The sequence below is a fragment of the Labrus mixtus genome, chromosome 24 (genome assembly GCF_963584025.1).
Source record: "Labrus mixtus chromosome 24, fLabMix1.1, whole genome shotgun sequence".
NCBI lineage: Eukaryota > Metazoa > Chordata > Actinopteri > Labriformes > Labridae > Labrus > Labrus mixtus.
The window spans coordinates 5,489,937-5,634,115 of NC_083635.1; the positions used below are offsets into that span (position 1 = coordinate 5,489,937).

Genomic DNA, 144,179 nt, shown 5'->3' on the forward strand with positions numbered 1-144,179 from the left:
CTTTCTGTTTAACACCCCGACATGTCATGACTCAAACTTAACTCTGTTAGTTAAACATCACTCACCAAACTCATCATACTGAAGGTGTACAGCTGCAGAGAGACGACAGACACGGCGGCTACATGCTAATGCTAAGCTACATGCTAATGCTAAGCCACGTGGTATGCTACATCAGATGCAATACGTCACAAATTATAAGGCTAATGTTAAGCTACATGCTAATGCTAAGCTATATGCTAATGCTAAGCCACGTGGTATGCTACATCAGCTGCAATACGTCACAAATTATAACAAGGCTAATGTTAAGCTACATGCTTATGTTAAGCTACATGCTAATGCTAAACCTTAACTTCAGTAAAGGAACTTACATTTCTGTTGCTGCCTGCTGTGAGCAGATTAAAGAAAGAACCCTCAACTTCCTGTTTCCTTTATAACTTCCTGTTGATAAATCCAAAGCACTTCCTGTTAATAACCAGAGCACTTCCTGTTGATAAATCCAGAGCACTTCCTGTTAATAACCAGAGCACTTCCTGTTAATGACCAGAGCACTTCCTGTTGATAAATCCAGAGCTACAGATTCACAGATATAAGAAGACCGATGAGTTCAGATGTTCAGAAATAAAGCTACATGGACAGACAGGTGATCATTCATTTGATTTCGTCTGGTTGTGTTGGATGGATGTTTCTCGATCTTTCACTGAGTCCATTTGAACTTTTGTGATCTGTTGGTTTGGTGACCTCAGCATCGTTAACAAAAAAAGGCCAATCAGAGTCCACAGTTTGAAGGTCTCGGTCTGGGACTAGAAGGAAAAAACATGAAATAACTTGACTCCCCGGTTACGACCACAACCTTCCCGGTGTTAAGTGAGTAAAAGGTCCCCTGCACACACACATATTTGTGACTCTGTGTGGTCTTAGTGTGGTCTTGACTACAACACTCAGCTGAGTTCAGACAACGAGGACCAAAAGCTGTTGGGTTTTTAAATGACACTTTAAATGGGGGGATGAAATACTCAGCACAGTCTGCTGAAGGCCCTTCAGATCCTCTGATCTGATCCTCTGATCATTCAGCAGTCTGGACAGAAAATGTGGATGACTTGAGGACACACAGACTAATGAATAATGGAGATGTGATGTGTTAGCTGGTACATACATGAGCTTCTGTAGTGTTGCATCTTTCTCCAGCTGTCTGTCATGAGTCTGCTCCAGTAACAGGCCCTGGTTGAAACAAAAAGGAGGAAAATAAAATGTATAATGTGGCCAGAGTTAATGTTGCTGTCTGCTTGAGTGTATGAAATCTGGCACTTCTAACTGAAGTAGTTTATGATTGTAAATGAATGAGCTCGTCCATCATCCTCTGCTGGTCTTGGATCTGGTCTCTGAGGCGGCTGAGCTGCTTGTGGTGAGCTGGTTCTCCAGCTGCTCCTCCAGAGTTTTGTGGAGATGTATAAACGGATTTGTGTCCTCACCTCGATGTCCTCGTCTCCATCATGTCTCCTTGTCATTGGCCTGAATGTTTGTGTGGGTGTCGGCCTGCGTGCTCTCCAGCTGTTTGCTGCGGTTCACCAGAGACTTGACCTCAGACTTGATCTTGCTGATGTAGAGCCGAGCTACGGTGAACTCCTCCTCCACCGCTGAGCCGTTCCCCTTTGACTCTGAGGACTGAGGATGAGGGGGAGGTTACAGACGTTGAGAGTGTGAAAGATGTGTGTGTGTATATAAATGTGTGTGTCCGTTCTCACAGCTCACAGACATCACTGCTGCTACGAGAGTAGAACCAGACACACACACACACACACACACACACACAGACACACACACACACACACGCACACACACACACACACACACACACACACACACACACACACACACACACACTCATGTAAAACAGTCTGTATGTTTCTGCAGAACTCAAGATGAACACTTTCTCCTAAAACATATCTGTACCGTCTTGTGCTCGTCTGCCAGCTGCAGGTTGGTCTGATCTCTCTCCTCCACCTCTTGGCTCTTCTGCTCGTAGTTGACGACGAGCTCCTCCAGCGCCTGCAGCACCTCCTTCACCTCCTCCTTGGCCAGCTGGTTCTCCGTTTGCAGCCGGCACAGCTCCTCCTGGGAGGGACGTGGGGTCAGAGTGAGTTCATGCAAAAATGATCATCCTTATGAAATCCATGTTTAAATGAAAATACTTGATATTTCTTTTGTATTTCATAGGCTGAGAGACAAACCTCCTCTGGTCCATCTTCTGCTCCTTGAGTTTGTCAGCCAGACTCTGTTGGTTGATCTCATCATCCTGTGAATTATTACAAGAAAAGGACATCAAGTAATAATAATTAAATTAATAATAATAATTGAGAAAATGAAAGTATTTGTATTTAGTTTGAATCTTTAAGCAGGTTGTCTTCTAATGTTGTGTCTTGTCTTTGACTTTAGTCTATTCTTGTCTTCCAGCTGTTTGTACAGGTTGCTGATGTCCTCCTCGTATTTGCTCCGCTCGTGGCAACAATATTATTTGACTTTTCTTTCACAAAGGTAAGAAGTATTTTCAGTTGAAAAAAACAGTTAGTTCATTTAAAATGAGTAATGTATCAGAATGTATCATTTACTTTTCACGTATTGTACAATCCTGTAAATGAGCCATAGATGCTCCTAAAGTAAAAGTCTGTGATATTCTGTGATCACAGACTGTGATATTATCAATGAACTTAATATTATGTTTGAATGTTAATGGAGCACATAAGGTAGGTGAAGAAGACTTATGAGCATATGAAAGCAACCTTTTTAACTTGTAAATGTTTCCTTTTAATTTATGTGTTTAATCTGAACTATCTCATTGAGCTGTAAAATGTACTCGTATCAAATATTTTAATCCTAATCAAAAAAAGCAGTTCAATCAAATTAATCATTTCAATTAAATCAATAAAAAGGTTTGTGGTATTTTCATTAGAAAACCAAAGGAAAATAAACTAATTAAATTGATTAAAAGGTAAGTTTGAAAAGTAAAATGAAGGAAAAGGTCTAAAGTAAAAATGCAGCTTTAATATAAATAATTTATCAAACAATGATGTAAGACTCTAATTAAAGTTAAAGGTTTAAAATAAATGCATTATATCGTTTATAAATCACTTTATATAGAGAGGGCGCCCTCTGGTGGTCAGTTGTTGGTTACTGCACTTAAATAAGAAATGAATCAGACTGCTGTTTCTTTGAGTAAATTAAACACAGAAAGCTGGATGAAGAGATTGTTGTTTTATTTACCTTTTAGCTGTTGTTTTATTTACCTTTTAGCTGTTGTTTTATTTACCTTTTAGCTGTTGTCTTGGTTACTTGCTAGCTGTTGTTTTATTTACCTTTTAGCTGTTGTCTTGGTTACTTGTTAGCTGTTGTTTTATTTACCTTTTAGCTGTTGTCTAGTCTTTAATGTTTGTTGTTTTTATCTTTCAGCTGTAGTTTTGTTTAGTTATAGATTTAGTTTAAAGTTGTATTGTCCGTTTTCTTTGATTTGTGTGTTGGATGAAACTTACTTAACTTACTAAATATAATGTACTAAATATAATCTACTTATTATAATTTACTTAATAACTTTTTTTTAAAATGACATACTAACCTAAATTCATTAATGGTCCATTGTTCATGACATAAGATTTTATTTATTATATAAAATAATATAAAATATGGATCATCAGTGAAGTCACTAGAGACACTGTTTACACGATATGTGAATAAATATGTGATAAAAGAAACTATTTATGTAGAAATGTCACTGTCTGCCTCTCCTCTCTCTGGATCTAGGTCATTGCTGAGTCCAGCCAGTGAGGCTCCAACCCTCCATGGAAATGTGAACAAAATGAGAGGAGATGTCGGTTTGAGGCGAACACACACAGACTGCACTGATGGTGAGAACTGGACGCAGATATCCATTTTAAAACCTGCAGGTTAGCGTGTGTTTTGGGTGCGAGCTGAACTGTACCTGTAGGTCTGTCTTGATGAGCGAGGCTCCTGCTTGGACCAGATAATGACAGATAGTTCTTTGACACAGGGACGCAGCTCGATGAAGGACCGTCTCCCCCCTGGTCAACAGAAGAGAGAGAGAGAGTGCGTCAGATTACAACATCTGACAACATCACCCGAGGAACAGACATCAACGGTGTCCGCTGCTTCTTTTGGTGTCTTGTGTTTATGATGGCACATATATCATCACATATAGACTGAACAGAGATCAGAGCACAGATACAGACACAGCATCATCATCTACACTCCGTTAACATTTAAATAAAGTGTTTAGCATTTTAAAAACCTCAGAAAATCAAAAATCAGTTCAATGTTAGATGTTTTCAAGCACAAATAGAATCTGTACTTACTGCAGTTTTTCTGTAACGACTAAAAACTACTTAAAAGGCAGGGTTGGTGATTTTCTCCAGATCCACTTTTTAAGATTGTGGTTGAAATTGTCTTTTGGTCCTGACAATGAAAGCAATGAGCTGAGGTCTGCTTCTGGGTGCAGACGCAGCACTGAGGGAATGCTACTTTTAGAAAATGACCAACCCTGCCTTTAACCCAGACAAGACTCTCTCTTACCTGCTTTTTGTAAAGTGTCTTGAGATAACATTTGTATTGAGTTGGCGCTCTACAAAATAAAGATTGATTGAACTGACTTATTGTTTTACAAGCCTGTCATTGAAAGTTTCCCATTTATTCAAACACTAGAATACAGAAAGAACAAAACAACATATTCCTATTTAGAAACAAACTACATACATACCTATGTTGAAAAGAACCCACATACATTCATTAATGGTAAAAACAACGACTAAGGATTATTTTAATGAGCTACGCATGGTGCAATAGCACCCCCTGTTGACCTGTCAGAGACTGCTACCGGAAGTGACTGTTCAAGCCCCGCCTATAAAGGAAACAGGAAGTTGAGGTTTCCTTCTTTAATCTTCAAGTCTGCACACAGCAGGCAGCAACAGAAATGTAAGTTCATTTACTGAAGTTAAGGTTTAGCATTAGCATGTAGCTTAACATTAGTAACAACTAAGCTTTCTTTTGTCCTGTGTTAGTTTATTGTTTGAATTTCTTTATATAGCACTTTGGTAATGACTAAACTAAATGTTCTTGTGTCTTGTAGTTTTCACTCCTTCTTCAATCTGGTGAATAAATCAAAAGAGGAGTTTGTCTGACTGTCAACCTACGTGCACCAAACACGTGGAGGACTGTACACATACCTGTGGAGGATGTAGAGGACCATCTCTTTACTTCCTGCACTGGCAGCGTGATGACGTCACCTGCAGCCGGACGAGTCGAGTGACGTGAGGTCGGCTCCCTTCAGGTGGTGCGGTGGCTCCCTCCTTCAGGTGCGGCGGCTCCCTTCAGGTGCGGCGGCTCCCTCCGGGTAGTGCGGCTCCCTCCTTCAGGTGCGGCGGCTCCCTTCAGGTGTGGCTCCCTTCAGGTGGTGCGGTGGCTCCCTTCAGGTGCGGCTCCCTCCTTCAGGTGCGGCGGTGGCTCCCTCCTTCAGGTGCAGCTCCCTTCAGGTGGTGCGGTGGCTCCCTCCTTCATGTGCGGCTCCCTTCGGGTGGTGCGGTGGCTCCCTCCTTCAGGTGCGGCGGCTCCCTCCTTCGGGTGGTGCGGTGGCTCCCTCCTTATTTTGCGGCTCCTGCAGCTGATGATTCAATTCAAAGACACGTGTGAGTATGTAGAAATGAGGTCTGAAACTGTCACTAACCTTCTTTAAGTCTCTGTTCTTCACACACTCAACCAGCAGCTCTACAGAGAGAATGTTAAAAATGTTTGATTTACATTTTAATTAAAAATAGAAACTGTTTTAAGTTTGTTCAAGCTGTTTCAATCGTCTTGTTTAATGTAAATGATTTTCTATTAGGATACATGCTTATTGCTTAATGTTAACTTTCATTCATCAGTCCATTTTTATTCACTCATCTCCAAATCACAAAAGTTATCTCCAGACACTTTCCAATAACAAACATTTGGTAAGTTTAAACTAATTGTGATGTGTTTTTTGTTTAAAACACTTTTAGGGGCAGTCTGACCAAAACAAGATGAAGAGCTGTTAACATGTATGCTACACCACGCTGCCTCACCTGCTTCAACATCTGGTGAGTATTTTTATTGTAACTGTTTGAGTCACATATAGTCTTATTCTTGATTGTATTTGTAGGGCTAAATTTACATGATGCTACAAACTTTTAAATTTTAATCTTAACTCTCTTTGATGTAGATGTAATGATTCTTTTGACCTAATTAAATGATTAAAAATTAGTATCAGAATGGCCCATTTACTTTTCACGTATTGTACAATGCTAGCTGTAACCTGAAATGAACTTTAAACCCTGATGTCTTTGTTTCTTGTGTCTGATATTCCAGGTGTTTCCTCTCTGAGAACTCTGATCTGTGCTGCAGCTGGAAGGATTTTAGTTTACCTGTTAACTAACTTGTAGCTTTTCTGTGCATTTTCTTTATAGATTTAAAGTTTTATTGTCTGTTTTCTCTTTGCCACTTTCATAATAAATAAAATGTTAAACTCTTAATTTGTCTCATGTTTGTGTTGTCAGCACCTTTAATTACTAAAGTTTTGTTGTTTCCTCTGGAGTCACACATGCTGTGAACTTGTTTGAATATTTTTTTATAAATTTAATGTAATTAAAGATTTCAATAAACAAGTTTCCTCAAACAGACATGAAAGCTGTAAACTACTATAAATAAAACACAGCTGGCAGATATCACATCTCTCTCCTCCACAGGTACAGAAGTCACTCTGACGCAGAATGAACACAGTAGTTTTATTACAATAAAATATTGAAGAGACATGAACTGTGTTTTTTCTATACATCACAATACAATAAGGCGTCACAGACGTCCCCATTGGGTAGGAGCTCAATGCTTTCTTCATGTTTTAGGTCTTATAGATGTTTAGACTCAGTTATTTTAATCATTTCATCCTTTTTGGAGGATCATCAGGTGTTTAATGAAATACTACATTTTTATTATCCTTATTTAATTAAACACCTGATGTTCCTCCACTACAGAAAGGATGAAATGATTAAAATAACTGAGTCTAAACATCTATGAGACCTAAAACCTGGAACATAATAAAACAACATTAAGAAAGCATTGAGTCTCCTACCTGAGCAGGAAGACGGCCACCGACGGGGGATCCTCCTGGAAGACGTCAACAGAGTTCCTGTTGGAGAAGAAAAACTAATTTTAGTTCATCAAGTTAATAAAACTCAAAATGTTTGTGATTATTCAACATTGTGATGATTGGAATAAACCTGAGTTTCATCATTCACTGTAAATTATCTGTGTTTAACTTCACTTCAAGGCTTTTCTATGAGACTGAAGCAAACTTAAATTCAAAGTGTAAATGTAGAATATAATATAGAAACATTAAGTATAAGGTCTTAAAAAACATCTTTACCATACATTAACTGTCACAAGAACAAAAACTCTAATTAAAGTCAAAGGTTTAAAATAAATGCATTATATCGTTTATAAATCACTTTATATAGAGAGGGCGCCCTCTGGTGGTTAGTTGTTGGTTACTGCACTTAAATAATAAATTAATCAGACAGCTGTTTCTTTGAGTAAATTAAACACAGAAAGCTGGATTAAGAGATTTTACTTTTAAATAAAATAAATAAAGTTTATTCATATTACTTTATCAAGATGAACATTTAATCTCTGAGTTCTGTGAACAGTAATGTTTAGAAAATCATTTGACCTCGGATTAACTAATTTACATATTAGTCAATAAACTTAAATTGAGGTTATTGTTTTATTTCAACTCTTCAATCTGATATTAGTTTAAATTATAAGTTTTGTTTTAAAAGTGGCTTTACTTTTACCCGGTGTTTAAACAATTAGTTTAACAGGAGAAAACAAGTTCAAAAGTTACCTTCATAATATTGATAAATGTTATCATCATCTTACTTTGACGATGTTCCCGGTTAACAAACATTTAGCATGAGCATTAGCCCACGTGTTAGCATTAGCATACAGCCCCACGTGTTTCTATTTTGTGTCTTTTCACACAAAACTTTGAATGACTCACTGAGTATCTAGACTTCATCTTTCCTTCCCCGGCTCATTCTTCTTCCACCTCTTTGATCGACAGCCAGGCTGCCCGCGGTCCGCACCGCTTACCTGGTCGAAACAATGATATACACACCTGAGAACACCTGAACACACCTGGGCGTGATTACCGGAAGCCTCGACCGGAAGTGTCGCAGAAAGTTTCTATGGAAGAAATGAAAAAGTTATAAATAAGAGGACACATGAACAAGACCAAGTCAAAAATCAAATGTTTTATTGATAAAAAATATTTCTTAATGTAATTTACTTGTTTTTATGTTTTTTTAAACTTTGAACTCTTGGTAACCAAGCAACATGAGGAAGTCAAACTCGGGTCACCATGGTAACATTAACCGCTCCACTGTTTTCCGGTCTTTAGGACACTGACTGAATTCTTACCCACAGATAAATTCACTGCTTAATGATGTTTACCTCCAGTTTCTCTCTTCCTTTCCCTCTCGTTCTCCAAAGTGTCTAAGAAGCAGATAAATGAAGACACGGGATGAGTGAAAACTTTGTACGGAAGCTCCGAAGTTAGTTTGAGATACTAATGTGTAAAGATGGAGTTTAAAGGTGAAACTGCGCCCTCCTGTGGTCACTCTGTGAATTACTGCATTTGGATTTTTTCTTTTCACCTTTCTTGTTCTAGATACAACAAATTCAAACTGCTTTCTTTGTTTTATTTCTTTATAAATAAATGTGACTTGACTTAATCACAGATAACATATTTTTTTAATTATAAAGCAACTGTTTACTGCTTATGTAAACTAAAATCCATTGTCTGTTAATCACACATGCATGTTAGTCTCTCAAAGAATCTGAAGTGTAACTTCATTGATTGCATATTCTTGTGTACGTTGGAGCATTTCACTACTGAGGAAGAAAGCAGATTGTGTTCCCATGACATATTAGGCAATATATTTTTCTTATTTTCTTATTAGTGGTAGATAATTAAAGACTACAATAAACAAGTTTCCTCAAAATCAAAGAAAACAGACAATGAAAGCTGTAAACTACTATAACTAAATAAAACACAGCTGGCAGATAAGGGTTTTTGTTTTGAATCCATGTATTTTTAAGCCTTTTCTGCCTCGTAATTATCGGGCAAAAATATAAATTCTTTGACTTCCAAGTAGAGTGAATGTAATCACTCAAATGTGTCTAGAAGGTGACTGGTTACTGCACTGACCTGTATCTAACTTAAAAGTAGTGAGGGTCTTTACCACACCTCTAAGAGCAGATAAAATGATCATCAGAGTTCAACCACTGACGAAACAAAGACACTGAAAGAGAGTACAGAAAGAAGACTTGGATGAAATGAAGAAACTTCTCAGTTGACAGTTTTGGTCTCACTCCAAGTCTGCACTCAGAAAGAAGAAAAGCAGAGCAGAATTGATTTGCTTTCTTCAGAAGAAGAAGAAGAAGAAAAGAGAGTGTTGGTTACAATCAGAGGACAGGTTATTCTGTCTTAGTCTGTCTTAGACAGACCCCTTTAAAAGACAGACTAAAGGGGTTTCACACTTGCAGAAAACTCCTGATATTTGCAGGAGGAACTGTATGTGTGAATGCAAATGCACAAATTCTTTGTTTGGACTTCACCCAGAGTTTCTCCTGCCAGAACCCTACTGTAGTATTCTTTTCAACAGTTAGTCAGAGTGAGCTGATGTGAGAACGCAGCAGAATATTATCTGGAATATTCACCTCGGGCCAATGGGAGGGGGAGTGACGTTTATATCCTGTGACTGCTGCTCGACCACAGACTGTCTGCACGCCACCTCTACCATCTCCGTGCTCTAATGAACCTGCTGCTGCATGTTTCCTGTTCTCCAGTTTGTTCTTCTCCACTCTTTAGTTCACATTGTGATTCTGTTCAACTACACGTAGCATTGATATAAAGACAAATATTCTCATTATAACGTCGTATACCTCAGGAGACCCCTCGCCGCCCCCCCTCCTGTCTGACAGTTGTAGTCCCCAGCTGTGAGGTGGATATGTGAACAACCAGATCAGGAGAATCTCCGGATCAGTCGTCCTGAAATGATCTAGATATTTTCAGGAGTGCAGATGTGAAAACGACTTAAATTCACGCCTTTGCATGTAGAACAGTTAAATTCATGCAACTGGAGTACATGTTTAGATTTTTATACTTTCTGATTAATATTTTGTAACATATTGACCTGAAATCAACCCAAAACTCACAGGACATGAATGAAAACCCCACTCTTCCTGTTTACTGATAACAAAAGCCATTCAATTGATTAACTGTGAAGAACAGGACGTCATAAAAAAACAATAAGCCTTTAATCCAAGTTAGCGAACCAGAACATTTGGATACGTGTGAAACTACTTTCTCAATAAACAATCCCAGGAAGACAGCCGTCTGCCGAGTTAATCAACACGTTGAACGAACTGCCTTAACCAACATAATCCATTTCTGTTATAAAAAGAATTTCGGTTCAATCCCTGAATCGGATATATGTATCCATGACATCAAGACTAACACTTTCATACAAGTTCGATTCCGCTACGATCATCTATGACGAACTTAGATATTGAGAAACTAAATCACATTACCTGATGAACTCTACTTGAATCTTACGTGGAGCACTACTGCCCCCTAGTGGCAAGAGCGCTGTACCGACCTGAGTTTCAGGACGGAGGAAGTACGATAGTTACTATGTGATTTTGTCCTAGTTAAAAATGTTGTATTTTAAGATATGATATTATACCCTTCATACTATATTAATGTGTGTTTGAATGTTGAATGGTATAATGCTGATTTCATTCCCATACAGGCGGAAATCGTCTAACTGTCTTCAGGTTGGACGTAATGTCTATTTCATTGCATAATTGTCTGAAATGTTTACTGCCGGAAATAATCCTACATACGAATATTGACATGGTGATGATCATATGATCAAAGTTCTTATTTATGCTCTTAATAAGTAAAGAACTCGGAGTGGATTGAAATAAAGTAAACATCGGAGGCGGGTTAGATATTAGGCCCCGCCCCCTCGTAAAGTCATCCCCTGGATAAAGTGGCTCGTCTCTCGAGAGCGCACGCTTTTTTCTCTCGCTTTTCTCTCGTTTTTCTTTGTAAATTTTCCTCGTAACTTCTTCTTCTAAACTCTCTTAGACGTCTCTTGTTAAATCCTTGTTTCAAACCACTTTGTTTCTTCAACTTTTGCCGACGCGGAACTCTTTGAATTTAAGTCCGGATTCGCAGAACCTGCAGAACTCGAATCCAACTTAAACCAACCCTGATTCTTAAAGCCCGCATTCTAAGGTTTTTCTTACAGCCTAAGATTGAGCGCCTCTGTCTTTTCCCTTTTTTTAAAGTATTGATCATTCGTCTTCCAGAACATTATTTTTTTCTATCCTCACATTTGACTACAAGAGACCATTCAAGTCAAGTGAGGATCAACGAGCGTCCATCCTGACGAACGTTAATTAAGACTCTTTGAGCCGCTGAGAGAAGGACCCACGGACAACTGCTTGGACCGCTGTGTTTTTCTTCAAACCCATCTCACTCCGACCAGACCTGCTACGGCGGTTATTATGGGCCACCGGCATTCCTGATCCGAAAGAACTCGACGGGAAGTCTTGGTACCATTCGGCAGAGTTCAATTGAACACTACGTCTCAGTAAGGAAGCGTTCTGATTATGAGATTGGGTTGTTGAGTCAAGCTTGTGGTATCCGAATCAAAGCCTCAGAGTCAACTTTCACCAAATTTATTAAGTTCCCTTTATATTTTTATTTCTCAAAATCCCACTTCGTTAAATCCCTCAAACAATATAGTTAAACTCCAAACTTGACATAAGGATCTCACCATGGCAACTTAAACAATTCAATATTATTATTCAAGTTATATCACTGTCGTAATTATACTGATATTACTTATGTATTTCCTTTAAATTCTTCTGTTCATCATTTTTCTTTATTAAACTTTCATATAAACTTTCAATACTTTGTCTGTGTAATTTTATGGTTTTTACTGCTTGAGAATTCATCCCAATGATATGAGACCGATTTATAGATTCATTAATTACTACAAGTAATATTAGTTTCCTTACTTAACAAGGATGGTGCCCCGAGTTATATATATATAAATATTAAAAGTAGATACGCTACAATTTCTTTCTCTGTATGTTAAATGTCATGCATGCAACAACACATAAAGAAAATGACACTTAAGCTGATGCACTATTCAGTGTAGAGCAACAAACTGAGGCTGCCTCTACCTGAACATCAAGCTCTTCAAATCCAAGCAGATTGTTGGTCTGAGCAGAGCAAGAGGAAGAAAAAACACACAGCAAAACTTAGCTTCCATTACTGGCCAAACCCCATAAAAACATCTCCAAATTTAAGCTTTGGTTACTGGTTTGCGACACAACAATACTTGAAGCAACTGCATTTAAGATCAATAAGGACAAAATAACAGATAAATACAGACAGAGTAAAGCTGGGTTTAAATTTCTACACATCTACCGGTTCATCTCAGATGGACATATCATGCAGTTTACTCGTCTACATTCATCTGAGGTGTTGTTTCTTTACAGGTGATGAATTAACAGAAATCTTCACCTGTAAAAAAAAAACCTGTGCAGACTGTCAACAGCAGTTTTTAAAGAGGTGCTCACAGAAGCTGGTTCAGCAGCTTATCAAAATACTCACCACAGCATCAATGTCTCTGGGGCCGACTAACTGTGACAAAGCCCTGTAGTCATCAGGAGACATGGGCAACATGTTGTCCTGCAGTCTGGACGGATCTCTGAACAGAAAGCAAATCCACATTAAATCTGCTCAATGCATTACCAATAAAATATTTTGTTATTTTGTGTTTAAAAGGTGACATTCTCTGCTCACACTTCAGAGACAGAAATGAGCTCTGTCTTCATGTAGCTGCTCCTCTCTGGATTGTTCTCCACATCCATGGGCTCCTGAGCTAAAAGTCAAATAAACACAGATTCAACATTAACAGCATTTAGTCCCCAATAAGCATTAAATAAACGTGCAGTTTGCAATAAGATACTTTGCTGAAATTACAGGTAATAAAAAACCTCTCATCAGCTCGTTTGTATAAAAGGTCGAATGTTTTTACGGCACCTGCAGATTGTTAGTTTAATAAACACTCTTAAAAGAAGCATTAATACTTGAAATGTAAGACAGCATCATATTTTATAAACAGATCATATGGTTTTACTGTGGAACCAGAACACTTACTCTCTGTGGGTTTGGGGTAGTATTTCCCGAAGGCCTTGTCTTTTGGGATGTTGGGGTAGAGGAAGCGGAGCGGGTTCTCGGGGATGTTCTCGGCAGCCATCACTTTGTAGGTACGGATGATGTCGAGCAGAGAGACGGCCGACAGCTCCTTCTTCGTGTACGGCTCCACAGAGTGAAAGAGAGAGAGAGGGAGTAGGAAACTGTTCTTCAATTTAAATATCAGAAAATGTCAGATACTGAGCGGAAAGTTTTGGGGGTAGCACAGCACGACCTATCTGGGCATATTGTATGTTTCTGGTTTAATGCTGGTGCTAAAGGGAGATATCTACTGGATCAAAGAGTCTCACATTCTTCCTTTACATAAGACATGAACAGCATCAGTCCTTCACTCACTGCAGAGGTCGTATTCCATCCAGGTAAAGGTGAAGGCTCCCTCTCTGCTGCTCTCACTGAACCTGAGCAGGAAGGTCCCGGGACACTTATCACTGAGCAGAGCCTTCTCCCTCTCCTTACTGATGAAGCCCATGATGGAGCTGCACACACACACACACACACACACACACACACACACACACACACACACACACACACACACACACACACACACACACACACACACACACACACACACACACACACACACACACACACACACAGAAAATGACTCAAACATTCCTTCGATCCACAACCAGAAGGAATACGCTTTCTCGTTCGCACTCTGCTTACAGACAAATACATTCAGTTCAAAGAGAAGATGTAGTTTTAACTTTATGATGCACCAAAAAGACTCCATTAGTATCTGCTAACCTGTACATGTTTCTCTTATTGCAGCTTTTGGTTAAATTACAGATTTGAATACAGATTTTATTCATTTTTAACTTGTGGTATCGAAAAGTCTCACAGATGTTGACGATCTTAAATCTCAGGCTGAATGGGGCTCACCTTGCAGAACTTGATCATGTCCACTAGATGGCAGCCAAACTATGCTGTTTCATTTAACATCCAATATTTCCCCACTTCCGTTTGGGGTCGATGGAGACAGTGTACGAACCATTTTAGTTCAAATAAAATTAAATACCTTCGATTGTCGACAGAATAGCTAATGCTTCATTTTTCAATACATATATGAGCTAACTACGCTCTCAAGAGTGGGAAAAAATCAAATGTTTTTTAAAACACAAATGTAGTTCCACATTTTGTCCATTGGGGGCAGTATAGACACAACAAACAGTGTAAAGATGGAGAATCTGGCAGATTTACACTTAGTAAAAACACATTTAAAATAAAAGCTTCAAACACTTTATATTATAATCAAAACATTTTTTATTTTCTTTCTTTTACTACCGACACACACACACACACACACACACGTACACACACACACACGCACGCACACACACACACACACACACACACGTACACACACACACGCACACACACGTACACACACACACACACACACATGTAAAACAGTCTGTATCTCCATTAGTGCATGTTCATAGGATCCTGTTTGTGCATGTGTGTGTATTTCAGCCTATGTTTGTGTAGCAGGTTTACTAGACAGAGTGAAAAAACGAATTTCCCCTCGCGGGATCAATAAAATATAAATTATTATTATTAATTATTATTATTATTAAATTATGATTATGTAGTAATGTTATTGTTGCTATTCAAGGAACTATCATAATTTGTATTGGTGAGTGCAGTCTACATGTGATTCACCTGCTGTAATAATTAGGACATTAGATACAGGTGTGCAGGTAATAACTCATTCTTGGACTTCCAATGGGTGGTAAGGGATAAACCACTATGAAAAACTTACATTTTGCTTTAAATAATTACTAGTCGAGATAGCAAGATATTTCTCAACATGATGAATATTAGAGAACTGATGTTGCATTAAGTTTTCCTTCTCTATTTTGCTTTGGAAATCCTTATTTGTCTCTGCAACCTTGCAGCCTTCCCAAAGCGATACATTAAGTTTTAGCTTATCACTTTGTGATCTTAAAATAAAGAAATAATGCAACAATTTGATAATCATATCTGTTTCCCGTCCTTCAGGTTGAAAATGAAAGGAAAGGAGTCAGGTTGAATGAACTCTTGAGGTTAAAGACATCTTATTAGAACGAGCAACTCAACTAAGTGAAAGGCTGGATTCATTTTTCTCTAAGTTCAACAACCCAGCTGCTTGACTGCACCCCAAGAGACAGGAGATCACAAGTGTTGACTGAATAATTATTCTGGGAGCAGTCCCTCCTCCTTCTTGACTCTGTGCTGCTCAGAGAAAACTAAAGTGGAGGTTTTATCCCGGAGGATGTGGTAAAATCACATAAAAACAAATGTAAAAACAAATAAGGAGGGAAGATGAACTCACTCTCACCAGAAGATTCTTGTATTTTAGATTTGAAAAATGTGAAATTAATGTTGTTCTCTACAAAAATGGAAAGAATTATGACTTAAAAAAAACATAATGCAAAAGACAGATGTTAATTGACCCTGGATTTGAGAACCTGCAGAGAATAATATGGCTTAACTTCAACTAGTGCATAAAACTGGTTGTTCATTTGTCTTTGTGTGTACCTAAGTATGGCTGGTGCACGGTCATGTGTGTGTGTGCTCTGATAGGAACAGGTATAGGTGTGTGTGTGTGTGTGTGCTCTGATAGGAACAGGTATGTGTGTGTGTGTGTGTGTGTGGTTCAGGGTCCTTTTATAAATGTGTTTTGGATTTTATTTATGATTCTGAATCTATTTGTTCTTTTTTTATTATGCATTGTGTTTTTTTGTATCTTCTGTAAAACACATTGAGTTTACAGTTGTATATGTGCTTTACAAATTAAACTGACTTAAATTAAAACATGCTTCTTCTGCAAAACAAGACAATTTAGGAAATATATGAACTAACAAAACTTACTTTATTTATGATTATTATTCCTTATTTATAAGATTGCAAAGTTGAATACAGAAGGGGTCATGGTAAGTTTCCTCACTGCCCCTAGCAACAGTCACTGCATCACAAATCTCACCTGAACTTACCTGAGCAATCTAATTTAAGTAAACAAAATATCATCTAGAAATCTTTTTTAAACAGAATTCCTCTATATCACTATAATAACTAACACTATAGAACAAAAGACACCGAACTATCATAATTTGTATTGGTGAGTGCAGTCTACATGTGATTCACCTGCTGTAATAATTAGGACATTAGATACAGGTGTGCAGGTAATAACTCATTTTTGGACTTCCAATGGGTGGTAAGGGATAAACCACTATGAAAAACTTACATTTTGCTTTAAATAATTACGAGTCGAGATAGCTAACAAACCGACTTTAAATAGGTATCTTTAACTCCTTTATCGTTTGAAATTATCAACTTTTAGCACCAAGTTTAACTCGTCATTTTTAGTCAGTGACAGTGCATCCTATTACGACCACGAACAGCAGATTTAGTCAGAATATTGTCATAGCGGGAGATAATATGTGAATAAACCTACCTTTAGGTCAGAGGAAACGTGAAAATATCTGACAGAAAAAGTATTTTTAGTTCCTAAAAAGGAAATTGTACAGCTTCTTTACCAAGCAGCTCCTCAGCCTTCTTTCGGTGTTGTGTACTGTACTTTAAAGTACAGCTGTGCAGAAACAGCGTAAGCCAATCATCGCTTAGGATCAACAACATGAGCCCGCCCTTTCATTTTCAACAGCCAATGAGAACGACGGACAGTGACTATTCTGTCAGTTAGCAAGCTCACCCTGATACCATTAACAAAACGTGTGTTTTTTCATGAAAATACTCAGTATATGTGCAAGATAAAGGAATAAACACTTGTTCTTATGTGCTTAATCGACTCAAAGGAAACTGTCGCTTGTGGACGTCCTGTTCCAACAGCAGAACAAAAAGCGTTTGGGTCAGGACTCCTGTGAAGCACATCAACACTCAGGACATCTGCACTCAGCTTCCAATCAACATCAAGCCTCCCTCTGTGATCACAGTTCCTGCCCTCATATCATGATCAGCTGATCACGAAAAGAAAAACTGTCCTTGCAGTTTATGCACGATTTTACCAGCCAGTCAGTGATGGTCGTAAACAAAGAAGGTTCAGATGTTATCCATACCTGCCTCTCCATGGAAGCAGGTATGAGTTGAAGTTTGGATCAGAGCATCCATGCAAACCTACGCAGCAAAGAGTTTTTACTACCAACATCATTTTCATAACAATTGAACTTAAAAGTAGAGAAAGTCCTTTAGCTGCAGTTCTTAAAATGTCGAGTGGATGCAGCCTCATTCTGACTAATGCAGGAAAATCATTCTGTCCACTGAGATAAAGATTCTCTGTGGCAGCTTTGGAAAAGCTAACCAGAGGAGTCGATGGTAACTTATCAGGTTAGACTCGTGCTTTACAATTAGGCTAGACTAAAACACCAGGCTGGTTTTGATTCATCGCCAGCCCCTTTGCTGAACAACATTCCTTCTTTTTCTCTTTTTCTCCCGACTTTCCGTCCCTACAGTTCTATCTGGAAGAAAAGACAACATTTCCCAAACATACAAGATTCAAGTAAAGGACACAGAAAAAGTAATAAACTTTCTCAACTGCACAAAAAGTTTTGATTCAAGATCATAAGCCCTTTGTCCTCAACCCACTTTATTACAACTTAACTTGTCAAACCATGCTTTGAAATGATCCCAGTTGATGTCATTTTGCAGTCATGTGAACACGATCCGGATAATTGAATGGAACCGGACAACTCTCGTGTCAAGTTGTTTGTTATACTTCCAATGCGTTGTGCATTGAAGCTATAAAACACCAAGCTTTGAAAATCTTTTACAATACTGCACTTGCATTCAAACATTAAGTCTCTCAGCCCAACACAGGCTCAGCCTTTCACTTTCAGTAATACTTCAATTCCACCCATTAACTCAGAGCATGCTCAGACAACTTACTCTCTTAAATTATTATGCTGCAAGGAAAGGCAGAGCAGCAACCACAGGGTTAGTTTCTAGTTGACAAACTGACTTTGCATGCTTAATGCTCCTGAAGGTGTTTTCTATCACTCAAATCACTGTGATGCATATCAGCACAGATCACAGAGAGGAGTTTGAAAACAAGCTTTGGGACGAGGGAAGGACAATCTGACAGCTCGGAGTCCTTAGGTTCATGTTTTAAAAAAATAAAGGCACACATGGAAGACGCAGGGATTGTTCTGGTCAAGGTTCAAGTTTTCAATCTATCTGTGCACTTTAGAATATGTGCTCCTATAATGTTTCTTATGTTTTATCTTTGTTTAGTGATGAATGACTTTCGTTGTATATTATCTCTTTACTAACACATGTGCTTGCATTCATAGATGTCATCGAGTGCGTCAGATTTGGACAGCATCAGCACAAGTTAACAGTGCGACACATGAGGAAAAAACAACTTCATGAAGGACAAGTGACAGTTGCCTCAAAGCTGTGAACTTCCTTGGTTTTCTGTAATAATTCCCCCATGTTCACTGCACTTTGTGGACATGAAGTATGGTTTGTAATGTCTCAGGATGCACATAAATATAATGCTCCAAAGAAGGCATGATGCATGGAGGAGCTATGCTAAGCACATACATGCAGAGCTAAAACCTAAAGTAGGACCACAGTTTCTGTTGTTTTTATCATATTTTATGTTTTAAAATCAGCTGTAAGCCAAACTTGTGAATTAAGAAACAACTTCAGAGTCCTGTCCTTGGAAGTAATCCTTGTGCCCCTTTCTAAATGGGATGCTACTGGGTCTTAGTTTAGACTTGAGACAAAATATTTTGCATCCCGTTCACTGAAAACAAAGCTTCTGTGTCCTGCAGACACCAGGGTCTCCTCAAGAACAGCCACAGTGGTCGACCACCATGGATGGGATCTTTCCATAGATTATCTGCTCTTTGTGGTTAAAGTACAGCATATTGATGGGCGACATTTTGGTGGGTGTGCAGCAGGGCCCTGCAGTGCCCCGCGGGTTGGCCTTGTTCACCAGGTGAGCTAGAGGACTAACTCTGAGTCCGGGGATTGTGTGTTCGAACCTCAACTGGGTCCAGTGAATTTTAAAGTCCAAATACACCTGGAGAAAATCCCAAAGTGTGAAGGGCATCTGTGGCGTGGTGGATTAGATTCTTAACTCTGAAGGCACCCATGGTGGAAGTGCTGAGAAACAAAGAAACATCATCACAATATTTTCAGAAATTGTGGACAATCAGCTCTGATCACAGTGAATGGAGAGGCCTGTTATTAACAGTCGTGATGGGATTACTAAATCACTCCACTTATTCATCATTTTTTAAGGTACTTGTACTTTACTTTGAGTATTTTCTGCTCCATTTATTTATTGTGATAAAGTTCCCCATGATTATATAATGTAATAGGCTACATATTGGCTTTACTTACACGAAACATGCTGCATACACACACATTCATTATGAATATGTGATGGCTAAAAATAACGACAGCTAAGTGTTTTAAAGTATATATTTTATTATAATGAAATGCTTTGTTGTGCTTCAAATGATCTACATGATATTGAAGGTTTTAACTCTTTGTGGCTGTAATGTAACTTCTACACTTTACAACCATAGACTGTAAATATTACAGTCTAGCTCACCTGGAGGTTAACAGCCTCGTCAGGTCTGCATCATGCATCATATTACACTGCTGCCCTCTGCTGGCACTGAGTTACAATTACATCCATCAGTCACTATAACACAAATGTTTCCTCTTTTTAACGATTCAGCTTTTTTTCCACCACATAAATGTGTGGAAAAATATAAATAGTGCAGTTACTTCTGTATAGCATACAGTAGTTTATCTACCAATATTTTCAACCATCTTTTATACTTATCTCAGAATATGTTAAAAGAAACTAAATGAAAAGACTTAATCATTTGTAAATGTTTGGAAATTAAAGTGACTACACCTATAACTACTACAAGATTGAACATGTGTTTGTAATGTAAAATATTAGTGTTTTGTTTGGTATAAAAGCAGGAGTGTTTGGATAATTTCACTATTAGACAAATCATTTAAACAACAGATCCACAGATTATAAATCTAAAAATTAATGTTTGATTTATTTTCGGTGTTTTACTTAATTTAGTTATTGTTATTGTGTCTCCTAATTCACAATGAGTTTTCTACGTCGATACGACCTTTACCTGGGAGTGACACGCCCAACGTCACTTCCGCTGCTGCGCATCACGCTCAGGTGTGCTCCTCAGGTGCGCCAAAGTTAATATCGACCCTGTGACCACTCGAGCGGATGACGGGTGTCCGAGTTTGGATGAAAATGCTGCGAAAAGAAGAATTGAAGACGAAGAAGAAGAAAAAACTAATGCTAATGCTAATGCTAACTGAACCATAACAACATCGTCTGTCTGAAAGATTCAACCAAAAGTGAAGAGAAAGTTGTTGTTTGAACTCAACATTCAGGGTTTTCTTCTTGTTTCTTTGTACAGGTGTGTGCAGGTGTTTCCTCGCTCTGTGCTGCAGCTCTGAGGTAAAATGATTTTCTAAACATTACTGTTCACAGAGTTCAGAGATTAAATGTTCATCTTGATAAAGTAATATGAATAAACTTCATTTATTTTATTTAAAAAGTAAAAGCTCTTCATCCAGCTTTCTGTGTTTAATTTACTCAAAGAAACAGCAGTCTGATTAATTTATTATTTAAGTGCAGTAACCAACAACTAACCACCAGAGGGCGCCCTTTCTATATAAAGTGATTTATAAACGATATAATGCATTTATTTTAAACCTTTAACTTTAATTAGAGTTTTTGTGACAGTTAATTTTGTAAGTCAATAAAGTAATTTGATATTTAACATTACATCATTGTATGGTAAATTATTTATATTAAAGCTGCATTTTTACCTTTTTAGTTAATTAAATTAGTTTTTTAGTTTTTCTTAATGAAAATACCACAAACCTTTTTATTGATTGAATTGAAATGATCAATTTGATTAAATCTGCTTATTTGATTAGGATTTAAATATTTGATATAAGAGTACATCTTACAGCTCAATGAGATAGTTCAGATTAAACACATAAATTAAAAGGAAACATTTACAAGTTAAAAAGGTTGTTTTAAAATTCTTCTTCCTTGCCTTGATTTTATTAACTTTCATATGCTCATAACTCTTCTTCACCTACCTGATGTGCTCCATTATATTAAGTTCATTGATAATATCACAGATCAATTACAACTCTGAATATATATTATATATATGTATAGAGCATTTTCTTTCCCCTCAAAGCTCGATCAGGTTAAAGGTAAACAAACTTGTAGAACTTATAATATGAGATAAATCTGTTAAGATGTTTCTTAAGACCTTATACTTCATGTTTCTATATTATATTCTACATTTAAACTTTGAATTTAAGTTTGTTTCGGTCTCATCCAAAAGCCTTAAAGTGAAGTTAAAGACAGATAATTTACAATGAATGATGAAACTCAGGTTTATTCCAATCATCACAATGTTGTATAATCACAAACATTTTCTGAGTTTTATTAACTTGATGACCTAAAATTAGTTTTTCTTCTCCAACAGGAACTCTGTTGACGTCTTCCAGGAGGATCCCCCGTCGGTGGCCGTCTTCCTGCTCAGGTAGGAGACTCAAAGCTTTCTTAATGTTTTATTATGTTCCAGGTTTTAGGTCTTATAGATGTTTAGACTCAGTTATTTTAATCATTTCATCCTTTTTGATCAGCTAGAAGTTGATTTAGAGTTGAGGAACATCAGGTGTTTAACGTAAAACTACATTATTATTTTTTAATCTATTAGGTATCGTTAGTCGACAGCTTATGTTAGCTACATAGCGTTATGTGTTTTTGTATGTTGATGTTAAAGCTGATTTAAGGAGTTATGACCTCCTTTAGACATGGACATCCAGTGCTGCTATTACTTCCTGATCTAACGTTATCCTGAAGGTAGCATCAGTGTCCTGAATGTTAAAGTGAACTGTTTTCCCTGAAAATGATTTGAATCACTTCTCCTTTGACGGGTTAAAGAGAGTTTAACTTTTAACAGGACACTGATGCTGCCTAGATCAGGAAGTAATACCAGCGCTGTATGTCCATGTCTAAAGGAGGTCATAACTCCTTAAATCTGCTCAACATACAAAACTGATAACACTTTGTAGCTAACATCAGCTGTTGACATCGATAAGACCTAAAACCTGGAACATAATAAAACAACATTAAGAAAGCTTTGAGCTCCTACCCAATGGGGCTGGAGGATAGTGGGGGTAGTAGTGTAGTAACCCCCTCACCTGTGACACCTTATTGTATTGTGCTGATGTAACGTGTCATCATGAGGTCATCATGTCTGTTCAATATTTTATTGTAATAAAACTACTGCTGTGTCCATTTTGGCACATTTCTTTAGAGTGCTACTCACACGTTTAGCTGTGTTGCACATTCCATGAATGCACGATGCTTACAAGTTATACCTCGTTGTAAAGGTGACCGATCAGGCTTTCCAACGATATAAAATACAACACCAATTAGTATTATTAAAGAAATAATTGACAAAATAATGTTTCCAAACTTTTTGAGGAGTTTATTTCCAACAGTTATCAAAGCCACAGAAATCCTTCAGAATCAGCTTTATTGGACAGGTATGCTTCAACACACGAGGAATTTTACTTTAGTAAACTGAGCTCTCTTTGTACAAAGGTATAATATTAAATATCAACAATAAACTAATAAACAAAGACTAATATGTACAAGGCTAAATAGGATAATGGTGCAGTGGTGAGTAGTACGAAGATGGTTAAGTAAACATGAGGTCGTCCTTCATTTTAGAGTTGTTGCAGGACGTGTCAAACTGGCTCAAAGTAAGTGACAAAGGAAGGATATCACATGAAACAAGGTTTAAAAGGAAGTCAATTTATTATCAAATAATCATAATTATGTAAATCAGTCATGAATGCAATGTGTGGATGAGTGTAGTGTTGTAAAGTGTGAAGAAAAGCAAACCAGTTGGTGGAGGCCTGGGAGAAAGAGAGGGGAGACACGTTAGACTGGAAGCCACTTATAAGCAGAGTCCTGATGGACTCAGGTGTACCCAGGTGGACTAACGGCCTTCCTGACTTCACCTGCTGTCTGCCAAGCCAGGAAGACAAACAAATGCAGACAGAGGGCGTCACAGCGCCATGACAGACACTACTATGTTTATCGTTGTAACACGGGATGTTACGTCCAAGACCGCTGAAAACTGCCGTACTGCTGCTGTGTGAGCTGCTGTTTATTCTTGTCTGGACACTGCAGGCCATATAAATCATTTATTTAACACAAAAACAACACACAGATCCAGCATGAGAAACAGAGTCTGCATCTGGCTATGTGGCTCAGGAGATAGATGGAGGACTTGGAGTCTGGAGGTCGTGGGTTCGAATCTTATCAGGACTCAGTGAATTTTAAAGGTGTCGGTCCTAAATGAAAGACTCAAGAGGAGAAACATCGTGAAGCACCTGTCAGTATGGATCCACAGGAAAGACACACACACACAATTATCTTAAAGGTGTTGATCCAAAGGAAAGACTCAAGAGATCTGAGAAACATAGTAAAGCATCTGTCTCTGTGGCTCAAGAGATAGAAGGAGGACTTGGAGTCTGGAGGTGGTGGGTTCGAATCCTATCAGGACTCAGTGAATTTTAAAGTCTAACATCTGAAATGATGACGATAAATACGCCCGGAGCACATGTCATAGTGTGAAGGTATCGGTAGTGTAGTGGATAAGATTGCGGTTTCTGAGCTCTGTAGGTGGTGAGCATAGGTTCAAATCCCACTGTGTCTGGTGATAGAGGATTGGAATCTTATCAGGCAAATTTTAAAGTCAAAATCTGAAATGACGATGATAAATACGCCCGGAACACATCACCAAGTATGAAGGGACTGGTGGCTGAGTGGAATCGTCCTTGCATCTGCAATGGATAGACGTTGGTTCAAGTCCAGCTTCCATGGCATCCGTTCCCGGAACTGCTAGGGGGGCATAAGTATCTGAAGTTTTGAGAGTGTTGAACAAAAGTTAGTTACATGTGTTGGCTCCCCCTGGTGTTTAGTGAGTAACACAAGTACAGGGTCATGAAAAAGAAGATCAAGTGTGTCTGAAGTTTTGTGAACACATCAGACCCTTTTTTAAAGTGTTGGATGACTTAATGTACTAAATATAGTGTACTAACCTAAATTCATTAATCATCCATTGTTCCCACCATGACATAATATTTTATTTATTATATATACATATGGTCAATCATATATTAGGATAATATGGTTCAAAGTTAAAAGGAGCATCAGTGAAGTCACTAGAGACACTGTTTACATGATATGTGAACACCAAGAACACCTCTCCTCTCTCTGGATCATTCAGGGAACAGGAAGTTATAAAGGAAACAGGAAGTTGACAGTTCTTTCGTCAATCTGCACACAGCAACAGAAATGTAAGTTCATTTACAGAAGTTAAGGTTTAGCATTAGCATGTAGCTTAGCATTAGCAACAACTTGTATTAGTTTATTGTTTGGATTTATATAGAACTTTGGTAATGACTAAACTTCTTGTGTCTTGTAGTTTTCACTCCTTCAATCTGGTGAAGAAATCAGAAGAGGAGATCATCTCTTTGCTCCCTTCAGGTGCAGCCCCTGAAATTCAAACACAAAGTTTACATTTAGTTTGGACCAACAAAGACAAAGTTTACATTTAGTTTGGACTGACAAAGACAAAGTTTACATTTAGTTTGGACCAACAAAGACAAAGTTTACATTTAGTTTGGACAGACAAAGACAAAGTCTACATTTAGTTTGGACAGACAAAGTTTACATTTAGTTTGGACAGACAAAGACAAAGTTTACATTTAGTTTGGACAGACAAAGACAAAGTCTACATTTAGTTTGGACCAACAAAGACAACGTTTACATTTAGTTTGGACAGACAAAGACAAAGTCTACATTTAGTTTGGACAGACAAAGACAAAGTCTACATTTAGTTTGGACAGACAAAGACAAAGTTTACATTTAGTTTGGACAGACAAAGACAAAGTTTACATTTAGTTTGGACAGACAAAGTTTACATTTAGTTTGGACAGACAAAGACAAAGTTTACATTTAGTTTGGACAGACAAAGACAAAGTCTACATTTAGTTTGGACAGACAAAGACAAAGAGGTTCCTCATTGAACACATGTGAGTATGTAGAAATGAAAAGGTCTGGTTCATCTATCTGTAGAGAGAAGGTTCAAAATGTTTGATTTGCATTTTAAATTGAATTCATTCAAAATAAAACTGTTTGTTTAAGTTTGTTGAAGCTGTTTCAATCGTCTTCTTTCTGTTTAACACCCCAACATGTCATGACTCAAACTTAACTCTGTTAGTCAAACATCACTCACCAAACTCATCATACTGAAGGTGTACAGCTGCAGAGAGACGACAGACACGGCGGCTACATGCTAATGCTAAGCTACATGCTAATGCTAAGCCACGTGGTATGCTACATCAGATGCAATACGTCACAAATTATAACAAGGCTAATGTTAAGCTACATGCTAATGCTAAGCTACATGCTAATGCTAAGCCACGTGGTATGCTACATCAGCTGCAATACGTCACAAATTATAACAAGGCTAATGTTAAGCTACATGCTTCTGTTAAGCTACATGCTAATGCTAAACCTTAACTTCAGTAAAGGAACTTACATTTCTGTTGCTGCCTGCTGTGAGCAGATTAAAGAAAGAACCCTCAACTTCCTGTTTCCTTTATAACTTCCTGTTGATAAATCCAAAGCACTTCCTGTTAATAACCAGAGCACTTCCTGTTGATAAATCCAAAGCACTTCCTGTTAATAACCAGAGCACTTCCTGTTGATAAATCCAGAGCACTTCCTGTTAATAACCAGAGCACTTCCTGTTGATAAATCCAGAGCACTTCCTGTTAATAACCAGAGCACTTCCTGTTGATAAATCCAGAGCACTTCCTGTTAATGACCAGAGCACTTCCTGTTGATAAATCCAGAGCTACAGATTCACAGATATAAGAAGACCGATGAGTTCAGACGTTCAGAAACAAAGCTACATGGACAGACAGGTGATCATTCATTTGATTTCGTCTGGTTGTGTTGGATGGATGTTTCTCGATCTTTCACTGAGTCCATTTGAACTTTTGTGATCTGTTGGTTTGGTGACCTCAGCATCGTTAACAAAAAAAGGCCAATCAGAGTCCACAGTTTGAAGGTCTCGGTCTGGGACTAGAAGGAAAAAACATGAAATAACTTGACTCCCCGGTTACGACCACAACCTTCCCGGTGTTAAGTGAGTAAAAGGTTCCCTGCACACACACATATTTGTGACTCTGTGTGGTCTTAGTGTGGTCTTGACTACAACACTCAGCTGAGTTCAGACAACGAGGACCAAAAGCTGTTGGGTTTTTAAATGACACTTTAAATGGGGGGATGAAATACTCAGCACAGTCTGCTGAAGGCCCTTCAGATCCTCTGATCTGATCCTCTGATCATTGAGCAGTCTAGACAGAAAATGTGGATGAATTGAGGACACACAGACTAATGAATAATGGAGATGTGATGTGTTAGCTGGTACATACATGAGCTTCTGTAGTGTTGCATCTTTCTCCAGCTGTCTGTCATGAGTCTGCTCCAGTAACAGGCCCTGGTTGAAACAAAAAGGAGGAAAATAAAATGTATAATGTGGCCAGAGTTAATGTTGCTGTCTGCTTGAGTGTATGAAATCTGGCACTTCTAATTGAAGTAGTTTATGATTGTAAATGAATGAGCTCGTCCATCATCCTCTGCTGGTCTTGGATCTGGTCTCTGAGGCGGCTGAGCTGCTTGTGGTGAGCTGGTTCTCCAGCTGCTCCTCCAGAGTTTTGTGGAGATGTATAAACGAATTTGTGTCCTCACCTCGATGTCCTCGTCTCCATCATGTCTCCTTGTCATTGGCCTGAATGTTTGTGTGGGCGTCGGCCTGCGTGCTCTCCAGCTGTTTGCTGCGGTTCACCAGAGACTTGACCTCAGACTTCATCTTGCTGATGTAGAGCCGAGCTACGGTGAACTCCTCCTCCACCGCTGAGCCGTTCCCCTTTGACTCTGAGGACTGAGGATAAGAGGGAGGTTACAGACGTTGAGAGTGTGAAAGATGTGTGTGTGTATATAAATGTGTGTGTCCGTTCTCACAGCTCACAGACATCAGTGGTGCCGATGATGGCGCTGATGTCACTGCTGCTACGAGAGTAGGACCAGACACACACACACACACACACACACACAGACACACAGACACACAGACACACACACACACACACACACACACACACACACACACACACACACACACTCATGTAAAACAGTCTGTATGTTTCTGCAGAACCCAAGATGAACACTTTCTCCTAAAACATATCTGTACCGTCTTGTGCTCGTCTGCCAGCTGCAGGTTGGTCTGATCTCTCTCCTCCACCTCTTGGCTCTTCTGGTCGTAGTTGACGGCGAGCTCCTCCAGCGCCTGCAGCACCTCCTTCACCTCCTCCTTGGTCAGCTGGTTCTCCGTTTGCAGCCGGCACAGCTCCTCCTGGGAGGGACGTGGGGTCAGAGTGAGTTCATGCAAAAATGATCATCCTTATGAAATCCATGTTTAAATGAAAATACTTGATATTTCTTTTGTATTTCATAGGCTGAGAGACAAACCTCCTCTGGTCCATCTTCTGCTCCTTGAGTTTGTCAGCCAGACTCTGTTGGTTGATCTCATCATCCTGTGAATTATTACAAGAAAAGGACATCAAGTAATAATAATTAAATGAATAATAATAATTGAGAAAATGAAAGTATTTGTATTTAGTTTGAATCTTTAAGCAGGTTGTCTTCTAATGTTGTGTCTTGTCTTTGACTTTAGTCTATTCTTGTCTTCCAGCTGTTTGTACAGGTTGCTGATGTCCTCCTCGTATTTGCTCCGCTCGTGGCAACAATATTATTTGACTTTTCTTTCACAAAGGTAAGAAGTATTTTCAGTTGAAAAAAACAGTTAGTTCATTTAAAATGAGTAATGTATCAGAATGTATCATTTACTTTTCACGTATTGTACAATCCTGTAAATGAGCCATAGATGCTCCTAAAGTAAAAGTCTGTGATATTCTGTGATCACAGACTGTGATATTACCAATGAACTTAATATTATGTTTGAATGTTAATGGAGCACATAAGGTAGGTGAAGAAGACTTATGAGCATATGAAAGCAACCTTTTTAACTTGTAAATGTTTCCTTTTAATTTATGTGTTTAATCTGAACTATCTCATTGAGCTGTAAAATGTACTCGTATCAAATATTTTAATCCTAATCAAAAAAAGCAGTTCAATCAAATTAATCATTTCAATTAAATCAATAAAAAGGTTTGTGGTATTTTCATTAGAAAACCAAAGGAAAATAAACTAATTAAATTGATTAAAAGTTTGAAAAGTAAAATGAAGGAAAAGGTCTAAAGTAAAAATGCAGCTTTAATATAAATAATTTATCAAACAATGATGTAAGACTCTAATTAAAGTTAAAGGTTTAAAATAAATGCATTATATCGTTTATAAATCACTTTATATAGAGAGGGCGCCCTCTGGTGGTCAGTTGTTGGTTACTGCACTTAAATAAGAAATGAATCAGACTGCTGTTTCTTTGAGTAAATTAAACACAGAAAGCTGGATGAAGAGATTGTTGTTTTATTTACCTTTTAGCTGTTGTTTTATTTACCTTTTAGCTGTTGTTTTATTTACCTTTTAGCTGTTGTCTTGGTTACTTGTTAGCTGTTGTTTTATTTACCTTTTAGCTGTTGTCTTGGTTACTTGTTAGCTGTTGTTTTATTTACCTTTTAGCTGTTGTCTAGTCTTTAATGTTTGTTGTTTTTATCTTTCAGCTGTAGTTTTGTTTAGTTATAGATTTAGTTTAAAGTTGTATTGTCCGTTTTCTTTGATTTGTGTGTTGGATGAAACTTACTTAACTTACTAAATATAATGTACTAAATATAATCTACTTATTATAATTTACTTAATAACTTTTTTTTAAAATGACATACTAACCTAAATTCATTAATGGTCCATTGTTCATGACATAAGATTTTATTTATTATATAAAATAATATAAAATATGGATCATCAGTGAAGTCACTAGAGACACTGTTTACATGATATGTGAATAAATATGTGATAAAAGAAACTATTTATGTAGAAATGTCACTGTCTGCCTCTCCTCTCTCTGGATCTAGGTCATTGCTGAGTCCAGCCAGTGAGGCTCCAAACCTCCATGGAAATGTGAACAAAATGAGAGAAGATGCCGGTTTGAGGCGAACACACACAGACTGCACTGATGGTGAGAACTGGACGCAGATATCCATTTTAAAACCTGCAGGTTAGCGTGTGTTTTGGGTGCGAGCTGAACTGTACCTGTAGGTCTGTCTTGATGAGCGAGGCTCCTGCTTGGACCAGATAATGACAGATAGTTCTTTGACACAGGGACGCAGCTCGGTGAAGGACCGTCTCCCCCCTGGTCAACAGAAGAGAGAGAGAGAGTGCGTCAGATTACAACATCTGACAACATCACCCGAGGAACAGACATCAACGGTGTCCGCTGCTTCTTTTGGTGTCTTGTGTTTATGATGGCACATATATCATCACATATAGACTGAACAGAGATCAGAGCACAGATACAGACACAGCATCATCATCTACACTCCGTTAACATTTAAATAAAGTGTTTAGCATTTTAAAAACCTCAGAAAATCAAAAATCAGTTCAATGTTAGATGTTTTCAAGCACAAATAGAATCTGTACTTACTGCAGTTTTTCTGTAACGACTAAAAACTACTTAAAAGGCAGGGTTGGTGATTTTCTCCAGATCCACTTTTTAAGATTGTGGTTGAAATTGTCTTTTGGTCCTGACAATGAAAGCAATGAGCTGAGGTCTGCTTCTGGGTGCAGACGCAGCACTGAGGGAATGCTACTTTTAGAAAATGACCAACCCTGCCTTTAACCCAGACAAGACTCTCTCTTACCTGCTTTTTGTAAAGTGTCTTGAGATAACATTTGTATTGAGTTCTACAAAATAAAGATTGATTGAACTGACTTATTGTTTTACAAGCCTGTCATTGAAAGTTTCACATTTATTCAAACACTAGAATACAGAAAGAACAAAACAACATATTCCTATTTAGAAACAAACTACATACATACCTATGTTGAAAAGAACCCACATACATTCATTAATGGTAAAAACAACGACTAAGGATTATTTTAATGAGCTACGCATGGTGCAATAGCACCCCCTGTTGACCTGTCAGAGACTGCTACCGGAAGTGACTATTCAAGCCCCGCCTATAAAGGAAACAGGAAGTTGAGGGTTCCTTCTTTAATCTTCAAGTCTGCACACAGCAGGCAGCAACAGAAATGTAAGTTCATTTACTGAAGTTAAGGTTTAGCATTAGCATGTAGCTTAACATTAGTAACAACTAAGCTTTATTTTGTCCTGTGTTAGTTTATTGTTTGAATTTCTTCATATAGCACTTTGGTAATGACTAAACTAAATGTTCTTGTGTCTTGTAGTTTTCACTCCTTCTTCAATCTGGTGAATAAATCAAAAGAGGAGTTTGTCTGACTGTCAACCTACGTGCACCAAACACGTGGAGGACTGTACACATACCTGTGGAGGATGTAGAGGACCATCTCTTTACTTCCTGCACTGGCAGCGTGATGACGTCACCTGCAGCCGGACGAGTCGAGTGACGTGAGGTCGGCTCCCTTCAGGTGGTGCGGTGGCTCCCTCCTTCAGGTGCGGCGGCTCCCTCCGGGTAGTGCGGCTCCCTCCTTCAGGTGCGGTGGCTCCCTCCTTCAGGTGCGGCGGCTCCCTTCAGGTGTGGCTCCCTTCAGGTGGTGCGGTGGCTCCCTTCAGGTGCGGCTCCCTCCTTCAGGTGCGGCGGTGGCTCCCTCCTTCAGGTGCAGCTCCCTTCAGGTGGTGCGGTGGCTCCCTCCTTCATGTGCGGCTCCCTTCGGGTGGTGCGGTGGCTCCCTCCTTCAGGTGCGGCGGCTCCCTTCGGGGGGTGCGGCTCCCTCCTTCGGGTGGTGCGGTGGCTCCCTCCTTATTTTGCGGCTCCTGCAGCTGATGATTCAATTCAAAGACACGTGTGAGTATGTAGAAATGAGGTCTGAAACTGTCACTCACCTTCTTTAAGTCTTTGTTCTTCACACACTCAACCAGCAGCTCTACAGAGAGAATGTTAAAAATGTTTGATTTGCATTTTAATTAAAAATAGAAACTGTTTTAAGTTTGTTCAAGCTGTTTCAATCGTCTTGTTTAATGTAAATGATTTTCTATTAGGAAACATGCTTATTGCTTAATGTTAACTTTCATTCATCAGTCCATTTTTATTCACTTATCTCCAAATCACAAAAAATAGTTATCTCCAGACACTTTACAATAACAAACATTTGGTATGTTTAAACTAATTGTGATGTGTTTTTTGTTTAAAACACTTTTAGGGGCAGCCTGACCAAAACAAGATGAAGAGCTGTTAACATGTATGCTACACCACGCTGCCTCACCTGCTTCAACATCTGGTGAGTATTTTTCTTGGTTATTGTTTTTATTATAACTGTTTGAGTCACAGTCATATTCTTTTAAATTTTAATTTGACACTCTCCTTGATGTAGATGTAGTGATTCTTTTGACCTAATTAAATGATTAAACATTAGTATCAGAATGGCCCGTTTACTTTTCACGTATTGTACAATCCTAGCTGTAAATGACCCATAGATGCAACCTGAACTGAACTTTAAACCCTGATGTCTTTGTTTCTTGTGTCTGATATTCCAGGTGTTTCCTCGCTCTGAGAACTCTGATCTGTGCTGCAGCTGGAAGGATTTTCTTTGGATTAAAGTTTACCTGTTTAGTTAAAAGTTTTATTGTCTGTTTTCTTTCATTTGCAGTTTTCTCTTAAATCACTTTAATAAATGTTTAAGTCTTAATGTGTTGTCAGCATCTTTAATTCCTGATATTTGTTTTGTAGTAGTTGTTTCCTCCTTTGTCACACACAGCTGTGAACTTGTTTGAATATATTTTATTATAAAATTTAATGTAATTAAAGACTACAATAAACATGTTTCCTCAAACAGACATGAAAGCTGTAAACTACTATAAATAAAACAGCTGGCAGATAACCAGAGCCTGATTGCAGATGTAACACCTCTCTCCTCCACAGGTACAGAAGTCACTCTGATGCAGAATGAACACAGCAGTAGTTTTATTACAATAAAATATTAAACAGACATGAACTGTGTTTTTTCTATACATCATCACAATACAATAAGGCGTCACTGGCGTCCCCATTGGGTAGGAGCTCAAAGCTTTCTTAATGTTTTATTATGTTCCAGGTTTAAGTCTTATACATGTTTAGACTCAGTTATTTTAATCATTTCATCCTTTTTGTAGTGGAGGAACATCAGGTGTTTAATTAAGGATAATAAAAATGTAGTATTTCATTAAACACCTGATGATCCTCCAAAAAGGATGAAATTATTAAAATAACTGAGTCTAAACATCTATAAAGACCTAAAACCTGGAACATAATAAAACAACATTAAGAAAGCATTGAGTCTCCTACCTGAGCAAGAAGACGGCCACTGACGCGGGATCCTCCTGGAAGATGTCGACAGGTGTTCCTGTTGGAGAAGAAAAACTCATTTTAGTTCATCAAGTTAATAAAACTCAGAATGTTTGTGATTATACAACATTGTGATGATTGGAATAAACCTGAGTTTCATCATTCACTGTAAATTATCTGTGTTTAACTTCACTTTAAGGCTTTTCTATGAGACTGAAAGCAAACTTAAATTCAGTTTAAATGTAGAATATAATATAGAAACATTAAGTATAATGTCTTAAGAAACATCTTTACCATACATTAACTGTCACAAGAACAAAAACTCTAATTAAAGTTAAAGGTTTAAAATAAATACATTATATCGTTTATAAATCACTTTATATAGAGAGGGCGCCCTCTGGTGGTTAGTTGTTGGTTACTGCACTTAATAAATTAATCAGACTGCTGTTTCTTTGAGTAAATTAAACACAGAAAGCTGGATTAAGAGATTTTACATTTTAAATTAAATAAATGAAGTTTATTCATATTACTTTATCAAGATGAACATTTAATCTCTGAGCTCTGTGAACAGTAATGTTTAGAAATTCATTTGACCTCGGATTAACTAATTTACATATTAGTCAAGAAACTTAAATTGAGGTTATTGTTTTATTTCAACTCTTCAATCTAATATTAGTTTAAATTATAAGTTTTGTTTTAAAAGTGGCTTTACTTTTACCCGGTGTTTAAACAATTAGTTTAACAGGAGAAAACAAGTTCAAAAGTTACCTTCATAATATTGATAAATGTTATCATCATCTTACTTTGATGATGTTTCCGCTTAACAAACATTTAGCATGAGCATTAGCCCACGTGTTAGCATTAGCATACAGCCTCACGTGTTTCTATTTTGTGTCTTTTCACACAAAACTTTGAATGACTCACTGAGTATCTAGACTTCATCTTTCCTTCTCCGGCTCCTTCTTCTTCCGCCGCTTTGATCGACAGCCAGGCTGCCCGCGGTCCGCACCGCTTACCTGGTCGAAACAATGATATACACACCTGAGAACACCTGAACACACCTGGGCGTGATTACCGGAAGCTTCAACCGGAAGTGTCGCGGAAAGTTTCTATGGAAGAAATGAAAAAGTTATAAATAAGAGGACACATGAACAAGACTAAGTCAAAAATCAAATGTTTTATTGATAAAAAATATTTCTTAATGTAATTTACTTGTTTTTATGTTTTTTTAAACTTTGAACTCTTGGTAACCAAGCAACATGACGAAGTCAAACTCGGGTCACCATGGTAACTCACTGCATTCGTTAGCAGGGGACGAAGCTAACCTGTTTTCCGGTCTTTAGGACACTGACTGAATTCTTACCCACAGATAAATTCACTGCTTAATGATGTTTACCTCCAGTTTCTCTCTTCCTTTCCCTCTCGTTCTCCAAAGTGTCTAAGAAGCAGATAAATGAAGACACGGGATGAGTGAAAACTTTGTACGGAAGCTCCGAAGTTAGTTTGAGATACTAATGTGTAAAGATGGAGTTTAAAGGTGAAACTGCGCCCTCCTGTGGTCACTCTGTGAATTACTGCATTTGGATTTTTCCTTTTCACCTTTCTTGTTCTAGATACAACAAATTCAAACTGCTTTCTTTGTTTTATTTCTTTATAAATAAATATGACTTGACTTAATCACAGATAACATATTTTTTTTAATGCTTTTTAAAAAAAATATTTTTTTTAATTATAAAGCAACTGTTTACTGCTTATGTTAACTAAAATCCATTGTCTGTTAATTACACATGCATGTTAGTCTCTCAAAGAATCTGAAGTGTAACTTCATTGATTGCATATTCTTGTGTACGTTGGAGCATTTCACTACTGAGGAAGAAAGCAGATTGTGTTCCCATGACATATTAGGCAATATATTTTTCTTATTTTCTTATTAGTGGTAGATAATTAAAGACTACAATAAACAAGTTTCCTCAAAATCAAAGAAAACAGACAATGAAAGCTGTAAACTACTATAACTAAATAAAACACAGCTGGCAGATAAGGGTTTTTGTTTTGAATCCATGTCTTTTTAAGCCTTTTCTGCCTCGTAATTATCGGGCAAAAATATAAATTCTTTGACTTCCAAGCAGAGTGAATGTAATCACTCAAATGTGTCTAGAAGGTGACTGGTTACTGCACTGACCTGTATCTAACTTAAAAGTAGTGAGGGTCTTTACCACACCTCTAAGAGCAGATAAAATGATCATCAGAGTTCAACCACTGACGAAACAAAGACACTGAAAGAGAGTACAGAAAGAAGACTTGGATGAAATGAAGAAACTTCTCAGTTGACAGTTTTGGTCTCACTCCAAGTCTGCACTCAGAAAGAAGAAAAGCAGAGCAGAATTGATTTGCTTTCTTCAGAAAAGGAAAAAGAAAAGAGAGTGTTGCTTACAATCAGAGGACAGGTTATTCTGTCTTAGTCTGTCTTAGACAGACCCCTTTAAAAGACAGACTAAAGGGGTTTCACACTTGCAGAAAACTCCTGATATTTGCAGGAGGAGCTGTATGTGTGAATGCAAACGCACAAATTCTTTGTTTGGACTTCACCCAGAGTTTCTCCTGCCAGAACCCTACTGTAGTATTCTTTTCAACAGTTAGTCAGAGTGAGCTGATGTGAGAACGCAGCAGAATATTATCTGGAATATTCACCTCGGGCCAATGGGAGGGGGAGTGACGTTTATATCCTGTGACTGCTGCTCGACCACAGACTGTCTGCACGCCACCTCTACCATCTCCGTGCTCTAATGAACCTGCTGCTGCATGTTTCCTGTTCTCCAGTATGTTCTTCTCCACTCTTTAGTTCAGATTGTGATTCTGTTCAACTACACGTAGCATTGATATAAAGACAAATATTCTCATTATAGCATCGTATACCTCAGGAGACCCCTCGCCGCCCCCCCTCCTGTCTGACAGTTGTAGTCCCCAGCTGTGAGGTGGATATGTGAACAACCAGACCAGGAGAATCTCCGGAGCAGTCCTCCTGAAATGATCTAGATATTTTCAGGAGTGCAGATGTGAAAACGACTTAAATTCACGCCTTTGCATGTAGAACAGTTAAATTCATGCAACTGGAGTACATGTTTAGATTTTTATACTTTCTGATTAATATTTTGTAACATATTGACCTGAAATCAACCCAAAACTCACAGGACATGAATGAAAACCCCACTCTTCCTGTTTACTGATAACAAAAGCCATTCAATTGATTAACTGTGAAGAACAGGACGTCATAAAAAAACAATAAGCCTTTAATCCAAGTTAGCGAACCAGAACACTTGGATACGTGTGAAACGACTTTCTCAATAAACAATCCCAGCAAGACAGCCGTCTGCCGAGTTAATCAACACGTTGAACGAACTGCCTTAACCAACATAATCCATTTCTGTTATAAAAAGAATTTCGGTTCAATCCCTGAATCGGATATATGTATCCATGACATCAAGACTAACACTTTCATACAAGTTCGATTCCGCTACGATCATCTATGACGAACTTAGATATTGAGAAACTAAATCACATTACCTGATGAACTCTACTTGAATCTTACGTGGAGCACTACTGCCCCCTAGTGGCAAGAGCGCTGTACCGACCTGAGTTTCAGGACGGAGGAAGTACGATAGTTACTATGTGATTTTGTCCTAGTTAAACATTTTGTATTTTAAGATATGATATTATACCCTTCATACTATATTAATGTGTGTTTGAATGTTGAATGGTATAATGCTGATTTCATTCCCATACAGGCGGAAATCGTCTAACTGTCTTCAGGTTGGACGTAATGTCTATTTCATTGCATAATTGTCTGAAATGTTTACTGCCGGAAATAATCCTACATACGAATATTGACATGGTGATGTTCATATGATCAAAGTTCTTATTTATGCTCTTAATAAGTAAAGAACTCGGAGTGGATTGAAATAAAGTAAACATCGGAGGCGGGTTAGATATTAGGCCCCGCCCCCTCGGAAAGTCATCCCCTGGATAAAGTGGCTCGTCTCTCGAGAGCGTACGCTTTTTTCTCTCGCTTTTCTCTCGTTTTTCTTTGTAAATTTTCCTCGTAACTTCTTCTTCTAAACTCTCTTAGACGTCTCTTGTTAAATCCTTGTTTCAAACCACTTTGTTTCTTCAAGTTTTGCCGACGCGAAACTCTTTGAATTTAAGTCCGGATTCGCAGGACCTGCAGAACTCGAATCCAACTTAAACCAACCCTGATTCTTAAAGCCCGCATTCTAAGCTTTTTCTTACAGCCTAAGATTGAGCGCCTCTGTCTTTTTCCCTTTTTTGAAGTATTGATCATTCGTCTTCCAGAACATTATTTTTTTCTATCCTCACATTTGACTACAAGAGACCATTCAAGTCAAGTGAGGATCAACGAGCGTCCATCCTGACGAACGTTAATTAAGACTCTTTGAGCCGCTGAGAGAAGGACCCACGGACAACTGCTTGGACCGCTGTGTTTTTCTTCAAACCCATCTCACTCCGACCGGACCTGCTACGGCGGTTATTGTGGGCCACCGGCATTCCTGATCCGAAAGAACTCGACGGGAAGTCTTGGTACTATTCGGCAGAGTTCAATTGAACACTACGTCTCAGTAAGGAAGCGTTCTGATTATGAGATTGGGTTGTTGAGTCAAGCTTGTGGTATCCGAATCAGAGCCTCAGAGTCAACTTTCACCAAATTTATTAAGTTCCCTTTTTATTTTTATTTCTCAAAATCCCACTTCGTTAAATCCCTCAAACAATATAGTTAAACTCCAAACTTGACATAAGGATCTCACCATGGCAACTTAAACAATTCAATATTATTATTCAAGTTATATCACTGTTGTAATTATACTGATATTACTTGTGCATTTCCTTTAAATTCTTCTGTTCATCATTTTTCTTTATTAAACTTTCATATAAACTTTCAATACTTTGTCTGTGTAATTTTATGGTTTTTACTGCTTGAGAATTCATCCCAATGATATGAGACCGATTTATAGATTCATTAATTACTACAAGTAATATTAGTTTCCTTACTTAACAAGGATGGTGCCCCGAGTTATATATATATAAATATTAAAAGTAGATACGCTACAATTTCTTTCTCTGTATGTTAGATGTCATGCATGCAACAACACATAAAGAAAATGACACTTAAGCTGATGCACTATTCAGTGTAGAGCAACAAACTGAGGCTGCCTCTACCTGAACATCAAGCTCTTCAAATCCAAGCAGATTGTTGGTCTGAGCAGAGCAAGAGGAAGAAAAAACACACAGCAAAACTTAGCTCCCATTACTGGCCAAACCCCATAAAAACATCTCCAAATTTAAGCTTTGGTTACTGGTTTGCGACACGACAATACTTGAAGCAACTGCATTTAAGATCAATGAGGACAAAATAACAGATAAATACAGACAGAGTAAAGCTGGGTTTAAATTTCTACACATCTGCCGGTTCATCTCAGATGGACATATCATGCAGTTTACTCGTCTACAATCATCTGAGGTGTTGTTTCTTTACAGGTGATGAATTAACAGAAATCTTCACCTGTAAAAAAAACCCTGTGCAGACTGTCAACAGCAGTATTTAAAGAGGTGCTCACAGAAGCTGGTTCAGCAGCTTATCAAAATACTCACCACAGCATCAATGTCTCTGGGGCCGACTAACTGTGACAAAGCCCTGTAGTCATCAGGAGACATGGGCAACATGTTGTCCTGCAGTCTGGACGGATCTCTGAACAGAAAGCAAATCCAAGTTAAATCTGCTCAATGCATTACCAATAAAATATTTTGTGTTTAAAAGGTGACATTCTCTGCTCACACTTCAGAGACAGAAATGAGCTCTGTCTTCATGTAGCTGCTCCTCTCTGGATTGTTCTCCACATCCATGGGCTCCTGAGCTAAAAGTCAAATAAACACAGATTCAACATTAACAGCATTTAGTCCCCAATAAGCATTAAATAAACGTGCAGTTTGCAATAAGATACTTTGCTGAAATTACAGGTAATAAAAAACCTCTCATCAGCTCGTTTGTATAAAAGGTCGAATGTTTTTACGGCACCTGCAGATTGTTAGTTTAATAAACACTCTTAAAAGAAGCATTAATACTTGAAATGTAAGACAGCATCATATTTTATAAACAGATCATATGGTTTTACTGTGGAACCAGAACACTTACTCTCTGTGGGTTTGGGGTAGTATTTCCCGAAGGCCTTGTCTTTTGGGATGTTGGGGTAGAGGAAGCGGAGCGGGTTCTCTGGGATGTTCTCGGCAGCCATCACTTTGTAGGTACGGATGATGTCGAGCAGAGAGACGGCTGACAGCTCCTTCTTCGTGTACGGCTCCACAGAGTGAAAGAGAGAGAGAGGGAGTAGGAAACTGTTCTTCAATTTAAATATCAGAAAATGTCAGATACTGAGCGGAAAGTTTTGGGGGTAGCACAGCACGACCTATCTGGGCATATTGTATGTTTCTGGTTTAATGCTGGTGCTAAAGGGAGATATCTACTGGATCAAAGAGTCTCACATTCTTCCTTTACATAAGACATGAACAGCATCAGTCCTTCACTCACTGCAGAGGTCGTATTCCATCCAGGTAAAGGTGATGGCTCCCTCTCTGCTGCTCTCACTGAACCTGAGCAGGAAGGTCCCGGGACACTTATCACTGAGCAGAGCCTTCTCCCTCTCCTTACTGATGAAGCCCATGATGGAGCTGCACACACACACACACACACACACACACACACACACACACACACACACACACACACACACACACACACACACGGCAGCACTCACCCGTCGTTCCAAAGGGAAAGCAGGTGTCTTTTAATCACATCCAGGATTCCTTCGATCCACAACCAGAAGGAATACGCTTTCTCGTTCGCACTCTGCTTACAGACAAATACATTCAGTTCAAAGAGAAGATGTAGTTTTAACTTTATGATGCACCAAAAAGACTCCATTAGTATCTGCTAACCTGTACATGTTTCTCTTATTGCAGCTTTTGGTTAAATTACAGATTTGAATACAGATTTTATTCATTTTTAACTTGTGGTATTGAAAAGTCTCACAGATGTTGACGATCTTAAATCTCAGGCTGAATGGGGCTCACCTTGCAGAACTTGATCATGTCCACTAGATGGCAGCCAAACTATGCTGTTTCATTTAACATCCAATATTTCCCCACTTCCGTTCGGGGTCGATGGAGACAGTGTACGAACCATTTTAGTTTAAATAAAATTAAATACCTTCGATTGTCGACAGAATAGCTAATGCTTCATTTTTCAATACATATATGAGCTAACTACGCTCTCAAGAGTGGGGAAAAATCAAATGTTTTTTAAAACACAAATGTAGTTCCACATTTTGTCCATTGGGGGCAGTATAGACACAACAAACAGTGTAAATATGGAGAATCTGGCAGATTTACACTTAGTAAAAACACATTTAAAATAAAAGCTTCAAACACTTTATATTATAATCAAAACATTTTTTATTTTCTTTCTTTTACTACCAACACACACACACACACACACACACACACACACACACACACACACACACACACACACACACACACACAGAGGTCAGAGGAAACGTGAAAATATCTGACAGAAAAAGTATTTTTATTTCCTAAAAAGGAAATTGTACAGCTTCTTTACCAAGCAGCTCCTCAGCCTTCTTTCGGTGTTGTGTACTGTACTTTAAAGTACAGCTGTGCAGAAACAGCGTAAGCCAATCATCGCTTAGGATCAACAACATGAGCCCGCCCTTTCATTTTCAACAGCCAATGAGAAGGACGGACGGTGGCTATTCTGTCAGTTAGCAAGCTCACCCTGATACCATTAACAAAACGTGTGTTTTTTCATGAAAATACTCAGTATATGTGCAAGATAAAGGAATAAACACTTGTTCTTATGTGCTTAATCGACTCAAAGGAAACTGTCGCTTGTGGACGTCCTGTTCCAACAGCAGAACAAAAAGCGTTTGGGTCAGGACTCCTGTGAAGCACATCAACACTCAGGACATCTGCACTCAGCTTCCAATCAACATCAAGCCTCCCTCTGTGATCACAGTTCCTGCCCTCATATCATGATCAGCTGATCACGAAAAGAAAAACTGTCCTTGCAGCTTATGCACGATTTTACCAGCCAGTCAGTGATGGTCGTAAACAAAGAAGGTTCAGATGTTATCCATACCTGCCTCTCCATGGAAGCAGGTATGAGTTGAAGTTTGGATCAGAGCATCCATGCAAACCAGTATATTTTAACTCCTACACAGCAAAGAGTTTTTACTACCAACATCATTTTCATAACAATTGAACTTAAAAGTAGAGAAAGTCCTTTAGCTGCAGTTCTTAAAATGTTGACTGGATGCAGCCTCATTCTGACTAATGCAGGAAAATCATTCTGTCCACTGAGATAAAGATTCTCTGTGGCAGCTTTGGAAAAGCTAACCAGAGGAGTCGATGGTGACTTATCAGGTTAGACTCGTGCTTTACAATTAGGCTAGACTAAAACACCAGGCTGGTTTTGATTCATCGCCAGCCCCTTTGCTGAACAACATTCCTTCTTTTTCTCTTTTTCTCCCGACTTTCCGTCCCTACAGTTCTATCTGGAAGAAAAGACAACATTTCCCAAACATACAAGATTCAAGTAAAGGACACAGAAAAAGTTATAAACTTTCTCAACTGCACAAAAAGTTTTGATTCAAGATCATAAGCCCTTTGTCCTCAACCCACTTTATTACAACTTAACTTGTCAAACCATGCTTTGAAATGATCCCAGTTGATGTCATTTTGCAGTCATGTGAACACGATCCGGATAATTGAATGGAACCGGACAACTCTCGTGTCAAGTTGTTTGTTATACTTCCAATGCGTTGTGCATTGAAGCTATAAAACACCAAGCTTTGAAAATCTTTTACAATACTGCACTTGCATTCAAAAATAAAGGCACACATGGAAGACGCAGGGATTGTTCTGGTCAAGGTTCAAGTTTTCAATCTATCTGTGCACTTTAAAATATGTGCTCCTATAATGTTTCTTATGTTTTATCTTTGTTCATAGTGATGAATGACTTTCGTTGTATATTATCTCTTTACTAACACATGTGTTTGCATTCATAGATGTCATCGAGTGCGTCAGATTTGGACAGCATCAGCACAAGTTAACAGAGCGACACATGAGGAAAAAACAACTTCATGAAGGTGACAGTTGCCTCAAAGCTGTGAACTTCCTTGGTTTTCTGTAATAATTCCCCCATGTTCACTGCACTTTGTGGACATGAAGTATGGTTTGTAATGTCTCAGGATGCTCCAAAGAAGGCATGATGCATGGAGGAGCTATGCTAAGCACATACATGCAGAGCTAAAACCTAAAGTAGGACCACAGTTTCTGTTGTTTTTATCATATTTTATGTTTTAAAATCAGCTGTCAGCCAAACTTGTGAATTAAGAAACAACTTCAGAGTCCTGTCCTTGGAAGTAATCCTTGTGCCCCTTTCTAAATGGGATGCTACTGGGTCTTAGTTTAGACTTGAGACAAAATATTTTACATCCCTTTCACTGAAAACAAAGCTTCTGTGTCCTGCAGACACCAGGGTCTCCTCAAGAACAGCCACAGTGGTCGACCACCATGGATGGGATCTTTCCATAGATTATCTGCTCTTTGTGGTTAAAGTACAGCATATTGATGGGCGACATTTTGGTGGGTGTGCAGCAGGGCCCTGCAGTGCCCCGCGGGTTGGCCTTGTTCACCAGGTGAGCTAGAAGACTAACTCTGAGTCCGGGGATTGTGTGTTCGAACCTCACCTGGGTCCAGTGAATTTTAAAGTCCAAATACACCTGGAGAAAATCCCAAAGTGTGAAGGGCATCTGTGGCGTGGTGGATTAGATTCTTAACTCTGAAGGCACCCATGGTGGAAGTGCTGAGAAACAAAGAAACATCATCACAATATTTTCAGAAATTGTGGACAATCAGCTCTGATCACAGTGAATGGAGAGGCCTGTTATTAACAGTCATGATGGGATTACTAAATCACTCCACTTATTCATCATTTTTTAAGGTACTTGTACTTTACTTTGAGTATTTTCTGCTCCATTTATTTATTGTGATAAAGTTCCCCATGATTATATAATGTAATAGGCTACATATTGGCTTTACTTACACGAAACATGCTGCATACACACACATTCATTATGAATATGTGATGGCTAAAAATAACGACAGCTAAGTGTTTTAAAGTATATATTTTATTATAATTAAATGCTTTGTTGTGCTTCAAATGATCTACATGATATTGAAGGTTTTAACTCTTTGTGGCTGTAATGTAACTTCTACACTTTACAACCATAGACTGTAAATATTACAGTATAGCTCACCTGGAGGTTAACAGCCTCGTCAGGTCTGCATCATGCATCATATTACACTGCTGCCCTCTGCTGGCACTGAGTTACAATTACATCCATCAGTCAGTATAACACAAATGTTTCCTCTTTTTAACGATTCAGCTTTTTTTCCACCACATAAATGTGTGGAAAAATATAAATAGTGCAGTTACTTCTGTATAGCATACAGTAGTTTACCTACCAATATTTTCAACCATCTTTTATACTTATCTCAGAATATGTTAAAAAAAAACTAAATGAAAAGACTTAATCATTTGTAAATGTTTGGAAATTAAAGTGACTACACCTATAACTACTACAAGATTGAACATGTGTTTGTAATGTAAAATATTAGTGTTTTGTTTGGTATAAAAGCAGGAGTGTTTGGATAATTTCACTAATAGACAAATCATTTAAACAACAGATCCACAGATTATAAATCTAAAAATGAATGTTTTATTTATTTTCGGTGTTTTACTTAATTTAGTTATTGTTATTGTGTCTCCTAATTCACAACGACTTCTCTACGTCGATACGACCTTTACCTGGGAGTGACACGCCCAACGTCACTTCCGCTGCTGCGCATCACGTTCAGGTGTGCTCCTCAGGTGCGCCAAAGTTAATATCGACCCTGTGACCACTCGAGCGGATGACGGGTGTCCGAGTTTGGATGAAAATGCTGCGAAAAGAAGAATTGAAGACGAAGAAGAAGAAAAAACTAATGCTAATGCTAATGCTAACTGAACCATAACAACATCGTCTGTCTGAAAGATTCAACCAAAAGTGAAGAGAAAGTTGTTGTTTGAACTCAACATTCAGGGTTTTCTTCTTGTTTCTTTGTACAGGTGTGTGCAGGTGTTTCCTCGCTCTGTGCTGTAGCTCTGAGGTAAAATGATTTTCTAAACATTACTGTTCACAGAGCTCAGAGATTAAATGTTCATCTTGATAAAGTAATATGAATAAACTTCATTTATTTTATTTAAAAGTAAAAGCTCTTCATCCAGCTTTCTGTATTTAACTTACTCAAAGAAACAGCAGTCTGATTAATTTATTATTTAAGTGCAGTAACCAACAACTAACCACCAGAGGGCGCCCTCTCTATATAAAGTGATTTATAAACGATATAATGTATTTATTTTAAACCTTTAACTTTAATTAGAGTCTTTGTGACAGTTAATTTTGTAAGTCAATAAAGTAATTTGATATTTAACATTACATCATTGTATGGTAAATTATTTATATTAAAGCTGCATTTTTACCTTTTTAGTTAATTAAATTAGTTTTTTAGTTTTTCTTCATGAAAATACCACAAACCTTTTTATTGATTGAATTGAAATGATCAATTTGATTAAATCTGCTTATTTGATTAGGATTCAAATATTTGATATAAGAGTACATCTTACAGCTCAATGAGATAGTTCAGATTAAACACATAAATTAAAAGGAAACATTTACAAGTTAAAAAGGTTGTTTAAAAATTCTTCTTCCTTGCCTTGATTTTATTAACTTTCATATGCTCATAACTTCTTCACCTACCTGATGTGCTCCATTATATTAAGTTCATTGATAATATCACAGATCAATTACAACTCTGAATATATATTATATATATATGTATAGAGCAGTTTCTTTCCCCCCAAAGCTCGATCAGGTTAAAGGTAAACAAACTTGTAGAATTTATAATATAAGATAAATCTGTTAAGATGTTTCTTAAGACCTTATACTTCATGTTTCTATATTATATTCTACATTTAAAATTTGAATTTAAGTTTGTTTCAGTCTCATCCAAAAGCCTTAAAGTGAAGTTAAACACAGATAATTTACAGTGAATGATGAAACTCAGGTTTATTCCAATCATCACAATGTTGTATAATCACAAACATTTTCTGAGTTTTATTAACTTGATGAACTAAAATTAGTTTTTCTTCTCCAACAGGAACTCTGTCGACGTCTTCCAGGAGGATCCCCCGTCGGTGGCCGTCTTCCTGCTCAGGTAGGAGACTCAATGCTTTCTTAATGTTTTATTATGTTCCAGGTTTTAGGTCTTGTAGATGTTTAGACTCAGTTATTTTAATCATTTGACTTCATCCTTTTTGATCAGCTAGAAGTCGATTTAGAGTTGAGGAACATCAGGTGTTTAATGTAAAACTACATTATTATTTTTTAATCTATTAGGTATCGTTAGTCGACAGCTTATGTTAGCTACATAGCGTTATGTGTTTTTGTATGTTGATGTTAAAGCTGATTTAAGGAGTTATGACCTCCTTTAGACATGGACATCCAGTGCTGGTATTACTTCCTGATCTAACGTTATCCTGAAGGTAGCATCAGTGTCCTGAATGTTAAAGTGAACTATTTTCCCTGAAAATGATTTGAATCACTTCTCCTTTGACGGGTTAAAGAGAGTTTAACTTTTAACAGGACACTGATGCTGCCTACATCAGGAAGTAATACCAGCGCTGTATGTCCATGTCTAAAGGAGGTCATAACTCCTTAAATCTGCTCAACACACAAAACTGATAACACTTTGTAGCTAACATCAGCTGTTGACATCGATAAGACCTAAAACCTGGAACATAATAAAACAACATTAAGAAAGCTTTGAGCTCCTACCCAATGGGGCTGGAGGATAGTGGGGGTAGTAGTGTAGTAACCCCCTCACCTGTGACACCTTATTGTATTGTGCTGATGTAACGTGTCATCATGAGGTCATCATGTCTGTTCAATATTTTATTGTAATAAAACTACTGCTGTGTCCATTTTGGCACATTTCTTTAGAGTGCTACTCACACGTTTAGCTGTGTTGCACATTCCATGAATGCACGATGCTTACAAGTTATACCTCGTTGTAAAGGTGACCGATCAGGCTTTCCAACGATATAAAATACAACACCAATTAGTATTATTAAAGAAATAATTGACAAAATAATGTTTCCAAACTTTTTGAGGAGTTTATTTCCAACAGTTATCAAAGCCACAGAAATCCTTCAGAATCAGCTTTATTGGACAGGTATGCTTCAACACACGAGGAATTTTACTTTAGTAAACTGAGCTCTCTTTGTACAAAGGTATAATATTAAATATCAACAATAAACTAATAAACAAAGACTAATATGTACAAGGCTAAATAGGATAGTGGTGCAGTGGTGAGTAGTGCAAAGATGGTTAAGTAAACATGAGGTCGTCCTTCATTTTAGAGTTGTTGCAGGACGTGTCAAACTGGCTCAAAGTAAGTGACAAAGGAAGGATATCACATGAAACAAGGTTTAAAAGGAAGTCAATTTATTATCAAATAATCATAATTATGTAAATCAGTCATGAATGCAATGTGTGGATGAGTGTAGTGTTGTAAAGTGTGAACAAAAGCAAACCAGTTGGTGGAGGCCTGGGAGAAAGAGAGGGGAGACACGTTAGACTGGAAGCCACTTATAAGCAGAGTCCTGATGGACTCAGGTGTACCCAGGTGGACTAACGGCCTTCCTGACTCCACCTGCTGTCTGCCAAGCCAGGAAGACAAACAAATGCAGACTTGAACAAAACAACACACAGATCCAGCATGAGAAACATAGTCTGCATCTGGCTATGTGGCTCAGGAGATAGATGGAGGACTTGGAGTCTGGAGGTCGTGGGTTCGAATCTTATCAGGACTCAGTGAATTTTAAAGGTGTCGGTCCTAAATGAAAGACTCAAGAGGAGAAACATTGTGAAACACCTGTCAGTATGGATCCACAGGAAAGACACACACACACAATTATCTTAAAGGTGTTGGTCCAAAGGAAAGACTCAAGAGATCTGAGAAACATAGTCAAGCATCTGTCTCTGTGGCTCAAGAGATAGAAGGAGGACTTAGAGTCCAGAGGTGGTGGGTTCGAATCCTATCTGGACTCAGTGAATTTTAAAGTCTAACATCTGAAATGATGAAGATAAATACGCCCGGAGCACATGTCATAGTATGAAGGTATCGGTAGTGTAGTGGATAAGATTGCGGTTTCTGAGCTCTGTAGATGGTGAGCATAGGTTCAAATCCCACTGTGTCTGGTGATGGAGGATTGGAATCTTATCAGGCAAATTTTAAAGTCAAAATCTGAAATGACGATGATAAATACGCCCGGAACACATCACCAAGTATGAAGGGACCGGTGGCTGAGTGGAATCGTCCTTGCATCTGCAATGGATAGATGTTGGTTCGAGTCCAGCCTCCACGGCATCTGTTCCCGGAACTGCTAGGGTGGCAAAAGTATCTGAAGTTTTGAGAGTGTTGAACAAAAGTTAGTTACATGTGTTGGCTCCCCCTGGTGTTTTGTGAGTAACACAAGTACAGGGTCATGAAAAAGAAGATCAAGTGTGTCTGAAGTTTTGTGAACATGTCAGACCCTTTTTTTTAAAAGTGTTGGATGACTTAATGTACTAAATATAGTGTACTAACCTAAATTCATTAATCATCCATTGTTCCCACCATGACATAATATTTTATTTATTATATATACATATGGTCAATCATATATTAGGATAATATGGTTCAAAGTTAAAAGGAGCATCAGTGAAGTCACTAGAGACACTGTTTACATGATATGTGAACACCAAGAACACCTCTCCTCTCTCTGGATCATTCAGGGAACAGGAAGTTATAAAGGAAACAGGAAGTTGACAGTTCTTTCTTCAATCTGCACACAGCAACAGAAATGTAAGTTCATTTACTGAAGTTAAGGTTTAGCATTAGCATGTAGCTTAGCATTAGCAACAACTTGTATTAGTTTATTGTTTGGATTTATATAGAACTTTGGTAATGACTAAACTTCTTGTGTCTTGTAGTTTTCACTCCTTCAATCTGGTGAAGAAATCAGAAGAGGAGATCATCTCTTTGCTCCCTTCAGGTGCAGCTCCTGAAATTCAAACACAAAGTTTACATTTAGTTTGGACCAACAAAGACAAAGTTTACATTTAGTTTGGACCAACAAACACAAAGTTTACATTTAGTTTGGACAGACAAAGACAAAGTTTACATTTAGTTTGGACAGACAAAGACAAAGTCTACATTTAGTTTGGACAGACAAAGACAAAGAGGTTCCTCATTGAACACATGTGAGTATGTAGAAATGAAAAGGTCTGGTATCATCTATCTTTTATTTTTTTCAAAGTCAACTTAAATGTCAATTTCAAAATATGCCAGACATACAGTGGAATCGAAATTGCGTTTGTCTCCGTCCCGTGGTGCAGTACAACCAAAATAAGGTAAAATAAGATACATAATATTTACAGTAATACATTCTAAATTGTGCAAAAAGTACAAAATGGTAAATAAAATTAAATGTAAAGAAAAAGTAAACTTGTGCAGTAAAGTGATTGTACTTTTGAGATGTTAGCTTCAGAGTTATTAGTCCAGAGTTCTGTAAACTTGTGTATCTGTAGAGAGGAGGTTCAAAATGTTTGATTTGAAATAAAAACTGTTTTTTTAAGTTGTTCAAGCTGTTTCAATCGTTTTCTTTGGCATGTCATGACTGACTGTGTGTGTGGATTATTAAAGTCTGTTAGTCAAACATCACTCACCAAACTCATCATACTGAAGGTGTACGGCTGCAGAGAGACGACAGACACGGCGGCTACATGCTAATGCTAAGCTACATGCTAATGCTAAGCCACGTGGTATGCTACATCAGATGCAATACGTCACAAATTATAACAAGGCTAATGTTAAGATACATGCTAATGCTAAGCTACATGCTAATGCTAAGCCACGTGGTATGCTACATCAGATGCAATACGTCACAAATTATAACAAGGTTAATGTTAAGCTACATGCTTATGTTAAGCTACATGCTAATGCTAAACCTTAACTTCAGTAAAGGAACTTACATTTCTGTTGCTGCCTGCTGTGAGCAGATTAAAGAAAGAACCCTCAACTTCCTGTTTCCTTTATAACTTCCTGTTGATAAATCCAGAGCACTTCCTGTTGATAAATCCAGAGCACTTCCTGTTAATAACCAGAGCACTTCCTGTTGATAAATCCAGAGCTACAGATTCACAGATATAAGAAGGCCGATGAGTTCAGACGTTCAGAAACAAAGCTACATGGACAGACAGGTGATCATTCATTTGATTTTGTCTGGTTGTGTTGGATGGATGTTTCTTGATCTTTCACTGAGTCCATTTGAACTTGTGATCTGTTGGTTTGGTGACCTCAGCATCGTTAACAAAAAAAGGCCAATCAGAGTCCACAGTTTGAAGGTCTCGGTCTGGGACTAGAAGGAAAAAACATGAAATAACTTCAGTCCCCGGTTACGACCACAACCTTCCCGGTGTTAAGTGAGTAAAAGGTCCCCTGCACACACACATATTTGTGACTCTGTGTGGTCTTAGTGTGGTCTTGACTACAACACTAAGCTGAGTTCAGACAACGAGGACCAAAAGCTGTTGGGTTTTTAAATGACGTGACACTTTAAATGGGGGGATGAAATACTCAGCACAGCCTCCTGAAGGCCCTTCAGATCCTCTGATCTGATCCTCTGATCATTCAGCAGTCTAGACAGAAAATGTGGATGACTTGAGGACACACATACTAATGAATAATGGAGATGTGATGTGTTAGCTGGTACATACATGAGCTTCTGTAGTGTTGCATCTTTCTCCAGCTGTCTGTCATGAGTCTGCTCCAGTAACAGGCCCTGGTTGAAACAAAAAGGAGGAAAATAAAATGTATAATGTGGCCAGAGTTAATGTTGCTGTCTGCTTGAGTGTATGAAATCTGGCACTTCTAATTGAAGTAGTTTATGATTGTAAATGAATGAGCTCGTCCATCATCCTCTGCTGGTCTTGGATCTGGTCTCTGAGGCGGCTGAGCTGCTTGTGGTGAGCTGGCTCTCCAGCTGCTCCTCCAGAGTTTTGTGGAGATGTATAAACGGATTTGTGTCCTCACCTCGATGTCCTCGTCTCCATCATGTCTCCTTGTCATTGGCCTGAATGTTTGTGTGGGCGTCGGCCTGCGTGCTCTCCAGCTGTTTGCTGCGGTTCACCAGAGACTTGACCTCAGACTTGATCTTGATGTAGAGCCGAGCTACGGTGAACTCCTCCTCCACCGCTGAGCCGTTCCCCTTTGACTCTGAGGACTGAGGATGAGAGGGAGGTTACAGACGTTGAGAGTGTGAAAGATGTGTGTGTGTATATAAATGTGTGTGTCCGTTCTCACAGCTCACAGACATCACTGGTACTGCTACGAGAGTAGGACCAGACACACACACACACACACACACACACACACACACACACACACACACACACACACACACACACACACACACACACACACACACACACACACACACTCACACAAAACAGTCTGTATGTTTCTGCAGAACTCAAGATGAACACTTTCTCCTAAAACATATCTGTACCGTCTTGTGCTCGTCTGCCAGCTGCAGGTTGGTCTGATCTCTCTCCTCCACCTCTTGGCTCTTCTGGTCGTAGTTGACGGCGAGCTCCTCCAGCGCCTGCAGCACCTCCTTCACCTCCTCCTTGGCCAGCTGGTTCTCCGTTTGCAGCCGGCACAGCTCCTCCTGGGAGGGACGTGGGGTCAGAGTGAGTTCATGCAAAAATGATCATCCTTATGAAATCCATGTTTAAATGAAAATACTTGATATTTCTTTTGTATTTCATAGGCTGAGAGACAAACCTCCTCTGGTCCATCTTCTGCTCCTTCAGTTTGTCAGCCAGACTCTGTTGGTTGATCTCATCATCCTGTGAATTATTACAAGAAAAGGACATCAAGTAATAATAATTAAATGAATAATAATAATTGAGAAAATGAAAGTATTTGTATTTAGTTTGAATCTTTAAGCAGGTTGTCTTCTAATGTTGTGTCTTGTCTTTGACTTTAGTCTATTCTTGTCTTCCAGCTGTTTGTACAGGTTGCTGATGTCCTCCTCGTATTTGCTCCGCTCGTGGCAACAATATTATTTGACTTTTCTTTTACAAAGGTAAGAAGTATTTTCAGTTGAAAAAAACAGTTAGTTCAATTAAAATGAGTAATGTATCAGAATGTATCATTTACTTTTCACGTATTGTACAATCCTGTAAATGAGCCATAGATGCTCCTAAAGTAAAAGTCTGTGATATTCTGTGATCACAGACTGTGATATTATCAATGAACTTAATATTATGTTTGAATGTTAATGGAGCACATAAGGTAGGTGAAGAAGACTTATGAGCATATGAAAGCAACCTTTTTAACTTGTAAATGTTTCCTTTTAATTTATGTGTTTAATCTGAACTATCTCAATGAGCTGTAAAATGTAAAATCAAATATTTTAATCCTAATCAAAAAAAGCAGTTCAATCAAATTAATCATTTCAATTCAATCAATAAAAAGGTTTGTGGTATTTTCATTAGAAAACCAAAGGAAAATAAACTAATTAAATTGATTAAAAGTTTGAAAAGTAAAATGAAGGAAAAGGTCTAAAGTAAAAATGCAGCTTTAATATAAATAATTCATCAAACAATGATGTAAGACTCTAATTAAAGTTAAAGGTTTAAAATAAATGCATTATATCGTTTATAAATCACTTTATATAGAGAGGGCGCCCTCTGGTGGTCAGTTGTTGGTTACTGCACTTAAATAATAAATGAATCAGACTGCTGTTTCTTTGAGTAAATTAAACACAGAAGGCTGGATGAAGAGATTGTTGTCTTAGTTTACCTGTTAGCTTTTTTGGTTACTTGTTAGCTGTTGTTTTATTTACCTTTTAGCTGTTGTTTTATTTACCTGTTAGCTGTTGTCTTGGTTACCTTTTAGCTGTTGTTTTATTTACCTTTTAGCTGTTGTCTTGGTTACTTGTTAGCTGTTGTTTTATTTACCTTTTAGCTGTTGTTTTATTTACCTTTTAGCTGTTGTCTAGTCTTTAATGTTTGTTGTTTTTATCTTTCAGCTGTAGTTTTGTTTAGTTATAGATTTAGTTTAAAGTTGTATTGTCCGTTTTCTTTGATTTGTGTGTTGGATGAAACTTACTTAACTTACTAAATATAATGTACTAAATATAATTTACTTAATATAATTTACTAAATATAATTTACTTACTAACTTTTTTTTTTTAAACAACATACTAACCTAAATTCATTAATGGTCCATTGTTCATGACATAAGATTTTATTTATTATATAAAATAATATAAACTATGGATCATCAGTGAAGTCACTAGAGACACTGTTTACATGATATGTGAATAAATATGTGATAAAAGAAACTATTTATGTAGAAATGTCACTGTCTGCCTCTCCTCTCTCTGGATCTAGGTCATTGCTGAGTCCAGCCAGTGAGGCTCCAAACCTCCATGGAAATGTGAACAAAATGAGAGAAGATGCTGGTTTGAGGCGAACACACACAGACTGCACTGATGGTGAGAACTGGACGCAGATATCCATTTTAAAACCTGCAGGTTAGCGTGTGTTGTGGGTGCGAGCTGAACTGTACCTGTAGGTCTGTCTTGATGAGCGAGGCTCCTGCTTGGACCAGATAATGACAGATAGTTCTTTGACACAGGGACGCAGCTCGGTGAAGGACCGTCTCCCCCCTGGTCAACAGAAGAGAGAGAGAGAGACAACATCACCCGAGGAACAGACATCAACGGTGTCTGCTGCTTCTTTTGGTGTCTTGTGTTTATGATGGCACATATATCATCACATATAGACCGAACAGAGATCAGAGCACAGATACAGACACAGCATCATCATCCACACTCCGTTAACATTTAAATAAAGTGTTTAGCATTTTAAAAACCTCATGGTTTCAGTTCAATGTTAGATGTTTTCAAGCACAAATAGAATCTGTACTTACTGCAGTTTTTCTGTAACGACTAAAAACTACTTAAAAGGCAGGGTTGGTGATTTTCTCCAGATCCACTTTTTAAGATTGTGGTTGAAATTGTCTTTTGGTCCTGACAATGAAAGCAATGAGCTGAGGTCTGCTTCTGGGTGCAGACGGAGCACTGAGGGAATACTACTTTTAGAAAATGATCAACCCTGCCTTTAACCCAGACAAGACTCTCTCTTACCTGCTTTTAGTAAAGTGTCTTGAGATAACATTTGTATTGAGTTGGCGCTCTACAAAATAAAGATTGATTGAACTGACTTATTGTTTTACAAGCCTGTCATTGAAAGTTTCCCATTTATTCAAACACTAGAATACAGAAAGAAAAAAACTACATATTCCTATTTTGAATAAAACTACATACATACCTATGATGAAAAGAACCCACATACATTCATTAATGGTAAATAAAACAACTACTAAGGATTCTTTTAATGAGCTACATCTGGTTATTTGGTATACTCTTAAAGGTACAGGTAAAGGTACTGCTACAGGAAGTGACTGTTCAAACAGGAAGTGCCCTGCCTATAAAGGAAGCAGGAAGTTGAGGGTTCCTTCTTTAATCTTCAAGACTGCACACAGCAGGCAGCAACAGAAATGTAAGTTCCTTCACTTTACTTAAGTTAAGGTTTAGCATGTAGCTTAACATTAGCCTTGTTATAATTTGTTGCGTATTGCATTTGATTGATGTAACCTAACATGTGGCTTAGCATTAGCATGTAGCTTAGCATTAGTAACAACTAAGCTTTCTTTTGTCCTGTATTAGTTTATTGTTTATTGTAGAACTTTGGTCATGACTAAACTAAATGTTCTTGTGTCTTGTAGTTTTCACTCCTTCTTCAATCTGGTGAATAAATGAAAAGAGGAGTTTGTCTGACTGTCAACCTACGTGCACCAAACAGGTGGAGGACTGTACACACACCTGTGGAGGATGTAGAGGACCATCTCTTTACTTCCTGCACTGGCAGCGTGATGACGTCACCTGCAGCCGGACGAGTCGAGTGACGTGAGGTCGGCTCCCTTCAGGTGGTGCGGTGGCTCCCTCCTTCAGGTCCGGCGGTTCCCTTCTGGTGCGGTGGCTCCCTTCAGGTGCGGCGGCGGCTCCCTCCTTCAGGTGCGGCGGCGGCTCCCTCCTTCAGGTGCGGCGGCGGCTCCCTCCTTCAGGTGCGGCGGTGGCTCCCTCCTCCAGGTGCGGTGGCTCCCTCCTTCAGATGCGGCGGTGGCTCCCTCCTCCAGGTGCGGTGGCTCCCTTCAGGTGGTGCGGCGGCTCCCTTCGGGTGGTGCGGCGGCTCCCTTCGGGTGGTGCGGCGGCTCCCTTCGGGTGGTGCGGTGTGAAGGTCTGAAACTGTCACTCACCTTCTTTAAGTCTTTGTTCTTCACACACTCAACCAGCAGCTCTACAGAGAGAATGTTAAAAATGTTTGATTTGCATTTTAATTAAAAATAGAAACTGTTTTCAGTTTGTTCAAGCTGTTTCAATCGTCTTGTTTAATGTTAATGATTTTCTATTAGGAAACATGCTTATTGCTTAATATTAACTTTCATTCATCAGTCCATTTTTATTCACTCATCTCCAAATCACAAGGAAAGTTATCTCCAGACACTGTACAATAACAAACATTTGGTACGTTTAAACTAATTGTGATGTGTTTTTTGTTTAAAACACTTTTAGGGGCAGCCTGACCAAAACAAGATGAAGAGCTGTTAACATGTATGCTACACCACGCTGCCTCACCTGCTTCAACATCTGGTGAGTATTTTTCTTGGTTATTGTTTTTATTTTAACTGTTTGAGTCAGTCATATTCTTTTAAATTTTAATCTTAACTCTCCTTGATGTAGATGTAGCGATTCTCTTGACCTAATTAAATGATTAAAAATTACTATCAGAATGGCCCGTTTACTTTTCACGTATTGTACAATCCTAGCTGTAAATGACCCATAGATGCAACCTGAACTGAACTTTAAACCCTGATGTCTTTGTTTCTTGTGTCTGATATTCCAGGTGTTTCCTCGCTCTGAGAACTCTGATCTGTGCTGCAGCTGGAAGGATTTTCTTTGGATTAAAGTTTACCTGTTAACTAACTTGTAGCTTTTCTGTGCAGATTTCTTGTCTGTTTTCTCTTTGCCACTTTCATAATAAATAAAATATTAAACTCTTAATTTGTCTCATGTTTGTGTTGTCAGCATCTTTAATTCCTAAAGTTTTGTTGTAGTTGTTTCCTCCTTTGTCACACACAGCTGTGAACTTGTTTGAATATTTTATTATAAAATTTAATGTAATTAAAGACTACAATAAACATGTTTCCTCAAACAGACATGAAAGCTGTAAACTACTATAAATAAAACACAGCTGGCAGATAACCAGAACCTGATCACAGATGTAACACATCTCTCTCCTCCACAGGTACAGAAGTCACTCTGATGCAGAATGAACACAGCAGTAGTTTTATTACAATAAAATATTGAACAGACATGAACTGTGTTTTTTCTATACATCAGCACAATACAATAAGGCGTCACAGACGTCCCCATTGGGTAGGAGCTCAATGCTTTCTTAATGTTGTTTTATTATGTTCCAGGTTTAGGTCGTATAGATGTTTAGACTCAGTTATTTTAATCATTTCATCCTTTTTGTAGTGGAGGAACATCAGGTGTTTAATTAAATAAGGATTATAAAAATGTAGTATTTCATTAAACACCTGATGATCCTCCAAAAAGGATGAAATGATTAAAATAACTGAGTCTAAACATCTATAAGACCTAAAACCTGGAACATAATAAAACAACATCAAGAAAGCATTGAGTCTCCTACCTGAGCAGGAAGACGGCCACCGACAGGGGATCCTCCTGGAAGACGTCAACAGAGTTCCTGTTGGAGAAGAAAAACTAATTTTAGTTCATCAAGTTAATAAAACTCAGAAAATGTTTGTGATTATTCAACATTGTGATGATTGGAATAAACCTGAGTTTCATCATTCACTGTAAATTATCTATGTTTAACTTCACTTTAAGGGTTTTCTATGAGACTGAAGCAAACTTAAATTCAAAGTTTAAATGTAGAATATAATATAGAAACATGAAGTATAAGGCCTTAAGAAACATCTTTACCATACATTAACTGTCACAAGAACAAAAACTTTAATTAAAGTTAAAGGTTTAAAATAAATACATTATATCGTTTATAAATCACTTTATATAGAGAGGGCGCCCTCTGGTGGTTAGTTGTTGGTTACTGCACTTAAATAATAAATTAATCAGACTGCTGTTTCTTTGAGTAAATTAAACACAGAAAGCTGGATGAAGAGCTTTTACTTTTTAAATTAAATAAATTAAGTTTATTCATATTACTTTATCAAGATGAACATTTAATCTCTGAGCTCTGTGAACAGTAATGTTTACAAATTAATTTGACCTCGGATTAACTAATTTACATATTAGTCAATCAACTTAAATTGAGGTTATTGTTTTATTTCAACTCTTCAATCTGATATTAGTTTAAATTATAAGTTTTGTTTTAAAAGTGGCTTTACTTTTACCCGGTGTTTAAACAATTAGTTTAACAGGAGAAAACAAGTTCAAAGGTTACCTTCATAATATTGATAAATGTTATCATCATCTTACTTTGACGATGTTTCCGCTTAACAAACATTTAGCATGAGCATTAGCCCACGTGTTAGCATTAGCATACAGCCCCACGTGTTTCTATTTTGTGTCTTTTCACACAAAACTTTGAATGACTCACTGAGTATCTAGACTTCATCTTTCCTTCCCCGGCTCCTTCTTCTTCCACCGCTTTGATCGACAGCCAGGCTGCCCGCGGTCCGCACCGCTTACCTGGTCGAAACAATGATATACACACCTGAGAACACCTGAACACACCTGGGCGTGATTACCGGAAGCTTCGACCGGAAGTGTCGCAGAAAGTTTCTATGGAAGAAATGAAAAAGTTATAAATAAGAGGACACATAAACAAGACTAAGTCAAAAATCAAATGTTTTATTGATAAAACATATTTCTTAATGTAATTTACTTGTTTTTATGTTTTTTTTTAACTTTGAACTCTTGGTAACCAAGCAACATGAGGAAGTCAAACTCGGGTCACCATGGTAACATTAACCGCTCCACTGTTTTCCGGCCTTTAGGACACTGACTGAATTCTTACCCACAGATAAATTCACTGCTTAATGATGTTTACCTCCAGTTTCTCTCTTCCTTTCCCTCTCGTTCTCCAAAGTGTCTAAGAAGCAGATAAATGAAGACACGGGATGAGTGAAAACTTTGTACGGAAGCTCCGAAGTTAGTTTGAGATACTAATGTGTAAAGATGGAGTTTAAAGGTGAAACTGCGCCCTCCTGTGGTCACACTGTGAATTACTGCATTTGGATTTTTTCTTTTCACCTTTCTTGTTCTAGATACAACAAATTCAAACTGCTTTCTTTGTTTTATTTCTTTATAAATAAATGTGACTTGACTTAATCACAGATAACATATTTTTTTAATTATAAAGCAACTGTTTACTGCTTATGTTAATTAAAATCCATTGTCTGTTAATCACACATGCATGTTAGTCTCTCAAAGAATCTGAAGTGTAACTTCATTGATTGCATATTCTTGTGTACGTTGGAGCATTTCACTACTGAGGAAGAAAGCAGATTGTGTTCCCATGACATATTAGGCAATATATTTTTCTTATTTTCTTATTAGTGGTAGATAATTAAAGACTACAATAAACAAGTTTCCTCAAAATCAAAGAAAACAGACAATGAAAGCTGTAAACTACTATAACTAAATAAAACACAGATAAGGGTTTTTGTTTTGAATCCATGTCTTTTTAAGCCTTTTCTGCCTCGTAATTATCGGGCAAAAATATAAATTCTTTGACTTCCAAGTAGAGTGAATGTAATCACTCAAATGTGTCTAGAAGGTGACTGGTTACTGCACTGACCTGTATCTAACTTAAAAGTAGTGAGGGTCTTTACCACACCTCTAAGAGCAGATAAAATGATCATCAGAGTTCAACCACTGATGAAACAAAGACACTGAAAGAGAGTACAGAAAGAAGACTTGGATGAAATGAAGAAACTTCTCAGTTGACAGTTTTGGTCTCACTCCAAGTCTGCACTCAGAAAGAAGAAAAGCAGAGCAGAATTGATTTGCTTTCTTCAGAAGAGGAAAAAGAAAAGAGAGTGTTGCTTACAATCAGAGGACAGGTTATTCTGTCTTAGTCTGTCTTAGACAGACCCCTTTAAAAGACAGACTAAAGGGGTTTCACACTTGCAGAAAACTCCTGATATTTGCAGGAGGAGCTGTATGTGTGAATGCAAACGGACACATTTTTCGTTTGGACTTCACCCAGAGTTTCTCCTGCCAGAACCCTACTGTAGTATTCTTTTCAACAGTTAGTCAGAGTGAGCTGATGTGAGAACGCAGCAGAATATTATCTGGAATATTCACCTCGGGCCAATGGGAGGGGGAGTGACGTTTATATCCTGTGACTGCTGCTCGACCACAGACTGTCTGCACGCCACCTCTACCATCTCCGTGCTCTAATGAACCTGCTGCTGCATGTTTCCTGTTCTTCAGTTTGTTCTTCTCCACTCTTTAGTTCAGATTGTGATTCTGTTCAACTACACGTAGCATTGATATAAAGACAAATATTCTCATTATAACGTCGTATACCTCAGGAGACCCCTCGCCGCCCCCCCTCCTGTCTGACAGTTGTAGTCCCCAGCTGTGAAGTGGATATGTGAACAACCAGATCAGGAGAATCTCCGGAGCAGTCGTCCTGAAATGATCTAGATATTTTCAGGAGTGCAGATGTGAAAACGACTTAAATTCACGTCTTTGCATGTAGAACAGTTAAATTCATGCAAATGGAGTACATGTTTAGATTTTTATACTTTCTGATTAATATTTCTTTCTCTGTATGTTAGATGTCATGAATGCAACAACACATAAAGAAAATGACACTTAAGCTGATGCACTATTCAGTGTAGAGCAACAAACTGAGGCTGCCTCTACCTGAACATCAAGCTCTTCAAATCCAAGCAGATTGTTGGTCTGAGCAGAGCAAGAGGAAGAAAAAACACACAGCAAAACTTAGCTCCCATTACTGGCCAAACCCCATAAAAACATCTCCAAATTTAAGCTTTGGTTACTGGTTTGCGACACGACAATACTTGAAGCAACTGCATTTAAGATCAATGAGGACAAAATAACAGATAAATACAGACAGAGTAAAGCCGGGTTTAAATTTCTACACATCTACCGGTTCATCTCAGATGGACATATCATGCAGTTTACTCGTCTACAATCATCTGAGGTGTTGTTTCTTTACAGGTGATGAATTAACAGAAATCTTCACCTGTAAAAAAAAAAACCCTGTGCAGACTGTCAACAGCAGTATTTAAAGAGGTGCTCACAGAAGCTGGTTCAGCAGCTTATCAAAATACTCACCACAGCATCAATGTCTCTGGGGCCGACTAACTGTGACAAAGCCCTGTAGTCATCAGGAGACATGGGCAACATGTTGTCCTGCAGTCTGGACGGATGTCTGAACAGAAAGCAAATCCAAGTTAAATCTGCTCAATGCATTACCAATAACATATTTTGTGTTTAAAAAGTGACATTCTCTGCTCACACTTCAGAGACAGAAATGAGCTCTGTCTTCATGTAGCTGCTCCTCTCTGGATTGTTCTCCACATCCATGGGCTCCTGAGCTAAAAGTCAAATAAACACAGATTCAATGCTGGTGCTAAAGGGAGATATCTACTGGATCAAAGAGTCTCACATTCTTCCTTTACATAAGACATGAACAGCATCAGTCCTTCACTCACTGCAGAGGTCGTATTCCATCCAGGTAAAGGTGATGGCTCCCTCTCTGCTGCTCTCACTGAACCTGAGCAGGAAGGTCCCGGGACACTTATCACTGAGCAGAGCCTTCTCCCTCTCCTTACTGATGAAGCCCATGATGGAGCTGCACACACACACACACACACACACACACACACACACACACACACACACACACACACACACACACACACACACACACACACACACACACACACACACACACACACACAGAAAATGACTCAAACATTCTTTCGATCCACAACCAGAAGGAATACACTTTCTCGTTCGCACTCTGCTTACAGACAAATACATTCAGTTCAAAGAGAAGATGTAGTTTTAACTTTATGATGCACCAAAAAGACTCCATTAGTATCTGCTAACCTGTACATGTTTCTCTTATTGCAGCTTTTGGTTAAATTACAGATTTGAATACAGATTTTATTCATTTTTAACTTGTGGTATTGAAAAGTCTCACAGATGTTGACAATCTTAAATCTCAGGCTGAATGGGGCTCACCTTGCAGAACTTGATCATGTCCACTAGATGGCAGCCAAACTATGCTGTTTCATTTAACATCCAATATTTCCCCACTTCCGTTCGGGGTCGATGGAGACAGTGTACGAACCATTTTAGTTTAAATAAAATTAAATACCTTCGATTGTCGACAGAATAGCTAATGCTTCATTTTTCAATACATATATGAGCTAACTACGCTCTCAAGAGTGGGAAAAAATCAAATGTTTTTTAAAACACAAATGTAGTTCCACATTTTGTCCATTGGGGGCAGTATAGACACAACAAACAGTGTAAATATGGAGAATCTGGCAGATTTACACTTAGTAAAAACACATTTAAAATAAAAGCTTCAAACACTTTATATTATAATCAAAACATTTTTTATTTTCTTTCTTTTACTACCGACACACACACACACACACACACACACACACACACACACACACACACACACACACACACACACACACACACACACACAGAGGTCAGAGGAAACGTGAAAATATCTGACAGAAAAAGTATTTTTATTTCCTAAAAAGGAAATTGTACAGCTTCTTTACCAAGCAGCTCCTCAGCCTTCTTTCGGTGTTGTGTACTGTACTTTAAAGTACAGCTGTGCAGAAACAGCGTAAGCCAATCATCGCTTAGGATCAACAACATGAGCCCGCCCTTTCATTTTCAACAGCCAATGAGAACGACGGACGGTGGCTATTCTGTCAGTTAGCAAGCTCACCCTGATACCATTAACAAAGCGTGTGTTTTTTCATGAAAATACTCAGTATATGTGCAAGATAAAGGAATAAACACTTGTTCTTATGTGCTTAATCGACTCAAAGGAAACTGTCGCTTGTGGACGTCCTGTTCCAACAGCAGAACAAAAAGCGTTTGGGTCAGGACTCCTGTGAAGCACATCAACACTCAGGACATCTGCACTCAGCTTCCAATCAACATCAAGCCTCCCTCTGTGATCACAGTTCCTGCCCTCGTATCATGATCAGCTGATCACGAAAAGAAAAACTGTCCTTGCAGCTTATGCACGATTTTACCAGCCAGTCAGTGATGGTCGTAAACAAAGAAGGTTCAGATGTTATCCATACCTGCCTCTCCATGGAAGCAGGTATGAGTTGAAGTTTGGATCAGAGCATCCATGCAAACCAGTATATTTTAACTCCTACACAACAAAGAGTTTTTACTACCAACATCATTTTCATAACAATTGAACTTAAAAGTAGAGAAAGTCCTTTAGCTGCAGTTCTTAAAATGTCGACTGGATGCAGCCTCATTCTGACTAATGCAGGAAAATCATTCTGTCCACTGAGATAAAGATTCTCTGTGGCAGCTTTGGAAAAGCTAACCAGAGGAGTCGATGGTAACTTATCAGGTTAGACTCGTGCTTTACAATTAGGCTAGACTAAAACACCAGGCTGGTTTTGATTCATCGCCAGCCCCTTTGCTGAACAACATTCCTTCTTTTTCTCTTTTTCTCCCGACTTTCCGTCCCTACAGTTCTATCTGGAAGAAAAGACAACATTTCCCAAACATACAAGATTCAAGTAAAGGACACAGAAAAAGTTATAAACTTTCTCAACTGCACAAAAAGTTTTGATTCAAGATCATAAGCCCTTTGTCCTCAACCCACTTTATTACAACTTAACTTGTCAAACCATGCTTTGAAATGATCCCAGTTGATGTCATTTTGCAGTCATGTGAACACGAGCCGGATAATTTAATGGAACCGGACAACTCTCGTGTCAAGTTGTTTGTTATACTTCCAATGCGTTGTGCATTGAAGCTATAAAACACCAAGCTTTGAAAATCTTTTACAATACTGCACTTGCATTCAAACATGAAGTCTCTCAGCCCAACACAGGCTCAGCCTTTCACTTTCAGTAATACTTCAATTCCACCCATTAACTCAGAGCATGCTCAGACAACTTACTCTCTTAAATTATTATGCTGCAAGGAAAGGCAGAGCAGCAACCACAGGGTTAGTTTCTAGTTGACAAACTGACTTTGCATGCTTAATGCTCCTGAAGGTGTTTTCTATCACTCAAATCACTGTGATGCATATCAGCACAGATCACAGAGAGGAGTTTGAAAACAAGCTTTGGGACGAGGGAATGACAATCTGACAGCTCGGAGTCCTTAGGTTCATGTTTAAAAAAAATAAAGGCACACATGGAAGACGCAGGGATTGTTCTGGTCAAGGTTCAAGTTTTCAATCTATCTGTGCACTTTAGAATATGTGCTCCTATAATGTTTCTTATGTTTTATCTTTGTTTAGTGATGAATGACTTTCGTTGTATATTATCTCTTTACTAACACATGTGCTTGCATTCATAGATGTCATCGAGTGCGTCAGATTTGGACAGCATCAGCACAAGTTAACAGTGCGACACATGAGGAAAAAACAACTTCATGAAGGTGACAGTTGCCTCAAAGCTGTGAACTTCCTTGGTTTTCTGTAATAATTCCCCCATGTTCACTGCACTTTGTGGACATGAAGTATGGTTTGTAATGTCTCAGGATGCACATAAATATAATGCTCCAAAGAAGGCATGATGCATGGAGGAGCTATGCTAAGCACATACATGCAGAGCTAAAACCTAAAGTAGGACCACAGTTTCTGTTGTTTTTATCATATTTTATGTTTTAAAATCAGCTGTCAGCCAAACTTGTGAATTAAGAAACAACTTCAGAGTCCTGTCCTTGGAAGTAATCCTTGTGCCCCTTTCTAAATGGGATGCTACTGGGTCTTAGTTTAGACTTGAGACAAAATATTTTACATCCTTTTCACTGAAAACAAAGCTTCTGTGTCCTGCAGACACCAGGGTCTCCTCAAGAACAGCCACAGTGGTCGACCACCATGGATGGGATCTTTCCATAGATTATCTGCTCTTTGTGGTTAAAGTACAGCATATTGATGGGCGACATTTTGGTGGGTGTGCAGCAGGGCCCTGCAGTGCCCCGCGGGTTGGCCTTGTTCACCAGGTGAGCTAGAGGACTAACTCTGAGTCCGGGGATTGTGTGTTCGAACCTCACCTGGGTCCAGTGAATTTTAAAGTCCAAATACACCTGGAGAAAATCCCAAAGTGTGAAGGGCATCTGTGGCGTGGTGGATTAGATTCTTAACTCTGAAGGCACCCATGGTGGAAGTGCTGAGAAACAAAGAAACATCATCACAATATTTTCAGAAATTGTGGACAATCAGCTCTGATCACAGTGAATGGAGAGGCCTGTTATTAACAGTCGTGATGGGATTACTAAATCACTCCACTTATTCATCATTTTTTAAGGTACTTGTACTTTACTTTGAGTATTTTCTGCTCCATTTATATATTGTGATAAAGTTCCCCATGATTATATAATGTAATAGGCTACATATTGGCTTTACTTACACGAAACATGCTGCATACACACACATTCATTATGAATATGTGATGGCTAAAAATAACGACAGCTAAGTGTTTTAAAGTATATATTTTATTATAATTAAAAGCTTTGTTGTGCTTCAAATGATCTACATGATATTGAAGGTTTTAACTCTTTGTGGCTGTAATGTAACTTCTACACTTTACAACCATAGACTGTAAATATTACAGTATAGCTCACCTGGAGGTTAACAGCCTCGTCAGGTCTGCATCATGCATTCATATTACACTGCTGCCCTCTGCTGGCACTGGGTTACAATTACATCCAACAGTCACTATAACACAAATGTTTCCTCTTTTAAACCTTTTTTTCCACCACATAAATGTGTGGAAAAATATAAATAGTGCAGTTACTTCTGTATAGCATACAGTAGTTTACCTACCAATATTTTCAACCATCTTTTATACTTTTCTCAGAATATGTTAAAACAAACTAAATGAAAAGACTTAATCATTTGTAAATGTTTGGAAATTAAAGTGACTACACCTATAACTACCACAAGATTGAACATGTGTTTGTAATGTCAAATATTAGTGTTTTGTTTGGTATAAAAGCAGGAGTGTTTGGATAATTTCACTAATAGACAAATCATTTAAACAACAGATCCACATATTATAAATCTAAAAATGAATGTTTGATTTATTTTCGGTGTTTTACTTAATTTTGTTATTGTTATTGTGTCTCCGAATTCACAATGAGTTCTCTACGTCGATACGACCTTTACCTGGGAGTGACACGGCCAACGTCACTTCCGCTGCTGCGCATCACGCTCAGGTGTGCTCCTCAGGTGCGCCAAAGTTAATATCGACCCTGTGACCACTCGAGCGGATGACGGGTGTCCGAGTTTGGATGAAAATGCTGCGAAAAGAAGAATTGAAGACGAAGAAGAAGAAACTAATGCTAATGCTAATGCTATTGCTAACTGAACCATAACAACATCGTCTGTCTGAGAGATTCAACCAAAAGTGAAGAGAAAGTTGTTGTTTGAACTCAACATTCAGGGTTTTCTTCTTGTTTCTTTGTACAGGTGTGTGCAGGTGTTTCCTCGCTCTGTGCTGTAGCTCCGAGGTAAAATGATTTTCTAAACATTACTGTTCACAGAGATTAAATGTTCATCTTGATAAAGTAATATGAATAAACTTCATTTATTTTATTTAAAAGTAAAAGCTCTTCATCCAGCCTTCTGTGTTTAATTTACTCAAAGAAACAGCAGTCTGATTAATTTATTATTTAAGTGCAGTAACCAACAACTAACCACCAGAGGGCGCCCTCTCTATATAAAGTGATTTATAAACGATATAATGCATTTATTTTAAACCTTTAACTTTAATTAGAGTTTTTGTGACAGTTAATTTTGTAAGTCAATAAAGTAATTTGATATTTAACATTACATCATTGTATGGTAAATTATTTATATTAAAGCTGCATTTTTACCTTTTAGTTAATTAAATTAGTTTTTAGTTTTTCTTCATGAAAATACCACAAACCTTTTTATTGATTGAATTGAAATGATCAATTTGATTAAATCAAATATTTGATATAAGAGTACATCTTACAGCTCAATGAGATAGTTCAGATTAAACACATAAATTAAAAGGAAACATTTACAAGTTAAAAAGGTTGTTTTAAAATTCTTCTTCCTTGCCTTGATTTTATTAACTTTCATATGCTCATAACTCTTCTTCACCTACCTTATGTGCTCCATTATATTAAGTTCATTGATAATATCACAGATCAATTACAACTCTGAATATATATTATATATATGTATAGAGCATTTTCTTTCCCCCCAAAGCTCGATCAGGTTAAAGGTAAACAAACTTGTAGAACTTATAATATAAGATAAATCTGTTAAGATGTTTCTTAAGACCTTATACTTCATGTTTCTATATTATATTCTACATTTAAACTTTGAATTTAAGTTTGTTTCGGTCTCATCCAAAAGCCTTAAAGTGAAGTTAAACACAGATGATTTACAGTGAATGATGAAACTCAGGTTTATTCCAATCATCACAATGTTGTATAATCACAAACATTTTCTGAGTTTTATTAACTTGATGACCTAAAATTAGTTTTTCTTCTCCAACAGGAACTCTGTTGACGTCTTCCAGGAGGATCCCCCGTCGGTGGCCGTCTTCCTGCTCAGGTAGGAGACTCAAAGCTTTCTTAATGTTTTATTATGTTCCAGGTTTTAGGTCTTATAGATGTTTAGACTCACTTATTTTAATCATTTGACTTCATCCTTTTTGATCAGCTAGAAGTCGATTTAGAGTTGAGGAACATGAGATGTTTAATGTAAAACTACATTATTATTTTTTAATCTATTAGGTATCGTTAGTCGACAGCTTATGTTAGCTACATAGCGTTATGTGTTTTTGTATGTTGATGTTAAAGCTGATTTAAGGAGTGATGACCTCCTTTAGACCTGGAACATGATAAAACAACATTAAGAAAGCTTTGAGCTCCTACCCAATGGGGCTGGAGGATAGTGGGGGTAGTAGTGTAGTAACCCCCTCACCTGTGACACCTTATTGTATTGTGCTGATGTAACGTGTCATCATGAGGTCATCATGTCTGTTCAATATTTTATTGTAATAAAACTACTGCTGTGTCCATTTTGGCACATTTCTTTAGAGTGCTACTCACACGTTTAGCTGTGTTACACATTCCATGAATGCACGATGATTACAAGTTATACCTCGTTGTAAAGGTGACCGATCAGGCTTTCCAACGATATAAAATACAACACCAATTAGTATTATTAAAGAAATAATTGACAAAATAATGTTTCCAAACTTTCTGAGGAGTTTATTTCCAACAGTTATCAAAGCCACAGAAATCCTTCAGAATCAGCTTTATTGGACAGGTATGCTTCAACACACGAGGAATTTTACTTTAGTAAACTGAGCTCTCTTTGTACAAAGGTATAATATTAAATATCAACAACAAACTAATAAACAAAGACTAATATGTACAAGGCTAAATAGGATAGTGGTGCAGTGGTGAGTAGTGCAAAAGATGGTTAAGTAAACATGAGGTCGTCCTTCATTTTAGAGTTGTTGCAGGACGTGTCAAACTGGCTCAAAGTAAGTGACAAAGGAAGGATATCACATGAAACAAGGTTTAAAAGGAAGTCAATTTATTATCAAATAATCATAATTATGTAAATCAGTCATGAATGCAATGTGTGGATGAGTGTAGTGTTGTAAAGTGGGAACAAAAGCAAACCAGTTGGTGGAGGCCTGGGAGAAAGAGAGGGGAGACACGTTAGACTGGAAGCCACTTATAAGCAGAGTCCTGATGGACTCAGGTGTACCCAGGTGGACTAACGGCCTTCCTGACTCCACCTGCTGTCTGCCAAGCCAGGAAGACAAACAAATGTAGACTTGAACAAAACAACACACAGATCCAGCAGGAGAGACATAGTCTGCATCTGTCTCTGTGGCTCAGGAGATAGATGGAGGACTTGGAGTCTGGAGGTCGTGGGTTCGAATCTTATCAGGACTCAGTGAATTTTAAAGGTGTCAGTCCTAAATGAAAGACTCAAGAGGAGAAACATTGTGAAACACCTGTCAGTATGGATCCACAGGAAAAACACACACACACACACACCATTATCTTAAAGGTGTTGGTCCAAAGGAAAGACTCAAGAGATCTGAGAAACATAGTCAAGCATCTGTCTCTGTGGCTCAAGAGATAGAAGGAGGACTTAGAGTCCAGAGGTGGTGGGTTCGAATCCTATCTGGACTCAGTGAATTTTAAAGTCTAACATCTGAAATGATGACGATAAATACGCCCGGAGCACATGTCATAGTGTAAAGGTATCGGTAGTGTAGTGGATAAGATTGCGGTTTCTGAGCTCTGTAGATGGTGAGCATAGGTTCAAATCCCTGGTGGTCTGGTGATAGAGGATTGGAATCTTATCAGGCAAATTTTAAAGTCAAAATCTGAAATGACGATGATAAATACGCCCGGAACACATCACCAAGTGGTAAGGGACCGGTGGCCGAGGGGAATCGTCCTTGCATCTGCAATGGATAGACGTTGGTTCGAGTCCAGTTCTATGGCATTTGTTCCCGGAACTGCTCGGGGGGCAAAAGTATCTGAAGTTTTGAGAGTGTTGAACAAAAGTTAGTTACATGTGTTGGCTCCCCCTGGTGTTTTATGAGTAACACAAGTACAGGGTCATGAAAAAGAAGATCAAGTGTCTGAAGTTTTGTGAACATGTCAGACCCTTTTTTTTAAAAGTGTTGGTTGACTTAATGTACTAAATATAGTGTACTAACCTAAATTCATTAATCATCCATTGTTCCCACCATGACATAATATTTTATTTATTATATATACATATGGTCAATCATATATTAGGATAATATGGTTCAAAGTTAAAAGGAGCATCAGTGAAGTCACTAGAGACAGTGTTTACATGATATGTGAACACCAAGAACACCTCTCCTCTCTCTGGATCATTCAGGGAACAGGAAGTTATAAAGGAAACAGGAAGTTGACAGTTCTTTCGTCAATCTGCACACAGCAACAGAAATGTAAGTTCATTTACTGAAGTTAAGGTTTAGCATTAGCATGTAGCTTAGCATTAGCAACAACTTGTATTAGTTTATTGTTTGGATTTATATAGAACTTTGGTAATGACTAAACTTCTTGTGTCTTGTAGTTTTCACTCCTTCAATCTGGTGAAGAAATCAAAAGAGGAGATCATCTCTTTGCTCCCTTCAGGTGCAGCTCCTGAAATTCAAACACAAAGTTTACATTTAGTTTGGACCAACAAAGACAAAGTTTACATTTAGTTTGGACCAACAAACACAAAGTTTACATTTAGTTTGGATTAACAAAGACAAAGTTTACATTTAGTTTGGACAGACAAAGAGGTTCCTCATTGAACACATGTGAGTATGTAGAAATGAAAAGGTCTGGTATCATCTATCTTTTATTTTTTCAAAGTCAAAGTCAACTTAAATGTCAATTTCAAAATATGCCAGACATACAGTGGAATCGAAATTGCGTTTGTCTCCGTCCCGTGGTGCAGTACAACCAAAATAAGGTAAAATAAGATACATAATATTTACAGTAATACATTCTAAATTGTGCAAAAAGTACAAAATGGTAAATAAAATTAAATGTAAAGAAAAAGTAAACTTGTGCAGTAAAGTGATTGTACTTTTGAGATGTTAGCTTCAGAGTTATTAGTCCAGAGTTCTGTAAACTTGTGTATCTGTAGAGAGGAGGTTCAAAATGTTTGATTTGAAATAAAAACTGTTTTTTTAAGTTGTTCAAGCTGTTTCAATCGTTTTCTTTGGCATGTCATGACTGACTGTGTGTGTGGATTATTAAAGTCTGTTAGTCAAACATCACTCACCAAACTCATCATACTGAAGGTGTACGGCTGCAGAGACGACAGACACGGCGGCTACATGCTAATGCTAAGCTACATGCTAATGCTAAGCCACGTGGTATGCTACATCAGATGCAATACGTCACAAATTATAACAAGGCTAATGTTAAGCTACATGCTAATGCTAAGCTACATGCTAATGCTAAGCCACGTGGTATGCTACATCAGATGCAATACATCACAAATTATAACAAGGCTAATGTTAAGCTACATGCTTATGTTAAGCTACATGCTAATGCTAAACCTAAACTTCAGTAAAGGAACTTACATTTCTGTTGCTGCCTGCTGTGAGCAGATTAAAGAAAGAACCCTCAACTTCCTGTTTCCTTTATAACTTCCTGTTGATAAATCCAGAGCACTTCCTGTTAATAACCAGAGCACTTCCTGTTGATAAATCCAGAGCACTTCCTGTTAATGACCAGAGCACTTCCTGTTAATAACCAGAGCACTTCCTGTTGATAAATCCAGAGCACTTCCTGTTAATGACCAGAGCACTTCCTGTTGATAAATCCAGAGCTACAGATTCACAGATATAAGAAGGCCGATGAGTTCAGACGTTCAGAAACAAAGCTACATGGACAGACAGGTGATCATTCATTTGATTTCGTCTGGTTGTGTTGGATGGATGTTTCTCGATCTTTCACTGAGTCCATTTGAACTTTTGTGATCTGTTGGTTTGGTGACCTCAGCATCGTTAACAAAAAAAGGCCAATCAGAGTCCACAGTTTGAAGGTCTCGGTCTGGGACTAGAAGGAAAAAACATGAAATAACTTCACTCCCCGGTTACGACCACAACCTTCCCGGTGTTAAGTGAGTAAAAGGTTCCCTGCACACACACATATTTGTGACTCTGTGTGGTCTTGACTACAACACTCAGCTGAGTTCAGACAACGAGGACCAAAAGCTGTTGGGTTTTTAAATGACACTTTAAATGGGGGGATGAAATACTCAGCACAGTCTGCTGAAGGCCCTTCAGATCCTCTGATCTGATCCTCTGATCATTCAGCAGTCTGGACAGAAAATGTGGATGAATTGAGGACACACATACTAATGAATAATGGAGATGTGATGTGTTAGCTGGTACATACATGAGCTTCTGTAGTGTTGCATCTTTCTCCAGCTGTCTGTCATGAGTCTGCTCCAGTTACAGGCCCTGGTTGAAACAAAAAGGAGGAAAATAAAATGTATAATGTGGCCAGAGTTAATGTTGATGTCTGCTTGAGTGTATAAAATCTGGCACTTCTAATTGAAGTAGTTTATGATTGTAAATGAATGAGCTCGTCCATCATCCTCTGCTGGTCTTGGATCTGGTCTCTGAGGCGGCTGAGCTGCTTGTGGTGAGCTGGTTCTCCAGCTGCTCCTCCAGAGTTTTGTGGAGATGTATAAACGGATTTGTGTCCTCACCTCGATGTCCTCGTCTCCATCATGTCTCCTTGTCATTGGCCTGAATGTTTGTGTGGGCGTCGGCCTGCGTGCTCTCCAGCTGTTTGCTGCGGTTCACCAGAGACTTGACCTCAGACTTGATCTTGATGTAGAGCCGAGCTACGGTGAACTGCTCCTCCACCGCTGAGCCGTTCCCCTTTGACTCTGAGGACTGAGGATGAGAGGGAGGTTACAGACGTTGAGAGTGTGAAAGATGTGTGTGTGTATATAAATGTGTGTGTCCGTTCTCACAGCTCACAGACATCAGTGGTGCCGATGATGGCGCTGATGTCACTGCTGCTACGAGAGTAGGACCAGACACACACACACACACACACACACACACACACACACACACACACACACACAGACACACACACTCTCTCTCACGCAAAACAGTCTGTATGTTTCTGCAGAACTCAAGATGAACACTTTCTCCTAAAACATATCTGTACCGTCTTGTGCTCGTCTGCCAGCTGCAGGTTGGTCTGATCTCTCTCCTCCACCTCTTGGCTCTTCTGGTCGTAGTTGACGACGAGCTCCTCCAGCGCCTGCAGCACCTCCTTCACCTCCTCCTTGGTCAGCTGGTTCTCCGTTTGCAGCCGGCACAGCTCCTCCTGGGAGGGACGTGGGGTCAGAGTGAGTTCATGCAAAAATGATCATCCTTATGAAATCCATGTTTAAATGAAAATACTTGATATTTCTTTTGTATTTCATAGGCTGAGAGACAAACCTCCTCTGGTCCATCTTCTGCTCCTTGAGTTTGTTAGCCAGACTCTGTTGGTTGATCTCATCATCCTGTGAATTATTACAAGAAAAGGACATCAAGTAATAATAATTAAATGAATAATAATAATTGAGAAAATGAAAGTATTTGTATTTAGTTTGAATCTTTAAGCAGGTTGTCTTCTAATGTTGTGTCTTGTCTTTGACTTTAGTCTATTCTTGTCTTCCAGCTGTTTGTACAGGTTGCTGATGTCCTCCTCGTATTTGCTCCGCTCGTGGCAACAATATTATTTGACTTTTCTTTCACAAAGGTAAGAAGTATTTTCAGTTGAAAAAAACAGTTAGTTAATTTAAAATGAGTAATGTATCAGAATGTATCATTTACTTTTCACGTATTGTACAATCCTGTAAATGAGCCATAGATGCTCCTAAAGTAAAAGTCTGTGATATTCTGTGATCACAGACTGTGATATTATCAATGAACTTAATATTATGTTTGAATGTTAATGGAGCACATAAGGTAAGTGAAGAAGACTTATGAGCATATGAAAGCAACCTTTTTAACTTGTAAATGTTTCATTTTAATTTATGTGTTTAATCTGAACTATCTCATTGAGCTGTAAAATGTACTCGTATCAAATATTTTAATCCTAATCAAAAAAAGCAGTTCAATCAAATTAATCATTTCAATTAAATCAATAAAAATGTTTGTGGTATTTTCATTAGAAAACCAAAGACAACTAACTAACTAAACTAATTAAAATGATTAAAAGTTTGAAAAGTAAAATAAAGGAAAAGGTCTAAAGTAAAAATGCAGCTTTAATATAAATAATTTAGCAAACAATGATGTAAGACTCTAATTAAAGTTAAAAGTTTAAAATAAATGCATTATATCGTTTATAAATCACTTTATATAGAGAGGGCGCCCTCTGGTGGTCAGTTGTTGGTTACTGCACTTAAATAATAAATGAATCAGACTGCTGTTTCTTTGAGTAAATTAAATACAGAAGGCTGGATGAAGAGATTGTTGTCTTAGTTTACCTGTTAGCTTTTTTGGTTGACTTGTTAGCTGTTGTTTTATTTACCTTTTAGCTGTTGTTTTATTTACCTTTTAGCTGTTGTTTTATTTACCTTTTAGCTGTTGTCTTGTCTTTAATGTTTGTTGTTTTTATCTTTCAGCTGTAGTTTTGTTTAGTTATAGATTTAGTTTAAAGTTGTATTGTCCGTTTTCTTTGATTTGTGTGTTGGATGAAACTTACTTAACTTACTAACTTACTTAATATAATGTAATATAATATAATGTACTTAATATAATTTACTTAATATAATTTACTTACTAACTTTTTTTTTAAATGACATACTAACTTAAATTCATTAATGGTCCATTGTTCATGACATAAGATTTTATTTATTATATAAAATAATATAAACTATGGATCATCAGTGAAGTCACTAGAGACACTGTTTACACGATATGTGAATAAATATGTGATAAAAGAAACTATTTATGTAGAAATGTCACTGTCTGCCTCTCGTCTCTCTGGATCTAGGTCATTGCTGAGTCCAGCCAGTGAGGCTCCAAACCTCCATGGAAATGTGAACAAAATGAGAGAAGATGTCGGTTTGAGGCGAACACACACAGACTGCACTGATGGTGAGAACTGGACGCAGATATCCATTTTAAAACCTGCAGGTTAGCGTGTGTTTTGGGTGCGAGCTGAACTGTACCTGTAGGTCTGTCTTGATGAGCGAGGCTCCTGCTTGGACCAGATAATGACAGATAGTTCTTTGACACAGGGACGCAGCTCGGTGAAGGACCGTCTCCCCCCTGGTCAACAGAAGAGAGAGAGAGAGAGACAACATCACCCGAGGAACAGACATCAACGGTGTCCGCTGCTTCTTTTGGTGTCTTGTGTTTATGATGGCACATATATCATCACATATAGACCGAACAGAGATCAGAGCACAGATACAGACACAGCATCATCATCTACACTCCGTTAACATTTAAATAAAGTGTTTAGCATTTTAAAAACCTCATGGTTTCAGTTCAATGTTAGATGTTTTCAAGCACAAATAGAATCTGTACTTACTGCAGTTTTTCTGTAACGACTAAAAACTACTTAAAAGGCAGGGTTGGTGATTTTCTCCAGATCCACTTTTTAAGATTGTGGTTGAAATTGTCTTTTGGTCCTGACAATGAAAGCAATGAGCTGAGGTCTGCTTCTGGGTGCAGATGCAGCACTGAGGGAATACTACTTTTAGAAAATGATCAACCCTGCCTTTAACCCAGACAAGACTCTCTCTTACCTGCTTTTAGTAAAGTGTCTTGAGATAACATTTGTATTGAGTTGGCGCTCTACAAAATAAAGATTGATTGAACTGACTTATTGTTTTACAAGCCTGTCATTGAAAGTTTCCCATTTATTCAAACACTAGAATACAGAAAGAAAAAAACTACATATTCCTATTTTGAATAAAACTACATACATACCTATGATGAAAAGAACCCACATACATTCATTAATGGTAAAAAACAACAACTACTAAGGATTCTTTTAATGAGCTACATCTGGTTATTTGGTATACTCTTAAAGGTACAGGTAAAGGTACTGCTACAGGAAGTGACTGTTCAAACAGGAAGTGCCCTGCCTATAAAGGAAGCAGGAAGTTGAGGGTTCCTTCTTTAATCTTCAAGACTGCACACAGCAGGCAGCAACAGAAATGTAAGTTCCTTCACTTTACTTAAGTTAAGGTTTAGCATGTAGCTTAACATTAGCCTTGTTATAATTTGTTGCGTATTGCATCTGATTGATGTAACATAACATGTGGCTTAGCATTAGCATGTAGCTTAGCATTAGTAACAACTAAGCTTTCTTTTGTCCTGTATTAGTTTATTGTTTATTGTAGAACTTTAGTAATGACTAAACTAAATGTTCTTGTGTCTTGTAGTTTTCACTCCTTCTTCAATCTGGTGAATTAATGAAAAGAGGAGTTTGTCTGACTGTCAACCTACGTGCACCAAACAGGTGGAGGACTGTACACACACCTGTGGAGGATGTAGAGGACCATCTCTTTACTTCCTGCACTGGCAGCGTGATGACGTCACCTGCAGCCGGACGAGTCGAGTGACGTGAGGTCGGCTCCCTTCAGGTGGTGCGGTGGCTCCCTCCTTCAGGTCCGGCGGCTCCCTTCAGGTGCGGCGGCGGCTCCCTCCTTCAGTTGCGGCAGCGGCTCCCTCCTCCAGGTGCGGTGGCTCCCTCCTTCAGGTGCGGCGGCTCCCTTCGGGTGGTGCGGTGGCTCCCTCCTTCGGGTGGTGCGGCGGCTCCCTTCGGGTTGTGCGGTGTGAAGGTCTGAAACTGTCACTCACCTTCTTTAAGTCTTTGTTCTTCACACACTCAACCAGCAGCTCTACAGAGAGAATGTTAAAAATGTTTGATTTGCATTTTAATTAAAAATAGAAACTGTTTTCAGTTTGTTCAAGCTGTTTCAATCGTCTTGTTTAATGTTAATGATTTTCTATTAGGATACATGCTTATTGCTTAATGTTAACTTTCATTCATCAGTCCATTTTTATTCACTCATCTCCAAATCACAAGGAAAGTTATCTCCAGACACTTTACAATAACAAACATTTGGTACGTTTAAACTAATTGTGATGTGTTTTTTGTTTAAAACACTTTTAGGGGCAGCCTGACCAAAACAAGATGAAGAGCTGTTAACATGTATGCTACACCACGCTGCCTCACCTGCTTCAACATCTGGTGAGTATTTTTCTTCGTTATTGTTTTTATTTTAACTGTTTGAGTCACAGTCATATTCTTTTAAATTTTAATTTGACACTCTCCTTGATGTAGATGTAGCGATTCTCTTGACCTAATTAAATGATTAAAAATTACTATCAGAATGGCCCGTTTACTTTTCACGTATTGTACAATCCTAGCTGTAAATGACCCATAGATGCAACCTGAACTGAACTTTAAACCCTGATGTCTTTGTTTCTTGTGTCTGATATTCCAGGTGTTTCCTCGCTCTGAGAACTCTGATCTGTGCTGCAGCTGGAAGGATTTTCTTTGGATTAAAGTTTACCTGTTAACTAACTTGTAGCTTTTCTGTGCAGTTTTCTCTTTGCCACTTTCATAATAAATAAAATATTAAACTCTTAATTTGTCTCATGTTTGTGTTGTCAGCATCTTTAATTCCTAAAGTTTTGTTGTAGTTGTTTCCTCCTTTGTCACACACAGCTGTGAACTTGTTTGAATATTTTATTATAAAATTTAATGTAATTAAAGACTACAATAAACATGTTTCCTCAAACAGACATGAAAGCTGTAAACTACTATAAATAAAACACAGCTGGCAGATAACCAAAACCTGATCACAGATGTAACACATCTCTCTCCTCCACAGGTACAGAAGTCACTATGATGCAGAATGAACACAGCAGTAGTTTTATTACAATAAAATATTGAACAGACATGAACTGTGTTTTTTCTATACATCAGCACAATACAATAAGGCGTCACAGACGTCCCCATTGGGTAGGAGCTCAATGCTTTCTTAATGTTGTTTTATTATGTTCCAGGTTTTAGGTCTTATAGATGTTTAGACTCAGTTATTTTAATCATTTCATCCTTTTTGTAGTGGAGGAACATCAGGTGTTTAATTAAGGATAATAAAAATGTAGTATTTCATTAAACACCTGATGATCCTCCAAAAAGGATGAAATGATTAAAATAACTGAGTCTAAACATCTATAAGACCTAAAACCTGGAACATAATAAAACAACATTAAGAAAGCATCGAGTCTCCTACCAGAGCAGGAAGACGGCCACTGACGGGGGATCCTCCTGGAAGACGTCAACAGAGTTCCTGTTGGAGAAGAAAAACTCATTTTAGTTCATCAAGTTAATAAAACTCAAAATGTTTGTGATTATACAACATTGTGATGATTGGAATAAACCTGAGTTTCATCATTCACTGTAAATTATCTGTGTTTAACTTCACTTTAAGGCTTTTCTATGAGACTGAAGCAAACTTAAATTCGAAGTTTAAATGTAGAATATAATATAGAAACATTAAGTATAAGGTCTTAAAAAACATCTTTACCATACATTAACTGTCACAAGAACAAAGACTCTAATTAAAGTTAAAGTTGAAAATAAATGCATTATATCGTTTATAAATCACTTTATATAGAGAGGGCGCCCTCTGGTGGTTAGTTGTTGGTTACTGCACTTAAATAATAAATTAATCAGACAGCTGTTTCTTTGAGTAAATTAAACACAGAAAGCTGGATTAAGAGATTTTACTTTTAAATAAAATAAATGAAGTTTATTCATATTACTTTATCAAGATGAACATTTAATCTCTGAGCTCTGTGAACAGTAATGTTTAGAAAATCATTTGACCTCGGATTAACTAATTTACATATTAGTCAATAAACTTAAATTGAGGTTATTGTTTTATTTCAACTCTTCAATCTGATATTAGTTTAAATTATAAGTTTTGTTTTAAAAGTGGCTTTACTTTTACCCGGTGTTTAAACAATTAGTTTAACAGGAGAAAACAAGTTCAAAAGTTACCTTCATAATATTGATAAATGTTATCATCATCTTACTTTGACGATGTTTCCGCTTAACAAACATTTAGCATGAGCATTAGCCCACGTGTTAGCATTAGCATACAGCCTCACGTGTTTCTATTTTGTGTCTTTTCACACAAAACTTTGAATGACTCACTGAGTATCTAGACTTCATCTTTCCTTCCCCGGCTCCTTCTTCTTCCACCGCTTTGTTCGACAGCCAGGCTGCCCGCGGTCCGCACCGCTTACCTGGTCGAAACAATGATATACACACCTGAGAACACCGGAACACACCTGAACACACCTGGGCGTGATTACCGGAAACTTCGACCGGAAGTGTTGCAGAAAGTTTCTATGGAAGAAATGAAAAAGTTATAAATAAGAGGACACATAAACAAGACTAAGTCAAAAATCAAATGTTTTATTGATAAAAAATATTTCTTAATGTAATTTACTTGTTTTTATGTTTTTTAAAACTTTGAACTCTTGGTAACCAAGCAACATGAGGAAGTCAAACTCGGGTCACCATGGTAACATTAACTGCTCCACTGTTTTCCGGTCTTTAGGACACTGACTGAATTCTTACCCACAGATAAATTCACTGCTTAATGATGTTTACCTCCAGTTTCTCTCTTCCTTTCCCTCTCGTTCTCCAAAGTGTCTAAGAAGCAGATAAATGAAGACACGGGATGAGTGAAAACTTTGTACGGAAGCTCCGAAGTTGGTTTGAGATACTAATGTGTAAAGATGGAGTTTAAAGGTGAAACTGCGCCCTCCTGTGGTCACTCTGTGAATTACGGCATTTGGATTTTTTTCTTTTCACCTTTCTTGTTTTAGATACAACAAATTCAAACTGCTTTCTTTGTTTTATTTCTTTATAAATAAATGTGACTTGACTTAATCACAGATAACATATTTTTTTTAATTATAAAGCAACTGTTTACTGCTTATGTTAATTAAAATCCATTGTCTGTTAATCACACATGCATGTTAGTCTCTCAAAGAATCTGAAGTGTAACTTCATTGATTGCATATTCTTGTGTACGTTGGAGCATTTCACTACTGAGGAAGAAAGCAGATTGTGTTCCCATGACATATTAGGCAATATATTTTTCTTATTTTCTTATTAGTGGTAGATAATTAAAGACTACAATAAACAAGTTTCCTCAAAATCAAAGAAAACAGACAATGAAAGCTGTAAACTACTATAACTAAATAAAACACAGATAAGGGTTTTTGTTTTGAATCCATGTCTTTTTAAGCCTTTTCTGCCTCGTAATTATCGGGCAAAAATATAAATTCTTTGACTTCCAAGTAGAGTGAATGTAATCACTCAAATGTGTCTAGAAGGTGACTGGTTACTGCACTGACCTGTATCTAACTTAAAAGTAGTGAGGGTCTTTACCACACCTCTAAGAGCAGATAAAATGATCATCAGAGTTCAACCACTGACGAAACAAAGACACTGAAAGAGAGTACAGAAAGAAGACTTGGATGAAATGAAGAAACTTCTCAGTTGACAGTTTTGGTCTCACTCCAAGTCTGCACTCAGAAAGAAGAAAAGCAGAGCAGAATTGATTTGCTTTCTTCAGAAGAGGAAAAAGAAAAGAGAGTGTTGCTTACAATCAGAGGACAGGTTATTCTGTCTTAGTCTGTCTTAGACAGACCCCTTTAAAAGACAGACTAAAGGGGTTTCACACTTGCAGAAAACTCCTGATATTTGCAGGAGGAGCTGTATGTGTGAATGCAAACGGACACATTTTTCGTTTGGACTTCACCCAGAGTTTCTCCTGCCAGAACCCTACTGTAGTATTCTTTTCAACAGTTAGTCAGAGTGAGCTGATGTGAGAACGCAGCAGAATATTATCTGGAATATTCACCTCGGGCCAATGGGAGGGGGAGTGACGTTTATATCCTGTGACTGCTGCTCGACCACAGACTGTCTGCACGCCACCTCTACCATCTCCGTGCTCTAATGAACCTGCTGCATTATGTTTCCTGTTCTCTAGTTTGTTCTTCTCCACTCTTTAGTTCAGATTGTGATTCTGTTCAACTACACGTAGCATTGATATAAAGACAAATATTCTCATTATAACGTCGTATACCTCAGGAGACCCCTCGCCGCCCCCCCTCCTGTCTGACAGTTGTAGTCCCCAGCTGTGATGTGGATATGTGAACAACCAGATCAGGAGAATCTCCGGAGCAGTCGTCCTGAAATGATCTAGATATTTTCAGGAGTGCAGATGTGAAAACGACTTAAATTCACGTCTTTGCATGTAGAACAGTTAAATTCATGCAAATGGAGTACATGTTTAGATTTTTATACTTTCTGATTAATATTTCTTTCTCTGTATGTTAGATGTCATGCATGCAACAACACATAAAGAAAATGACACTTAAGCTGATGCACTATTCAGTGTAGAGCAACAAACTGAGGCTGCCTCTACCTGAACATCAAGCTCTTCAAATCCAAGCAGATTGTTGGTCTGAGCAGAGCAAGAGGAAGAAAAAACACACAGCAAAACTTAGCTCCCATTACTGGCCAAACCCCATAAAAACATCTCCAAATTTAAGCTTTGGTTACTGGTTTGCGACACGACAATACTTGAAGCAACTGCATTTAAGATCAATAAGGACAAAATAACAGATAAATACAGACAGAGTAAAGCTGGGTTTAAATTTCTACACATCTACCGGTTCATCTCAGATGGACATATCATGCAGTTTACTCGTCTACAATCATCTGAGGTGTTGTTTCTTTACAGGTGATGAATTAACAGAAATCTTCACCTGTAAAAAAAAACCCCTGTGCAGACTGTCAACAGCAGTATTTAAAGAGGTGCTCACAGAAGCTGGTTCAGCAGCTTATCAAAATACTCACCACAGCATCAATGTCTCTGGGGCCGACTAACTGTGACAAAGCCCTGTAGTCATCAGGAGACATGGGCAACATGTTGTCCTGCAGTCTGGACAGATGTCTGAACAGAAAGCAAATCCAAGTTAAATCTGCTCAATGCATTACCAATAACATATTTTGTGTTTAAAAAGTGACATTCTCTGCTCACACTTCAGAGACAGAAATGAGCTCTGTCTTCATGTAGCTGCTCCTCTCTGGATTGTTCTCCACATCCATGGGCTCCTGAGCTAAAAGTCAAATAAACACAGATTCAATGCTGGTGCTAAAGGGAGATATCTACTGGATCAAAGAGTCTCACATTCTTCCTTTACATAAGACATGAACAGCATCAGTCCTTCACTCACTGCAGAGGTCGTATTCCATCCAGGTAAAGGTGATGGCTCCCTCTCTGCTGCTCTCACTGAACCTGAGCAGGAAGGTCCCGGGACACTTATCACTGAGCAGAGCCTTCTCCCTCTCCTTACTGATGAAGCCCATGATGGAGCTGCACACACACACACACACACACACACACACACACACACACACACACACACACACAGAAAATGACTCAAACATTCTTTCGATCCACAACCAGAAGGAATACGCTTTCTCGTTCGCACTCTGCTTACGGACAAATACATTCAGTTCAAAGAGAAGATGTAGTTTTAACTTTATGATGCACCAAAAAGACTCCATTAGTATCTGCTAACCTGTACATGTTTCTCTTATTGCAGCTTTTGGTTAAATTACAGATTTGAATACAGATTTTATTCATTTTTAACTTGTGGTATTGAAAAGTCTCACAGATGTTGACAATCTTAAATCTCAGGCTGAATGGGGCTCACCTTGCAGAACTTGATCATGTCCACTAGATGGCAGCCAAACTATGCTGTTTCATTTAACATCCAATATTTCCCCACTTCCGTTCGGGGTCGATGGGGACAGTGTACGAACCATTTTAGTTTAAATAAAATTAAATACCTTCGATTGTCGACAGAATAGCTAATGCTTCATTTTTCAATACATATATGAGCTAACTACGCTCTCAAGAGTGGGAAAAAATCAAATGTTTTTTAAAACACAAATGTAGTTCCACATTTTGTCCATTGGGGGCAGTATAGACACAACAAACAGTGTAAAGATGGAGAATCTGGCAGATTTACACTTAGTAAAAACACATTTAAAATAAAACCTTCAAACACTTTATATTATAATCAAAACATTTTTTATTTTCTTTCTTTTACTACCAACACACACACACACACACACACACACACACACACACACACACACACACACACACACACACACACACACACACACAGAGGTCAGAGGAAACGTGAAAATATCTGACAGAAAAAGTATTTTTATTTCCTAAAAAGGAAATTGTACAGCTTCTTTACCAAGCAGCTCCTCGGCCTTCTTTCGGTGTTGTGTACTGTACTTTAAAGTACAGCTGTGCAGAAACAGCGTAAGCCAATCATCGCTTAGGATCAACAACATGAGCCCGCCCTTTCATTTTCAACAGCCAATGAGAACGACGGACAGTGACTATTCTGTCAGTTAGCAAGCTCACCCTGATACCGTTAACAAAGCGTGTGTTTTTTCATGAAAATACTCAGTATATGTGCAAGATAAAGGAATAAACACTTGTTCTTATGTGCTTAATCGACTCAAAGGAAACTGTCGCTTGTGGACGTCCTGTTCCAACAGCAGAACAAAAAGCGTTTGGGTCAGGACTCCTGTGAAGCACATCAACACTCAGGACATCTGCACTCAGCTTCCAATCAACATCAAGCCTCCCTCTGTGATCACAGTTCCTGCCCTCATATCATGATCAGCTGATCACGAAAAGAAAAACTGTCCTTGCAGCTTATGCACGATTTTACCAGCCAGTCAGTGATGGTCGTAAACAAAGAAGGTTCAGATGTTATCCATACCTGCCTCTCCATGGAAGCAGGTATGAGTTGAAGTTTGGATCAGAGCATCCATGCAAACCAGTATATTTTAACTCCTACACAGCAAAGAGTTTTTACTACCAACATCATTTTCATAACAATTGAACTTAAAAGTAGAGAAAGTCCTTTAGCTGCAGTTCTTAAAATGTCGACTGGATGCAGCCTCATTCTGACTAATGCAGGAAAATCATTCTGTCCACTGAGATAAAGATTCTCTGTGGCAGCTTTGGAAAAGCTAACCAGAGGAGTCGATGGTAACTTATCAGGTTAGACTCGTGCTTTACAATTAGGCTAGACTAAAACACCAGGCTGGTTTTGATTCATCGCCAGCCCCTTTGCTGAACAACATTCCTTCTTTTTCTCTTTTTCTCCCGACTTTCCGTCACTACAGTTCTATCTGGAAGAAAAGACAACATTTCCCAAACATACAAGATTCAAGTAAAGGACACAGAAAAAGTTATAAACTTTCTCAACTGCACAAAAGTTTTGATTCAAGATCATAAGCCCTTTGTCCTCAACCCACTTTATTACAACTTAACTTGTCAAACCATGCTTTGAAATGATCCCAGTTGATGTCATTTTGCAGTCGTGTAAACACGAGCCGGATAATTTAATGGAACCGGACAACTCTTGTGTCAAGTTGTTTGTTATACTTCCAATGCGTTGTGCATTGAAGCTATAAAACACCAAGCTTTGAAAATCTTTTACAATACTGCACTTGCATTCAAACATGAAGTCTCTCAGCCCAACACAGGCTCAGCCTTTCACTTTCAGTAATACTTCAATTCCACCCATTAACTCAGAGCATGCTCAGACAACTTACTCTCTTAAATTATTATGCTGCAAGGAAAGGCAGAGCAGCAACCACAGGGTTAGTTTCTAGTTGACAAACTGACTTTGCATGCTTAATGCTCCTGAAGGTGTTTTCTATCACTCAAATCACTGTGATGCATATCAGCACAGATCACAGAGAGGAGTTTGAAAACAAGCTTTGGGACGAGGGAAGGACAATCTGACAGCTCGGAGTCATTAGGTTCATGTTTAAAAAAAATAAAGGCACACATGGAAGACGCAGGGATTGTTCTGGTCAAGGTTCAAGTTTTCAATCTATCTGTGCACTTTAGAATATGTGCTCCTATAATGTTTCTTATGTTTTATCTTTGTTTAGTGATGAATGACTTTCGTTGTATATTATCTCTTTACTAACACATGTGCTTGCATTCATAGATGTCATCGAGTGCGTCAGATTTGGACAGCATCAGCACAAGTTAACAGTGCGACACATGAGGAAAAAACAACTTCATGAAGGACAAGTGACAGTTCCCTCAAAGCTGTGAACTTCCTTGGTTTTCTGTAATAATTCCCCCATGTTCACTGCACTTTGTGGACATGAAGTATGGTTTGTAATGTCTCAGGATGCACATAAATATAATGCTCCAAAGAAGGCATGATGCATGGAGGAGCTATGCTAAGCACATACATGCAGAGCTAAAACCTAAAGTAGGACCACAGTTTCTGTTGTTTTTATCATATTTTATGTTTTAAAATCAGCTGTCAGCCAAACTTGTGAATTAAGAAACAACTTCAGAGTCCTGTCCTTGGAAGTAATCCTTGTGCCCCTTTCTAAATGGGATGCTACTGGGTCTTAGTTTAGACTTGAGACAAAATATTTTGCATCCCTTTCACTGAAAACAAAGCTTTTGTGTCCTGCAGACACCAGGGTCTCCTCAAGAACAGCCACAGTGGTCGACCACCATGGATGGGATCTTTCCATAGATTATCTGCTCTTTGTGGTTAAAGTACAGCATATTGATGGGCGACATTTTGGTGGGTGTGCAGCAGGGCCCTGCAGTGCCCCGCGGGTTGGCCTTGTTCACCAGGTGAGCTAGAGGACTAACTCTGAGTCTGGGGATTGTGTGTTCGAACCTCACCTGGGTCCAGTGAATTTTAAAGTCCAAATACACCTGGAGAAAATCCCAAAGTGTGAAGGGCATCTGTGGTGTGGTGGATTAGATTCTTAACTCTGAAGGCACCCATGGTGGAAGTGCTGAGAAACAAAGAAACATCATCACAATATTTTCAGATCACAGTGAATGGAGAGGCCTGTTATTAACAGTCGTGATGGGATTATTAAATCACTCCACTTATTCATCATTTTTTAAGGTACTTGTACTTTACTTTGAGTATTTTCTGCTCCATTTATTTATTGTGATAAAGTTCCCCATGATTATATAATGTAATAGGCTACATATTGGCTTTACTTACACGAAACATGCTGCATACACACACATTCATTAAGAATATGTGATGGCTAAAAATAACGACAGCTAAGTGTTTTAAAGTATATATTTTATTGTAATTAAAAGCTTTGTTGTGCTTCAAATGATCTACATGATATTGAAGGTTTTAACTCTTTGTGGCTGTAATGTAACTTCTACACTTTACAACCATAGACTGTAAATATTACAGTATAGCTCACCTGGAGGTTAACAGCCTCGTCAGGTCTGCATCATGCATTCATATTACACTGCTGCCCTCTGCTGGCACTGGGTTACAATTACATCCATCAGTCAGTATAACACAAATGTTTCCTCTTTTTAACGATTCAGCTTTTTTCCACCACATAAATGTGTGGAAAATATAAATAGTGCAGTTACTTCTGTATAGCATACAGTAGTTTACCTACCAATATTTTCAACCATCTTTTATACTTATCTCAGAATATGTTAAAACAAACTAAATGAAAAGACTTAATCATTTGTAAATGTTTGGAAATTAAAGTGACTACACCTATAACTACTACAAGATTGAACATGTGTTTGTAATGTAAAATATTAGTGTTTTGTTTGGTATAAAAGCAGGAGTGTTTGGATAATTTCACTATTAGACAAATCTTTAAACAACAGATCCACAGATTATAAATCTAAAAATGAATGTTTTATTTATTTTCGGTGTTTTACTTAATTTTGTTATTGTTATTGTGTCTCCTAATTCACAGCGACTTCTCTACGTCGATACGACCTTTACCTGGGAGTGACACGGCCAACGTCACTTCCGCTGCTGCGCATCACGTTCAGGTGTGCTCCTCAGGTGCGCCAAAGTTAATATCGACCCTGTGACCACTCGAGCGGATGACGGGTGTCCGAGTTTGGATGAAAATGCTGCGAAAAGAAGAATTGAAGACGAAGAAGAAAAAAGTAATGCTAATGCTAATGCTAACTGAACCATAACAACATCGTCTGTCTGAAAGATTCAACCAAAAGTGAAGAGAAAGTTGTTGTTTGAACTCAACATTCAGGGTTTTCTTCTTGTTTCTTTGTACAGGTGTGTGCAGGTGTTTCCACGCTCTGTGCTGTAGCTCTGAGGTAAAATGATTTTCTAAACATTACTGTTCACAGAGCTCAGAGATTAAATGTTCATCTTGATAAAGTAATATGAATAAACTTCATTTATTTAATTTAAAAGTAAAAGCTCTTCATCCAGCTTTCTGTGTTTAATTTACTCAAAGAAACAGCAGTCTGATTAATTTATTATTTAAGTGCAGTAACCAACAACTAACCACCAGAGGGCGCCCTCTCTATATAAAGTGATTTATAAACGATATAATGCATTTATTTTAAACCTTTAACTTTAATTAGAGTTTTTGTGACAGTTAATTTTGTAAGTCAATAAAGTAATTTGATATTTAAGATTACATCATTGTAAGGTAAATTATTTATATTAAAGCTGCATTTTTACCTTTTAGTTAATTAAATTAGTTTTTAGTTAGTTTTGAAAATACCACAAACCTTTTTATTGATTGGATTGAAATGATCATGATCAATGATCAATATCACAGATCAATTACAACTCTGAATATATATTTTATATGTATATATATATATATATGTATAGAGCAGTTTCTTTCCCCCCAAAGCTCGATCAGGTTAAAGGTAAACAAACTTGTAGAACTTATAATATAAGATAAATCTGTTAAGATGTTTCTTAAGACCTTATACTTCATGTTTCTATATTATATTCTACATTTAAACTTTGAATTTAAGTTTGTTTCAGTCTCATCCACAACCCTTAAAGTGAAGTTAAACACAGATAATTTACAGTGAATGATGAAACTCAGGTTTATTCCAATCATCACAATGTTGTATAATCACAAACATTTTCTGAGTTTTATTAACTTGATGACCTAAAATTAGTTTTTCTTCTCCAACAGGAACTCTGTTGACGTCTTCCAGGAGGATCCCCCGTCGGTGGCCGTCTTCCTGCTCAGGTAGGAGACTCAAAGCTTTCTTAATGTTTTATTATGTTCCAGGTTTTAGGTCTTATAGATGTTTAGACTCAGTTATTTTAATCATTTCATCCTTTTTGATGAGCTAGAAGTTGATTTAGAGTTGAGGAACATCAGGTGTTTAATGTAAAACTACATTATTATTTTTTAATCTATTAGGTATCGTTAGTCGACAGCTTATGTTAGCTACATAGCATTATGTGTTTTTGTATGTTGATGTTAAAGCTGATTTAAGGAGTTATGACCTCCTTTAGACATGGACATCCAGTGCTGGTATTACTTCCTGATCTAACGTTATCCTGAAGGTAGCATCAGTGTCCTGAATGTTAAAGTGAACTATTTTCCCTGAAAATGATTTGAATCACTTCTCCTTTGACGGGTTAAAGAGAGTTTAACTTTTAACAGGACACTGATGCTGCCTAGATCAGGAAGTAATACCAGCGCTGTATGTCCATGTCTAAAGGAGGTCATAACTCCTTAAATCTGCTGAACATACAAAACTGATAACACTTTGTAGCTAACATCAGCTGTTGACATCGATAAGACCTAAAACCTGGAACATGATAAAACAACATTAAGAAAGCTTTGAGCTCCTACCCAATGGGGCTGGAGGATAGTGGGGGTAGTAGTGTAGTAACCCCCTCACCTGTGACACCTTATTGTATTGTGCTGATGTAACGTGTCATCATGAGGTCATCATGTCTGTTCAATATTTTATTGTAATAAAACTACTGCTGTGTCCATTTTGGCACATTTCTTTAGAGTGCTACTCACACGTTTAGCTGTGTTGCACATTCCATGAATGCACGATGCTTACAAGTTATACCTCGTTGTAAAGGTGGCCGATCAGGCTTTCCAACGATATAAAATACAACACCAATTAGTATTATTAAAGAAATAATTGACAAAATAATGTTTCCAAACTTTCTGAGGAGTTTATTTCCAACAGTTATCAAAGCCACAGAAATCCTTCAGAATCAGCTTTATTGGACAGGTATGCTTCAACACACGAGGAATTTTACTTTAGTAAACTGAGCTCTCTTTGTACAAAGGTATAATATTAAATATCAACAATAAACTAATAAACAAAGACTAATATGTACAAGGCTAAATAGGATAGTGGTGCAGTGGTGAGTAGTGCAAAAGATGGTTAAGTAAACATGAGGTCGTCCTTCATTTTAGAGTTGTTGCAGGATGTGTCAAACTGGCTCAAAGTAAGTGACAAAGGAAGGATATCACATGAAACAAGGTTTAAAAGGAAGTCAATTTATTATCAAATAATCATAATTATGTAAATCAGTCATGAATGCAATGTGTGGATGAGTGTAGTGTTGTAAAGTGGGAACAAAAGCAAACCAGTTGGTGGAGGCCTGGGAGAAAGAGAGGGGAGACACGTTAGACTGGAAGCCACTTATAAGCAGAGTCCTGATGGACTCAGGTGTACCCAGGTGGACTAACGGCCTTCCTGACTTCACCTGCTGTCTGCCAAGCCAGGAAGACAAACACATGCAGACTTGAACAAAACAACACACAGATCCAGCATGAGAAACATAGTCTGCATCTGTCTCTGTGGCTCAGGAGATAGATGGAGGACTTGGAGTCTGGAGGTTGTGGGTTCGAATCTTATCAGGACTCAGTGAATTTTAAAGGTGTCAGTCCTAAATGAAAGACTCAAGAGGAGAAACATCGTGAAGCACCTGTCAGTATGGATCCACAGGAAAGACACACACAAACACACACCATTATCTTAAAGGTGTTGGTCCAAAGGAAAGACTCAAGAGATCTGAGAAACATAGTAAAGCATCTGTCTCTGTGGCTCAAGAGATAGGTGGAGGACTTGGAGTCCGGAGGTGGTGGGTTCGAATCCTATCAGGACTCAGTGAATTTTAAAGTCTAACATCTGAAATGATGAAGATAAATACGCCCGGAGCACATGTCATAGTGTGAAGGTAGTGTAGTGGATAAGATTGTGGTTTCCAAGCTCTGTAGATGGTGAGCATAGGTTAAAATCCCACTGTGTCTGGTGATGGAGGATTGGAATCTTATCAGGCAAATTTTAAAGTGAAAATCTGAAATGATGATGATAAATACGCCCGGAACACATCACCAAGTGTGAAAGGACCGGTGGCCTAGTGGAATTGTCCTTGAATCTGCAACAGGTAGACGCTGGTTCAAGTCCAGCTTTCACAGCATTGTTACCCAGAACAGCCAGTTCCCTGTGGTGTTTTATGAGTAACACAAGTACAGGGTTATAAAAAAGAAAATCAAGTGTGTCTGAAGTTTTGTGAACATGTCAGACCCTTTTTTAAAGTGTTGGATGACTTAATGTACTAAATATAGTGTACTAACCTAAATTCATTGATCATCCATTGTTCCCACCATGACATAAGATTTTATTTATTATATATACATATGGTCAATCATATATTAGGAGAATATGGTTCAAAGTTAAAAGGAGCATCAGTGAAGTCACTAGAGACACTGTTTACATGATGTGAACACCAAGAACACCTCTCCTCTCTCTGGATCATTCAGGGAACAGGAAGTTATAAAGGAAACAGGAAGTTGACGGTTCTTTCGTCAATCTGCACACAGCAACAGAAATGTAAGTTCATTTACTGAAGTTAAGGTTTAGCATTAGCATATAGCTTAGCATTAGCAACAACTTGTATTAGTTTATTGTTTGAATTTATATAGAACTTTGACTAAACTTCTTGTGTCTTGTAGTTTTCACTCCTTCAATCTGGTGAAGAAATCAAAAGAGGAGATCATCTCTTTGCTCCCTTCAGGTGCAGCTCCTGAAATTCAAACACAAAGTTTACATTTAGTTTGGACCAACAAAGACAAAGTTTACATTTAGTTTGGACAGACAAAGACAAAGTCTACATTTAGTTTGGACAGACAAAGACAAAGTTTACATTTAGTTTGGACAGACAAAGTTTACATTTAGTTTGGACAGACAAAGATTACATTTAGTTTGGACAGACAAAGACAAAGTTTACATTTAGTTTGGACCGACAAAGACAAAGTTTACATTTAGTTTGGACAGACAAAGACAAAGTTTACATTTAGTTTGGACCGACAAAGACAAAGTTTACATTTAGTTTGGACCGACAAAGACAAAGAGGTTCCTCATTGAACACGTGAGTATGTAGAAATGAAAAGGTCTGGTATCATCTATCTTTTTTTTTTTTTCAAAGTCAAAGTCAACTTTAATTTCAATTTCAAAATATGTGGAATCGAAATTTCGTTTGTCTCCGTCCCGCAGTGCAATACAACCAAAATAAGGTAAAATGAGGTTAAAATTAGAAATAATATTTACAGTAATAAATTCTAAATTGTGCAAAAGGTACAAAATGGTAAATAAAATTAAATGTAAAGAAAAAGTAAACTTGTGCAGTAAAGTGATTGTACTTTTGAGATGTTAGCTTCAGAGTTATTAGTCCAGAGTTCTGTAAACTTGTGTATCTGTAGAGAGGAGGTTCAAAATGTTTGATTTGAAATAAAAACTGTTTTTTAAAGTTGTTCAAGCTGTTTCAATCGTTTTCTTTGGCATGTCATGACTCGTGTGTTAATCCAACATCACTCACCAAACTCATCATACTGAAGGTGTACAGCTGCAGAGAGACGACAGATACGACGGCTACATGCTAATGCTAAGCTACATGCTAATGCTAAGCCACGTGGTATGCTACATCAGATGCAATACGTCACAAATTATAACAAGGCTAATGTTAAGATACATGCTAATGCTAAGCTACATGCTAATGCTAAGCCACGTGGTATGCTACATCAGCTGCAATACATCACAAATTATAACAAGGCTAATGTTAAGCTACATGCTTATGATAAGCTACATGCTAATGCTAAACCTTAACTTCAGTAAAGGAACTTACATTTCTGTTGCTGCCTGCTGTGAGCAGATTAAAGAAAGAACCCTCAACTTCCTGTTTCCTTTATAACTTCCTGTTGATAAATCCAAAGCACTTCCTGTTAATAACCAGAGCACTTCCTGTTGATAAATCCAGAGCACTTCCTGTTAATAACCAGAGCACTTCCTGTTGATAAATCCAGAGCACTTCCTGTTAATGACCAGAGCACTTCCTGTTGATAAATCCAGAGCTACAGATTCACAGATATAAGAAGACCGATGAGTTCAGACGTTCAGAAACAAAGCTACATGGACAGACAGGTGATCATTCATTTGATTTCGTCTGGTTGTGTTGGATGGATGTTTCTTGATCTTTCACTGAGTCCATTTGAACTTTTGTGATCTGTTGGTTTGGTGACCTCAGCATCGTTAACAAAAAAAGGCCAATCAGAGTCCACAGTTTGAAGGTCTCGGTCTGGGACTAGAAGGAAAAAACATGAAATAACTTCAGTCCCCGGTTACGACCACAACCTTGCCGGTGTTAAGTGAGTAAAAGGTTCCCTGCACACACACATATTTGTGACTCTGTGTGGTCTTAGTGTGGTCTTGACTACAACACTCAGCTGAGTTCAGACAACGAGGACCAAAAGCTGTTGGGTTTTTAAATGACATGACACTTTAAATGGGGGGATGAAATACTCAGCACAGTCTGCTGAAGGCCCTTCAGATCCTCTGATCTGATCCTCTGATCATTCAGCAGTCTGGACAGAAAATGTGGATGAATTGAGGACACACATACTAATGAATAATGGAGATGTGATGTGTTAGCTGGTACATACATGAGCTTCTGTAGTGTTGCATCTTTCTCCAGCTGTCTGTCATGAGTCTGCTCCAGTAACAGGCCCTGGTTGAAACAAAAAGGAGGAAAATAAAATGTATAATGTGGCCAGAGTTAATGTTGCTGTCTGCTTGAGTGTATGAAATCTGGCACTTCTAATTGAAGTAGTTTATGATTGTAAATGAATGAGCTCGTCCATCATCCTCTGCTGGTCTTGGATCTGGTCTCTGAGGCGGCTGAGCTGCTTGTGGTGAGCTGGTTCTCCAGCTGCTCCTCCAGAGTTTTGTGGAGATGTATAAAGGGATTTGTGTCCTCACCTCGATGTCCTCGTCTCCATCATGTCTCCTTGTCATTGGCCTGAATGTTTGTGTGGGCGTCGGCCTGCGTGCTCTCCAGCTGTTTGCTGCGGTTCACCAGAGACTTGACCTCAGACTTCATCTTGATGTAGAGCCGAGCTACGGTGAACTCCTCCTCCACCGCTGAGCCGTTCCCCTTTGACTCTGAGGACTGAGGATGAGGGGGAGGTTACAGACGTTGAGAGTGTGAAAGATGTGTGTGTGTATATAAATGTGTGTCCGTTCTCACAGCTCACAGACATCAGTGGTGCCGATGATGGCGCTGATGTCACTGCTGCTACGAGAGTAGGACCAGACACACACACACACACACACACACACACACACACACACACACACACACACACACACACACACACACACACACACACACACACACACACACACACACACACACACACACACTCTCTCTCACGTAAAACAGTCTGTATGTTTCTGCAGAACTCAAGATGAACACTTTCTCCTAAAACATATCTGTACCGTCTTGTGCTCGTCTGCCAGCTGCAGGTTGGTCTGATCTCTCTCCTCCACCTCTTGGCTCTTCTGGTCGTAGTTGACGACGAGCTCCTCCAGCGCCTGCAGCACCTCCTTCACCTCCTCCTTGGTCAGCTGGTTCTCCGTTTGCAGCCGGCACAGCTCCTCCTGGGAGGGACGTGGGGTCAGAGTGAGTTCATGCAAAAATGATCATCCTTATGAAATCCATGTTTAAATGAAAATACTTGATATTTCTTTTGTATTTCATAGGCTGAGAGACAAACCTCCTCTGGTCCATCTTCTGCTCCTTGAGTTTGTCAGCCAGACACTGTTGGTTGATCTCATCATCCTGTGAATTATTACAAGAAAAGGACATCAAGTAATAATAATTAAATTAATAATAATAATTGAGAAAATGAAAGTATTTGTATTTAGTTTGAATCTTTAAGCAGGTTGTCTTCTAATGTTGTGTCTTGTCTTTGACTTTAGTCTATTCTTGTCTTCCAGCTGTTTGTACAGGTTGCTGATGTCCTCCTCGTATTTGCTCCGCTCGTGGCAACAATATTATTTGACTTTTCTTTCACAAAGGTAAGAAGTATTTTCAGTTGAAAAAAACAGTTAGTTCATTTAAAATGAGTAATGTATCAGAATGTATCATTTACTTTTCACGTATTGTACAATCCTGTAAATGAGCCATAGATGCTCCTAAAGTAAAAGTCTGTGATATTCTGTGATCACAGACTGTGATATTATCAATGAACTTAATATTATGTTTGAATGTTAATGGAGCACATAAGGTAGGTGAAGAAGACTTATGAGCATATGAAAGCAACCTTTTTAACTTGTAAATGTTTCCTTTTAATTTATGTGTTTAATCTGAACTATCTCATTGACCTGTAAAATGTACTCGTATCAGATATTTTAATCCTAATCAAAAAAAGCAGTTCAATGAAATTAATCATTTCAATTAAATCAATAAAAAGGTTTGTGGTATTTTCATTAAGAAAACCAAAGACAAATAAACTAATTAAAATGATTAAAAGTTTGAAAAGGAAAATGAAGGAAAAGGTCTAAAGTAAAAATGCAGCTTTAATATAAATAATTTAGCAAACAATGATGTAAGACTCTAATTAAAGTTAAAGGTTTAAAATAAATGCATTATATCGTTTATAAATCACTTTATATAGAGAGGGCGCCCTCTGGTGGTCAGTTGTTGGTTACTGCACTTAAATAATAAATGAATCAGACTGCTGTTTCTTTGAGTAAGTTAAATACAGAAGGCTGGATGAAGAGATTGTTGTCTTAGTTTACCTGTTAGCTTTTTTGGTTGACTTGTTAGCTGTTGTTTTATTTACCTTTTAGCTGTTGTCTTGGTTACTTGTTAGCTGTTGTTTTATTTACCTTTTAGCTGTTGTCTAGTCTTTAATGTTTGTTGTTTTTATCTTTCAGCTGTAGTTTTGTTTAGTTATAGATTTAGTTTAAAGTTGTATTGTCCGTTTTCTTTGATTTGTGTGTTGGATGAAACTTACTTAACTTACTAAATATAATGTACTAAATATAATGTACTTACTATAATTTACTTAATAACTTTTTTTTTTAAATGACATACTAACCTAAATTCATTAATGGTCCATTGTTCATGACATAATATTTTATTTATTATATATACATATGGTCAATCATATATTAGGATAATATGGTTCAAAGTTAAAAGGAGCATCAGTGAAGTCACTAGAGACACTGTTTACATGATATGTGAATAAATATGTGATAAAAGAAACTATTTATGTAGAAATGTCACTGTCTGCCTCTCCTCTCTCTGGATCTAGGTCATTGCTGAGTCCAGCCAGTGAGGCTCCAAACCTCCATGGAAATGTGAACAAAATGAGAGGAGATGTCGGTTTGAGGCGAACACACATAGACTGCACTGATGGTGAGAACTGGACGCAGATATCCATTTTAAAACCTGCAGGTTAGCGTGTGTTTTGGGTGCGAGCTGAACTGTACCTGTAGGTCTGTCTTGATGAGCGAGGCTCCTGCTTGGACCAGATAATGACAGATAGTTCTTTGACACAGGGACGCAGCTCGGTGAAGGACCGTCTCCCCCCTGGTCAACAGAAGAGAGAGAGAGAGAGAGAGCGCGTCAGATTACAACATCTGACAACATCACCCGAGGAACAGACATCAACGGTGGTGCTGCTTCTTTTGGTGTCTTGTGTTTATGATGGCACATATATCATCACATATAGACCGAACAGAGATCAGAGCACAGATACAGACACAGCATCATCATCTACACTCCGTTAACATTTAAATAAAGTGTTTAGCATTTTAAAAACCTCATGGTTTCAGTTCAATGTTAGATGTTTTCAAGCACAAATATAATCTGTACTTACTGCAGTTTTTCTGTAACGACTAAAAACTACTTAAAAGGCAGGGTTGGTGATTTTCTCCAGATCCACTTTTTAAGATTGTGGTTGAAATTGTCTTTTGGTCCTGACAATGAAAGCAATGAGCTGAGGTCTGCTTCTGGGTGCAGACGGAGCACTGAGGGAATACTACTTTTAGAAAATGATCAACCCTGCCTTTAACCCAGACAAGACTCTCTCTTACCTGCTTTTAGTAAAGTGTCTTGAGATAACATTTGTATTGAGTTGGCGCTCTACAAAATAAAGATTGATTGAACTGACTTATTGTTTTACAAGCCTGTCATTGAAAGTTTCCCATTTATTCAAACACTAGAATACAGAAAGAAAAAAACTACATATTCCTATTTTGAATAAAACTACATGAAAAGAACCCACATACATTCATTAATGGTAAATAAAACAACTACTAAGGATTCTTTTAATGAGCTACATCTGGTTATTTGGTATACTCTTAAAGGTACAGGTAAAGGTACTGCTACAGGAAGTGACTGTTCAAACAGGAAGTGCCCTGCCTATAAAGGAAGCAGGAAGTTGAGGGTTCCTTCTTTAATCTTCAAGACTGCACACAGCAGGCAGCAACAGAAATGTAAGTTCCTTCACTTTACTTAAGTTAAGGTTTAGCATGTAGCTTAACATTAGCCTTGTTATAATTTGTTGTGTATTGCATCTGATTGATGTAACATAACATGTGGCTTAGCATTAGCATGTAGCTTAGCATTAGTAACAACTAGGCTTTCTTTTGTCCTGTATTAGTTTATTGTTTATTGTAGAACTTTGGTAATGACTAAACTAAATGTTCTTGTCTTGTAGTTTTCACTCCTTCTTCAATCTGGTGAATAAATGAAAAGAGGAGTTTGTCTGACTGTCAACCTACGTGCACCAAACAGGTGGAGGACTGTACACACACCTGTGGAGGATGTAGAGAACCATCTCTTTACTTCCTGCACTGGCAGCGTGATGACGTCACCTGCAGCCGGACGAGTCGAGTGACGTGAGGTCGGCTCCCTCCTTCAGGTGCGGCGACTCCCTTCGGGTGGTGCGGCGACTCCCTCCTTCAGGTGGTGCGGCGGCTCCCTTCGGGTGGTGCGGCGGCTCCCTTCGGGTGGTGCGGCGGCTCCCTTCGGGTGGTGCGGTGGCTCCCTCCTTCAGGTGCGGCTCCCTTCAGCTGATGATTCAATTCAAAGACACGTGTGAGTATGTAGAAATGAGGTCTGAAACTGTCACTCACCTTCTTTAAGTCTTTGTTCTTCACACACTCAACCAGCAGCTCTACAGAGAGAATGTTAAAAATGTTTGATTTGCATTTTAATTAAAAATAGAAACTGTTTTAAGTTTGTTCAAGCTGTTTCAGTCGTCTTGTTTAATGTAAATGATTTTCTATTAGGATACATGCTTATTGCTTAATATTAACTTTCATTCATCAGTCCATTTTTATTCACTTATCTCCAAATCATAAGAGAAGTTATCTCCAGACACTTTACAATAACAAACATTTGGTAAGTTTAAACTAATTGTGATGTGTTTTTTGTTTAAAACACTTTTAGGGGCAGCCTGACCAAAACAAGATGAAGAGCTGTTAACATGTATGCTACACCACGCTGCCTCACCTGCTTCAACATCTGGTGAGTATTTTTATTTTAACTGTTTGAGTCACATATAGTCTTATTCTTGATTGTATTTGTAGGGCTAAATTTACATGATGCTACTAACTTTTAAATTTTAATTTGACACTCTTTGATGTAGATGTAATGATTCTTTTGACTTAATTAAATGATTAAAAATTAGTATCAGAACGCCCCATTTACTTTTCACGTATTGTACAATCCTAGCTGTAACCTGAAATGAACTTTGAACCCTGATGTCTTTGTTTCTTGTGTCTGATATTCCAGGTGTTTCCTCGCTCTGAGAACTCTGATCTGTGCTGCAGCTGGAAGGATTTTCTTTGGATTAAAGTTTACCTGTTAACTAACTTGTAGCTTTTCTGTGCAGTTTTCTTTATAGATTTAAAGTTTTATTGTCTGTTTTCTCTTTGCCACTTTCATAATAAATAAAATGTTAAACTCTTAATTTGTCTCATGTTTGTGTTGTCAGCATCTTTAATTCCTAAAGTTTTGTTGTAGTTGTTTCCTCCGGAGTCACACATGCTGTGAACTTGTTTGAACATTTTTTTATAAAATTTCATGTAATTAAAGACTACAATAAACAAGTTTCCTCAAACAGACATGAAAGCTGTAAACTACTATAAATAAAACACAGCTGGCAGATAACCAGAGCCTGATTGCAGATGTAACACCTCTCTCCTCCACAGGTACAGAAGTCACTCTGATGCAGAATGAACACAGCAGTAGTTTTATTACAATAAAATATTAAACAGACATGAACTGTGTTTTTTCTATACATCATCACAATACAATAAGGCGTCACTGGCGTCCCCATTGGGTAGGAGCTCAAAGCTTTCTTAATGTTTTATTATGTTCCAGGTTTAAGTCTTATACATGTTTAGACTCAGTTATTTTAATCATTTTTGTAGTGGAGGAACAGCAGGTGTTTAATTAAATAAGGATTATAAAAATGTAGTATTTCATTAAACACCTGATGATCCTCCAAAAAGGATGAAATGATTAAAATAACTGAGTCTAAACATCTATAAGACCTAAAACCTGGAACATAATAAAACATTAAGAAAGCTTTGAGTCTCCTACCTGAGCAGGAAGACGGCCACCGACGGGGGATCCTCCTGGAAGACGTCAACAGAGTTCCTGTTGGTGAAGAAAAACTAATTTTAGTTCATCAAGTTAATAAAACTCAGAAAATGTTTGTGATTATACAACATTGTGATGATTGGAATAAACCTGAGTTTCATCATTCACTGTAAATTATCTGTGTTTAACTTCACTTTAAGGCTTTTCTATGAGACTGAAGCAAACTTAAATTCAAAGTTTAAATGTAGAATATAATATAGAAACATCTTTACCATACATTAACTGTCACAAGAACAAAGACTCAGATTAAAGTTAAAGGTTTAAAATAAATACATTATACCGTTTATAAATCTCTTAAACACAGAAAACTGGATTAAGAGATTTTACTTTTTAAATTAAATAAATGAAGTCTATTCATATTACTTTATCAAGATGAACATTTAATCTCTGAGCTCTGTGAACAGTAATGTTTAGAAAATCATTTGACCTCGGATTAACTAATTTACATATTAGTCAATAAACTTAAATTGAGGTTATTGTTTTATTTCAACTCTTCAATCTAATATTAGTTTAAATTATAAGTTTTGTTTTAAAAGTGGCTTTACTTTTACCCGGTGTTTAAACAATTAGTTTAACAGGAGAAAACAAGTTCAAAAGTTACCTTCATAATATTGATAAATGTTATCATCATCTTACTTTGACGATGTTTCCGCTTAACAAACATTTAGCATGAGCATTAGCCCACGTGTTAGCATTAGCATACAGCCTCACGTGTTTCTATTTTGTGTCTTTTCACACAAAACTTTGAATGACTCACTGAGTATCTAGACTTCATCTTTCCTTCTCCGGCTCCTTCTTCTTCCGCCGCTTTGTTCGACAGCCAGGCTGCCCGCGGTCCGCACCGCTTACCTGGTCGAAACAATGATATACACACCTGAGAACACCTGAACACACCTGGGCGTGATTACCGGAAGCTTCAACCGGAAGTGTCGCGGAAAGTTTCTATGGAACAAATGAAAAAGTTATAAATAAGAGGACACATAAACAAGACTAAGTCAAAAATCAAATGTTTTATTGATAAAAAAATATTTCTTAATGTAATTTACTTGTTTTTATACTTTTTTAAACTTTGAACTCTTGGTAACCAAGCAACATGAGGAAGTCAAACTCGGGTCACCATGGTAACTCACTGCATTCGTTAGCAGGGGACGAAGCTAACCTGTTTTCCGGTCTTTAGGACACTGACTGAATTCTTACCCACAGATAAATTCACTGCTTAATGATGTTTACCTCCAGTTTCTCTCTTCCTTTCCCTCTCGTTCTCCAAAGTGTCTAAGAAGCAGATAAATGAAGACACGGGATGAGTGAAAACTTTGTACGGAAGCTCCGAAGTTAGTTTGAGATACTAATGTGTAAAGATGGAGTTTAAAGGTGAAACTGCGCCCTCCTGTGGTCACTCTGTGAATTACTGCGTTTGGATTTTTTCTTTTCACCTTTCTTGTTCTAGATACAACAAATTCAAACTGCTTTCTTTGTTTTATTTCTTTATAAATAAATGTGACTTGACTTAATCACAGATAACATATTTGCTTTTTTTTTTTGAATATTTTTTTAATTATAAAGCAACTGTTTACTGCTTATGTTAACTAAAATACATTGTCTGTTAATCACACATGCATGTTAGTCTCTCAAAGAATCTGAAGTGTAACTTCATTGATTGCATATTCTTGTGTACGTTGGAGCATTTCACTACTGAGGAAGAAAGCAGATTGTGTTCCCATGACATATTAGGCAATATATTTTTCTTATTTTCTTATTAGTGGTAGATAATTAAAGACTACAATAAACAAGTTTCCTCAAAATCAAAGAAAACAGACAATGAAAGCTGTAAACTACTATAACTAAATAAAACACAGCTGGCAGATAAGGGTTTTTGTTTTGAATCCATGTCTTTTTAAGCCTTTTCTGCCTCGTAATTATCGGGCAAAAATATAAATTCTTTGACTTCCAAGTAGAGTGAATGTAATCACTCAAATGTGTCTAGAAGGTGACTGGTTACTGCACTGACCTGTATCTAACTTAAAAGTAGTGAGGGTCTTTACCACACCTCTAAGAGCAGATAAAATGATCATCAGAGTTCAACCACTGACGAAACAAAGACACTGAAAGAGAGTACAGAAAGAAGACTTGGATGAAATGAAGAAACTTCTCAGTTGACAGTTTTGGTCTCACTCCAAGTCTGCACTCAGAAAGAAGAAAAGCAGAGCAGAATTGATTTGCTTTCTTCAGAAAAGGAAAAAGAAAAGAGAGTGTTGGTTACAATCAGAGGACAGGTTATTCTGTCTTAGTCTGTCTTAGACAGACCCCTTTAAAAGACAGACTAAAGGGGTTTCACACTTGCAGAAAACTCCTGATATTTGCAGGAGGAGCTGTATGTGTGAATGCAAACGCACAAATTCTTCATTTGGACTTCACCCAGAGTTTCTCCTGCCAGAACCCTACTGTAGTATTCTTTTCAACAGTTAGTCAGAGTGATGTGAGAACGCAGCAGAATATTATCTGGAATATTCACCTCGGGCCAATGGGAGGGGGAGTGACGTTTATATCCTGTGACTGCTGCTCGACCACAGACTGTCTGCACGCCACCTCTACCATCTCCGTGCTCTAATGAACCTGCTGCTGCATGTTTCCTGTTCTCCAGTATGTTCTTCTCCACTCTTTAGTTCAGATTGTGATTCTGTTCAACTACACGTAGCATTGATATAAAGACAAATATTCTCATTATAGTGTCGTATACCTCAGGAGACCCCTCGCCGCCCCCCCTCCTGTCTGACAGTTGTAGTCCCCAGCTGTGAGGTGGATATGTGAACAACCAGATCAGGAGAATCTCCGGAGCAGTCGTCCTGAAATGATCTAGATATTTTCAGGAGTGCAGATGTGAAAACGACTTAAATTCACGCCTTTGCATGTAGAACAGTTAAATTCATGCAACTGGAGTACATGTTTAGATTTTTATACTTTCTGATTAATATTTTGTAACATATTGACCTGAAATCAACCCAAAACTCACAGGACATGAATGAAAACCCCACTCTTCCTGTTTACTGATAACAAAAGCCATTCAATTGATTAACTGTGAAGAACAGGACGTCATAAAAAAACAATAAGCCTTTAATCCAAGTTAGCGAACCAGAACACTTGGATACGTGTGAAACGACTTTCTCAATAAACAATCCCAGGAAGACAGCCGTCTGCCGAGTTAATCAACACGTTGAACGAACTGCCTTAACCAACATAATCCATTTCTGTTATAAAAAGAATTTCGGTTCAATCCCCGAATCGGATATATGTATCCATGACATCAAGACTAACACTTTCATACAAGTTAGATTCCGCTACGATCATCTATGACGAACTTAGATATTGAGAAACTAAATCACATTACCTGATGAACTCTACTTGAATCTTACGTGGAGCACTACTGCCCCCTAGTGGAAAGAGCGGAGGAAGTACGATAGTTACTATGTGATTTTGTCCTAGTTATACATTTTGTATTTTAAGATATGATATTATACCCTTCATACTATATTAATGTGTGTTTGAATGTTGAATGGTATAATGCTGATTTCATTCCCATACAGGCGGAAATCGTCTAACTGTCTTCAGGTTAGACGTAATGTCTATTTCATTGCATAATTGTCTGAAATGTTTACTGCCGGAAATAATCCTACATACGAATATTGACATGGTGATGATCATATGATCAAAGTTCTTATTTATGCTCTTAATAAGTAAAGAACTCGGAGTGGATTGAAATAAAGTAAACATCGGAGGCGGGTTAGATATTAGGCCCCGCCCCCTCGGAAAGTCATCCCCTGGATAAAGTGGCTCGTCTCTCGAGAGCGCACGCTTTTTTCTCTCGCTTTTCTCTCGTTTTTCTTTGTAAATTTTCCTCGTAACTTCTTCTTCTAAACTCTCTTAGACGTCTCTTGTTAAATCCTTGTTTCAAACCACTTTGTTTCTTCAAGTTTTGCCGACGCGAAACTCTTTGAATTTAAGTCCGGATTCGCAGAACCTGCAGAACTCGAATCCAACTTAAACCAACCCTGATTCTTAAAGCCCGCATTCTAAGGTTTTTCTTACAGCCTAAGAGCTTTTTCCTTTTTTTGAAGTATTGATCATTCGTCTTCCAGAACATTATTTTTTTCTATCCTCACATTTGACTACAAGAGACCATTCAAGTCAAGTGAGGATCAACGAGCGTCCATCCTGACGAACGTTAATTAAGACTCTTTGAGCCGCTGAGAGAAGGACCCACGGACAACTGCTTGGACCGCTGTGTTTTTCTTCAAACCCATCTCACTCCGACCGGACCTGCTACGGCGGTTATTGTGGGCCACCGGCATTCCTGATCCGAAAGAACTCGACGGGAAGTCTTGGTACCATTCGGCGGAGTTCAATTGAACACTACGTCTCAGTAAGGAAGCGTTCTGATTATGAGATTGGGTTGTTGAGTCAAGCTTGTGGTATCCGAATCAAAGCCTCAGAGTCAACTTTCACCAAATTTATTAAGTTCCCTTTTTATTTTTCTTTCTCAAAATCCCACTTCGTTAAATCCCTCAAACAATATAGTTAAACTCCAAACTTGACATAAGGACCTCACCATGGCAACTTAAACAATTCAATATTATTATTCAAGTTATATCACTGTCGTAATTATACTGATATTACTTGTGCATTTCCTTTAAATTCTTCTGTTCATCATTTTTCTTTATTAAACTTTCATATAAACTTTCAATACTTTGTCTGTGTAATTTTATGGTTTTTACTGCTTGAGAATTCATCCCAATGATATGAGACCGATTTATAGATTCATTAATTACTACAAGTAATATTAGTTTCCTTACTTAACAAGGATGGTGCCCCGAGTTATATATATATAAATATTAAAAGTAGATACGCTACAATTTCTTTCTCTGTATGTTAAATGTCATGCATGCAACAACACATAAAGAAAATGACACTTAAGCTGATGCACTATTCAGTGTAGAGCAACAAACTGAGGCTGCCTCTACCTGAACATCAAGCTCTTCAAATCCAAGCAGATTGTTGGTCTGAGCAGAGCAAGAGGAAGAAAAAACACACAGCAAAACTTAGCTCCCATTACTGGCCAAACCCCATAAAAACATCTCCAAATTTAAGCTTTGGTTACTGGTTTGCGACACAACAATACTTGAAGCAACTGCATTTAAGATCAATAAGGACAAAATAACAGATAAATACAGACAGAGTAAAGCTGGGTTTAAATTTCTACACATCTACCGGTTCATCTCAGATGGACATATCATGCAGTTTACTCGTCTACAATCATCTGAGGTGTTGTTTCTTTACAGGTGATGAATTAACAGAAATCTTCACCTGTAAAAAAAAACCCCTGTGCAGACTGTCAACAGCAGTATTTAAAGAGGTGCTCACAGAAGCTGGTTCAGCAGCTTATCAAAATACTCACCACAGCATCAATGTCTCTGGGGCCGACTAACTGTGACAAAGCCCTGTAGTCATCAGGAGACATGGGCAACATGTTGTCCTGCAGTCTGGACGGATGTCTGAACAGAAAGCAAATCCAAGTTAAATCTGCTCAATGCATTACCAATAACATATTTGACATGTGTTTAAAAAGTGACATTCTCTGCTCACACTTCAGAGACAGAAATGAGCTCTGTCTTCATGTAGCTGCTCCTCTCTGGATTGTTCTCCACATCCATGGGCTCCTGAGCTAAAAGTCAAATAAACACAGATTCAACATTAACAGCATTTAGTCCCCAATAAGCATTAAATAAACGTGCAGTTTGCAATAAGATACTTTGCTGAAATTACAGGTAATAAAAAACCTCTCATCAGCTCGTTTGTATAAAAGGTTGAATGTTTTTACGGCACCTGCAGATTGTTAGTTTAATAAACACTCTTAAAAGAAGCATTAATACTTGAAATGTAAGACAGCATCATATTTTATAAACAGATCATATGGTTTTACTGTGGAACCAGAACACTTACTCTCTGTGGGTTTGGGGTAGTATTTCCCGAAGGCCTTGTCTTTTGGGATGTTGGGGTAGAGGAAGCGGAGCGGGTTCTCGGGGATGTTCTCGGCAGCCATCACTTTGTAGGTACGGATGATGTCGAGCAGAGAGACGGCCGACAGCTCCTTCTTCGTGTACGGCTCCACAGAGTGAAAGAGAGAGAGAGGGAGTAGGAAACTGTTCTTCAATTTAAATATCAGAAAATGTCAGATACTGAGCGGAAAGTTTTGGGGGTAGCACAGCACGACCTATCTGGGCATATTGTATGTTTCTGGTTTAATGCTGGTGCTAAAGGGAGATATCTACTGGATCAAAGAGTCTCACATTCTTCCTTTACATAAGACATGAACAGCATCAGTCCTTCACTCACTGCAGAGGTCGTATTCCATCCAGGTAAAGGTGATGGCTCCCTCTCTGCTGCTCTCACTGAACCTGAGCAGGAAGGTCCCGGGACACTTATCACTGAGCAGAGCCTTCTCCCTCTCCTTACTGATGAAGCCCATGATGGAGCTGCACACACACACACACACACACACACACACACACACACACACACACACACACACACACACACACAGAAAATGACTCAAACATTCCTTCGATCCACAACCAGAAGGAATACACTTTCTCGTTCGCACTCTGCTTACAGACAAATACATTCAGTTCAAAGAGAAGATGTAGTTTTAACTTTATGATGCACCAAAAAGACTCCATTAGTATCTGCTAACCTGTACATGTTTCTCTTATTGCAGCTTTTGGTTAAATTACAGATTTGAATACAGATTTTATTCATTTTTAACTTGTGGTATTGAAAAGTCTCACAGATGTTGACGATCTTAAATCTCAGGCTGAATGGGGCTCACCTTGCAGAACTTGATCATGTCCACTAGATGGCAGCCAAACTATGCTGTTTCATTTAACAGCCAATATTTCCCCACTTCCGTTCGGGGTCAGTGTACGAACCATTTTAGTTCAAATAAAATTAAATACCTTCGATTGTCGACAGAATAGCTAATGCTTCATTTTTCAATACATATATGGGCTAACTACGCTCTCAAGAGTGGGAAAAAATCAAATGTTTTTTAAAACACAAATGTAGTTCCACATTTTGTCCATTGGGGGCAGTATAGACACAACAAGCAGTGTAAATATGGAGAATCTGGCAGATTTACACTTAGTAAAAACACATTTAAAATAAAAGCTTCAAACACTTTATATTATAATCAAAACATTTTTTATTTTCTTTCTTTTACTACTGACACACACACACACACACACACACACACACACAGAGAGAGGTCAGAGGAAACGTGAAAATATCTGACAGAAAAAGTATTTTTATTTCCTAAAAAGGAAATTGTACAGCTTCTTTACCAAGCAGCTCCTCAGCCTTCTTTCGGTGTTGTGTACTGTACTTTAAAGTACAGCTGTGCAGAAACAGCGTAAGCCAATCATCGCTTAGGATCAACAACATGAGCCCGCCCTTTCATTTTCAACAGCCAATGAGAACGACGGACGGTGGCTATTCTGTCAGTTAGCAAGCTCACCCTGATACCGTTAACAAAGCGTGTGTTTTTTCATGAAAATACTCAGTATATGTGCAAGATAAAGGAATAAACACTTGTTCTTATGTGCTTAATCGACTCAAAGGAAACTGTCGCTTGTGGACGTCCTGTTCCAACAGCAGAACAAAAAGCGTTTGGGTCAGGACTCCTGTGAAGCACATCAACACTCAGGACATCTGCACTCAGCTTCCAATCAACATCAAGCCTCCCTCTGTGATCACAGTTCCTGCCCTCATATCATGATCAGCTGATCACGAAAAGAAAAACTGTCCTTGCAGCTTATGCACGATTTTACCAGCCAGTCAGTGATGGTCGTAAACAAAGAAGGTTCAGATGTTATCCATACCTGCCTCTCCATGGAAGCAGGTATGAGTTGAAGTTTGGATCAGAGCATCCATGCAAACCAGTATATTTTAACTCCTACACAGCAAAGAGTTTTTACTACCAACATCATTTTCATAACAATTGAACTTAAAAGTAGAGAAAGTCCTTTAGCTGCAGTTCTTAAAATGTCGACTGGATGCAGCCTCATTCTGACTAATGCAGGAAAATCATTCTGTCCACTGAGATAAAGATTCTCTGTGGCAGCTTTGGAAAAGCTAACCAGAGGAGTCGATGGTAACTTATCAGGTTAGACTCGTGCTTTACAATTAGGCTAGACTAAAACACCAGGCTGGTTTTGATTCATCGCCAGCCCCTTTGCTGAACAACATTCCTTCTTTTTCTCTTTTTCTCCCGACTTTCCGTCACTACAGTTCTATCTGGAAGAAAAGACAACATTTCCCAAACATACAAGATTCAAGTAAAGGACACAGAAAAAGTAATAAACTTTCTCAACTGCACAAAAAGTTTTGATTCAAGATCATCAGCCCTTTGTCCTCAACCCACTTTATTACAACTTAACTTGTCAAACCTTGCTTTGAAATGATCCCAGTTGATGTCATTTTGCAGTCATGTGAACACGATCCGGATAATTGAATGGAACCGGACAACTCTCGTGTCAAGTTGTTTGTTATACTTCCAATGCGTTGTGCTTGAAGCTATAAAACACCAAGCTTTGAAAATCTTTTACAATACTGCACTTGCATTCAAACATTAAGTCTCTCAGCCCAACACAGGCTCAGCCTTTCACTTTCAGTAATACTTCAATTCCACCCATTAACTCAGAGCATGCTCAGACAACTTACTCTCTTAAATTATTATGCTGCAAGGAAAGGCAGAGCAGCAACCACAGGGTTAGTTTCTAGTTGACAAACTGACTTTGCATGCTTAATGCTCCTGAAGGTGTTTTCTATCACTCAAATCACTGTGATGCATATCAGCACAGATCACAGAGAGGAGTTTGAAAACAAGCTTTGGGACGAGGGAAGGACAATCTGACAGCTCGGAGTCCTTAGGTTCATGTTTTAAAAAAATAAAGGCACACATGGAAGACGCAGGGATTGTTCTGGTCAAGGTTCAAGTTTTCAATCTATCTGTGCACTTTAGAATATGTGCTCCTATAATGTTTCTTATGTTTTATCTTTGTTTAGTGATGAATGACTTTCGTTGTATATTATCTCTTTACTAACACATGTGCTTGCGTTCATAGATGTCATCGAGTGCGTCAGATTTGGACAGCATCAGCACAAGTTAACAGTGCGACACATGAGGAAAAAACAACTTCATGAAGGTGACAGTTGCTTCAAAGCTGTGAACTTCCTTGGTTTTCTGTAATAATTCCCCCATGTTCACTGCACTTTGTGGACATGAAGTATGGTTTGTAATGTCTCAGGATGCTCCAAAGAAGGCATGATGCATGGAGGAGCTATGCTAAGCACATACATGCAGAGCTAAAACCTAAAGTAGGACCACAGTTTCTGTTGTTTTTATCATATTTTATGTTTTAAAATCAGCTGTAAGCCAAACTTGTGAATTAAGAAACAACTTCAGAGTCCTGTCCTTGGAAGTAATCCTTGTGCCCCTTTCTAAATGGGATGCTACTGGGTCTTAGTTTAGACTTGAGACAAAATATTTTGCATCCCTTTCACTGAAAACAAAGCTTCTGTGTCCTGCAGACACCAGGGTCTCCTCAAGAACAGCCACAGTGGTCGACCACCATGGATGGGAGCTTTCCATAGATTATCTGCTCTTTGTGGTTAAAGTACAGCATATTGATGGGCAACATTTTGGTGGGTGTGCAGCAGGGCCCTGCAGTGCCCCGCGGGTTGGCCTTGTTCACCAGGTGAGCTAGAGGACTAACTCTGAGTCCGGGGATTGTGTGTTCGAACCTCACCTGGGTCCAGTGAATTTTAAAGTCCAAATACACCTGGAGAAAATCCCAAAGTGTGAAGGGCATCTGTGGCGTGGTGGATTAGATTCTTAACTCTGAAGGCACCCATGGTGGAAGTGCTGAGAAACAAAGAAACATCATCACAATATTTTCAGAAATTGTGGACAATCAGCTCTGATCACAGTGAATGGAGAGGCCTGTTATTAACAGTCGTGATGGGATTACTAAATCACTCCACTTATTCATCATTTTTTAAGGTACTTGTACTTTACTTTGAGTATTTTCTGCTCCATTTATTTATTGTGATAAAGTTCCCCATGATTATATAATGTAATAGGCTACATATTGGCTTTACTTACACGAAACATGCTGCATACACACACATTCATTAAGAATATGTGATGGCTAAAAATAACGACAGCTAAGTGTTTTAAAGTATATATTTTATTATAATTAAATGCTTTGTTGTGCTTCAAATGATCTACATGATATTGAAGGTTTTAACTCTTTGTGGCTGTAATGTAACTTCTACACTTTACAACCATAGACTGTAAATATTACAGTATAGCTCACCTGGAGGTTAACAGCCTCGTCAGGTCTGCATCATGCATCATATTACACTGCTGCCCTCTGCTGGCACTGGGTTACAATTACATCCAACAGTCACTATAACACAAATGTTTCCTCTTTTTAACGATTCAGCTTTTTTTCCACCACATAAATGTGTGGAAAAATATAAATAGTGCAGTTACTTCTGTATAGCATACAGTAGTTTACCTACCAATATTTTCAACCATCTTTTATACTTATCTCAGAATATGTTAAAACAAACTAAATGAAAAGACTTAATCATTTGTAAATGTTTGGAAATTAAAGTGACTACACCTATAACTAGTACAAGATTGAACATGTGTTTGTAATGTAAAATATTAGTGTTTTGTTTGGTATAAAAGCAGGAGTGTTTGGATAATTTCACTAATAGACAAATCATTTAAACAACAGATCCACAGATTATAAATCTAAAAATGAATGTTTGATTTATTTTCGGTGTTTTACTTAATTTTGTTATTGTTATTGTGTCTCCTAATTCACAATGACTTCTCTACGTCGATACGACCTTTACCTGGGAGTGACACGGCCAACGTCACTTCCGCTGCTGCGCATCACGTTCAGGTGTGCTCCTCAGGTGCGCCAAAGTTAATATCGACCCTGTGACCACTCGAGCGGATGACGGGTGTCCGAGTTTGGATGAAAATGCTGCGAAAAGAAGAATTGAAGACGAAGAAGAAGAAACTAATGCTAATGCTAATGCTAACTGAACCATAACAACATCGTCTGTCTGAGAGATTCAACCAAAAGTGAAGAGAAAGTTGTTGTTTGAACTCAACATTCAGGGTTTTCTTCTTGTTTCTTTGTACAGGTGTGTGCAGGTGTTTCCTCGCTCTGTGCTGTAGCTCCGAGGTAAAATGATTTTCTAAACATTACTGTTCACAGAGCTCAGAGATTAAATGTTCATCTTGATAAAGTAATATGAATAAACTTCATTTATTTTATTTAAAAGTAAAAGCTCTTCATCCAGCTTTCTGTATTTAACTTACTCAAAGAAACAGCAGTCTGATTAATTTATTATTTAAGTGCAGTAACCAACAACTAACCACCAGAGGGCGCCCTCTCTATATAAAGTGATTTATAAACGATATAATGTATTTATTTTAAACCTTTAACTTTAATTAGAGTCTTTGTGACAGTTAATTTTGTAAGTCAATAAAGTAATTTGATATTTAACATTACATCATTGTATGGTAAATTATTTATATTAAAGCTGCATTTTTACCTTTTTAGTTAATTAAATTAGTTTTTTAGTTTTTCTTCATGAAAATACCACAAACCTTTTTATTGATTGAATTGAAATGATCAATTTGATTAAATCTGCTTATTTGATTAGGATTCAAATATTTGATATAAGAGTACATCTTACAGCTCAATGAGATAGTTCAGATTAAACACATAAATTAAAAGGAAACATTTACAAGTTAAAAAGGTTGTTTAAAAATTCTTCTTCCTTGCCTTGATTTTATTAACTTTCATATGCTCATAACTTCTTCACCTACCTGATGTGCTCCATTATATTAAGTTCATTGATAATATCACAGATCAATTACAACTCTGAATATATATTATATATATATGTATAGAGCAGTTTCTTTCCCCCCAAAGCTCGATCAGGTTAAAGGTAAACAAACTTGTAGAATTTATAATATAAGATAAATCTGTTAAGATGTTTCTTAAGACCTTATACTTCATGTTTCTATATTATATTCTACATTTAAAATTTGAATTTAAGTTTGTTTCAGTCTCATCCAAAAGCCTTAAAGTGAAGTTAAACACAGATAATTTACAGTGAATGATGAAACTCAGGTTTATTCCAATCATCACAATGTTGTATAATCACAAACATTTTCTGAGTTTTATTAACTTGATGAACTAAAATTAGTTTTTCTTCTCCAACAGGAACTCTGTCGACGTCTTCCAGGAGGATCCCCCGTCGGTGGCCGTCTTCCTGCTCAGGTAGGAGACTCAATGCTTTCTTAATGTTTTATTATGTTCCAGGTTTTAGGTCTTGTAGATGTTTAGACTCAGTTATTTTAATCATTTGACTTCATCCTTTTTGATCAGCTAGAAGTCGATTTAGAGTTGAGGAACATCAGGTGTTTAATGTAAAACTACATTATTATTTTTTAATCTATTAGGTATCGTTAGTCGACAGCTTATGTTAGCTACATAGCATTATGTGTTTTTGTATGTTGATGTTAAAGCTGATTTAAGGAGTTATGACCTCCTTTAGACATGGACATCCAGTGCTGGTATTACTTCCTGATCTAACGTTATCCTGAAGGTAGCATCAGTGTCCTGAATGTTAAAGTGAACTATTTTCCCTGAAAATGATTTGAATCACTTCTCCTTTGACGGGTTAAAGAGAGTTTAACTTTTAACAGGACACTGATGCTGCCTACATCAGGAAGTAATACCAGCGCTGTATGTCCATGTCTAAAGGAGGTCATAACTCCTTAAATCTGCTCAACACACAAAACTGATAACACTTTGTAGCTAACATCAGCTGTTGACATCGATAAGACCTAAAACCTGGAACATAATAAAACAACATTAAGAAAGCTTTGAGCTCCTACCCAATGGGGCTGGAGGATAGTGGGGGTAGTAGTGTAGTAACCCCCTCACCTGTGACACCTTATTGTATTGTGCTGATGTAACGTGTCATCATGAGGTCATCATGTCTGTTCAATATTTTATTGTAATAAAACTACTGCTGTGTCCATTTTGGCACATTTCTTTAGAGTGCTACTCACACGTTTAGCTGTGTTGCACATTCCATGAATGCACGATGCTTACAAGTTATACCTCGTTGTAAAGGTGACCGATCAGGCTTTCCAACGATATAAAATACAACACCAATTAGTATTATTAAAGAAATAATTGACAAAATAATGTTTCCAAACTTTTTGAGGAGTTTATTTCCAACAGTTATCAAAGCCACAGAAATCCTTCAGAATCAGCTTTATTGGACAGGTATGCTTCAACACACGAGGAATTTTACTTTAGTAAACTGAGCTCTCTTTGTACAAAGGTATAATATTAAATATCAACAATAAACTAATAAACAAAGACTAATATGTACAAGGCTAAATAGGATAGTGGTGCAGTGGTGAGTAGTGCAAAGATGGTTAAGTAAACATGAGGTCGTCCTTCATTTTAGAGTTGTTGCAGGACGTGTCAAACTGGCTCAAAGTAAGTGACAAAGGAAGGATATCACATGAAACAAGGTTTAAAAGGAAGTCAATTTATTATCAAATAATCATAATTATGTAAATCAGTCATGAATGCAATGTGTGGATGAGTGTAGTGTTGTAAAGTGGGAACAAAAGCAAACCAGTTGGTGGAGGCCTGGGAGAAAGAGAGGGGAGACACGTTAGACTGGAAGCCACTTATAAGCAGAGTCCTGATGGACTCAGGTGTACCCAGGTGGACTAACGGCCTTCCTGACTCCACCTGCTGTCTGCCAAGCCAGGAAGACAAACAAATGCAGACTTGAACAAAACAACACACAGATCCAGCATGAGAAACATAGTCTGCATCTGGCTATGTGGCTCAGGAGATAGATGGAGGACTTGGAGTCTGGAGGTCGTGGGTTCGAATCTTATCAGGACTCAGTGAATTTTAAAGGTGTCGGTCCTAAATGAAAGACTCAAGAGGAGAAACATTGTGAAACACCTGTCAGTATGGATCCACAGGAAAGACACACACACACAATTATCTTAAAGGTGTTGGTCCAAAGGAAAGACTCAAGAGATCTGAGAAACATAGTCAAGCATCTGTCTCTGTGGCTCAAGAGATAGAAGGAGGACTTAGAGTCCGGAGGTGGTGGGTTCGAATCCTATCTGGACTCAGTGAATTTTAAAGTCTAACATCTGAAATGATGAAGATAAATACGCCCGGAGCACATGTCATAGTATGAAGGTATCGTTAGTGTAGTGGATAAGATTGCGGTTTCTGAGCTCTGTAGATGGTGAGCATAGGTTCAAATCCCACTGTGTCTGGTGATGGAGGATTGGAATCTTATCAGGCAAATTTTAAAGTCAAAATCTGAAATGACGATGATAAATACGCCCGGAACACATCACCAAGTATGAAGGGACCGGTGGCTGAGTGGAATCGTCCTTGCATCTGCAATGGATAGACGTTGGTTCGAGTCCAGCCTCCACGGCATCTGTTCCCGGAACTGCTAGGGGGGCAAAAGTATCTGAAGTTTTGAGAGTGTTGAACAAAAGTTAGTTACATGTGTTGGCTCCCCCTGGTGTTTTGTGAGTAACACAAGTACAGGGTCATGAAAAAGAAGATCAAGTGTGTCTGAAGTTTTGTGAACATGTCAGACCCTTTTTTTTAAAAGTGTTGGATGACTTAATGTACTAAATATAGTGTACTAACCTAAATTCATTAATCATCCATTGTTCCCACCATGACATAATATTTTATTTATTATATATACATATGGTCAATCATATATTAGGATAATATGGTTCAAAGTTAAAAGGAGCATCAGTGAAGTCACTAGAGACACTGTTTACATGATATGTGAACACCAAGAACACCTCTCCTCTCTCTGGATCATTCAGGGAACAGGAAGTTATAAAGGAAACAGGAAGTTGACAGTTCTTTCTTCAATCTGCACACAGCAACAGAAATGTAAGTTCATTTACTGAAGTTAAGGTTTAGCATTAGCATGTAGCTTAGCATTAGCAACAACTTGTATTAGTTTATTGTTTGGATTTATATAGAACTTTGGTAATGACTAAACTTCTTGTGTCTTGTAGTTTTCACTCCTTCAATCTGGTGAAGAAATCAGAAGAGGAGATCATCTCTTTGCTCCCTTCAGGTGCAGCTCCTGAAATTCAAACACAAAGTTTACATTTAGTTTGGACCAACAAAGACAAAGTTTACATTTAGTTTGGACCAACAAACACAAAGTTTACATTTAGTTTGGACAGACAAAGACAAAGTTTACATTTAGTTTGGACAGACAAAGACAAAGTCTACATTTAGTTTGGACAGACAAAGACAAAGAGGTTCCTCATTGAACACATGTGAGTATGTAGAAATGAAAAGGTCTGGTATCATCTATCTTTTATTTTTTTCAAAGTCAACTTAAATGTCAATTTCAAAATATGCCAGACATACAGTGGAATCGAAATTGCGTTTGTCTCCGTCCCGTGGTGCAGTACAACCAAAATAAGGTAAAATAAGATACATAATATTTACAGTAATACATTCTAAATTGTGCAAAAAGTACAAAATGGTAAATAAAATTAAATGTAAAGAAAAAGTAAACTTGTGCAGTAAAGTGATTGTACTTTTGAGATGTTAGCTTCAGAGTTATTAGTCCAGAGTTCTGTAAACTTGTGTATCTGTAGAGAGGAGGTTCAAAATGTTTGATTTGAAATAAAAACTGTTTTTTTAAGTTGTTCAAGCTGTTTCAATCGTTTTCTTTGGCATGTCATGACTGACTGTGTGTGTGGATTATTAAAGTCTGTTAGTCAAACATCACTCACCAAACTCATCATACTGAAGGTGTACAGCTGCAGAGAGACGACAGATATGACGGCTACATGCTAATGCTAAGCTACATGCTAATGCTAAGCCACGTGGTATGCTACATCAGATGCAATACGTCACAAATTATAACAAGGCTAATGTTAAGATACATGCTAATGCTAAGCTACATGCTAATGCTAAGCCACGTGGTATGCTACATCAGATGCAATACGTCACAAATTATAACAAGGTTAATGTTAAGCTACATGCTTATGTTAAGCTACATGCTAATGCTAAACCTTAACTTCAGTAAAGGAACTTACATTTCTGTTGCTGCCTGCTGTGAGCAGATTAAAGAAAGAACCCTCAACTTCCTGTTTCCTTTATAACTTCCTGTTGATAAATCCAGAGCACTTCCTGTTAATAACCAGAGCACTTCCTGTTGATAAATCCAGAGCACTTCCTGTTAATAACCAGAGCACTTCCTGTTGATAAATCCAGAGCTACAGATTCACAGATATAAGAAGACCGATGAGTTCAGACGTTCGGAAACAAAGCTACATGGACAGACAGGTGATCATTCATTTGATTTCGTCTGGTTGTGTTGGATGGATGTTTCTTGATCTTTCACTGAGTCCATTTGAACTTGTGATCTGTTGGTTTGGTGACCTCAGCATCGTTAACAAAAAAAGGCCAATCAGAGTCCACAGTTTGAAGGTCTCGGTCTGGGACTAGAAGGAAAAAACATGAAATAACTTCAGTCCCCGGTTACGACCACAACCTTGCCGGTGTTAAGTGAGTAAAAGGTTCCCTGCACACACACATATTTGTGACTCTGTGTGGTCTTAGTGTGGTCTTGACTACAACACTAAGCTGAGTTCAGACAACGAGGACCAAAAGCTGTTGGGTTTTTAAATGACACTTTAAATGGGGGGATGAAATACTCAGCACAGCCTCCAGAAGGCCCTTCAGATCCTCTGATCTGATCCTCTGATCATTCAGCAGTCTAGACAGAAAATGTGGATGAATTGAGGACACACATACTAATGAATAATGGAGATGTGATGTGTTAGCTGGTACATACATGAGCTTCTGTAGTGTTGCATCTTTCTCCAGCTGTCTGTCATGAGTCTGCTCCAGTAACAGGCCCTGGTTGAAACAAAAAGGAGGAAAATAAAATGTATAATGTGGCCAGAGTTAATGTTGCTGTCTGCTTGAGTGTATGAAATCTGGCACTTCTAATTGAAGTAGTTTATGATTGTAAATGAATGAGCTCGTCCATCATCCTCTGCTGGTCTTGGATCTGGTCTCTGAGGCGGCTGAGCTGCTTGTGGTGAGCTGGTTCTCCAGCTGCTCCTCCAGAGTTTTGTGGAGATGTATAAACGGATTTGTGTCCTCACCTCGATGTCCTCGTCTCCATCATGTCTCCTTGTCATTGGCCTGAATGTTTGTGTGGGCGTCGGCCTGCGAGCTCTCCAGCTGTTTGCTGCGGTTCACCAGAGACTTGACCTCAGACTTCATCTTGCTGATGTAGAGCCGAGCTACGTTGAACTCCTCCTCCACCGCTGAGCCGTTCCCCTTTGACTCTGAGGACTGAGGATGAGAGGGAGGTTACAGACGTTGAGAGTGTGAAAGATGTGTGTGTGTATATAAATGTGTGTGTCCGTTCTCACAGCTCACAGACATCAGTGGTGCCGATGATGGCGCTGATGTCACTGCTGCTACGAGAGTAGGACCAGACACACACACAGACACACAGACACACAGACACACACACTCACAATCACACAAAACAGTCTGTATGTTTCTGCAGAACTCAAGATGAACACTTTCTCCTAAAACATATCTGTACCGTCTTGTGCTCGTCTGCCAGCTGCAGGTTGGTCTGATCTCTCTCCTCCACCTCTTGGCTCTTCTGGTCGTAGTTGACGGCGAGCTCCTCCAGCGCCTGCAGCACCTCCTTCACCTCCTCCTTGGTCAGCTGGTTCTCCGTTTGCAGCCGGCACAGCTCCTCCTGGGAGGGACGTGGGGTCAGAGTGAGTTCATGCAAAAATGATCATCCTTATGAAATCCATGTTTAAATGAAAATACTTGATATTTCTTTTGTATTTCATAGGCTGAGAGACAAACCTCCTCTGGTCCATCTTCTGCTCCTTGAGTTTGTCAGCCAGACTCTGTTGGTTGATCTCATCATCCTGTGAATTATTACAAGAAAAGGACATCAAGTAATAATAATTAAATGAATAATAATAATTGAGAAAATGAAAGTATTTGTATTTAGTTTGAATCTTTAAGCAGGTTGTCTTCTAATGTTGTGTCTTGTCTTTGACTTTAGTCTGTTCTTGTCTTCCAGCTGTTTGTACAGGTTGCTGATGTCCTCCTCGTATTTGCTCCGCTCGTGGCAACAATATTATTTGACTTTTCTTTCACAAAGGTAAGAAGTATTTTCAGTTGAAAAAAACAGTTAGTTCATTTAAAATGAGTAATGTATCAGAATGTATCATTTACTTTTCACGTATTGTACAATCCTGTAAATGAGCCATAGATGCTCCTAAAGTAAAAGTCTGTGATATTCTGTGATCACAGACTGTGATATTATCAATGAACTTAATATTATGTTTGAATGTTAATGGAGCACATAAGGTAGGTGAAGAAGACTTATGAGCATATGAAAGCAACCTTTTTAACTTGTAAATGTTTCCTTTTAATTTATGTGTTTAATCTGAACTATCTCATTGACCTGTAAAATGTACTCGTATCAAATATTTTAATCCTAATCAAAAAAAGCAGTTCAATCAAATTAATCATTTCAATTCAATCAATAAAAAGGTTTGTGGTATTTTCATTAAGAAAACCAAAGGAAAATAAACTAATTAAATTGATTAAAAGGTAAGTTTGAAAAGTAAAATGAAGGAAAAGGTCTAAAGTAAAAATGCAGCTTTAATATAAATAATTTAGCAAACAATGATGTAAGACTCTAATTAAAGTTAAAGGTTTAAAATAAATGCATTATATCGTTTATAAATCACTTTATATAGAGAGGGCGCCCTCTGGTGGTTAGTTGTTGGTTACTGCACTTAAATAATAAATGAATCAGACTGCTGTTTCTTTGAGTAAATTAAACACAGAAAGCTGGATGAAGAGATTGTTGTCTTAGTTTACCTGTTAGCTTTTTTGGTTGACTTGTTAGCTGTTGTCTTGGTTACTTGTCAGCTGTTGTTTTATTTACCTTTTAGCTGTTGTTTTATTTACCTTTTAGCTGTTGTCTTGGTTACTTGTCAGCTGTTGTTTTATTTACCCTTTAGCTGTTGTTTTATTTACCTTTTAGCTGTTGTTTTATTTACCTTTTAGCTGTTGTCTTGGTTACTTGTTAGCTGTTGTTTTATTTACCTTTTAGCTGTTGTCTAGTCTTTAATGTTTGTTGTTTTTATCTTTCAGCTGTAGTTTTGTTTAGTTATAGATTTAGTTTAAAGTTGTATTGTCCGTTTTCTTTGATTTGTGTGTTGGATGAAACTTACTTAACTTACTAACTTACTTAATATAATGTACTAAATATAATTTACTTAATATAATTTACTAAATATAATTTACTTAATATAATTCACTGACTAACTTTTTTTTTAAAACGACATACTAACCTAAATTCATTAATGTTCCATTGTTCATGACATAAGATTTTATTTATTATATAAAATAATATAAACTATGGATCATCAGTGAAGTCACTAGAGACACTGTTTACATGATATGTGAATAAATATGTGATAAAAGAAACTATTTATGTAGAAATGTCACTGTCTGTCTCTCCTCTCTCTGGATCTAGGTCATTGCTGAGTCCAGCCAGTGAGGCTCCAAACCTCCATGGAAATGTGAACAAAATGAGAGAAGATGCTGGTTTGAGGCGAACACACACAGACTGCACTGATGGTGAGAACTGGACGCAGATATCCATTTTAAAACCTGCAGGTTAGCGTGTGTTGTGGGTGCGAGCTGAACTGTACCTGTAGGTCTGTCTTGATGAGCGAGGCTCCTGCTTGGACCAGATAATGACAGATAGTTCTTTGACACAGGGACGCAGCTCGGTGAAGGACCGTCTCCCCCCTGGTCAACAGAAGAGAGAGAGAGAGAGACAACATCACCCGAGGAACAGACATCAACGGTGTCTGCTGCTTCTTTTGGTGTCTTGTGTTTATGATGGCACATATATCATCACATATAGACTGAACAGAGATCAGAGCACAGATACAGACACAGCATCATCATCCACACTCCGTTAACATTTAAATAAAGTGTTTAGCATTTTAAAAACCTCATGGTTTCAGTTCAATGTTAGATGTTTTCAAGCACAAATAGAATCTGTACTTACTGCAGTTTTTCTGTAACGACTAAAAACTACTTAAAAGGCAGGGTTGGTGATTTTCTCCAGATCCACTTTTTAAGATTGTGGTTGAAATTGTCTTTTGGTCCTGACAATGAAAGCAATGAGCTGAGGTCTGCTTCTGGGTGCAGACGGAGCACTGAGGGAATACTACTTTTAGAAAATGATCAACCCTGCCTTTAACCCAGACAAGACTCTCTCTTACCTGCTTTTAGTAAAGTGTCTTGAGATAACATTTGTATTGAGTTGGCGCTCTACAAAATAAAGATTGATTGAACTGACTTATTGTTTTACAAGCCTGTCATTGAAAGTTTCCCATTTATTCAAACACTAGAATACAGAAAGAAAAAAACTACATATTCCTATTTTGAATAAAACTACATGAAAAGAACCCACATACATTCATTAATGGTAAATAAAACAACTACTAAGGATTCTTTTAATGAGCTACATCTGGTTATTTGGTATACTCTTAAAGGTACAGGTAAAGGTACTGCTACAGGAAGTGACTGTTCAAACAGGAAGTGCCCTGCCTATAAAGGAAGCAGGAAGTTGAGGGTTCCTTCTTTAATCTTCAAGACTGCACACAGCAGGCAGCAACAGAAATGTAAGTTCCTTCACTTTACTTAAGTTAAGGTTTAGCATGTAGCTTAACATTAGCCTTGTTATAATTTGTTGCGTATTGCATCTGATTGATGTAACATAACATGTGGCTTAGCATTAGCATGTAGCTTAGCATTAGTAACAACTAAGCTTTCTTTTGTCCTGTATTAGTTTATTGTTTATTGTAGAACTTTGGTAATGACTAAACTAAATGTTCTTGTGTCTTGTAGTTTTCACTCCTTCTTCAATCTGGTGAATAAATGAAAAGAGGAGTTTGTCTGACTGTCAACCTACGTGCACCAAACAGGTGGAGGACTGTACACACACCTGTGGAGGATGTAGAGGACCATCTCTTTACTTCCTGCACTGGCAGCGTGATGACGTCACCTGCAGCCGGACGAGTCGAGTGACGTGAGGTCGGCTCCCTTCAGGTGGTGCGGTGGCTCCCTCCTTCAGGTCCGGCGGTTCCCTTCTGGTGCGGTGGCTCCCTTCAGGTGCGGCGGCGGCTCCCTCCTTCAGGTGCGGCGGCGGCTCCCTCCTTCAGGTGCGGCGGCGGCTCCCTCCTTCAGGTGCGGCGGCGGCGGCTCCCTCCTCCAGGTGCGGTGGCTCCCTCCTTCAGATGCGGCGGTGGCTCCCTCCTCCAGGTGGTGCGGCGGCTCCCTTCGGGTGGTGCGGTGTGAAGGTCTGAAACTGTCACTCACCTTCTTTAAGTCTTTGTTCTTCACACACTCAACCAGCAGCTCTACAGAGAGAATGTTAAAAATGTTTGATTTGCATTTTAATTAAAAATAGAAACTGTTTTCAGTTTGTTCAAGCCGTTTCAATCGTCTTGTTTAATGTTAATGATTTTCTATTAGGATACATGCTTATTGCTTAATGTTAACTTTCATTCATCAGTCCATTTTTATTTACTTATCTCCAAATCACAAGGAAAGTTATCTCCAGACACTTTACAATAACAAACATTTGGTACGTTTAAACTAATTGTGATGTGTTTTTTGTTTAAAACACTTTTAGGGGCAGCCTGACCAAAACAAGATGAAGAGCTGTTAACATGTATGCTACACCACGCTGCCTCACCTGCTTCAACATCTGGTGAGTATTTTTCTTGGTTATTGTTTTTATTTTAACTGTTTGAGTCAGTCATATTCTTTTAAATTTTAATCTTAACTCTCCTTGATGTAGATGTAGCGATTCTCTTGACCTAATTAAATGATTAAAAATTAGTATCAGAATGGCCCGTTTACTTTTCACGTATTGTACAATCCTAGCTGTAAATGACCCATAGATGCAACCTGAACTGAACTTTAAACCCTGATGTCTTTGTTTCTTGTGTCTGATATTCCAGGTGTTTCCTCGCTCTGAGAACTCTGATCTGTGCTGCAGCTGGAAGGATTTTCTTTGGATTAAAGTTTACCTGTTAACTAACTTGTAGCTTTTCTGTGCAGTTCTTTATAGATTTAAAGTTTTGTCTGTTTTCTCTTTGCCACTTTCATAATAAATAAAATATTAAACTCTTAATTTGTCTCATGTTTGTGTTGTCAGCATCTTTAATTCCTAAAGTTTTGTTGTAGTTGTTTCCTCCTTTGTCACACACAGCTGTGAACTTGTTTGAATATTTTATTATAAAATTTAATGTAATTAAAGACTACAATAAACATGTTTCCTCAAACAGACATGAAAGCTGTAAACTACTATAAATAAAACACAGCTGGCAGATAACCAGAACCTGATCACAGATGTAACACATCTCTCTCCTCCACAGGTACAGAAGTCACTATGATGCAGAATGAACACAGCAGTAGTTTTATTACAATAAAACATTGACCAGACATGAACTGTGTTTTTTCTATACATCAGCACAATACAATAAGGCGTCACAGACGTCCCCATTGGGTAGGAGCTCAATGCTTTCTTAATGTTGTTTTATTATGTTCCAGGTTTAGGTCGTATAGATGTTTAGACTCAGTTATTTTAATCATTTCATCCTTTTTGTAGTGGAGGAACATCAGGTGTTTAATTAAATAAGGATTATAAAAATGTAGTATTTCATTAAACACCTGATGATCCTCCAAAAAGGATGAAATGATTAAAATAACTGAGTCTAAACATCTATAAGACCTAAAACCTGGAACATAATAAAACAACATCAAGAAAGCATTGAGTCTCCTACCTGAGCAGGAAGACGGCCACCGACAGGGGATCCTCCTGGAAGACGTCAACAGAGTTCCTGTTGGAGAAGAAAAACTCATTTTAGTTCATCAAGTTAATAAAACTCAGAAAATGTTTGTGATTATTCAACATTGTGATGATTGGAATAAACCTGAGTTTCATCATTCACTGTAAATTATCTGTGTTTAACTTCACTTTAAGGGTTTTCTATGAGACTGAAGCAAACTTAAATTCAAAGTTTAAATGTAGAATATAATATAGAAACATGAAGTATAAGGTCTTAAGAAACATCTTTACCATACATTAACTGTCACAAGAACAAAAACTTTAATTAAAGTTAAAGGTTTAAAATAAATACATTATATCGTTTATAAATCACTTTATATAGAGAGGGCGCCCTCTGGTGGTTAGTTGTTGGTTACTGCACTTAAATAATAAATTAATCAGACTGCTGTTTCTTTGAGTAAATTAAACACAGAAAGCTGGATGAAGAGCTTTTACTTTTTAAATTAAATAAATTAAGTTTATTCATATTACTTTATCAAGATGAACATTTAATCTCTGAGCTCTGTGAACAGTAATGTTTACAAATTAATTTGACCTCGGATTAACTAATTTACATATTAGTCAATAAACTTAAATTGAGGTTATTGTTTTATTTCAACTCTTCAATCTGATATTAGTTTAAATTATAAGTTTTGTTTTAAAAGTGGCTTTACTTTTACCCGGTGTTTAAACAATTAGTTTAACAGGAGAAAACAAGTTCAAAGGTTACCTTCATAATATTGATAAATGTTATCATCATCTTACTTTGACGATGTTTCCGCTTAACAAACATTTAGCATGAGCATTAGCCCACGTGTTAGCATTAGCATACAGCCCCACGTGTTTCTATTTTGTGTCTTTTCACACAAAACTTTGAATGACTCACTGAGTATCTAGACTTCATCTTTCCTTCCCCGGCTCCTTCTTCTTCCACCGCTTTGATCGACAGCCAGGCTGCCCGCGGTCCGCACCGCTTACCTGGTCGAAACAATGATATACACACCTGAGAACACCTGAACACACCTGGGCGTGATTACCGGAAGCTTCGACCGGAAGTGTCGCAGAAAGTTTCTATGGAAGAAATGAAAAAGTTATAAATAAGAGGACACATAAACAAGACTAAGTCAAAAATCAAATGTTTTATTGATAAAACATATTTCTTAATGTAATTTACTTGTTTTTATGTTTTTTTAAACTTTGAACTCTTGGTAACCAAGCAACATGAGGAAGTCAAACTCGGGTCACCATGGTAACTAACTGCATTCGTTAGCAGGGGACGAAGCTAACCTGTTTTCCGGTCTTTAGGACACTGACTGAATTCTTACCCACAGATAAATTCACTGCATAATGATGTTTACCTCCAGTTTCTCTCTTCCTTTCCCTCTCGTTCTCCAAAGTGTCTAAGAAGCAGATAAATGAAGACACGGGATGAGTGAAAACTTTGTACGGAAGCTCCGAAGTTAGTTTGAGATACTAATGTGTAAAGATGGAGTTTAAAGGTGAAACTGCGCCCTCCTGTGGTCACTCTGTGAATTACTGCATTTGGATTTTTTCTTTTCACCTTTCTTGTTCTAGATACAACAAATTCAAACTGCTTTCTTTGTTTTATTTCTTTATAAATAAATGTGACTTCACTTAATCACAGATAACATATTTTTTTTAATTATAAAGCAACTGTTTACTGCTTATGTTAACTAAAATCCATTGTCTGTTAATCACACATGCATGTTAGTCTCTCAAAGAATCTGAAGTGTAACTTCATTGATTGCATATTCTTGTGTACGTTGGAGCATTTCACTACTGAGGAAGAAAGCAGATTGTGTTCCCATGACATATTAGGCAATATATTTTTCTTATTTTCTTATTAGTGGTAGATAATTAAAGACTACAATAAACAAGTTTCCTCAAAATCAAAGAAAACAGACAATGAAAGCTGTGAACTACTCTAACTAAATAAAACACAGCTGGCAGATAAGGGTTTTTGTTTTGAATCCATGTCTTTTTAAGCCTTTTCTGCCTCGTAATTATCGGGCAAAAATATAAATTCTTTGACTTCCAAGTAGAGTGAATGTAATCACTCAAATGTGTCTAGAAGGTGACTGGTTACTGCACTGACCTGTATCTAATTTAAACGTAGTGAGGGTCTTTACCACACCTCTAAGAGCAGATAAAATGATCATCAGAGTTCAACCACTGACGAAACAAAGACACTGAAAGAGAGTACAGAAAGAAGACTTGGATGAAATGAAGAAACTTCTCAGTTGACAGTTTTGGTCTCACTCCAAGTCTGCACTCAGAAAGAAGAAAAGCAGAGCAGAATTGATTTGCTTTCTTCAGAAGAGGAAAAAGAAAAGAGAGTGTTGCTTACAATCAGAGGACAGGTTATTCTGTCTTAGTCTGTCTTAGACAGACCCCTTTAAAAGACAGACTAAAGGGGTTTCACACTTGCAGAAAACTCCTGATATTTGCAGGAGGAGCTGTATGTGTGAATGCAAATGCACAAATTCTTTGTTTGGACTTCACCCAGAGTTTCTCCTGCCAGTACCCTACTGTAGTATTCTTTTCAACAGTTAGTCAGAGTGAGCTGATGTGAGAACGCAGCAGAATATTATCTGGAATATTCACCTCGGGCCAATGGGAGGGGGAGTGACGTTTATATCCTGTGACTGCTGCTCGACCACAGACTGTCTGCACGCCACCTCTACCATCTCCGTGCTCTAATGAACCTGCTGCTGCATGTTTCCTGTTCTCCAGTTTGTTCTTCTCCACTCTTTAGTTCACATTGTGATTCTGTTCAACTACACGTAGCATTGATATAAAGACAAATATTCTCATTATAGCGTTGTATACCTCAGGAGACCCCTCGCCGCCCCCCCTCCTGTCTGACAGTTGTAGTCCCCAGCTGTGAGGTGGATATGTGAACAACCAGATCAGGAGAATCTCCGGAGCAGTCGTCCTGAAATGATCTAGATATTTTCAGGAGTGCAGATGTGAAAACGACTTAAATTCACGCCTTTGCATGTAGAACAGTTAAATTCATGCAACTGGAGTACATGTTTAGATTTTTATACTTTCTGATTAATATTTTGTAACATATTGACCTGAAATCAACCCAAAACTCACAGGACATGAATGAAAACCCCACTCTTCCTGTTTACTGATAACAAAAGCCATTCAATTGATTAACTGTGAAGAACAGGACGTCATAAAAAAACAATAAGCCTTTAATCCAAGTTAGCGAACCAGAACACTTGGATACGTGTGAAACGACTTTCTCAATAAACAATCCCAGGAAGACAGCCGTCTGCCGAGTTAATCAACACGTTGAACGAACTGCCTTAACCAATATAATCCATTTCTGTTATAAAAAGAATTTCGGTTCAATCCCTGAATCGGATATATGTATCCATGACATCAAGACTAACACTTTCATACAAGTTCGATTCCGCTACGATCATCTATGACGAACTTAGATATTGAGAAACTAAATCACATTACCTGATGAACTCTACTTGAATCTTACGTGGAGCACTACTGCCCCCTAGTGGCAAGAGCGCTGTACCGACCTGAGTTTCAGGACGGAGGAAGTACGATAGTTACTATGTGATTTTGTCCTAGTTAAAAAATTTGTATTTTAAGATATGATATTATACCCTTCATACTATATTAATGTGTGTTTGAATGTTGAATGGTATAATGCTGATTTCATTCCCATACAGGCGGAAATCGTCTAACTGTCTTCAGGTTGGACGTAATGTCTATTTCATTGCATAATTGTCTGAAATGTTTACTGCCGGAAATAATCCTACATACGAATATTGACATGGTGATGTTCATATGATCAAAGTTCTTATTTATGCTCTTAATAAGTAAAGAACTCGGAGTGGATTGAAATAAAGTAAACATCGGAGGCGGGTTAGATATTAGGCCCCGCCCCCTCGGAAAGTCATCCCCTGGATAAAGTGGCTCGTCTCTCGAGAGCGCACGCTTTTTTCTCTCGCTTTTCTCTCGTTTTTCTTTGTAAATTTTCCTCGTAACTTCTTCTTCTAAACTCTCTTAGACGTCTCTTGTTAAATCCTTGTTTCAAACCACTTTGTTTCTTCAAGTTTTGCCGACGCGGAACTCTTTGAATTTAAGTCCGGATTCGCAGAACCTGCAGAACTCGAATCCAACTTAAACCAACCCTGATTCTTAAAGCCCGCATTCTAAGGTTTTTCTTACAGCCTAAGATTGAGCGCCTCTGTCTTTTTCCTTTTTTTTAAAGTATTGATCATTCGTCTTCCAGAACATTATTTTTTTCTATCCTCACATTTGACTACAAGAGACCATTCAAGTCAAGTGAGGATCAACGAGCGTCCATCCTGACGAACGTTAATTAAGACTCTTTGAGCCGCTGAGAGAAGGACCCACGGACATCTGCTTGGACCGCTGTGTTTTTCTTCAAACCCATCTCACTCCGACCGGACCTGCTACGGCGGTTATTGTGGGCCACCGGCATTCCTGATCCGAAAGAACTCGACGGGAAGTCTTGGTACCATTCGGCGGAGTTCAATTGAACACTACGTCTCAGTAAGGAAGCGTTCTGATTATGAGATTGGGTTGTTGAGTCAAGCTTGTGGTATCCGAATCAAAGCCTCAGAGTCAACTTTCACCAAATTTATTAAGTTCCCTTTTTATTTTTATTTCTCAAACTCCCACTTCGTTAAATCCCTCAAACAATATAGTTAAACTCCAAACTTGACATAAGGACCTCACCATGGCAACTTAAACAATTCAATATTATTATTCAAGTTATATCACTGTCGTAATTATACTGATATTACTTGTGCATTTCCTTTAAATTCTTCTGTTCATCATTTTTCTTTATTAAACTTTCATATAAACTTTCAATACTTTGTCTGTGTAATTTTATGGTTTTTACTGCTTGATAATTCATCCCAATGATATGAGACCGATTTATAGATTCATTAATTACTACAAGTAATATTAGTTTCCTTACTTAACAAGGATGGTGCCCCGAGTTATATATATATAAATATTAAAAGTAGATACGCTACAATTTCTTTCTCTGTATGTTAGATGTCATGCATGCAACAACACATAAAGAAAATGACACTTAAGCTGATGCACTATTCAGTGTAGAGCAACAAACTGAGGCTGCCTCTACCTGAACATCAAGCTCTTCAAATCCAAGCAGATTGTTGGTCTGAGCAGAGCAAGAGGAAGAAAAAACACACAGCAAAACTTAGCTCCCATTACTGGCCAAACCCCATAAAAACATCTCCAAATTTAAGCTTTGGTTACTGGTTTGCGACACGACAATACTTGAAGCAACTGCATTTAAGATCAATGAGGACAAAATAACAGATAAATACAGACAGAGTAAAGCCGGGTTTAAATTTCTACACATCTACCGGTTCATCTCAGATGGACATATCGTGCAGTTTACTCGTCTACAATCATCTGAGGTGTTGTTTCTTTACAGGTGATGAATTAACAGAAATCTTCACCTGTAAAAAAAAACCCTGTGCAGACTGTCAACAGCAGTATTTAAAGAGGTGCTCACAGAAGCTGGTTCAGCAGCTTATCAAAATACTCACCACAGCATCAATGTCTCTGGGGCCGACTAACTGTGACAAAGCCCTGTAGTCATCAGGAGACATGGGCAACATGTTGTCCTGCAGTCTGGACGGATGTCTGAACAGAAAGCAAATCCACATTAAATCTGCTCAATGCATTACCAATAAAATATTTGACATGTGTTTAAAAGGTGACATTCTCTGCTCACACTTCAGAGACAGAAATGAGCTCTGTCTTCATGTAGCTGCTCCTCTCTGGATTGTTCTCCACATCCATGGGCTCCTGAGCTAAAAGTCAAATAAACACAGATTCAACATTAACAGCATTTAGTCCCCAATAAGCATTAAATAAACGTGCAGTTTGCAATAAGATACTTTGCTGAAATTACAGGTAATAAAAAACCTCTCATCAGCTCGTTTGTATAAAAGGTTGAATGTTTTTACGGCACCTGCAGATTGTTAGTTTAATAAACACTCTTAAAAGAAGCATTAATACTTGAAATGTAAGACAGCATCATATTTTATAAACAGATCATATGATTTTACTGTGGAACCAGAACACTTACTCTCTGTGGGTTTGGGGTAGTATTTCCCGAAGGCCTTGTCTTTTGGGATGTTGGGGTAGAGGAAGCGGAGCGGGTTCTCGGGGATGTTCTCGGCAGCCATCACTTTGTAGGTACGGATGATGTCGAGCAGAGAGACGGCCGACGGCTCCACAGAGTGAAAGAGAGAGAGAGGGAGTAGGAAACTGTTCTTCAATTTAAATATCAGAAAATGTCAGATACTGAGCGGAAAGTTTTGGGGGTAGCACAGCACGACCTATCTGGGCATATTGTATGTTTCTGGTTTAATGCTGGTGCTAAAGGGAGATATCTACTGGATCAAAGAGTCTCACATTCTTCCTTTACATAAGACATGAACAGCATCAGTCCTTCACTCACTGCAGAGGTCGTATTCCATCCAGGTAAAGGTGATGGCTCCCTCTCTGCTGCTCTCACTGAACCTGAGCAGGAAGGTCCCGGGACACTTATCACTGAGCAGAGCCTTCTCCCTCTCCTTACTGATGAAGCCCATGATGGAGCTGCACACACACACACACACACACACACACACACACACACACACACACACACACACACACACACACACACACACACACACACACACACACACACACACACACACACACACACACACACACACACACAGAAAACACAGAACTTCACACTGAAGAAAGACGGCAGCACTCACCCGTCGTTCCGAAGGGAAAGCAGGTGTCTTTTAATCACATCCAGGATTCCTTCGATCCACAACCAGAAGGAATACGCTTTCTCGTTCGCACTCTGCTTACAGACAAATACATTCAGTTCAAAGAGAAGATGTAGTTTTAACTTTATGATGCACCAAAAAGACTCCATTAGTATCTGCTAACCTGTACATGTTTCTCTTATTGCAGCTTTTGGTTAAATTACAGATTTGAATACAGATTTTATTCATTTTTAACTTGTGGTATCGAAAAGTCTCACAGATGTTGACAATCTTAAATCTCAGGCTGAATGGGGCTCACCTTGCAGAACTTGGTCATGTCCACTAGATGGCAGCCAAACTATGCTGTTTCATTTAACATCCAATATTTCCCCACTTCCGTTCGGGGTCGATGGGGACAGTGTACGAACCATTTTAGTTTAAATAAAATTAAATACCTTCGATTGTCGACAGAATAGCTAATGCTTCATTTTTCAATACATATATGAGCTAACTACGCTCTCAAGAGTGGGAAAAAATCAAATGTTTTTTAAAACACAAATGTAGTTCCAGATTTTGTCCATTGGGGGCAGTATAGACACAACAAGCAGTGTAAAGATGGAGAATCTGGCAGATTTACACTTAGTAAAAACACATTTAAAATAAAAGCTTCAAACACTTTATATTATAATCAAAACATTTTTTATTTTCTTTCTTTTACTATCGACACACACACACACACACACACACACACACACACACACACACACACACACACACACACACACACACACACACACGTATCTATAGCAGGATTTTGTCCAGTACCAGAAGCTCACTGCAGGGGATTTATGTATGAAAGTCTGTAGTCTAATCTAAAGTCTGTCACATTGATAGATGAAGCAGACACACTCGCCGATCGTCTAAAAACGATCCTTTGTCTTTTTATGATGACCTGCCGGGGCCAAGTTTACCCACAACTTTATACTGGTTATTTGTCAAAGGATATGCGGACAGGAGCCACTTACTGCAGGTACATTTCCATCTCTACTGAACTCTATTCACTTTAACTTGTTGTAAACTCTGAAGTGGTCCATTATTTCAGTTTGTACGCTGAAAAAACAACACCCAAATGAAACTTCACTGTCAGCAAGAACGAAAGCAGCCTTTGTTTTCTCTGACTAGTTTGTGGCCTTTTTCACAGAGAATGATTTCAGTTGAATTATTAAAAAGTAATTGATTTTATTAACTGCTCAGACTGACTCTCTGATCTCCGCTCAGTGTAATTATCACATAGTTACTTTTAGTTTAATATTTGGTAGTAGTAAAACTAGAAATAGTATAGATTTTAATGTAGTGAAATATTGATTCAATTAGTTTAAGGGTTAAAAAAATTCTAAATAATTTTTCCTGATATGTTTTATATCAGGAGACTTGGCAGGTAGAATAACTGTGTTTTTAAAAGTGTAAAAGTATTTCTCTTCCCTGCACATGTTTCTGGTAAATTCATTCATTTACACATTGTAGAGATGTTGTTACTTCTACTTAAGTTTACACTTTTCATTCTACACACTGACTTGGTTTTTCTAGGATGTACAGAAGAGATTGTACGGGCCCATCTGGCGCTCCAGGTTCGGTCCGTTTGACATCGTTAATGTGGCGACTCCAGAGCTCATAGCTCAGGTAATCCGACAGGAGGGTCGGCATCCAGTTAACATTTACTTATGTGCTTTGAATATTTTACTCACTGATATTCATTCAACCTTTATTTATACTCGAAAGATCATTGAGGGGCAACCCTCATTTACAATGACATCGAGTAATTACAGAAATCATTTAAAACAGACATTAAATCAAAAATAAAAACAGGGGACAGATAATACAAGACTGCTAAAATCAGTCTACAAAAGGCTAAAATGTACTAAGATAATTAAGCGAGTACAAAACTGCAATAAAAAAACACACTTATGTAAAACAGTTACAAACAGAGGTTGGGAGGCTTAAAATCAGGTTTCTAAAATACACAAAAGATAAGAGTTCATTTCCCTCAAGAAGATGCTGGATGTTGTTCCATGAGTCCGGTGCAGAATAAGAAAAAGCAGATTTTCCCAGTTCCGATCTGACTCGAGGAACATTCAACAGTAAACGTCTTGAGGAACGTGTCTGGTAACGCCCAGTCGAGAGATGGATAAGTTCTGTCAAAATGTGACCATTACATGACAGGGGGTATTATAAATGTTCTAACCTGCAGGTTCCTCTTAATCTTGCGGATGTTGTGTTGTAGCAGGAAGTTGTTTTCCAGGGCGAAGCGGCTATGTTGGTCGTCGAGCTGAGCCAGGAGGTCGTGGAACTGAACTGTGGCTAAGGAATCCTGCATCGCCACTGTGTCCCTGAAGAGGCACGGAGCACAAGACAAATGAGGCTCTGATCTCTATTCTTGTAAAGTAAAAACTTTTGTTCTACTTTACAAAAAAACCCTCTCACCAGTCGATGCTCTCCATCTACTTGCTCAGGTATTGCCTGATGTCCATGGGGAACGAGTCATCGTAAAGCTGGTCCACCTGCTCCAGGTACTTGCAGTCCAGCATCTGAAGCTGGTTCCACTGCGCCATCTTCTGGTGAACAAAAGCAGATTCATTCAGTGTTAAGAGCTCGGACTTAAAGGTTCGTTTAGGTACATTCCTTTTTTAAAAAGGTTGAATAAAAAGTAGAACTCAGAGGAAAAATAATAATCTGTGTGAACTCTAAAATAAAGAAACTATTTAAAGTTTACGCAATGTCTGAAATTATGATTATGTAGTAATGTTATTGTTGCTATTCAAGATATTTCTCAACATGATAAATATTAGAGAACTGATGTTGCATTAAGTTTTAGCTTCTCACTTTGTGATCTTAAAATAAAGAAATAATGCAACAATTTGATAATCATATCTGTTTCCCGTCCTTCAGGTTGAAAATGAAAGGAAAGGAGTCAGGTTGAATGAACTCTTGAGGTTAAAGACATCTTATTAGAACGAGCAACTCAACTAAGTGAAAGGCTGGATTCATTTTTCTCTAAGTTCAACAACCCAGCTGCTTGACTGCAAAGCAAGAGACCGGAGATCACAAGTGTTGACTGAATAATTATTCTGGGAGCAGTCCCTCCTCCTTCTTGACTCTGTGCTGCTCAGAGAAAACTAAAGTGGAGGTTTTATCCCGGAGGATGTGGTAAAATCATATAAAAACAAATGTAAAAACAAATAAGGGGGAAGATGCATTCACTCTCACCAGAAGATTCTTGTATTTTAGATTTTAAAAATGTAAAATTAATGTTGTTCTCTACAAAAATGGAAAAAATTATGACTTAAAAAAAACATAATGCAACAGACAGATGTTAATTGACCCTGGATTTGAGAACCTGCAGAGAATAATATGGCTTAACTTCAACTAGTGCATAAAACTGGTTGTTCATTTGTCTTTGTGTGTACCTAAGTATGGCTGGTGCATGTGTGCGTGTGTGTGTGTGTGCTCTGATAGGAACAGGTATAGGTGTGTGTGTGTGTGTGTGTGTGTGTGTGTGTGTGTGTGTGTGTGTGTGTGTGTGTGTGTGTGTGTGTGTGGTTCAGGGTCCTTTTATAAATGTGTTTTGGATTTTATTTATGATTCTGAATCTATTTGTTCTTTTTTTATTATGCATTGTGTTTTTTTGTATCTTCTGTAAAACACATTGAGTTTACAGTTGTATATGTGCTACACAAATTAAACTGAATTAAATTAAAACATGCTTCTTCTGCAAAACAAGACAATTTAGGAAATATATGAACTAACAAAACTTACTTTATTTACAGTGATTATTATTCCTTATTTATAAGATTACAAAGTTGAATACAGAAGGGGTCATGGTAAGTTTCCTCACTGCCCCTAGCAACAGTCACTGCAGCACAAATCTCACCTGAACTTACCTGAGCAATCTAATTTAAGTAAACAAAATATCATCCAGAAATCTTTTTTAAACAGAATTCCTCTATATCACTATAATAACTAACACTATAGAACAAAAGACACTGAACTATCATAATTTGTATTGGTGAGTGCAGTCTACATGTGATTCACCTGCTGTAATAATTAGGACATTAGATACAGGTGTGCAGGTAATAACTCATTTTTGGACTTCCAATGGGTGGTAAGGGATAAACCAATATGAAAAACTTACATTTTGCTTTAAATAATTACTAGTCGAGATAGCTAACAAACCGACTTTAAATACGTATCTTTAACTCCTTTATCGTTTGAAATTATCAACTTTTAGCACCAAGTTTAACTCGTCATTTTTAGTCAGTGACAGTGCATCCTATTACGACCACGAACAGCAGATTTAGTCAGAATATTGTCATAGCGGGAGATAATATGTGAATAAACCTACCTTTAGGTCAGAGGAAACGTGAAAATATCTGACAGAAAAAGTATTTTTAGTTCCTAAAAAGGAAATTGTACAGCTTCTTTACCAAGCAGCTCCTCAGCCTTCTTTCGGTGTTGTGTACTGTACTTTAAAGTACAGCTGTGCAGAAACAGCGTAAGCCAATCATCGCTTAGGATCAACAACATGAGCCCGCCCTTTCATTTTCAACAGCCAATGAGAACGACGGACGGTGGCTATTCTGTCAGTTAGCAAGCTCACCCTGATAACATTAACAAAGCGTGTGTTTTTTCATGAAAATACTCAGTATATGTGCAAGATAAAGGAATAAACACTTGTTCTTATGTGCTTAATCGACTCAAAGGAAACTGTCGCTTGTGGACGTCCTGTTCCAACAGCAGAACAAAAAGCGTTTGGGTCAGGACTCCTGTGAAGCACATCAACACTCAGGACATCTGCACTCAGCTTCCAATCAACATCAAGCCTCCCTCTGTGATCACAGTTCCTGCCCTCATATCACGATCAGCTGATCATGAAAATAAAAACTGTCCTTGCAGCTTATGCACGATTTTACCAGCCAGTCAGTGATGGTCGTAAACAAAGAAGGTTCAGATGTTATCCATACCTGCCTCTCCATGGAAGCAGGTATGAGTTGAAGTTTGGATCAGAGCATCCATGCAAACCAGTATATTTTAACTCCTACACAGCAAAGAGTTTTTACTACCAACATCATTTTCATAACAATTGAACTTAAAAGTAGAGAAAGTCCTTTAGCTGCAGTTCTTAAAATGTCGACTGGATGCAGCCTCATTCTGACTAATGCAGGAAAATCATTCTGTCCACTGAGATAAAGATTCTCTGAGAGGAGTCGATGGTAACTTATCAGGTTAGACTCGTGCTTTACAATTAGGCTAGACTAAAACACCAGGCTGGTTTTGATTCATCGCCAGCCCCTTTGCTGAACAACATTCCTTCTTTTTCTCTTTTTCTCCCGACTTTCCGTCCCTACAGTTCTATCTGGAAGAAAAGACAACATTTCCCAAACATACAAGATTCAAGTAAAGGACACAGAAAAAGTTATAAACTTTCTCAACTGCACAAAAAGTTTTGATTCAAGATCATAAGCCCTTTGTCCTCAACCCACTTTATTACAACTTAACTTGTCAAACCATGCTTTGAAATGATCCCAGTTGATGTCATTTTGCAGTCATGTGAACACGATCCGGATAATTTAATGGAACCGGACAACTCTTGTGTCAAGTTGTTTGTTATACTTCCAATGCGTTGTGCATTGAAGCTATAAAACACCAAGCTTTGAAAATCTTTTACAATACTGCACTTGCATTCAAACATTAAGTCTCTCAGCCCAACACAGGCTCAGCCTTTCACTTTCAGTAATACTTCAATTCCACCCATTAACTCAGAGCATGCTCAGACAACTTACTCTCTTAAATTATTATGCTGCAAGGAAAGGCAGAGCAGCAACCACAGGGTTAGTTTCTAGTTGACAAACTGACTTTGCATGCTTAATGCTCCTGAAGGTGTTTTCTATCACTCAAATCACTGTGATGCATATCAGCACAGATCACAGAGAGGAGTTTGAAAACAAGCTTTGGGACGAGGGAAGGACAATCTGACAGCTCGGAGTCATTAGGTTCATGTTTAAAAAAAATAAAGGCACACATGGAAGACGCAGGGATTGTTCTGGTCAAGGTTCAAGTTTTCAATCTATCTGTGCACTTTAGAATATGTGCTCCTATAATGTTTCTTATGTTTTATCTTTGTTTAGTGATGAATGACTTTCGTTGTATATTATCTCTTTACTAACACATGTGTTTGCATTCATAGATGTCATCGAGTGCGTCAGATTTGGACAGCATCAGCACAAGTTAACAGTGCGACACATGAGGAAAAAACAACTTCATGAAGAACAAGTGACAGTTGCCTCAAAGCTGTGAACTTCCTTGGTTTTCTGTAATAATTCCCCCATGTTCACTGCACTTTGTGGACATGAAGTATGGTTTGTAATGTCTCAGGATGCTCCAAAGAAGGCATGATGCATGGAGGAGCTATGCTAAGCACATACATGCAGAGCTAAAACCTAAAGTAGGACCACAGTTTCTGTTGTTTTTATCATATTTTATGTTTTAAAATCAGCTGTAAGCCAAACTTGTGAATTAAGAAACAACTTCAGAGTCCTGTCCTTGGAAGTAATCCTTGTGCCCCTTTCTAAATGGGATGCTACTGGGTCTTAGTTTAGACTTGAGACAAAATATTTTACATCCTTTTCACTGAAAACAAAGCTTCTGTGTCCTGCAGACACCAGGGTCTCCTCAAGAACAGCCACAGTGGTCGACCACCATGGATGGGAGCTTTCCATAGATTATCTGCTCTTTGTGGTTAAAGTACAGCATATTGATGGGCGACATTTTGGTGGGTGTGCAGCAGGGCCCTGCAGTGCCCCGCGGGTTGGCCTTGTTCACCAGGTGAGCTAGAGGACTAACTCTGAGTCCGGGGATTGTGTGTTCGAACCTCACTTGGGTCCAGTGAATTTTAAAGTCCAAATACACCTGGAGAAAATCCCAAAGTGTGAAGGGCATCTGTGGTGTGGTGGATTAGATTCTTAACTCTGAAGGCACCCATGGTGGAAGTGCTGAGAAACAAAGAAACATCATCACAATATTTTCAGAAATTGTGGACAATCAGCTCTGATCACAGTGAATGGAGAGGCCTGTTATTAACAGTCGTGATGGGATTACTAAATCACTCCACTTATTCATCATTTTTTAAGGTACTTGTACTTTACTTTGAGTATTTTCTGCTCCATTTATTTATTGTGATAAAGTTCCCCATGATTATATAATGTAATAGGCTACATATTGGCTTTACTTACACGAAACATGCTGCATACACACACATTCATTAAGAATATGTGATGGCTAAAAATAACGACAGCTAAGTGTTTTAAAGTATATATTTTATTGTAATTAAAAGCTTTGTTGTGCTTCAAATGATCTACATGATATTGAAGGTTTTAACTCTTTGTGGCTGTAATGTAACTTCTACACTTTACAACCATAGACTGTAAATATTACAGTATAGCTCACCTGGAGGTTAACAGCCTCGTCAGGTCTGCATCATGCATTCATATTACACTGCTGCCCTCTGCTGGCACTGGGTTACAATTACATCCATCAGTCAGTATAACACAAATGTTTCCTCTTTTTAACGATTCAGCTTTTTTTCCACCACATAAATGTGTGGAAAATATAAATAGTGCAGTTACTTCTGTATAGCATACAGTAGTTTACCTACCAATATTTTCAACCATCTTTTATACTTATCTCAGAATATGTTAAAACAAACTAAATGAAAAGACTTAATCATTTGTAAATGTTTGGAAATTAAAGTGACTACACCTATAACTACTACAAGATTGAACATGTGTTTGTAATGTAAAATATTAGTGTTTTGTTTGGTATAAAAGCAGGAGTGTTTGGATAATTTCACTATTAGACAAATCTTTAAACAACAGATCCACAGATTATAAATCTAAAAATGAATGTTTTATTTATTTTCGGTGTTTTACTTAATTTTGTTATTGTTATTGTGTCTCCTAATTCACAGCGACTTCTCTACGTCGATACGACCTTTACCTGGGAGTGACACGGCCAACGTCACTTCCGCTGCTGCGCATCACGCTCAGGTGTGCTCCTCAGGTGCGCCAAAGTTAATATCGACCCTGTGACCACTCGAGCGGATGACGGGTGTCCGAGTTTGGATGAAAATGCTGCGAAAAGAAGAATTGAAGACGAAGAAGAAAAAAGTAATGCTAATGCTAATGCTAACTGAACCATAACAACATCGTCTGTCTGAAAGATTCAACCAAAAGTGAAGAGAAAGTTGTTGTTTGAACTCAACATTCAGGGTTTTCTTCTTGTTTCTTTGTACAGGTGTGTGCAGGTGTTTCCACGCTCTGTGCTGTAGCTCTGAGGTAAAATGATTTTCTAAACATTACTGTTCACAGAGCTCAGAGATTAAATGTTCATCTTGATAAAGTAATATGAATAAACTTCATTTATTTTATTTAAAAGTAAAAGCTCTTCATCCAGCTTTCTGTGTTTAATTTACTCAAAGAAACAGCAGTCTGATTAATTTATTATTTAAGTGCAGTAACCAACAACTAACCACCAGAGGGCGCCCTCTCTATATAAAGTGATTTATAAACGATATAATGCATTTATTTTAAACCTTTAACTTTAATTAGAGTTTTTGTGACAGTTAATTTTGTAAGTCAATAAAGTAATTTGATATTTAAGATTACATCATTGTAAGGTAAATTATTTATATTAAAGCTGCATTTTTACCTTTTAGTTAATTAAATTAGTTTTTAGTTTTTCTTCATGAAAATACCACAAACCTTTTTATTGATTGGATTGAAATGATCATGATCAATGATCAATATCACAGATCAATTACAACTCTGAATATATATTTTATATGTATATGTATATATATATGTATAGAGCAGTTTCTTTCCCCCCAAAGCTCGATCAGGTTAAAGGTAAACAAACTTGTAGAACTTATAATATAAGATAAATCTGTTAAGATGTTTCTTAAGACCTTATACTTAATGTTTCTATATTATATTCTACATTTAAACTTTGAATTTAAGTTTGTTTCAGTCTCATCCACAACCCTTAAAGTGAAGTTAAACACAGATAATTTACAGTGAATGATGAAACTCAGGTTTATTCCAATCATCACAATGTTGTATAATCACAAACATTTTCTGAGTTTTATTAACTTGATGAACTAAAATTAGTTTTTCTTCTCCAACAGGAACTCTGTTGACGTCTTCCAGGAGGATCCCCCGTCGGTGGCCGTCTTCCTGCTCAGGTAGGAGACTCAAAGCTTTCTTAATGTTTTATTATGTTCCAGGTTTTAGGTCTTATAGATGTTTAGACTCAGTTATTTTAATCATTTGACTTCATCCTTTTTGATCAGCTAGAAGTCGATTTAGAGTTGAGGAACATCAGGTGTTTAATGTAAAACTACATTATTATTTTTTAATCTATTAGGTATCGTTAGTCGACAGCTTATGTTAGCTACATAGCATTATGTGTTTTTGTATGTTGATGTTAAAGCTGATTTAAGGAGTTATGACCTCCTTTAGACATGGACATCCAGTGCTGCTATTACTTCCTGATCTAACGTTATCCTGAAGGTAGCATCAGTGTCCTGAATGTTAAAGTGAACTATTTTCCCTGAAAATGATTTGAATCACTTCTCCTTTGACGGGTTAAAGAGACTTTAACTTTTAACAGGACACTGATGCTACCTAGATCAGGAAGTAATACCAGCGCTGTATGTCCATGTCTAAAGGAGGTCATAACTCCTTAAATCTGCTGAACATACAAAACTGATAACACTTTGTAGCTAACATCAGCTGTTGACATCGATAAGACCTAAAACCTGGAACATAATAAAACAACATTAAGAAAGCTTTGAGCTCCTACCCAATGGGGCTGGAGGATAGTGGGGGTAGTAGTGTAGTAACCCCCTCACCTGTGACACCTTATTGTATTGTGCTGATGTAACGTGTCATCATGAGGTCATCATGTCTGTTCAATATTTTATTGTAATAAAACTACTGCTGTGTCCATTTTGGCACATTTCTTTAGAGTGCTACTCACACGTTTAGCTGTGTTGCACATTCCATGAATGCACGATGCTTACAAGTTATACCTCGTTGTAAAGGTGACCGATCAGGCTTTGCAACAATATAAAATACAACACCAATTAGTATTATTAAAGAAATAATTGACAAAATAATGTTTCCAAACTTTCTGAGGAGTTTATTTCCAACAGTTATCAAAGCCACAGAAATCCTTCAGAATCAGCTTTATTGGACAGGTATGCTTCAACACACGAGGAATTTTACTTTAGTAAACTGAGCTCTCTTTGTACAAAGGTATAATATTAAATATCAACAATAAACTAATAAACAAAGACTAATATGTACAAGGCTAAATAGGATAGTGGTGCAGTGGTGAGTAGTGCAAAAGATGGTTAAGGAAACATGAGGTCATCCTTCATTTTAGAGTTGTTGCAGGACGTGTCAAACTGGCTCAAAGTAAGTGACAAAGGAAGGATATCACATGAAACAAGGTTTAAAAGGAAGTAAATTTATTATCAAATAATCATAATTATGTAAATCAGTCATGAATGCAATGTGTGGATGAGTGTAGTGTTGTAAAGTGGGAACAAAAGCAAACCAGTTGGTGGAGGCCTGGGAGAAAGAGAGGGGAGACACGTTAGACTGGAAGCCACTTATAAGCAGAGTCCTGATGGACTCAGGTGTACCCAGGTGGACTAACGGCCTTCCTGACTCCGCCTACTGTCTGCCAAGCCAGGAAGGCAAACAAATGTAGACTTGAACAAAACAACACACAGATCCAGAATGAGAAACATAGTCTGCATCTGTCCCTGTGGCTCAGGAGATAGATGGAGGACTTGGAGTCTGGAGCCTGGAGGTCGTGGGTTCGAATCTTATCAGGACTCAGTGAATTTTAAAGGTGTCGGTCCTAAATGAAAGACTCAAGAGGAGAAACATCGTGAAGCACCTGCCAGTATGGATCCACAGGAAAGACACACACACACACACACACCATTATCTTAAAGGTGTTGGTCCAAAGGAAAGACTCAAGAGATCTGAGAAACACAGTAAAGCATCTGTCTCTGTGGCTCAAGAGATAGAAGGAGGACTTGGAGTCTGGAGTCTGGAGGTGGTGGGTTCGAATCCTATCAGGACTCAGTGAATTTTAAAGTCTAACATCTGAAATGATGAAGATAAATACGCCCGGAGCAAATAACATACTGTGAAGGTATCGGTAGTGTAGTGGATAAGATTGTGGTTTCCAACCTCTGTAGGTGGTGAGCATAGGTTCAAATCCCACTGTGTCCGGTGATGGAGGATTGGAATCTTATCAGGCAAATTTTAAGTCAAAATCGGAAATGACGATGATAAATACGCCCGGAACACATCACCTAGTATGAAGGAACCGGTGGCCTAGTGGAATTGTCCTTGCATCTGCAATGGGTACATGCTAGTTCGAGTCCAGCTTCCACAGCATTGGCACCCGGAACAGCCAGTTCCCTGTGGTGTTTTATGAGTAACACAAGTACGGGTTATGAAAAAGAAAATCAAGTGTCTGAAGTTTTGTGAACATGTCAGACCCTTTTTTAAAGTGTTGGATGACTTAATGTACTAAATATAGTGTACTAACCTAAATTCATTGATCATCCATTGTTCCCACCATGACATAAGATTTTATTTATTATATATACATATGGTCAATCATATATTAGGATAATATGGTTCAAAGTTAAAAGGAGCATCAGTGAAGTCACTAGAGACACTGTTTACATGATATGTGAACACCAAGAACACCTCTCCTCTCTCTGGATCATTCAGGGAACAGGAAGTTATAAAGGACACAGGAAGTTGACAGTTCTTTCGTCAATCTGCACACAGCAACAGAAATGTAAGTTCATTTACTGAAGTTAAGGTTTAGCATTAGCATTAGCATGTAGCTTAGCATTAGCAACAACTTGTATTAGTTTATTGTTTGAATTTATATAGAACTTTGGTAATGACTAAACTTCTTGTGTCTTGTAGTTTTCACTCCTTCAATCTGGTGAGTAAATCAAAAGAGAAGATCATCTCTTTGCTCCCCTCAGGTGCAGCTCCTGAAATTCAAACACAAAGTTTACATTTAGTTTAGACCAACAAAGACAAAGTTTACATTTAGTTTGGACTGACAAAGACAAAGTTTACATTTAGTTTGGATTAACAAAGACAAAGTTTACATTTAGTTTGGACTGACAAAGACAAAGTTTACATTTAGTTTGGACCGACAAAGACAAAGTTTACATTTAGTTTGGACAGACAAAGACAAAGTTTACATTTAGTTTGGACAGACAAAGTTTACATTTAGTTTGGACAGACAAAGACAAAGTTTACATTTAGTTTGGACAGACAAAGTTTACATTTAGTTTGGACAGACAAAGACAAAGTTTACATTTAGTTTGGACAGACGAAGACAAAGTTTACATTTAGTTTGGACAGACAAAGACCAAGTCTACATTTAGTTTGGACAGACAAAGAGGTTCCTCATTGAACACATGTGAGTATGTAGAAATGAAAAGGTCTGGTTCATCTATCTGTAGAGAAAAGGTTCAAAATGTTTGATTTGCATTTTAAATTGAATTCATTCAAAATAAAACAGTTTGTTTAAGTTTGTTGAAGCTGTTTCAATCGTCTTCTTTCTGTTTAACACCCCGACATGTCATGACTCAAACTTAACTCTGTTAGTCAAACATCACTCACCAAACTCATCATACTGAAGGTGTACAGCTGCAGAGAGACGACAGACACGGCGGCTACATGCTAATGCTAAGCTACATGCTAATGCTAAGCCACGTGGTATGCTACATCAGATGCAATACGTCACAAATTATAACAAGGCTAATGTTAAGATACATGCTAATGCTAAGCTACATGCTAATGCTAAGCCACGTGGTATGCTACATCAGATGCAATACGTCACAAATTATAACAAGGCTAATGTTAAGCTACATGCTTATGTTAAGCTACATGCTAATGCTAAACCTTAACTTCAGTAAAGGAACTTACTTTTCTGTTGCTGCCTGCTGTGAGCAGATTAAAGAAAGAACCCTCAACTTCCTGTTTCCTTTATAACTTCCTGTTGATAAATCCAGAGCACTTCCTGTTCATAACCAGAGCACTTCCTGTTGATAAATCCAGAGCACTTCCTGTTAATAACCAGAGCACTTCCTGTTGATAAATCCAGAGCTACAGATTCACAGATATAAGAAGACCGATGAGTTCAGACGTTCAGAAACAAAGCTACATGGACAGACAGGTGATCATTCATTTGATTTCGTCTGGTTGTGTTGGATGGATGTTTCTCGATCTTTCATTGAGTCCATTTGAACTTTTGTGATCTGTTGGTTTGGTGACCTCAGCATCGTTAGCAAAAAAAGGCCAATCAGAGTCCACAGTTTGAAGGTCTCGGTCTGGGACTAGAAGGAAAAAACATGAAATAACTTGACTCCCAGGTTACGACCACAACCTTCCCGGTGTTAAGTGAGTAAAAGGTTCCCTGCACACACACATATTTGTGACTCTGTGTGGTCTTAGTGTGGTCTTGACTACAACACTCAGCTGAGTTCAGACAACGAGGACCAAAAGCTGTTGGGTTTTTAAATGACATGACACTTTAAATGAGGGGATGAAATACTCAGCACAGTCTGCTGAAGGCCCTTCAGATCCTCTGATCTGATCCTCTGATCATTCAGCAGTCTGGACAGAAAATGTGGATGAATTGAGGACACACATACTAATGAATAATGGAGATGTGATGTGTTAGCTGGTACATACATGAGCTTCTGTAGTGTTGCATCTTTCTCCAGCTGTCTGTCATGAGTCTGCTCCAGTAACAGGCCCTGGTTGAAACAAAAAGGAGGAAAATAAAATGTATAATGTGGCCAGAGTTAATGTTGCTGTCTGCTTGAGTGTATGAAATCTGGCACTTCTAATTGAAGTAGTTTATGATTGTAAATGAATGAGCTCGTCCATCATCCTCTGCTGGTCTTGGATCTGGTCTCTGAGGCGGCTGAGCTGCTTGTGGTGAGCTGGTTCTCCAGCTGCTCCTCCAGAGTTTTGTGGAGATGTATAAAGGGATTTGTGTCCTCACCTCGATGTCCTCGTCTCCATCATGTCTCCTTGTCATTGGCCTGAATGTTTGTGTGGGCGTCGGCCTGCGTGCTCTCCAGCTGTTTGCTGCGGTTCACCAGAGACTTGACCTCAGACTTGATCTTGCTGATGTAGAGCCGAGCTACGGTGAACTCCTCCTCCACCGCTGAGCCGTTCCCCTTTGACTCTGAGGACTGAGGATGAGGGGGAGGTTACAGACGTTGAGAGTGTGAAAGATGTGTGTGTGTATATAAATGTGTGTGTCCGTTCTCACAGCTCACAGACATCAGTGGTGCTGCTACGAGAGTAGGACCAGACACACACACACACACACACACACAGACACACACACACACACTCACACTCACACAAAACAGTCTGTATGTTTCTGCAGAACTCAAGATGAACACTTTCTCCTAAAACATATCTGTACTGTCTTGTGCTCGTCTGCCAGCTGCAGGTTGGTCTGATCTCTCTCCTCCACCTCTTGGCTCTTCTGGTCGTAGTTGACGGCGAGCTCCTCCAGCGCCTGCAGCACCTCCTTCACCTCCTCCTTGGTCAGCTGGTTCTCCGTTTGCAGCCGGCACAGCTCCTCCTGGGAGGGATGTATGGTCAGAGTGAGTTCATGCAAAAATGATCATCCTTAAGAAATCCATGTTTAAATTAAAATACTTGATATTTCTTTTGTATTTCATAGGCTGAGAGACAAACCTCCTCTGGTCCATCTTCTGCTCCTTGAGTTTGTCAGCCAGACTCTGTTGGTTGATCTCATCATCCTGTGAATTATTACAAGAAAAGGACATCAAGTAATAATAATTAAATGAATAATAATAATTGAGAAAATGAAAGTATTTGTATTTAGTTTGAATCTTTAAGCAGGTTGTCTTCTAATGTTGTGTCTTGTCTTTGACTTTAGTCTATTCTTGTCTTCCAGCTGTTTGTACAGGTTGCTGATGTCCTCCTCGTATTTGCTCCGCTCGTGGCAACAATATTATTTGACTTTTCTTTCACAAAGGTAAGAAGTATTTTCAGTTGAAAAAAACAGTTAGTTCATTTAAAATGAGTAATGTATCAGAATGTATCATTTACTTTTCACGTATTGTACAATCCTGTAAATGAGCCATAGATGCTCCTAAAGTAAAAGTCTGTGATATTCTGTGATCACAGACTGTGATATTATCAATGAACTTAATATTATGTTTGAATGTTAATGGAGCACATAAGGTAGGTGAAGAAGACTTATGAGCATATGAAAGCAACCTTTTTAACTTGTAAATGTTTCCTTTTAATTTATGTGTTTAATCTGAACTATCTCAATGAGCTGTAAAATGTACTCGTATCAAATATTTTAATCCTAATCAAAAAAAGCAGTTCAATGAAATTAATCATTTCAATTAAATCAATAAAAAGGTTTGTGGTATTTTCATTAAGAAAACCAAAGGAAAATAAACTAATTAAATTGATTAAAAGTTTGAAAAGGAAAATGAAGGAAAAGGTCTAAAGTAAAAATGCAGCTTTAATATAAATAATTTAGCAAACAATGATGTAAGACTCTAATTAAAGTTAAAGGTTTAAAATAAATGCATTATATCGTTTATAAACCACTTTATATAGAGAGGGCGCCCTCTGGTGGTCAGTTGTTGGTTACTGCACTTAAATAATAAATGAATCAGACTGCTGTTTCTTTGAGTAAATTAAACACAGAAAGCTGGATGAAGAGATTGTTGTCTTAGTTTACCTGTTAGCTTTTTTGGTTACTTGTTAGCTGTTGTTTTATTTACCTTTTAGCTGTTGTCTTGGTTACTTGTTAGCTGTTGTTTTATTTACCTTTTAGCTGTTGTCTAGTCTTTAATGTTTGTTGTTTTTATCTTTCAGCTGTAGTTTTGTTTAGTTATAGATTTAGTTTAAAGTTGTATTGTCCGTTTTCTTTGATTTGTGTGTTGGATGAAACTTACTTAACTTACTAAATATAATGTACTAAATATAATGTACTTACTATAATTTACTTAATAACTTTTTTTTTTTAATGACATACTAACCTAAATTCATTAATGGTCCATTGTTCATGACATAATATTTTATTTATTATATATACATATGGTCAATCATATATTAGGATAATATGGTTCAAAGTTAAAAGGAGCATCAGTGAAGTCACTAGAGACACTGTTTACATGATATGTGAATAAATATATGATAAAAGAAACTATTTATGTAGAAATGTCACTGTCTGCCTCTCCTCTCTCTGGATCTAGGTCATTGCTGAGTCCAGCCAGTGAGGCTCCAAACCTCCATGGAAATGTGAACAAAATGAGAGGAGATGTCGGTTTGAGGCGAACACACACAGACTGCACTGATGGTGAGAACTGGACGCAGATATCCATTTAAAAACCTGCAGGTTAGCGTGTGTTTTGGGTGCGAGCTGAACTGTACCTGTAGGTCTGTCTTGATGAGCGAGGCTCCTGCTTGGACCAGATAATGACAGATAGTTCTTTGACACAGGGACGCAGCTCGGTGAAGGACCGTCTCCCCCCTGGTCAACAGAAGAGAGAGAGAGAGAGACAACATCACCCGAGGAACAGACATCAACGGTGTCTGCTGCTTCTTTTGGTGTCTTGTGTTTATGATGGCACATATATCATCACATATAGACCGAACAGAGATCAGAGCACAGATACAGACACAGCATCATCATCTACACTCCGTTAACATTTAAATAAAGTGTTTAGCATTTTAAAAACCTCATGGTTTCAGTTCAATGTTAGATGTTTTCAAGCACAAATATAATCTGTACTTACTGCAGTTTTTCTGTAACGACTAAAAACTACTTAAAAGGCAGGGTTGGTGATTTTCTCCAGATCCACTTTTTAAGATTGTGGTTGAAATTGTCTTTTGGTCCTGACAATGAAAGCAATGAGCTGAGGTCTGCTTCTGGGTGCAGACGGAGCACTGAGGGAATACTACTTTTAGAAA

General features: G+C 38.0%; 3 protein-coding genes, 17 long non-coding RNA genes and 1 pseudogene across 21 annotated transcripts; 12 read left to right on the forward strand and 9 right to left on the reverse strand.

Annotated features, from left to right (window-relative positions):
• Positions 1-2,037: 2,037 nt before the first annotated feature.
• LOC132959829 (uncharacterized) lies at positions 2,038-4,294 on the forward strand. The gene is made up of 3 exons (XR_009667112.1): positions 2,038-2,134; positions 2,434-2,532; positions 3,960-4,294. It is a non-coding gene; the product is annotated as an uncharacterized LOC132959829 (long non-coding RNA).
• Positions 4,295-4,954: 660 nt separating this feature from the next.
• LOC132959830 (uncharacterized) lies at positions 4,955-5,491 on the forward strand. The gene is made up of 3 exons (XR_009667113.1): positions 4,955-4,977; positions 5,132-5,332; positions 5,475-5,491. It is a non-coding gene; the product is annotated as an uncharacterized LOC132959830 (long non-coding RNA).
• A 157-nt stretch (positions 5,492-5,648) lies between these two features.
• LOC132959748 (uncharacterized) lies at positions 5,649-20,820 on the forward strand. Its single transcript, XR_009667086.1, has 3 exons — positions 5,649-5,687; positions 6,039-6,120; positions 20,795-20,820. It is a non-coding gene; the product is annotated as an uncharacterized LOC132959748 (long non-coding RNA).
• LOC132959510 (uncharacterized) lies at positions 12,259-13,973 on the reverse strand. The gene is made up of 3 exons (XR_009667027.1): positions 13,316-13,973; positions 12,767-13,037; positions 12,259-12,372 (listed from the first exon to the last, which is right to left on the reverse strand). It is a non-coding gene; the product is annotated as an uncharacterized LOC132959510 (long non-coding RNA).
• Positions 20,821-27,750: 6,930 nt separating the features above from the next.
• On the forward strand, positions 27,751-29,824 carry LOC132959752 (uncharacterized). Its single transcript, XR_009667087.1, has 3 exons — positions 27,751-27,919; positions 28,219-28,317; positions 29,740-29,824. It is a non-coding gene; the product is annotated as an uncharacterized LOC132959752 (long non-coding RNA).
• Positions 28,022-30,159, reverse strand: LOC132959753 (uncharacterized). Its single transcript, XR_009667088.1, has 3 exons — positions 30,142-30,159; positions 29,751-29,850; positions 28,022-28,078 (listed from the first exon to the last, which is right to left on the reverse strand). It is a non-coding gene; the product is annotated as an uncharacterized LOC132959753 (long non-coding RNA).
• A 1,044-nt stretch (positions 30,160-31,203) lies between these two features.
• Positions 31,204-96,295, forward strand: LOC132959745 (uncharacterized). The gene is made up of 4 exons (XR_009667083.1): positions 31,204-31,229; positions 95,436-95,476; positions 95,831-95,908; positions 96,176-96,295. It is a non-coding gene; the product is annotated as an uncharacterized LOC132959745 (long non-coding RNA).
• Positions 31,444-32,240, forward strand: LOC132959746 (uncharacterized). The gene is made up of 3 exons (XR_009667084.1): positions 31,444-31,483; positions 31,839-31,916; positions 32,173-32,240. It is a non-coding gene; the product is annotated as an uncharacterized LOC132959746 (long non-coding RNA).
• On the reverse strand, positions 38,804-39,690 carry LOC132959647 (signal transducer and activator of transcription 1-like). The gene is made up of 3 exons (XM_061032821.1): positions 39,558-39,690; positions 39,165-39,389; positions 38,804-38,886 (listed from the first exon to the last, which is right to left on the reverse strand). Exons 1-3 carry the CDS (start codon positions 39,688-39,690, stop codon positions 38,804-38,806), a joined length of 441 nt encoding a protein of 146 aa, XP_060888804.1.
• LOC132959553 (uncharacterized) lies at positions 53,749-55,305 on the forward strand. The gene is made up of 4 exons (XR_009667032.1): positions 53,749-53,829; positions 54,056-54,241; positions 54,903-54,980; positions 55,234-55,305. It is a non-coding gene; the product is annotated as an uncharacterized LOC132959553 (long non-coding RNA).
• On the reverse strand, positions 59,180-59,932 carry LOC132959837 (uncharacterized). Its single transcript, XR_009667117.1, has 3 exons — positions 59,872-59,932; positions 59,688-59,784; positions 59,180-59,291 (listed from the first exon to the last, which is right to left on the reverse strand). It is a non-coding gene; the product is annotated as an uncharacterized LOC132959837 (long non-coding RNA).
• LOC132959827 (uncharacterized) lies at positions 71,399-73,394 on the forward strand. Its single transcript, XR_009667110.1, has 3 exons — positions 71,399-71,505; positions 71,805-71,903; positions 73,310-73,394. It is a non-coding gene; the product is annotated as an uncharacterized LOC132959827 (long non-coding RNA).
• Positions 74,580-75,684, forward strand: LOC132959708 (uncharacterized). The gene is made up of 3 exons (XR_009667073.1): positions 74,580-74,730; positions 75,279-75,356; positions 75,613-75,684. It is a non-coding gene; the product is annotated as an uncharacterized LOC132959708 (long non-coding RNA).
• Positions 91,941-93,938, forward strand: LOC132959771 (uncharacterized). Its single transcript, XR_009667095.1, has 3 exons — positions 91,941-92,047; positions 92,347-92,445; positions 93,854-93,938. It is a non-coding gene; the product is annotated as an uncharacterized LOC132959771 (long non-coding RNA).
• Positions 96,296-101,983: 5,688 nt separating the features above from the next.
• On the reverse strand, positions 101,984-103,617 carry LOC132959423 (signal transducer and activator of transcription 1-like). 2 transcript variants are annotated; one of them, XM_061032422.1, is made up of 4 exons: positions 103,043-103,617; positions 102,686-102,764; positions 102,498-102,594; positions 101,984-102,102 (listed from the first exon to the last, which is right to left on the reverse strand). In XM_061032422.1, exons 1-4 carry the CDS (start codon positions 103,140-103,142, stop codon positions 102,013-102,015), a joined length of 366 nt encoding a protein of 121 aa, XP_060888405.1. In that variant the 5' UTR covers positions 103,143-103,617; the 3' UTR covers positions 101,984-102,012. The 2 variants fall into 2 exon arrangements, with proteins under 2 accessions (XP_060888405.1, XP_060888406.1); XM_061032423.1 differs by having other exon boundaries at positions 101,984-102,594; positions 103,043-103,613.
• Positions 103,618-115,145: 11,528 nt separating this feature from the next.
• LOC132959759 (uncharacterized) lies at positions 115,146-117,391 on the reverse strand. Its single transcript, XR_009667090.1, has 3 exons — positions 117,374-117,391; positions 117,009-117,108; positions 115,146-115,202 (listed from the first exon to the last, which is right to left on the reverse strand). It is a non-coding gene; the product is annotated as an uncharacterized LOC132959759 (long non-coding RNA).
• Positions 117,392-117,911: 520 nt separating this feature from the next.
• Positions 117,912-119,408, forward strand: LOC132959629 (uncharacterized). The gene is made up of 4 exons (XR_009667050.1): positions 117,912-117,992; positions 118,219-118,404; positions 119,006-119,083; positions 119,337-119,408. It is a non-coding gene; the product is annotated as an uncharacterized LOC132959629 (long non-coding RNA).
• Positions 119,409-125,280: 5,872 nt separating this feature from the next.
• LOC132959424 (signal transducer and activator of transcription 1-like) lies at positions 125,281-126,493 on the reverse strand. Its single transcript, XM_061032424.1, has 4 exons — positions 126,351-126,493; positions 125,994-126,072; positions 125,806-125,902; positions 125,281-125,411 (listed from the first exon to the last, which is right to left on the reverse strand). The coding sequence occupies exons 1-4, from the start codon at positions 126,448-126,450 to the stop codon at positions 125,322-125,324; spliced, it is 366 nt and encodes a 121-aa protein (XP_060888407.1). The 5' UTR covers positions 126,451-126,493; the 3' UTR covers positions 125,281-125,321.
• A 1,485-nt stretch (positions 126,494-127,978) lies between these two features.
• Positions 127,979-128,786, forward strand: LOC132959436 (uncharacterized). Its single transcript, XR_009667000.1, has 2 exons — positions 127,979-128,062; positions 128,620-128,786. It is a non-coding gene; the product is annotated as an uncharacterized LOC132959436 (long non-coding RNA).
• A 394-nt stretch (positions 128,787-129,180) lies between these two features.
• Positions 129,181-129,641, reverse strand: LOC132959425 (signal transducer and activator of transcription 1-alpha/beta-like; annotated as a pseudogene).
• A 12,284-nt stretch (positions 129,642-141,925) lies between these two features.
• Positions 141,926-144,022, reverse strand: LOC132959434 (uncharacterized). The gene is made up of 3 exons (XR_009666998.1): positions 144,005-144,022; positions 143,640-143,739; positions 141,926-141,982 (listed from the first exon to the last, which is right to left on the reverse strand). It is a non-coding gene; the product is annotated as an uncharacterized LOC132959434 (long non-coding RNA).
• Positions 144,023-144,179: the final 157 nt, after the last annotated feature.

Bases quoted from the DNA above. Each gene is read 5' to 3' on its own strand.
- LOC132959647 (XM_061032821.1), bottom strand. From the start codon at position 39,690: ATGGGCTTCATCAGTAAGGAGAGGGAGAAGGCTCTGCTCAGTGATAAG. The intron at 39,390-39,557 runs GTGAGTGAAGGA...GTATCTGACATT, and splicing joins GATGGAATACGACCTCTGCA to TTCTGATATTTAAATTGAAG. The intron at 38,887-39,164 runs GTAAGTGTTCTG...TTTGACTTTTAG, and splicing joins CTACCCCAAACCCACAGAGA to CTCAGGAGCCCATGGATGTG.
- LOC132959423 (XM_061032422.1), bottom strand. From the start codon at position 103,142: ATGGCTGCCGAGAACATCCCCGAGAACCCGCTCCGCTTCCTCTACCCC. The intron at 102,765-103,042 runs GTAAGTGTTCTG...TTTGACTTTTAG, and splicing joins CTACCCCAAACCCACAGAGA to CTCAGGAGCCCATGGATGTG. The intron at 102,103-102,497 runs GTGAGTATTTTG...TGCTCTGCTCAG, and splicing joins CCAGAGACATTGATGCTGTG to ACCAACAATCTGCTTGGATT.
- LOC132959424 (XM_061032424.1), bottom strand. From the start codon at position 126,450: ATGGCTGCCGAGAACATCCCCGAGAACCCGCTCCGCTTCCTCTACCCC. The intron at 126,073-126,350 runs GTAAGTGTTCTG...TTTGACTTTTAG, and splicing joins CTACCCCAAACCCACAGAGA to CTCAGGAGCCCATGGATGTG. The intron at 125,412-125,805 runs GTGAGTATTTTG...TGCTCTGCTCAG, and splicing joins CCAGAGACATTGATGCTGTG to ACCAACAATCTGCTTGGATT.